The sequence below is a fragment of the Ambystoma mexicanum genome, chromosome 3q (assembly GCF_040938575.1).
Source record: "Ambystoma mexicanum isolate Mex_15411 chromosome 3q, UKY_AmexF1_1, whole genome shotgun sequence".
NCBI lineage: Eukaryota > Metazoa > Chordata > Amphibia > Caudata > Ambystomatidae > Ambystoma > Ambystoma mexicanum.
Window position 1 is genome coordinate 1,175,176,592 of NC_090926.1, and position 144,179 is coordinate 1,175,320,770.

A 144,179-nucleotide genomic window follows, 5' to 3' on the forward strand; every position below is an offset into this window, starting at 1 on the left:
TGGGTCACAGTCTAGAATTCAAAAAAACTCTGCAGTTCGCAGCCCAAAAAACAACTCTGGCTGCGCCTACCCAATAGGATCAGTCCATCAAAGGCAGAAGGGCGTGTCCAGCAGGTCTCAGCTGGGCAGGCGAATCTGTTCGGCAAGAATCCTCTGGCAACCCAGCGAGACAGCAATACACTTTGCAATTCACTTGTGCAATTCACGCCCACAATGTGCTGGGTCGTTCTATTTTTGCATATTCTATGTTCTCTCTTACAGATGTGGGTTTTTATAGTTTTTAATGGTTATTTATATGTTGACATGTTTAATGAAAGTATATTTCGAAGGGATTGTGTCCGACGTATTCCCTATCTTGATAGATTACAACCCAGCTTGCTGGGCTCGGAAATTTAGAGGACGCTGCGCGTCGACGTCCCTCGAGCTGGTGTCCCTCGACTGCCTCCGTCTCGGCGCCGACGTCATTGTGCGTATAAATAGACTTGCGCAGCGACCGTTGTTCAGTTCTGTTTTTCCGTGCTTCGTGGGCCTCGGAATCGTGTTGCTCAGTTCTTTCTTCAAGAAGATTCAACTTATTCTTTGAAGATATCTTAATTCGATGGCTTCCTCATCCGAACCGTCGACCCCCCGGTCTGGCTTCAAAAAGTGTTGTGATTGTGGGAAGAAAATGTCGTTGACGGATCCTCACAGGATCTGTTTGTGGTGCCTGGGATCGGAGCATCACTGTTCGGATTGCGAGGACTGTATGTCCATGACGGCGAAAGCCTTGAAGGAGTGTAAGGGGAAGCTAGAAAGAGGTAAGACTCTTAAAACTTCTACTCCCTCGAAAGTTTCTTCCGCAGAGTCGAGACATTTGTCTCCTCGTCGTCACAGGAAACATTCCCGTTCAAGGTCTCGAAGCGGTTCCCATCAGTCTTCGAGATTGAAACACTCTAAGAAGAGGCGTTGTAGATCTCCCTCTTCTTTGTCTTCTTCTGTCTCCCCGGAAAAGGTAACCTGCCCCACGAAACACAGTTCTCCGGCTAAGTGGGAGGAATTCCATAAGAAAATGCTTAGCGTCTTCGAGAAAGCGGCCTCGACCCCCTCTGAGACAGCTAAAGGTGATACCCTTGGTGAAAGACCCACAAAATCAAAATGATGCAAGTCGTTGCGCCCGGCGAAAGAAACTACCCAAGAGCATCATGAACCCTCGAGTAAAGGCAGTAAGTATGCGTCATCCACACCGTCGTCGAAGGTTTCTTTGACTCATAAATCTGCGTCATCAACCCCTTTGTCGAAGGGTCCGTCGAAGCATAAATCGGTTGCATCGACACCGTCTTCGACGCCAATGCCGATAAAAGACAGACCTACAACTGTCACTACATCTCAGACAGTAGAGGTGTCGAGGACTTCGACCATGACCTCGAGGATGCCGTCGACAACTTCGATGACTCCGAGTAGGATTCCGATCCTCTTGAGTACTTCGAGGCCTCTTCTAACTTTTTCGATGCCCTTTTTGGATTTGTCGAAGCCTTTGACTTCCACGTCGACAACTTTGACGTTTTCTCAACCGGTGACAACCAATTTGGCCCCTTCTGCTCTAGAAATGGGTTTTAAACCATATCTTAGGTCTGTTTACTTCAGAGCTTTGTCCTCTATATATGAGGAAGTGGAGGATTCCGACCATGAGAGACCTTTTGGTTTACAAAGGACAACAACACCCATACCAGAGGAATTTATCTCTGAAGAGAACAGGTTAAAAGATCTTCAAGACTCTTTACATGAGGCAAGTGGTTTAGATACTTCTCCAGAAGTAGAGTCTGCTAAACCAGACCCTGGGGAGCATGCTGAGACCCCTTATAGGGTTCTGATGGCTAGAATAATAGAATTTATGGGGTGTCTACACCTACCCCTTCTTTTCAGCAGGATGACTTTACTGACATTTTAGTTAAAGGTCCACAGGAAGATCCTGTTGTTCCTTTTCATACAGCTCTGCAAAGAAAGATCTCTGCTAATTGGGAAACTCCTGAAGTTATCCCTGCAGTTAACAAGAAACTATCTGCCAAATACAGGGTATCTGCTACAGATCCTGAATACTATAGCAAACATACAACTCCAGAGAGTTTGGTTGTACAAGCAGCAACTTCATCAAATAGTAGATCTGCATACCCTACTATTCCACAGGACAGGGACGATAAAAGATTTGATGCTTTGTCAAAAAAAGTATTTTCGGCCGGTAGCATGGTGCTTAAATCTATTAACGCCACTTGCACGCTTGCAAGATTCAGCTATACACTTTGGGAGTGTGCTTCGTCTGCGGCTGACTGTCTCCCAGAAGGAAAGGAAAGGGAAGCATTTTTAAACATCATCAAAGATGGGAAAGATGCAATGTGCGAGTCCCTTCAAACATGCATTGATTCTGCTGACAGTATCAGCAGGGCCATGGCAGCAAGTACCACAATCTGCAGATTTGCGTGGTTGAGGAAGTCTGGTTTTGCTCCAGATGTACAAGCCAGACTTTTGAACATGCCCTTTGACGGCACTTCTTTATTTGGTAAGAAGGCTGATGACAGCCTGGAGAAGTTACAAACATCCAAGGCGCAGCGGAATCTCTTGGGGCTGCAATCTGACAGACTCTGAATCGCCCCTCAGGAACCTCCTGATGGGGTAGGGCCTTTCGCTTTTACTCCGCATTTGGAAAAGGCAGAGGACAGCCAGCTCAAAGGGGCCAGAAACGATTAACCCGTGGTGGATGGGGAAAAGGTACAAAAACCGCAGCAGCAGGTGCCACTTTACCCTTGGCATCTGCGTCAGCCTCTTCTAAACCCCTCTGAGGTCTCCCCTCACAAGACACCAGTAGGGGACAGGTTAACTCAGCATCTGGCAGAATGGCAGGCTATCACGTCAGATGCTTGGGCATTGGAGACAGTTGCCCAAGGTTACTGCCTGCCTTTTCTACACACCCCTCAGAGTCATCCACCGGCGAACAACTCTTTGAAGTTTCCAGATCCGCTCCTTATGCAGGATTGCTAGAGAAAGGTGCCATAAAACAGGTACCTGCAGCGGAGAGGAACAAGGGTTGGTATTCCCCCTTCTTCCTAGTACCGAAGAAGGACGGAGGACTGAGACCCATCTTGGACTTACAAGAATTGAACAAATTCCTCAGGAAGGACAAGTTCAAGATGGTAACTCTTTCTCAGATCCTTCAGGCCCTCCAGCTTCAGGACTGGTTGGTATCTCTAGACCTTCAGGATGCTTATTTCCATGTGCCAATCCATCTCAAACACAGGAAATACCTGAGGTTTGCAATTGGCAACTCTCACTATGAATTTAGAGTTCTGCCATTTGGCTGACCTCCACCCGAGGGTCTTTACCAAGCTTATGTCGGTAGTGGCGGCGAGTATAAGGAGGGAAGGGATCCATGTCTATCCCTACCTAGACGATTGGTTGATCAGAGCAGTATCATCGGAACAAGCTCAGATCCAACTAGATTATGTCTGCCACTTTCTTCACAAACTGGACTTCTCCCTCAACTTAAAGAAGTCACAGATGATACCATCACAGAGATTCCAGTTTATTGGAGTGGTCCTGGACACTTCCCTGGGGAGAGCCTCGCCACCAGAGGTGAGGGCCCAAGATATTCTGCAGATGGTCTCCAAATTTCAAAATGCCCAACTTCTTCCAGCCTTCGACTTTTTCAGGTTGCTAGGCTTCATGGCATCCTGCATCTTCCTAGTGCCAGAGGCTCGCCTGAGAATGAGATCTCTCCAGTGGGCGCTAAGAACTCAATGGTCGCAATTCTCAGGAAGAATGACAGATCTCCTTCAAGTCCCGGACAGAGTGGCTCGAGACCTTCAGTGGTGGGCCTGTCGAGAGAACATTTTGAAAGGAGAACAGTTTTGGCAACCATGGCTGGAGATAACAATAGTCACGGATTCGTCACTCACGGGGTGGGGAGCCCATGCCAACGACTTGACCCTCAGCGGTCGTTGGTCTCCATCGGAGTCCAGACTACATATCAACCTGTTGGAGCTGAGAGCAATCAAACTAGCGCTGAAGGCTTTTCTGCAATCTGTACAGGGGAACATTGTCCTAATAATGATGGACAACACAGTGGCCATGCACTACCTCAACAAAAGAGGAGGTGTAGGATCACTTCCACTGTGCAGAGAGGTGATGCAGCTCTGGTTTTGGGAAATTCAAAAGGAATCTCTCTATCGGCAGTTCACTTAGCCGGAGAGAATAACTTGACAGCGGAAGCTCTGAGCAGGAAAACACAGTCTCTCACGAGTGGGAGCTAGCTCAGGAAGTCCTTCAAGCGATCTTCACCCTTTTGGGAACCCCTCAGTGGATCTGTTTGCCACCAGTATCAACAGGAAGTGCCATCAGTTGTGTTCAAGGGAATTTCCCCCGAGAGGAGCTCTAGGGGACACGTTCGTAGTAGACTGGGAATTTCCACTTCTATACGCGTTTCCTCCAGTCCCTGTCATTCTTCAGATGATCAGGAGGTTGAGAAAATTCCGGAAGACTATGATCCTAATTGCCCCGGATTGGGCCAGGAGAACGTGGTACTCGGACCTTCTGGACATGACCATCTGCCCTCCGATTCGTCTTCTGCAAAGAGAGGATCTTCTCTCGCAGAAGGGAGGTCAGGTTCTCCATCCAGACATCAGAACCTTCAACCTTCACGCTTGGTTTATGAAAGGTTGAGATACAAGGATTGGGACCTCCCGGATGACGTCATGGAGGTGTTGCTTTCAGCTAGAAGGCTAGCAAAGCAACAAAGACTTTATACCGCTGACGTTGGAACAGATTTTGCAGCTGGTGCAGAGAAAAGAATATCGAACCCTTTTCATGCAGTACACCAATGGTGTTATCTTTTTTGCTCTATTTGGCGAATTCAGGTCTTCAAGTTGGTACGATCAAGGGCTACCTCGCAGCGCTGTCAATCTTTAAACGCACTGTGGAGGAGCCATCATATTTCAAATTACCCCTAGTAATCCAATTTCTGAAAGGGTTAACTATTGTCTATCCCCCAAAGCTGTTCCAAGTTCCCTTGTGGGACTTAAATCTAGTCTTACATTTTCTGATGGGTACTCCTTTTGAACCACTCCATTCTTGTTCATTAAGATTTCTCACCCTTACAACAGTCTTCCTAGTGGCTCTAACATCTGCCAGAAGAGTGAACGAATTACAAGCTCTATCTTGCAAACCTTGTCATACAATTTTTCACAAAGACAAAAATGTTTTACAAGTGAAGCCTAATTTCCTCCCAAAGGTGGTCTCTGAATTCCACATCACTCAGAAAATAACCTTACCTTCATTCTGTCCTCCTCCCCATCCAGGAAAAGAGGAAGAGAGGCTACATAGGCTGGATCCAAGGCGTGCCTTGAGTTTTTATATCAGCAGACTTGCTAGGATAAGGCAAGCAGACCAACTGTTTGTAGGTTATGCAGGACACAAATTAGGATTGCCAATCACAAAACAGACCATTTCAAGATGGACTATTTTAGCCATTCTAGAATGCTACAAATTGGCAGGGAAAGAGCCCCCTCAACACCTTACGGCTCATTCAACCAGGGGTATTGCAGCCTCTTCGGCTCGCGAAAGAGGGGTGCCGATTCGGGACATATGTGCGGCTGCCACATGGTCGTCCGCACATACCTTTACACAATTTTACAGTGTGGATTCCTCCTCTAGCCAGGAGACAAGATTTGGCAAAGCTGTGTTACATCCTGTTCATTCTTAAAGGGAAATATTCCAATTTTACTCCCACCTCCTCTTTCACACCACTGCTATGGGAGTCTATCAAGATAAGGAATACATCAGAGGACACAATCCCTTCGAAGAATAAGTTACTTCTTACCTTGTAACGTTCTTTCGATGGGATGTTCCTGCAACGTATTCCTTATCACAGCTCCCATCCATCCCCGCAGTAAAACTTCCCTTGTAGTTGCAGTTTACGCTCCTTCAAGGTCAATAACCAATTCATGCACAGCTAATTTCAAGCTTCAAAACGGAACTGAGCAACGGTCGCTGTGCCGGTCTATTTATACGCACAATGACGTCGGCACCGAGACGGAGGCTGTCGAGGGACACCAGCTCGAGGGACGTCGATGCGCCCTCTACTGAAAGAAATTTCCGAGGCCAGCAAGCTGGGATGTAATCTATCAAGATAAGGAATACATCGGAGGAACATCCCATCGAAAGAACGTTACAAGGTAAGAAGTAACTTGTTCATTTATAGGACCTTGATTGGACATTCCTTTATTTTGGACTGGTATACTTTGCTGTTTGCTGGCTCACATTCACACCCCTTCTGAGTATAGCCTTCCATCAGCCCACCTTACCACAAAGGGTGAAGGAGGTATATAATCACTCTTGTTTTGTAGAAGTGGGAGGGCTGAGTGGGCATTTTAGCCACTACTCATCCTTTCTACTCTAGTGGGCATAAGTCATTTTGTCACGGGAATCCATTAGGAAACCCCAGAAGAATAAGATCGATAAGGCTCTGGCCTTTAGGCCCTATCATGTTAGTGAAGCTAGATTATACAATAGGGTTCAACAGTTTATGATAACCTTGGGAGACAATAAAGCCTGAGTAGAGGGAGCCCAGGGCAGGTTGAGAGACCAGTCAGAGAGACCCATTAGTCGAACTGACCTACAATCTAATTAAATCAGATGTTATGAGTTTTCAATAAAAACCCTTGAACCATCCATCGGATTCTTGGGGCCACCTCTGACGCTGTGTAAACTCACTTTCTTTACAGTCCACTCTTCCTACGTTCCTGCCATATTTTCTTCATTCTCCCAGAAACCTTTTCGAGTGGATTGTGTCCTCCCACGTATTCCTCATCCTTTGATATATTCGTCTCCAGCTGCTTCGGAATTCTTTTTTCGGCAGAGGGTGCTGTGCGCCGATGCAGTCAACTCGATGTGCCCACCATTTCGATGTAGACCTCATCACTGGTATAGCACGCATTAGCTTCAGTTCTGTTTTTCCACAATAGCTAACACTTCGAGAATTACGGCGTACTTCAGTTCCAGTTATAAACTGCAACATACTTGAAAATTATGGCTTCGTCATCGACACCATCAACCCCGAAAACCGGGTTAAATAAAATGCCAAGAATGCAGTGCCAAGATGTCGCTCATGGTCCCTCATCAAGTGTGTCTGTGGTGTCTTGGCATTCAGCATGAGAGGGCACACTGTTGATCTTGTGAAGCAATGACCGGTAAGGTGTTGTAAGAGCGAAAAGGGAAATTAGCAGTGGAGTGGGTAGGATCCCCAACTAAATACACCTCGACAACATTGTAGAAAAAGCGCTCATCTGACGAGTCGAGAGGCGACTCTCCTCAAAGGAAAAAATCGCCAAAATGCTCTCGATCCAAGATTGGGTCGCACCATTCTTCATCTTCGTGCAAGAAGATGAAGAAGAGGCACCATAGGTCACCATCCACTACTTTTCCTCAGAGAACAACATCTTGCCCGACCAAATCGTTTACTCATGCTGAATGGGAGGCATTCAGACAGGAAATGTTAAACCTTTTCAAGAATCAGGCCGACCCCCTCGAAAGAGAAGACCAAGAGTCATGCTCCTGTCATGTCATTGAAGGCCGACAAGGAGAGGATTAAGGCAAAATCCTTGCGACCTTCAGCCCAGGACGCAGGCCACAAACCCTACGAGATACCTTCAATGTTTTGCCGTGACAAGAAATCGTCGAAAACTCTATCGAGTTGGACATAGAGCCACTCGGGGTCTTCTATAAGGTCTTCAAAGACAACAACGCCATTAGCGTCAAACCTATCTATACCATTGGCGTTGATACCATCGACACTATCAGGGTTGAAACCATCGATGCCATGTGTATCGAAGCCATCGGAGTTGAGGCCATAGCCACATTTGCTCTCTAAACCTGCCATTGTCACTAAGGAGGTTGACAAATCTTTGAAACCTTTTCCAAGGAAGGATTTCTTCAAGTCTTTGTCTTCAATTTATGAAGGAAATGAACCTTCAGACCCAGATACCCCTCCTTTTGATTTGGAGTATAGTATGCCAAACGTCCCAGAAGCCCTGATCTCGGTATGGTCGAGGCTAGAGGATTTATATGAAACCTTTCAGTCCGTGAGTGGAATTGACACTTCACCAAAACTTGAATTTGGTAAACTGGACCCGGCAGAACACACTGATGCCCCATACAGACATCTTATGTCTAGGGTATTTCTAGGATGGGGCAGGCCTGATCCCCTATTCGAGCAAGATGACCTGACCAATGTCTTAGATAATGGACCTCGGAAGGATCCGCTACTCCCTTTTCATATTGCCCTGCAAAAAAGGTTAAAGGCAAACTGGCAGGCCCCTGAGGTAAGTCCAGCGGTGAATAAGAACCTCACCAGGATATACAGGCCATCCAATAGCGATCCTGACTATTTGTCTAAGAATCCTACGCAAGAAAGCCTGGTAGTTCAGGCTCCGACTTCTACCTCTAAACAAGCAGCCTATCCAAATCTTCTCCCAGACAGGGATGAAGAGTGTGAGGAGAGTGTGTCGATGCTTGGGCAAGGAAAGCGTCTTCTCCTAGGGGCATGGCTTTTAATTCTGCAAATGCCACTTGTGCCTTAGCTACATTTATGTTCACCCTGTGGGACTGTATAGCCATGGTGGCTGGGCATATTCCCTTAGGGGAAGAAAGAGACAGATTCCTGAATATTGTAAGAGAGCGAAAGGAGGCTATGTGTGAGTCTCTTCAGTCACAACTGGACTCTGCTGACCGTATCAGCAGAGCCATGGCAGCAAGCACAGATAAAATGCAGGTTTGCGTAGTTGAAGTCAGGATTTTCACCAGGTGTGCAGGCCAGGCTCCTCAACAACAAATTCCTTGGTGCTTCTATCCGACTGCCACAACCATCTTACCCCAGCGGATCATCTTGTAGGTGTAGGTCCTTTTGTTTCTACTCAGTTGGAAGAGTGAGAGGACTGGCAAGTCAAAGGGGACAAGCAATGGCTACTTTACAATCAGACGCTGCTTCGGCCCCCTCAAAACCTCTCTGAGGCCTTAATCCACAAGACCCCAGTGGGAGGCAGGTTCACTGCATCTGCAAGAATGGTGGGCTATTACTTCAGATGTGTGGGTGTTGGAAACAGTAGCCCAGAGTTACTTACTGCCTCCCCTTTATAAAACAAGGCCTCAGGACCATCCACTGAGGAGCCACTCATTCAAAGTTCTAGATCTTTTCCTTGTGCAGTACATTTTGAGCCTGCTGGAGAAAGGTGCTATAGAACCAGTACCTGTAACGGAGAAGAACAAAGGGTGGCACTCTCCCTATTTCCTAATCCCGAAGACAGACTGAGGATTGATACCCATCTTAGATTTGAGGTACTTCAACATCTTGAAGTTCCTCAGGAAGGACAAGTTCAAGATGGTCACACTTTCCCAGATCCTTCAGGCCCTCCAGCTCCAGGATTGGATGGTATCATTGGACCTTCAGGATGCTTATTTTCATGTGTCTATCCATCCCAAGCGCAGAAAGTCCCTGATGTTCACCATTGGCAGTTCTCAACATTAGTTTTGAGATCTGCCTTTCGGGCTGACCTCTCTGCCTGAGGTTTTCACCAAGCTGATGGCGGTGTTAGCAGCGAGTCTCAGGAGAAGGCGGTGGATTCACATCTACCCCTACCTGGACAATTGGCTGATCAGGGCATGTGCTACAAAACAAGCTCTGGAACATCTCGGCATCACCTGCCACTCTCTCCACAGACTGGGCTTCTCCCTCAATTACAAGAAGTCCCACATGACACCATCTCAAAGACTACAGTTCATTAGAGCAGTACGAGATGCATCCTTGGAAAAAGCCAAGCCACCTGAGGTGAGGGCTCAGCACATTCTGCAGATGGTCACCAAATTTCAGAGTGCCCAGCGTATTTCGGCCTTCAACGTTTTGTGGTTGCTCGGCCCCATGGCATCCTGTATTTTCCTGGTGCCACAGGCTCGCTTGAGAATGAGATCCCTCCACTGGGCTCTAAGGACTCAGTGGTCTCAATTCTCAGGCAAGATGTCAGACCTTCAGGTTCCAAGCAGAGTCGCACAGGATCTTCTGAAGGGAGAACCTTTTTGGCAACCATGGCCGGAGTAACAGTAGAGACGGACACCTCACTCACGGGGTGGAGAGCCCACATCAACGATTTGACAATCAGCCATTTTTGGTCGTCACCGGAGTCCAAACTACATATCAAAATATTTTGGATCTGAGGGCAATCAGACTAGCCCTGAAATCCTTTTCGCCCTCTGTATGGGGAAAGAATGTCCTGATAATTACGAACAGCACAGTGGCCATGCACTACGTCACCAAAAGAGGAGGCGTAGGTTCACTACCACTGTGCAGAGAGGTGCTGCAGCTCTGGTTCTGGGCAATTGAAGAAGGAATCTCCTGATCAGAGTTTCAACTACAGGAGAAAATGGCGGTGGACGCTCTGAGCAGACAGAGCAGTGTCAACCTGAAGTGCAAACTTTTCTGCTCCAGGGAATTTCCCCCAAGAGGAGCTCTTGGAGACGCATTTGTGGTGGACTTGGAGTTTTCACTCCTGTACACATTTCCTCCAGTCCCCGTCAGTCATCACGTGATCAGGAGGTTGAGAAAGTTTGGGAAATGCATGATCCTAATTGTCCCGGATTGGGCCAGGTGTTACGCTCACCTGGTTCCCACGGGGGCGTCGACCGGAACTGGGCCGCTGTTATTTCCACCAGCGTGACGTGTAGCGCCGAGATGACTGACTGGACTGGCCCGCTCAGCCTAGTTTGTCTGGCTCGCAAGAATATTCTTCTGCAAAGGAGAAGAGGAATTAACCACCCGTGGAATTGAGTGTCAACCCACCTTCCCCTCTCCCGTTGTCTTCCCACTGATCACTCTTGATGTCCCCTCCTTAGTCTCACCTGATGTGTTGGAAGGATGAGCTCTCCATCCTGCGTCGACCGCAGGGGCGCGTTGATGACCAGTTACTTCACTGGCGTAGAGGAATTGGTGAGTTCCAGTATTGACTCTAAAGTCCAAATGTTCATAAGAGTTCAAATGTCTGCTCTTCACTCTGTCCGATTCCTTGCAGGTTGCCGATTAATCCACTCGAAGATTTCCAAATGGCACTTGGTAAGATTCAGGTAAGTCTATTGTGATTTTCCCCTTAGGGGCCGGGGTACGGCGATAAAGCAGAGTTGACAGCGCCGACCCGAAATGAGGTGAGTACCTCCCGTGGTAAATCAGGTAAGTCCTTGGGGGTAGCTTGTATGGCCTTAGAGAGTCCCCTTGCTCACCTTGCTGTCTTTGTCTCCTTAGGTGTCGGAGGGCGGCCACGAGATGGAGAGAGCGTGATGGAATGCTGAAGTACCGCCAAGCAGGTGAGTTCAGCGCGGCGCCGTAGGAATGCAAAGCGATGCTTCAAAGACTTCTGTCTTTCAGTTCCATGGCAAAATGGATCAGGATTCAGGTAAGGATTAAAGTTAAAACTCCTGTTCTAACCTTTATCCTTTTTGTTTTCTTGTTTCAGGAGTCCCAGGACTGAAGCGGGCGTGGCTGAAGACTGGAGCTGCTGAAAACATGGTGAGCGTTCCGCTGCAGCAAGCAGAATAACGCGAAGCATGTGTGGCTGTCCGAGCGTGGTTTAAATAGCCTTGGAAGAAGATCCAGGTAAGTATTCTTCCACAGCCCCACCCAAGTAACAAAATAGTCCCTTCAGTAAAATAGTCCCTCCTAAGCCTCATTTGGCTTGGGTCTTCATGCAGCATGGTCTGCCTCAGGTGAGTATGCAGCATGGTCTGCTTCAGGTAAGTTATCAATAATGAGCCTGGCGCCCATGGCGCCAGGCCTGACTTTATCTTTATGAGCCTGGCGCCATTGGCGCCAGGACTGTACCCAAACAGCCCCTAACTGGGGCTTTTGGGCATGCTCCAAGTGGCATGATGCCAGCTTCCGGGGCTGCTGGGCCTGGTCTGGTCTTCCGGGGGCAGGCATCATGACACCAGGAGGATGTGGTACCCTGACCTTCTGGACATGTCCATCAGCCCTCCAATGCATCTTCTTCAAAGAGAGGACCTTCTCTCACGAGAGGAGGGTTGGGTTCTCCATCCAGAGGTCAAGACACTCAACCTTCATGCATGGTTTCTGAGAGGTTGAGATATAAGGATTGGGACCTCCCGGATGACGTAATGGAAATGTTACTTTCAGCCAGCAGGCCAGCCACAAAATCCTTGTACCGCTGCCGTTGCAAAAATATTCTGCAGCTGTTGTAGGTAAAAGGATGTGGACCCTTTTATGTGCGGTACACCTATGGTGCTGTCCTTTTTGTTACATTTAGCAAATCTGGGGCTCTATATTGGGACCATTAAACGATACTTGACTGTGCTTTCAATCTTCAAGTGCACATCGGAAGAGGTATCATAATTCAAGATACCATTAGTCATACAATTTCTAAAGGGACTTACTAATGTGTTCCCTCCATCTCCATTTCAGGTTCAGATTTGGGACCATAATCTTCTAAACATGTTATGTGCGCTTCTTTTGATCCACTCCAGTTGAGTCCATTAAGATTGCTGACCTTTAGGACCATCTTTCTAGTTGCGCTAATATCCGCCCCGCAGGCAATATCTTGTAATCCTCTGTTTACTAGTTTCTTTAAGGAATGGGTAGTTCTTAAAGTCAACCCAACTTTTCTGCCGAAATTTGTATCTGACTTTCATTTAGCCCAGAAAATTGCGTTACTATCTTTTTTTCACCTCCACATCCTGACAAGGATGAGGAAAGGCTACATAGATTTGATCTAAGAAAAGCTCTTAGCTTTTACAGATCTAGGATGGCTATGTTACGTCAAAATGACCAACTTTCTGTTTGGTATACAGGTTACAAGTTGGGACTTGCAGTGACAAAACAAACTTTGTCTTGATGGATTTTATTGTGCATTACGGAATGCTACTGATTGCCTGAGAAAGATCCCCCGGAAGGCCTTAGGGCCCATTCCACAAGGGACATGGCAACGTCTTCTGTTTTACAAAGGGAGTTGTTGATACATGATATTTGCGCATACTTTTACTAAACATTACTGTCTGGTTTCATCCTCGGGCCAGGAAGTAGGATCTCGGGAAGGCGGTTTTACTCTTTTGTCCATGACAAATCTTAAGAGCACTTCTAAAATTATAACTCCCTCTATATCTGTCACTGCTTTGGGAGTCTATGAAAAGATGAGGAATACGTGGGAGGACACAATCCATTCGAAGATCAAGTTACTTACCTCTGGTAATATTCGTTTGATTAGATGTTCCTCCCACGTATTCCTCATTGCCCCTCCCAACCTACCCGTAGTATAATTTCCATGTATTACACTTCACACTCTTTCAATCTTTTACATTGCCATGGGTACTCTTATGCCAGTAATTCTGCAAGAAGAAAAGGGGTGTAAAAACAGAACTGAAGCGAACGGGCGATGCGCATGCTACATGTCCCGGTGATGACGTTGACACCGAGACGGAGGCCCTCGAGGGACATCATGTTGACTGCATTGACGCACAGTGCCATCTGGTGCAACAATTTTTCTGAAGCAGCTGAAGCTGTTGACAAATATATCAAAAGGTGAAGAATGCGTTGGAGGACCATCCAATCGAAATAATGTTACCAGGGTAAGTGTCTTGTTCTTCTCTTTTCATAGCTTGTCCAAATCTGAGTGCTGTTCCATGTTCCAATCTGCTTCCCAAATAGTACCATTGATTTCGCAACCAAACTGGCTCCCTCTTTACTCTGTATCCCTCCTTATAATTGATCCACTCTATCTATCCTTCTTCCCACTTCTCCCAACATACCACTCTCCAGGGCTTCCTCCCTGCACTACTTCGCTGTTGCGCTCGCCTCTTCTTGTGGACACTCCCAGTCCTAGGTTTCCCAGGTGTGCTACTCTCCTGCCAGCTCTCCGCAGGTCTGTCTCCTATTTCTAGCCAAGCCTCCCTGCTTGCTGTCTCTGAGGATCTGCCACACCTGCACTGCCCACCTGGCAACCCCAGCACTTGGGGACTGTCTCTGTATCCCTACAGTCCCCCTCCCAGCCCTTGACAGCCGATATCTGCAATTACCCATGCACTTGCCACATGCTGGCCGGTACTTGTTTTTATCATCTTGCCATGTACTGCACTTTCCCTGCCCCCTTCCCACACACTTGCGTGATCTGAATGACACCTGGCCTAGTAGGATCGTTGTCCGTCCTCCCTTTCTTCCGCTGCCTTGCCTCGTCACGCATTGAAACACTTGTGTATAGTTGTGTTATAAATGCCATATCATATCATATCATCATAATACTTTAGCTAGCCTGATAGTGTTGGTTATATTTCTTTCCTCGGCTGTGGGTTTAAAGGGTCCCAGTATTTTTTTTCTATACCCAGAGACTGTCTGCATACAGAGATGTTATCCCTCTTACACATACTGGCTTTACATCCAAGGGTGTTTTGTGGTCCTGGGGCTCCCTGTGATGGTGCTCCGTGGCAGACTCCTGCCCGCAGATGGGCTGCCTTGTCACCAGATCCCTTCAGGTCCTTTTCCATAAAGGCGTCTCATTCGTTTCAATGTTGTTAACGTTATCCTTTCATTTTTCGCCATTCAAGAAAAGACATGATTTGTTCTTGACTCTGGGTCAATGGGACTAATATTGACCCTATCACAGCCTCAATCTGCACATAGTTTCCTCACCCAGGCAAAATACAACCCAGTCACCCAAACTCGGGCTGAATACATGCACAGAGAGCTTTCAGTTGGCACAGTCCTTGCACTGCCAAAAACAACGTGAAGCCCTATTCTGATTTCCATCTTTCAGCAAGTATTGACACTGACACCATTTGTAAAACCTTCATTGAAAATGTTGGGGTTGGAGAAACTCCTGTTTTGCCCTGTAACTAAGATGGGAGTAGTCTCGACCATCAAACGATAAACAAAACAGTCCTAGTGGAGTCTGTCAAGTCAAAATGGCCTATGCTAATAAAACCTAATGCCTGCCCTATCTCTTTTACAAAAAAGTGTAAAAGGGAGAATCAGTGTTCAAATGATAATGTGGCTGAACAAGCTCTTCTCCCCATGTCAGGTCTCACAAAGTAAAGCGATCCTCTGGCTCAGTTTCCAACACAATAACCAAAACCGTGGATCGAAGACCCCCTGGCCTTCCACGTTAAAGTCTCTTTCTCTGACTTCCAAAATAATGTTTCAACCAAAACGTTCACTAAGATCCCCCTCTGTTGGGTTTAGACCTCTCACGACAAAGTTCAACTCAAAGTTGCAAGGTGGCACTCTTCCCCAAGCTTATTATACTTCAGGTCTCCCTCATTCGGGCTTGGACCACTTCCGGATGTCGAAGTCTTTTGAATGTGCGTAGCTTTCTTTACAGACCACAGCAGGGCCACTTTAACACAACGTTCACTATTTTACTTTCACTCTTACTGTTTGTTCGCCTTTTAGCTTCAAACAATCTACCTTTCACTGAGACCTTCGAAAATGCTACTTCCTTTCACCAGACCACTCCGTTACTTAGTATTGCTGCTCTTGCAGCTGCATTTTACTTTAAAGGTCATTCACAGGTCTGCCTTTCTTCGCGTCTCATCCACACGTGTCCTGCCTTTAGTTGTGATATGATGTTGCTACTTCATTCACTTTAACACACACCAGTCACTCAGGTCGCTTGCCAATTCAGCGACTGTGTGCGCTTCTTTCTTGTTTTGCGATTTCCAATGTATGAGTCAAGGTTAGTATCAAAGGCTTGGCCCCGCCTTCCCACCCCAACTCTGCCGGTCACCCAGGAGGGTCACTGGCATACTTGAAACACAATGCAATCTTCATTTGTGGGATCTGGCCTTCTTCATGTGTCTTTTGTGGTCTGTCGGAGGCAACGACCTCCAGTACGGACGCCTTAGGGTTTTCGGCCTGCTGCTCTCGTCCCTTGGTCTGTTGCTCTGCTCCAGTAGGTCTGCCATTGTACCAGGAGTTCTGCTTGTAATCATGTTCTGCCTTGCTCAGAGTGTCTTTAGTTGCCTTTTATTTGTGTGAGGAGAGTTAACTGGGATCAGGTGTATGCTCTCGGTGTAAAGTGCCTGACTTTGCCTGACCCGATTAATGGGACATGTCCAGTACGATGTGAGTGAGTTAGTCTGGTTACTCTGTCACCCTCTTCTTTGGCCCAGTGTGTGTGTGTAAAAGAAAAAAAAAGGGGGGGGGGTGGAGTTTCGACAATCCTACAAAATAGGATAGGTAGATGAACAAAAAAGGGGGGAATACTGTGTCTCACTCCCACTCCCCGAAGACCCCTCACCCAGGTTATCCTCCTGCACTGGTCCACTGCCAAGGTCTGGATACAAAGACGATGGCCGTGCCTTGGCCATCTGAGAGAGTGATCCCTGGGGCCTAGTGGGTCAGACACCCTCTGTTTCTCACAGTGAAGTTCTACAGTCACTGGTGGTATGAAAGTGGTAGTATGCCCTTCTTACGTTATTGACTGCTATATTTGTAACATTTTAGGGTTGAGAGTTCAGGAGCCATATGGCACTATTGATATTTCGTCAACGCTCTCATCCGGGTTTTTTTCGGGTGGTGGGCTGCTCCGTTTTATTCAATTGTTTTTTTCTTTCAATTGGTGGGCTGTGTAGTCCCGACCTTGTTCTATGCTTTAGGTTCATTTGTGTCCCCCCCACCCCCCCTGTCTCGATCGAAGCCGGCATAGTGAGAGTTAGTGGTGAAAGCTTTAAGTATCCAGAGCAATTCCTGCAACCACTGCTCCAACATAACACCCGTCATTATACCTGGAACAAAAATAATGCACACATTCTGATAAACCCACGGCTTCCCAAAACCTTTTGAACTTCAAACACTGTAAGACCCAAAACAGAATCCACACTTCAAAAGTAGAAGCATTTTTATTAAATGCCATGCACAACAAAAAGTTGAAATGCGATTTAAGGTTCTGCAAATGCTTTCTCTGAAAATGAAACCATTGCGAATGTTGGGTTACACGTTGTTGACGTTTACTGGTCTCGCTGTATTGGTGCTGTTGGCAATTTTGTTTTCTTGGTAGAAAGGCAAATTATGCTGATCAATTTCACAACATTTTCTGGCCCCTGTGAGGAATAACACTTCTTGGCGCTAGGTCTACCGCTCTCTGTCCTGTGTTCTTTCGACGGGTGAAAGTGCAGAAAACATTATCCAAACTCCTTGGCTTCCATCATGACCACTGCAGTTACCTTGGCTGGTGAAGGAAGTACTCGTGCTACAAGTCCATTGCAATCTGTAGTGTTATTTTGCCAAAATGCCAACAGCTCCTGCTAGAATTCTAATTCTATTGACTAAAGTACAGCTTTTAAAAAAGATATTTGTAATTTTTTCTATTTAAGGTATTTTCGCCTATTTTCTTTTTTGCACTCCTTGATTACAATCCCATATCACCAATGTGATCCACTAATTACAAGTCCAGAATTCTGAGATTTTAACATATTTCTTCCATAACGTGTTGGTTTTGGCAGAATGCTGTAAATGAAGGGATCGGGGTCCTGAGGGGGATCTGGAAGACAGAAACAATGCCCCTTCTGCTGACTCCTTTGAACTTGGTGTTGGCCCTCCCAGTGCGGTGAAGTATTGCCCGGGGCATGTGCAAGTTCTGTGGGTTCCAGACTGCCCGTCTGAAAGTTCACCTGGACGAGTTCTAAAGGTTTATCCAGGAATCCTTTCTGCTTTATGGGACTGTGAACGTCTGCTAGCATCTATGGATAACTTCCGGTTGATTATTGGTAATTTACTGTGTAGATTAGTTTCATCTGTTATTAATCAGCAGACTTTCTTTCCAGCTGACTTTTCACTCCCTCATTATGGTAATGCTGCTTTCCAAGGTGTGCCATATAGACAGTATGCTTCATTCTATATACATGGAAAGAACAAATGAGGTTCTATATATGAGGAAAGAACACGGGAGTTGAGGGATGGGGGAGAGTGGAGGCAAAGGTGAGTGAAAAGAGGCACTACTCCCTTTCGGTGGTTGGAGGTCCAGGCATTACAAGTGCTGTATCAGCACCATACTTCCATCGTGATATGCATGAACGCTTGCGATCTTCCCATCAATAGCAGGTGCAGCCTGAGTTCTGCGATAAGCGCAGGGTCCATTGCAAAGCGGAAGCCTGGGCTGTTGCCACTGGATTGTACGGGCAGCTATTACAGACTATTGCCCCCAGCATTCTTCTGTTGGGAGAACTCTGCCGGCCGAGGCTTCTGGTCCTCGCCAGCAGTGGGAGGTGGATTTGCTGCGGTGTGTACTTTCTACTGTTTTAGGGGCTGATTCATGGAATTTGTGCGCCGAAAAACGGGGATTTGTGCGCCATTCTGCCTGCAAATCCCTGTTTAACAAATGGGGATTTGCATGCATGCACTTCCCGCTTCTTCCATATTCCTTCCTAAGGTTACTCCCGGGTCTCCCCTTCTCCCTTCCTATCATGAGTGCTAGGTCCAGGAATAGTCTGAGAAATGCCGACCTAGCATGCTGTTTTCATTTAGGTTACAACCTATCCCCAAGCCCTTGGTATGTAGATAGCTCAATTCTTCAGCCGTAGCATTTAGGTCCAGGGGTCTGCAACCTGTGGCTTTCCAAATGTTTTGGACTGCAGCCCCCCATGATCCCTTGCCATTCATGCCACTGGCTACAGCTGTGGAGATGTAGTCCAAAACATCTGGAGATTCAAAGGTTGCAGACCTCTGATAGGTCCTGTAGTTGCAGCCTTGCTCCATTGTGGGGGCTTCTGACTGAACTCACTTCAGCGTTTCTTTATATTTCCATGGACGGGGCAGCCAGAAGTGGGCACAAGGCTCCAGACCGGGCATCCGGACTGGGTACTAAGGTCCAGGTATACTCCTCAAAACACGACCCAATGCTCTTCAGCAGCAAAGTACATATTAATAGGAGATACTCCCTATCCTGTTTCTCTACTTTGTGTAGAAGTCCATCGTTCTCTTAAATGAATAACTCTAAGGTCTGTTTTGAGACCTTCATTATTCTCCAGGATTCCAGTACAATAACATCAAACTCTTGAACTTTGTTGTGTTTGTAATTTTTTAGGTTTCAAACCCAGTCCCATGCTTGGAGGCTGGACTATGGTACACAGCGAAATATGAGAACCTAATTTATTTATACCATATACTGGGTTCCTACGCCTTCGAAGTGCTGTAATAACAGGCGCTATTTTGACCCCGTTTTAGGATACTGAATCCATCGACCTCAGAAGGTTGTAAGGCTAAGTCAGCCTGAAGGATTCTAGCCTGCAATGTGCAGGCTGCCCTCATGTCTGAGGGTCGCACTTTACTTGTGAGCTATCCGTCCCAGCTGTGTTAACTTTGAACTGCCACCACCTAGTTCGTTACTCCCGATTTTCTAAATGAAACCTTCAATTTTCCCACTGCTCCTGTGGTGTACCCATCCCTCTGACCGGGATCATAATCCGATTGAATAAAACGGAAATTGGGCAAAAGACTTTGAGTTTTCTTCACTTAACATGTTAGTACTTCTATTAGAATGGCGAGATGTCTCCATTTCACCTGCAGGCCACTTTTCAGTCCAAGGCTTTCTTTTTACAAATCACTGGCCTCAAGTGGTTAAAGTTATTTATTTTTTCTTTAAAGTTAACGAAGACTACAACTCCCATGATGCATTTGTTTAAGTGAATGACGGGAGTTGTGTTGTTCTGTTGACATGGAGTCGTCTTCTCAACCCAAAATGTGTGCATGTTTGATGACCAATGTCTTGACATTACCTTTATTATTGCAGACGTAATTCCTTTAGTCCTGCAACGCAACCTGCCCCAAGATTTTTCATTGGACCATCCAGAACTGCCCCAAGATCTTTCATTGGACCATCCAGGACTAGACCCGTCCCAAGATCTTTCATTGGACCATCCAGAACCCGCCCCAAGATCTTTCATTGGACCATGCAGGACTAGAACCACACCAAGATCTTTCATTGGACCATCCAGAACCGCCCAAGGATCTTTCATTGGACCATCCAGGACTAGAACCGCCCCAAGATCTTTCATTGGACCATCCAGGACTAGAACCGCCCCAAGATCTTTCATTGGACCATACAGAACCGATTGAGCAGCATCATTATTTTTTAAGGCGTGCATTAAAGTAATCACTCAAAATAAAATCCATGTTAAGAGTCAATTTTATTTAGATTATTAATAGGTATGGGCTCCACTCTTTAAAGGGAACATTGTAATTAAACAATTATGATATTTCATAATATATTTTACCTTTAAATATTTTTTGCTTTTTCTTTGTTTTTGCCAGCTATCTAGGGTCTTTTAGTGTACGAAAACATCTTTTATTTTTACTTTGATGAATGCACTGCACGATAATGCACGGTTCTGAATATGTGACCCTTTCCTGGAGGCACCAGTTGTCTTCATATTAGTAGCCAAGGTTTCTGGATTTCGTGAAAATCGTAGTCTCTGAAATTCCACTCCAGGTGGAGACCAGCATGAAGCCCAGGTGAAGAATCCGTGGCGAACACTCTCATGCTTGGACCAACCTCAGCCTGCGGACGCGCGGGTGCTTTGTGATCCCAACCTATATTTACACATAGAAATATAAGTTTGCTTTTGACATTAGAGGCAAGGACAGTGATCTACAAGCATAATTATTTGTAGTCGGAAGGGTGCGTTGAATGCATCGAGATTCTTGGCGCCAAAGTATAGAATTGTGTCCCCCCCCCAGTTCTGACAGTGTCTTGGGGTCTCCTCGTCAATTTTTCTTCGTAGGGAGCTATTCCCTTAATTAGGGTCTGGGATAAGGCACAGAGTGCTCCCACCAAGTATTAGCTATGGCCACCAGCCAGATCTACAAACAGGCTGAGTTTCCACAGTTCTATGGACATTTTGTAAATCTATATATTTTTTGTGCCTGGCAGAATAATTGTAATCCCAATGTCACTCCTGTAACCGCCCTCAGGTGGTTGCTACTAATGTCTGAAAGGGAGTAAAATGTTGCTCTGCTCGCCGGGCCTTCCTCTTTGAGTTACTTGTATCCGAGCGCCACGTCAGTTTCTGAGTAGGACAGGTCACTTGCCACAGCCTGGCAGAGCAGGCGGCGCCGTCTTGGAATGTGGTTGGAGGCACCGTGCCCAAGAGAGTTTCCTGAAATGAGGGAACAAATAAACGTTCTGGACTTGGAGAAAATGGGAGTTCATGGTGCTGCGAGGCCGCAGGCTAGTGCTACAGAGAATAGAAGTGTGATTTGTGAGCAACCAGCACTATCTGTACCCCCTAAACATGTCTGCTCTAGATCTCCCACAGAGACCCAACTCTTTCCTCCTACAGCTCCCCGACAGTAATCTCAATGCGGCAATGCCCGTCTTTTGGAAGCCACTTTGTGTCTGGATCAGTCTATGTGACCCTCCCACCAGGGTCTTTAAGCGGCTGGGATTCTCTTCTGGTTGCAAGGAATATCCCAATCACCCCCCACCTTGAGCTATTAAGGCTCTTTAGGCTGGACCAACCACCATTCCCTGACCCATCTGTGGCCTGTAATCATGATAGGGGTCTGCTCTAGATACATACTGTAATATCTAACCAGAGAAAGACCATTCAAGAAATAAACCATTCGTAATATAGTTCTTGTTTGCTTAGTGGACTCCATGATGCTCAGTTCAGATACGCCCATGGATTCGATCCATAACTGGGGTTCTCTCCTAACTTGACAGGTTGTTTTGTGGGTCCCTGTTTACCCAATTGAACAGGTGGAGGGACTTCCTCGTAGAGCATCCAAGGCACTAGATATAATATATATTTGCAATGGGGGATTGACTAGGGTTTAACTGGGATTTCAAAGATAACTCAGGCGCGGGCAACCCCGTAACCTGGGATCAGCAACAAGTGCAACCAATTTCCAAAATAAACCAGGTTTGACCATACCAGAAATGCGGTGACCTATGTGGCTGTCTCATTACTGCTGTGGTAGTAATGGTGCACACAGCAATCTAAAGGATTGGGCTGGGGGTAAAGGAAAGGTGGAAGGTCCAGGAAGAGTGCATCACAGATCTGCTACAGTAGCTCCAGCGGGCGGCTTAGAAATACAGCGGGCAAAAGTCTTGTTTTGCTCTTAGAGCACTAGTGACCTTCTTCGTGGGGGCTAGAGAAGTCTTATCCTGGGTTCAGAAGTCTACACATATCTTCATACTTGTTTTTACACTGTGATTTTCTTACCTGCCTTTGAGGCTCACGCATACAAGCGTGCTGTGCTTCGTTCTTAAATTCTTCCTTGTTAATTGAAAGTAAATCTTAATTGAGAGAAACTTTGACTTTTGAAGATATCTAGAAAGACAACTATTGTCTGCTTTGGATAGGATTAGTTAGTCCCTCAACCTACATGTGGAACCTTTGCTTCCTCTTTCAAGCTCGTCGCCGTCTCTCCCTCAACGTAGCACACTTTTTTGTACACTGTCGCTTATCTGTGGTAGCGTCCAATTTTTGTGCGGCTTCCCTTGCTCTCCAATGATCATACATTGTTGACCACTCGGATGTTTGCAATGCTTTCTGGAAAATATTTGCTATTTAAAATGGAAATGTGTAAGGGAAAGAAGTACAGCGCAGACGTCAACCAGCATCGGTCGTGGCTCGGGAAGTTGGGGAGAATGCCCAGATGTTGGTCCAAGCACACTAGAATGATTACGGAATCAAAAATATGGACGTACGGCACATGATTTCTGTGGAGCGCTTTAATAAAATATCTTTTAACAAGTTGAAATATAAATCTCTTGAAGCTCAGATCAGGTAGAACTTGAAAAATATGTGCACGCGCGGTGAGGCACGATTGGCATATTTGTCAACCAGGACACGGGCTTGGCACGTTAGCAGCTTCTATCAGTGAGGCAGTAGTTATTTTGTAAAAATTGTGCCGGGGGAATTGGTCATTTTAGAAGGTAAGGCAAATGAGCTGGTGTTTGTAGAAGGTTAGGAGGAACAAGGGATTCTACTGGGTTGTCGACATTTTGGCTGACCGAACAGGGGTTCATGTGTCTTTGGGAAAAGTTTTGAAAGTGCACATTCTGGGTTGTCACTGCTCGTGGTTGTGTGAATAAGATATCACAAGCACAGACGAGGTGAATCTAGCAATCTAGGATTGGGGAACACCAAGTACAGCAGGTTGCACTGACGGGGAACTGACACATCACTTTTGGGACAGCAGGGAACTGGGACATGCAGAAGCCTGTGGATGTGGATGACATAGAAGTCTAGATGCTCTGGGGGGGGGGAGGAGGCATGGGCATAATTTCAGGGGGGTGGGAGGGGAATAAGGGTGTTTGTCCCCCCCCACTTTTGTGGCACACCATTTTGTCCCCCTCATTGGGCTGGGGCCCCTTTCCTTTAGATGTCATACTCCCACCCCCCACCTTCCCCAGCGTTTTCAGCAGTGACTCCAGTGCTAGGAGGAGGTCAAGCATTTCTATAGGATAAATGCCTGCAGGAAACCCTTATCCACGGGAGATTATTAGTATCGGTGGAGGGGGAGAAAAGCTCAGAGATAGAAGACAGAAGATGCCAAAGCTGCCTGGTGCAGAATAGGTGATTCGAATCACAACTCTACCTTGCAATCCCAGTATCATAGCCTTAAATATTTGTGTGTGTGTATGCATGCTTTACTACACTTATATTGGATGAATTCACCTCTTGGGCTCTGTAAGCCTTAAACAGTGGCCTGCAACCTTTGGTTCTCTACATGTTTTTAACTAAAGCTGCCGTCGGCCTTGGCCAACATAATCAATAGGAGTCATAGTATAAAATATCTGGAGAGCCACAGGCTGCAGACACCTGGCCTAGAGTCTTATAATTGCCCTGCATAGCCTGGCACAAAGCGAGCCATCACTTCGACATGTTGAAAGCCCTTATGGGAGTAGACATGTTGGATACAGTGAACCTTAAAAGAAATGCAGCTGTGCACCCCTCCCCCCGCCTCAAACTCAAGCAGCCGGCAGGCGTTGATCGGCTGCTCCCCTCCTTGTTCCCTCCATTACCTTTGCACGTGGGTGCAAATATTTAGCTGTTGAGGAAACCCCTAAACTATGAATGTCCAATGGCTGCAAGAGCAGATTTAGTGTGGGTTATTTCATCTGACGTCACTTCGAATCGAAGGCTCCTCTGGCGTTAATCCGTGCTTCAAATGTCTGGTGCTCCCTAGGGAAACAAAGAAGCAGGCATTAATATATGTACCACTGTATGTCAGAACCATATTTATTTCATTCACATCTTTCCCATTTAATGTGTTGATGTCTCCTGAACCCAGGGGGTGTTTGTTGCACAAGAATGAATTATGACTAAGGCTTCCAGATTTCTGTTTTTACTGATTTTGACACAAAAATACAGATGAAAATCAGTCTAATTTCTCTCTGTAATAATTAATAAAAATTGAAAGAAAATAGAAAAACAGGTCTTTCTGTCTGGTTCTTTATGATGTCACTCATACATCGCAGGCCAATCGCATTGCAGATTGGCAGCACAGAGAATGTAAAAGTTGTATGAAAATAACATTAAAGTTCTTCCAATTGCTGCCAGCATATATCTTAGGGCAGCAGCAGTCACAGGAGCAACCATTTGTTGTTATGGAAAAATTGAGCTAGTGTGTCTTTCCTATATGGCTGCATGTGTGCTTTAATAAATGCATTTTTTTATTATAATAAATGGCAAAAAATACTGGTTGCAAATCTTTTTATATGACAGATAAATGTGGATAAATACAGAAAAAAGGCCCAAAAATAAATATAGATAAATACAGACAGAAATGGCAGAAAAATATATACCATAAACATGGAAACCTTAATTATGATGCATTCTGGGTAATGGCATGTCCTGGGACGACCTCTCATGTAACTTGTTTGCATGTTTATACATAGAGTTAATTGGTCACAACAGAGGGGTGGGGCGAACTAGTGGTGCAGTGGCACAGGGGTGCTGCAGATAAAAGGACACCGCCAGCTCACACAAGGTTAAGTGTCATGTGATCTGGCGGCACCCTTTATCGGCAACGCCCGATGTAAAGAGTCAGTTAGTCTCTCACTGATAGAAAGTCATTGACTGACTCTTTACATGACAGCGAGTGACTGAAGCAGGGCGCCAGCACCTTCAAAGATTGTGCAGAGGGCACTGGTAGACCTGGGGCCGGCACTGTTTTTTCCAAACCGTTGGTCCCTCTCCCTGAAGCCTTCTCTTGTGTAGAAGGGTGTGCTTGTTTAGTGGATTAAGGGTCTGGTTCTATAAGCCCAAACTATTGCATTAGAGTACAGATAGGGAGAAATGGCCATGCTAATCCCTATGGCCATTCCCACCCAGTCCTGCCAAAAACACCTCCCCATGGGAACTTTTAGAGCTCACTTTATTTAGGCCTTACAATCAAACAATGCACTGCTATTGTTTTTTCAAAGCAGTTTTCTGAGAGTCAAGGACTTAGATGTAAACCTGCTACTGGTGTAAAAAAAAGAATGTCTTAACCAGGCAGCCTTCAGCTACTCGATGTATAAGCACTATGCATGTCCTTCACTGAAGTCCTGTTAAAAACAAGCATTGGCAAAGCCAATATTTTTTGCTTGTGCATACGTTTTAAGCTTTTGCCAGGCACCGCTATTAGATGCCCAGGTAATCGCACCATTTTGCAGCTTTTATCATCAATGCGCAGTTAATAACAATACAGCTGTGCCTGGCAAGTGCCTTTGCGATGCCTAAATAAAAAAATAAAAAAAAAAAAAAAACTTTGCTTGTTTTTATTAGTTTGCTAGCACCACCTTGCAACGTGCTGGTTTCCGTAGTCGGCCTCAGTGGCAGCAGGTGAACTTTCAAAGCGGCTGGGGGTTGGGTAGGTGGACATACTTTACACAATATGAGTCCTGCACATTATTTCAAAACTGCACCACTTCGCTTTGTACCCTGATACTCCTTTTGGATGCTTCTATGTTAAATTTGCAAGGGAGAGGGCACTCTGGAAGCCAGTTCCATGTTCCTAACTAAGTCCATTTCTATGCTATTCCTAAAAGGACTTTCCAGGGGCCTGCAACGTTTGGCTCTCGGGATGTTTTGTACTACAACACCCATCAGTTCTTGCCAGACCAGCCAATATTAGGGGATTAGTGGAGCTGGTGCGGGTTTAACTCACCCCATGGCATTCCTGCAGTATTTCCTGAGAGTTGGACCCTGCTGCATGGCCCACTGTGGGGGTTAAGGCCTACTGAGCTGCAAGGCCTGAAAATGAGCAGGGAGTTTGACCAGCCAGTGAGGGTACCTGCGTTATTCTAAAATAGATTTGGTGTCCTTTAAAAGGTCTTCTTCCTGCTTGCGTTGGAGTTTTTGTTTGGCTGTCGAGTTAGGAGAGGAGTGGCCAGGCTCAAAATTGGTTGTTTTGGAGTGCTTTGGTCAAGTTTAGGAAGGTTGTGAAGGAGTTTTTGGGAGTAGTACTTAGTGGGTCGTTTGCTGTTCCTTGATCCCTTGTGTAGCTCCTTTTTGTGCTGGGACAGTGGAGGAGGAGCTAGACTACACCTCAACTCTGTTTCAGAAGTTGAAGAAATCAGCTATCAGGGGGAGATGCAGCCTGCGGAGGAAGGATAGACCGGTTAAGACGAAGCATTTAGTTGGGGAGATGGAACTTGAGGAGGAGGTTGGGGTAGTGATGAATCAAGGGCATTAGTCCCTTCTCCCCAAGGGTGATGCTCCCCCTCCCCATGAGGCTAGGGAGGTGCGCTCGCACTGCAATACCATCCCTAGGGGGAGAAGCAAGTGGGACATCACCTTGCGAGACTCCCCCTTAAAGGACAAGGACTTACGTTTGCATGAGGAACTCCCACGAGGTCCCAAGCTGTGAAATCCTGGATGAGAACCTAAATCAGGAAACCCGCGAGATTCAACTCACTTACTGCTGCTACACGGGATACTAAAGCTATGGCAGTCCCGAGAGGCGAGAAGCAGACAGGGCGGAGTCTCAAACCCAGGCGGTGGCGGGACCACAGAGACCCATGTGTGGTGGACCGACCGCCAACAGCAGAGGATCAAAAGGTGTCTGAGAGTGCAGGTGAGCAAAGGGACACAGAAAGAAGGAGAGAGAAACTGAAGACGCGAACAGTGGGGAGAAGGCGGCATCTGCGCCTCAGAGAGATCGAGAGAGAGAAACCCAGAGACCGAAACCCTCTGACAACGTTCCCCTTCAAGAAAGAAGGTAACCGGGAGGACGGGAGGTGCAGGGAGATTCAAGAGGATCAGTATAACACCCAACTAACCCAACATTAGAAGATATAAAACAGAGTTTGCTTTGAAGACAAATGGATATAAAGATTGCAAAGCAAGAGAAAGTCATTATAATACACAGCTTACTCGTCACAGTAGAACATTTGAAACAGACTTAGCTGTGAAGGCAAATGGATTTAAATATTGTGAATCAAGAGATCATCATTATAATGCAGTAAACTCGTCGCAGTAGAAGACATGAAACCGGGCGAACTGGGAGATCAAATAGAAACAAATATTGCGAATCAAGAGAAAAGGCTGATAAGAGCGAAAACCAATGTGACAAAATACCCTGGAAAAGAGAAAAACGTAGTACCATCCTGCATAAAAACAGTATAATATTAAAGAAATTGAAGGACAGGGTTTTGAGCCTACAGACATAAACCAGATATAGACTACAGTGATTCAGGAAAAGTGGAATTGTTTTGACATGAAAGTAAAAGTCTAGAAAAACTTTAAACCGGCCGAGAAAGTCAAAGTGAAGAAAGTAACTGCAACATCGCACTTCGGAAATTAAAGAATACAAGAAGTCACCCGTGAAGACATGCTCACGCACCTTGACTCTAACTCTTTCTCCGTCTTCTTTCTTCTTGATCTCGCCTCTGATTTCTATATGGTAAACCACAACATCCTGATCTCCAGACTCCATGAGACCCTGAGCATAACTGATAAAGCCCTGGTGTGGCTATCATCCTTTCTTTCTGACCGTCCTTCCCAAATAGAACTCAGTTCCTTTATCACCGCTATCACTCTCTCTACTTGTGGTGTCCCCCAGCAATCTAACCTATCCCCCTGGTTTTTCAATGGGCCCCTTAGGCTCACATTATTTCTGTCTTCACCTCCAACTTTCAGGAGGACACAGCTCTCTTTAAGGCTACCCTCGGCCTCTTCCCCCCTTATCCTTGACTGTCTGCAATTCAGTCCTGGTGTGCTGCTAATTATCTCTGCCTTAATGCTTGTAAGATAGAGATCGTCCTCATTGGGATCCCTGCTCCTGTTTTGCACTTTCACTCTGGCCGACCACACTTTGTCCTGCTCCCCAACAAACTAGTGAGGCAAAAATCCCGGGGGTCATCTTCAACTCTACTCTCTCCTTCTCTTCCCACATCTCAGACATGTCCAAAAGGTCCCACTACCAGCTTCACCTTCTTAGAGGTATTCTACCTTTTCTCACCTTCCCCCAGAGGCTCACTGTCTTCAGAGCCCTGGTTCTCTCCAGACTGGACTACTGCAACAGTCCCTTTTCTCAATCTTCCTACCTCTGTGCTTCGACCTCTTCAACTTATCCAGAACAGAACTGTGAGACTTATCCTTGGCCTCAAGCCCAGGGACCGCATCTCTCCGGCACTGAAATCCATCCACTGGCTCCCTGTGGCTGCAAGGATCAAGTTCAAGTCCCTCTGCATAATCCACAAGGCTTTCTGGGACCTGAGCCCATACTATCTACAATGCTCTCATCCTAAATACTCTCCTTCCAGAGGCCTCCACTCAGCCTCCTCCAACTCTCTGCGGGTGAGCCATTTTTTCAGATTTGGGGGTAGATCCTTATCCTCTGCATGTGCCTCCCTCTGGAACAGCCTACTTGCCTCTCTCCATCTTGAGCCTGACGACCTCCTTAAGTTCCGGAAACACCTCAAGACTTCCCTTTTCTCTTCCTCTCTCCCTCTCAATTGCTAACCTCCTTCCTCCTCTCTACTGCTTCCCTCCTTTGTTCTCATCCACAACCTGCTCAGTCAGCTGACTGGTCACCTGGTGAACCTCCAGAGACTCACAGGGCCCAGCCTCCCCTCTCCCCACCCCCACCAGTCCTGAACTTGCCCCCGGGCCTCCTCTGCCTTGCACTACTGCACTTGGAATACGTTCCATAAGAGGGGCACCTACCCCGCACTTAACCCTGGTCCATGCTGGACTGGGCGTTCTTGTCCCCGCCTGCACTATGCTTAGTATGTTAGTCTATCATGTCCTCCTCTTTCTCCCCTCCCTTGCTGGCCCCCTTCCCATAGGTCGACCAACCTTTTGTGTTTTTATGCCCCCCAAACCCATTTTGCTAGTTATTGCTGTTAGATCATTCCGAATCTTCAAGGCATAAGAATGACGTTGATATCCCCTTGTTCCCGTCCCACCTTGAAGCGCCTTACTTGTGTATAAGCGCTTTACAAATAAACAATTAAAACAGACTATTTGAAGATTTTATATTAAAGACTGGTAGAAGCAGTACCCGCAGGAGATGGGAGTAATTCTCCTAGTGGTAGGGTCAGATAAGGTATTTATTTATTTTGGATTTTTAAAGCGCTCACACAGCCCGCGGGCATCGAGGCGCTGTTACATGAATTGTTTTGTTTTTTAGTTGCATAATTGTTTTTTTTCTTAGTTGCGTATTTATAATACCTAGTGGTTTCTAAGCGCAGACCCGGGGATCGAACCTGTGTTGCTTTGTGTCATCTTGCTTCCAAGGCGAACACGTTAATGCTTGAGCTATCCTCCCGGTAGATTTGGACAACAGTCGTTTCTTTGAACATTCATGACTGACAAACACCTTAGTTAGTAAAATAGGCAAGGTCCACCCATAGTTGCAGTGAAAGTAAGGCCTTTACCTTTACTTTAATAAACACAAGTATAGCATGTCCCCTGAGAGTCTGTGTCCTCCTTCTGACCACAGGGTAGAGACAGATTCTCTCTATGTGTTCCTGCAGAAGGTGGGTGAGTACGCTGAACTGTCAGGATGGAGGAAGTACTCCAGGGCCAGCAAGGAGAGGTAGCCACAGAAGTGTGAGCCAACAATGGGCAGATGGGAGAGGACTTTATGGTGCTGCAGGAGTCCCAAAAGCATCAGGATGAGGATCCAAAGATAGTTATTTTGCTGATGGCTCAGGAGGAAGAGACAAGGGCCAATGCAACACTGCATGCCCGTGCAGAGGGGGAAGGGGCGGGACAAGGCTACTCTGGCTTTCCTCCAGCGGGTGAAGCCAACTCAGAAGACATCCCACCCATAACATTGTTGCTATTCGCAAATAGCACCACCGCAGTTCTTGGACACCTTGTGGGCTTTCCTTGCTTCTGGGGTCCAGCACTCTGTTGAGGTGGCTCAGGCTTGGTCAGTCCTGCTTCGAGGGAGTCTGGAGGATCTTCTTGCAGCTCGAGCCCGGCTTATAAACGATGCACTCGATTCTTGTGTTCCTGTCCCCTGGCACTCGGTACCTGCAGCAGCAATGGAAGCACAGCCAACAGAGAGAGGGGTTTCAGTCCAGTTCGTCTTGGGGTGGATTGGTCCCACCAATCCAAGGGGAGAAGTCGTCCTTTCTGGGCTTCTCTAGTTGATGTCAACATAGGAGCTTCAGCACTGCAGCAGGGCTTCACTGGACAAACCAACGGTCCAGGAGGCGCAGCAAGCTTCTCTTCCAGTTAATTTATTTGGTTCCTGCGTCCAGTGGTCGACTCTGCCTTCCTTGCAGAAGACCTCGCCTTTTATGCAAGGCGTTCCCGTTCATTCACAGCTTAGCTGTCACTCACACAGCAGGGTGTCTGCCCTTCAAGGACAGCCAGCTGGCCAATCACCTTTGGGTGCATTTCTGTTACCAAGGAGACTAGGCACAGGGAGTTTCAGGCACCTCCATTGCTTCCTGCCCTGCCAGACACGCTGGAGCTAGAGGCGGGCTTCTGCAGTGAATCCCGCCGAAGACAAAATGAACAAAGGAACCAAACCTGGTTTGGCACACAGAGTAAACCTCAAGAAGGACCTTTCCAACAAGAAATGGCAAAAAAAGAAGACCGGGCCATTTTAAATGGGCACCCATGGGTGCTATACTGCAGCTGTGAACGCAGCCTGCGGTAAAAACACACAATGGTAGGAAAAACTAAACCACTGCCATCAGCCATTAATTGTTGGAACGCTAATTCCAAGGAGAAAACCTATCGCCATTCTTGTAGATGGGCACCACAATTGTACTACAATTGCATGTTTCCAGAATTCAGGAACTGCCTTTCTTTTAACAATATCTTGGAATAATACATAAAGTATCTCAGCCCAGAGGCAAATATCTCTCTTCATTATATGATTAGCGATACCATCCAGGCCTCCGGCCCTAGAGGGATTGGTCCTTCTAATCAGATGTTCTAAGTTCTATCCAGGTCCAAATCACAATTCATGCCCGCCCTGATTGGTGCCACCACTGAGAGTATCCCTTTGTGGTGTAAATCCCGGTGAAGAGGGATGGGCATATCGCCCCCTCCTCCTTCTCCAATAAGAAATATTATCCAGAAGAGGAACAGAAGATATCATGAACGCCCATACTATTTCGGACCAATTCCTAGTGTTCCAATCATAGATAAGTATGTTGAGAGGTACCCACTCAGCCAACCTTACAGACCAGGTCCGGTTCCAATCCTACCCAGGGTGGACGAGGACCCTCAGACAGCCACTAAGGAGACTTCAATTGACAGTATTGACTAAAGCGCCAAGAAGCATATGTCACTGATGTCGTTAGAGACACCACGACATAGCGTTAGACAGGAAGCACACGTGCCATCCACACAGTGAAACACAAACACGCACTCGATTACACAAAGAACACGGATGCACAGTTCTATAGTTAGAGGACAGCTACACGTACATACTGTCATTACTTTATTATTTTGTCACTAGCTTAAACGCAGCAATGCAGAAACCGCAAGAAGCACGAGATCCTCAATACAGCTTGCAGATGCTTATATGCCATTAACCTTATGGAACGCGCAGGAGCACCTAGGGGACCTCACAGTCCAGTGTGACTAACGTATGGAGAATATAGAATAGCACAAACATGTTGAAGCCATGGTATGGCTTAGGAAAATTACAGCAAACCACAAGTCCTCAGCAGGAGCTGAGCTAAGGTGAATTCAGGCTGGACAAGAACACACGTGTATGAGACGGGACCCACAGCCAAGGACACTAGATACGAGTGGCATTCCATTCCCTGAACAACAGTAACACCGGCCAGAGTACAAGCAAATAATTCCTCATAATTCAGAGCTTCAGAGGCCCAAATCATGGTCTCTGAACATGGGACCCTGCCGACTCCGATGACGAATCAAAACCAGAAGCTGGGAAAGATAGTCAGTCTCACGCGCCAGACAGAAGCTTGCAACAAAGTTGGTACAACGAGAGACAAGTGTTGCACAATGTGAACGAGCACTCTCATAGTCTAAGGTGTTGAACACAAGTTAAAATGCTGACACATAGTCACTCTTATTAACTTGAGAAGGTACATCAAGAGCTGAGTAACATGCGGAACCCGAGGCCTGGGGAGATCAGTTCTAGCCAATCACAGTTCATGCCCTTACGGGTGGGTAGCAGCGGGCAAGAACCAATGGTAAGACCCTCACACTGCAACATTGTGTAGAATAATTTAATTTGGGATAGACCAGGCCAGCCACCTTACATGCAAGAGCCAGTAGACTAACATGTATAGTGTCCACTATAGGTGGACTATCACTCAGTGGCCAATCCCAGACGATGATAGGTTTTCTAGAGAAGGGCCAAGGTTGTAGCATCACTCTGACGTAACCCCATGTCAAAACTGGCCTGCAAGCCAGGGAACGTGTACTCATCCCTGTTGGTTGTGGCTGTAATAAACTGCAGATTGAACTTGCTGTCTGTCTGGACCTGCCTTCCTTTTGCAGGGAGGAGTTAGGCCTTCCACGAGTTCCTAGAGTCTACGAACTCAAGTAGCCCTCAAACTTACCTGGGAGTTTGTCCCCAACACCGACCACATATTACCTCCATTCCAATTCCCCTATTGGATTCACCTGTAAGCTTTCCTTTCTCCCAGGATTATCATTGAGAGGTTTCTATAAGGCACCCATATCTCTTTACAATTTGGAGAACTTTTTCCCCCTGCAGCTGGTACAACCGCGCCTTCTGACGCCTAATCGAGTTCTTAAAAGATTGCTTCCGTTTTTTGGTTTTCTCAGAGGTAGCCTGCACCCACCATTTCCTTTATTAGTTTTCACCGCCTCCTTCTATGCTCCTTATTTTTTAGCTTAAGTGCCCCAGTCATATATTGCTCCAGAGGGCCCACCAGTCTTCTGCCTATCCACAACAGATTTTATGTGACCTCTAATAGCCAGCATACTCAAGGAATCCCACGCATTTGGGCCGGCGTGAAAATTCTTGCCAGGCCAAATGATGGAGTATTTGTATGGCAGCGAGGAAGGGAGACCATCCTTGCTGCCACACAAATCAATGAAAATGGACCGTGACATGAACAGAATGTGTAAAATCCTTAAGCAAGGTTTTGACACATTCTGTTTACATTACACAGAGCCCAAAATGATCTCCATTGTATTCAACATACTACATTTGCTCTATTAAAATGTTACCAATGAAGGGTTTTTTCATGTCATTTGGCCCTTGGGAAGCTTGCAGCAACAACGCAACACCTGTAGGCCATTATTCCTGGGAACAAACAGACCAATTTGTTTTAGTGAATCCTTTTGTAAAAACACATTTAATAAACTTTGTAATCTAGCCAAATTCATCAGATTGTTAATAAAGCTATGCAAATGTGTTTTTGATGTACATGATGGCTATCTCCACAAATCTAAAGGCATTTTTAACTATTTAGGAAGTTGTGCAATTGGTTATCTATCTTGTTGATTACACATATCAGACACTTTAGGTATGAGTGTATAGGATTACCTAATGCACCCCACCTTTATGCTCTTATATCTTTGCAAACACACTCCTTTAGTGTTCTTCATATCCCTTATGCAGACATAGTAAGTAAATCACTCTTTATCTTCACCCTCATCACATTCGTTGTGATTTACAGCAATTTTGATGTTTTCTGTAATTTCTCTAGGATTGTAATGTCCAATGCTGCATTGTTTTTTGCCAAGAACAAACAGGATATATCACATGCAATATTGGTCCTGATGAAGGTGCAGTATCATTTTGTGATGAACTGAAACCTTTGCTAAAGGTAGTCTTCTTCCTTTTCTCACTTTAACACAGAAGCTCACTGTCTCCAGAGCCCTGGTTTTCTCTAGGCTGGAATACTGCAATAGCCTCTTTCTAAATCTGCCTGCCTCTACTACTAATCCAGAACAGGACTGCGAGACATGTCCTTGGCCTCAAGCCCAGGGATGATCATATCTCTCCAGCCCGGACATCTATCCACTGGTTACTGGTGGCCGCAAGGATCAAGTTCAAGACCCTCTGCATTGTTCACAAGGCTTTCTTGGGCCAGAGACCACACTACATCCAACTCTCTCATCCTAAGCACTCTCCTTCTCAAGCCCTCCGCACATCAACCTCTCTGAGAGTAAGATGCATCTCCAGGCTGAGAGTGGGGTGTAGATCTCTCTCCTCGGATGGTGTCTCCCTCTGGAACAGCCTCCCTGCCTCTCTCAAACTTGAGCAGGACCACCACAGGTTCCGGAAGCAGCTCAAGACCTTCCTTTTCGGTTCTGCTTTCTCTCCGTTTCTACCTTGCTGATGTTTTTGTCTGCTGTTTTTGTCTGCTGCACTAACTGGTTACCTGGCCTCCCTCTGATCCTTATGGGGACCAGGCTCCTTCATGACCAGTAGCCCCTTCCACTGCCTCCGCCCCTACAGCGCACTAGGGACTGTATCTGCAAACCTACAGTCCCCTGCCTCCTTGCACTTACTTTGAACCAGCCACTCCGGCGGCACTTACTTGAGCTCTGCTTACTGCACTCTCCCTTTCCCTCCCCCTGGCACTTATCCTCTCCCTTCCCCCTGCACTTGCACGATATGAATGGCAAAAGGCCTAGTAAGATCGTTAGTTTTGTTCCCCTTTGTCTTCCCTTTTCTTGTATTGTCGCACGTTATAAAACATACATTACTTACCGTAAAAGCATTCCTGATGATTGTATCTGCATAGATTCACATGCTGTGCATATGGTCCGACATCCAGTGGTAACCGCGGAGTATTGCATCTTGTCTTTTGGGGGACCGAAAGGGGACGTCGACATAGGCGTGTCTGAAACACTATCCCTATCGTGACGTGTGTAGTACCAAAAATCCCTCACGCGCCGAGGTCCCTCCGATTGTATTTTTTCTGCAATGAGGGAGCCCAAGGCTATAGTGAGTGAGTACATGAAGAGAGAAAGTAGTAAGAAGTCTATGTTCCTTCCACCCCGAGCGGGGAGGCAGGGATGGCGCATGTGAATCTAAGCAGATACAATCATCAGAAATGCTTTTACGGTAAGTAATGCATGTCTTCTGATGCTTGTTAATGTACTTAGAATCACATGCTGCGCATAGACTAGCGAGCAGTACCTGGAGTTGGAGGTGGGTTGTGAGAAGGAACAGTAGTAAAAAGATGTCTTAGTACTGCTTGTCCCACCTGAGAATCAGACCTAGAATGAGTGTCTAGGCAATAGTGTTTTGCAAAGGTGTGTACAGAACTCCAGGTTGCCGCTTTACAAATGGACTCTAGGGGAACATTTGCAATGAATGCTATGGATGCCCCAGTGCCTCGAGAAGAATGTGCTCTAGGCTTGAATGGCAGTTCTCTCTTTGCAAGAGTGTAACATAGTGTGATGCATTTAACAATCCACCTTGATATTGCTGATTTAGAGACAGGGTCCCCTTCTCTACCAGCTGCCACTGAAACAAAGAATTGTTTAGTTTTCCTCAGTGGTTTAGTTCTATCCATGTAGAACATGACTACCCTGCGCACATCTAATGTGTGAAGGCTTCTTTCGGCCATGTTAGTACGTCTCTGGAAGAACGTGGGTAGTACGATTGACTGGTTCACATGGAACTTCGAAAATAAATTTTGGCGCAAATCTGGGATGAGTGCGCAGAACTACCTTATCTTTGTGGACTGTAACAAAGGGGTCCAAAACCGAGAGGGCCTGTAGTTCGCTAACTCTTCTGATAGAAGTGATAGCTACCAGAAAGGCTGTCTTGTAGGTCAGGTCTTTCAGACTAGCTTTATGCATAGGCTCAAAAGGGGGTCCCATGAGCCTAGTTAAAACCACATTTAGGTCCCACCCAGGGGCTGGTGAGTGATGGGGGGATACATTCTTTTAACCCCTTCCATAAAGGCTTTAATCACAGGTATTTTCCACCACAACACCTTCTGCTGTGACGTGGTGTAGGCTGTCAACGCCGCTAGGTGAACCTTTAAGGAATTGAAGACTAAACCAGAGTCCAACAGATGGGTTAGATATAACACAATGTGTGAAGGCGAGCAATCGGTGGGATTGACGCCTTTGGAACTGCACCAGATGACAAAACGTTTCCATTTGCTGGCATAGCAATAACGTGTGTTAGGCTTTCTTGCCTCCCTCAGTATGTACATGCATCTTTGAGGGAGTTGCAGATGTCCAAACTCTATGACCTCAGGAGCCAAGCTGCTAACTTCAGAGTTTGTGGGCATGGGTGCAGAGTCTCCCCCCTGTCCTGAGACAACATGTTGTATGGGCAGGGCAGCTTGACTGGTGGGGAGAGGGACATTTCCATCAGGTTCGCGAACCAAGGTTGGCGAGCCCACATGCGAGCCACCAGAATCATGGTGACTGGTTCCTGGTTCATCTTGTGTACGATCTTGTTCAGAAGGGGAGTCAGGGGAAAAGCGTAGACAAATTTCCCCGACCAAGTTATCCAGAGACCGTTCCTTTTGGATCGGTTCTGGGGGTACCTGGAGGTGTAATCTTGGCATTGGGCGTTCTCCTGAGTAGCGAACAGGTTGAACTCTGGAAACCCCCATTCTGCGAAGACATTGGATACAATGGGCCTCATTACGACTCAGGCGGTAAGGGGTTTACGGCGGCGTAAACAGCGCCGACCCTTACCGCCTGATTCCGAGGTCCCTTAGCGCCATGGAGGTTTTAACACCTGCTTTTAGCAGGTGTTAAAATCCATGGCGCTAAGGGACCTTGATGTTAATTACGCCACCGTAATTTACGGTGGCGTAATTAACGCCTTCCCCACTCCCATTATGCCCTATGGGGCAAAAATGGGAATGGGGAAGGGTAAATGGGGATTGGGGACTTACCGCCCCGCCAACCTCGGAATGGGGCGGTAAGTCCGCCAACCACCATGGCGTAAACATAGTTTACGCCATGGTGGTAAAGGTACGACCCAGGCGGTAACTTACCGCCTGGGTCGTAATGAGGCCCAATGTCTTTGTGCAGTCGCCATTCGTACTCTTCTGGCAGAGGAAAATCTCTGCTGAGTATGTCTGCCAGAGGATTGAGTTCCCCTGGAACATGTTGGGATATCAGGAACATCTTGTGTTTGAGAGCCCATATCCAGATGTTTTGGGACAGCTTGGATAGCCCTGGAGATTGAGTGCCCCCCTGTTTGCTCAGGTAATACAATGCTGTTGTGCTGTCGGTTAGGACCAGCACTGTCTTCCCTTGCAGTTGCTCCTGAAAGGCTTTCAATGCTTTGAACACTGCTAGTAGCTCCAGTAGGTTTATATGGTTGGACGCTACCTGAGGGGACCACACTCCGTGAGCTGTCGGTTGAAGCAGGTGAGCCCCCCACCCCGTGAGAGATGCGTCTGTCGTGAGAGTGGTTTCCACTGCAGGGGTGGTGAAGGTTTTCCCCTTCAAGAGGTTTTCCCTCGACCACCACTGCAGAGAGAGAACGAGGGCTGGTGAGACAACTAACAGATCTTCCCATTGTCCGCTGGCCTGACACCACTGGCTGTTGAGCATGGGACGCATGGGTCGCATGCGCAGACACGCATGGGGAACCAAGTATATGCATGACGCCATCATCACTAGCAAACGCATAGCTTTGCGTACCATCACCTCTCGACTGGCTACATACTGAGGAACCACAGAGAGCATGTTCTGAACCCTCTCGCTGGAAGGGAAGACTAGAGCGTCTTCCGTACGAATAAGAGAGCCCGGGAACTGTTTTACTTGGCTGGGGACTAAACTGGATTTCTTTTCGTTGATAGAAAATCCCAGGCTGAACAGTAGGTCTACTGTTTTTTGGGAATTCCAAAAACAAACGTCGAACAAGTCCCCCGTGATGAGCCAATCGTTGAGGTAAGGGTAAACTGGAACTAAAAGTCTGCGCAGGTGTGCCGCTGCCACTGCCAGGACCTTGGTAAACACCCTTGGCGCCGAGGCTATGCTGAAGGGGAGTACCTTGAACTGGTAGTGTTTGTCCTGAATCACGAACCTTAGGAATTATCTGTGCGCTGGCAGCATTGAAATATGAAAGTATGCATCTTTCATATCCAATGTTGTCATGAAGTCGCCCTATTTTAGCAATGGGATCACCTCTTGCAGTGTTACCATGCAAAACTTCTGGGGCTTTATGAACTTGTTCGCTGTGCGCAGGTCTAGAACAGGACGCATGGTGAGATCCTTTTTGGGTACAAGGATGTACACTGAATAGATACCCTCGTTTACCTAAAGAATCGGGACGGCTTCTATGGCGTCCTTTCCCAGCAGTGCTTGCACCTCTTGGATCAGGATCTGCAGATGTTCCGGTGAAAAGCGTCAATGTTTCGGCGGTCTGAACTGTGGAGGTTGGGCGAATTCCACGCAGTAACCATGGGCGACCGTCTTTAAGACCCACTGGTCTGAAGTTATCCCCTACCATGCCTTGATGAAAGATGTTAACCGCCCCCCCGACCGGAGTGACATGGGAGGGGACCTGGACTTGGTGGTCATTTCTGACCCGAAGTTGACGCTCCTCTGGAATTGGGGCCTCTGCCTCTATTCTCACCGCGCTTCTGACCCCTCTGAGGGTAGTAAGTGGGGCTTGCAGCAGGTTGACTTGAGTTGAAGTTGCCCATGCCAAAATTGTTTTGAGACGCGCGGGCTGGTCCTCGAAAGGACCGCCGAGAATTACTGCCCCTCTGTGAAGAGGGTTTCTGAGAAATTTGGTGCAGCGACTTATTAGTCTCGTGCTCCTTCTTGGCTGTCTCCAACGCATCGTCTACCGCCTTCCCGAGGTTGGCCTCTTCGATGGGTTTGTTGATAATGGATGCCTGGGTCTCAGGTCTGAAGCCTGACATGCGCAGCCACGCATGCCTCTTTAGGAGAGTACCCTGTGCGAGAGACCTGCCTGCTGTCTCTGCGGTGTCCAGGGTATTTTTTACAACATTCTGATTGGCAAGTTTGCCCTCCGAGACAATGGCGAGAAGCTTGGCTCTGGTTGGTTCCGGAACCTCTTGAAGGCCTTCCTGGAGTAGGTTCCATTGGGCGTCGACGTAGCTTGCCAGTAACGTTGTGTTATTGGCAATCCGGACAGTATAGCCCGCCGCCGACGTAACCCGTTTGCCTAAGGCATACAACCTTTTGGACTCCTTGTCCGGGGGTGACTCTCCCGTGGCAAGGGGAACCCCTGCTCTCTTGCGAGTGTTGGTCACCACCAGCGAGTCTGGGATTGCGTGTCCTTTGATATAAAGCGGGTCGGTGGGGGAGGGTCGGAAAGGTTTTTCGACCTTTGGGTTCACAGCCCTAGTCTCAGCGGGTGTGAGTAAGGAAGGGGCCAGCCGTCTCTTTACAGAGCTCAAGAGAGGGATAGACGGGCTTTCCGGAGGCTTTCCATTAATAATGTCCTCCGCGAAATCTTGTTCGGGCAAGGCTTCCAGCATGGCAATTTTAAAGAATTCTGCTGCTTTTTCAACATGTTGTTGAAAGTCATTTGATCATCCACCGGGGAAGCTTGTCGAATCGGGGTGGATGGGGGAGAGTTGAGGCAAACGATATCAGATTTGTGATCGTTCAGCTGGGTGTCCTCCCAGTTGTCCGTTGCCCATTGATCTTCCCCATAGTTGTCCAGAAAAGAAGACTCCTCTTCTTCTGTATAGATGTCTCTATACATGTCCATCTGGACATCTTCTTGATAGTGAACTTGGTGTTGGACATCTAGGTGTTGGACATCTTCTGTTTGAGGGTTAGGGTCTACCCGAGCTTTTTTCGGCGGAGGTTGATCAGAAGCCCTGAAAAACTGCTCCAGCCGATCCACACAACCCTCGAATTGCTCCGTGGTCCACTTGAATGACCCAAATGGACCTATCTGAGTAGGAACCGGGTTCTCCGTCCTAAGGCGTTGAGAGGATCTCCTCAGGGTGCTTGAGAGGGGAACCTGGTTTTCTTCGTAAGAGTCCTCGGGATCGTCTTCCCAATCAGTGGAAAACTTTTCGGTGGATTGGCCCATAACTGTGGGCGGAACCGGTACTAGGCCCACCGCCGTAGCAATCCTATTGATGCTCTTACGGATAGTCACCGAATCTTCGGGAGACAACGCCTCCGATGATGTGTCGGCAGTGAAAATGTCTTCCGCGGCTACAGAAGGGCCAGCGGATGGCTTCTCGGGTAGAGGCCTACTCGTAGTTTTCGGGCCTTGGAAACCTTGGAATCCGTCGAAGTTTCTTGTTCTGAAACTTTGGCGCGTGTAGTTTGGGGAGTAGCGCCCTTGTTATGTTTCTTATGCCCAGTCGTCATGCGCTGCTGCGGATGCGGGGAAGGCTTCGGATCAGACCGATCCGTGGGTGCCTCCGAAGTTTCCGGTGGGCCCGTTGGCACTTTCGCCTTCTTCGACGAAGTCGTCGAGGAGGGCGCCTGGGTTGTGTGCTTTGTGCGGTGCGATTGTACGCCCCTGTCACCGGGTGTGGTCTCTGTAGCAAGACCGGAGTCGAGCCTGGAAGGGTCGGGGATGGGCGTGGCGGCCCTAGAATAGTCCGCCTCAAGGTCTATAACGTCCGCGTTGGACGTTGGGTCACCCGATGTACCCCCGTCACTTTCGAATGGTGTCGCGGCAGGGGAGGGAGGCTCCACGCGTGACATTCTGTATGCGGCCCACCGCTTCAACCGGCGCTCCTTAAGGGTTTTAGGTTTAAGGAGTTTACACGCCGAACACTGCTTCTCGTCGTGCTCTAGGGGGAGACAAGCGTTACACGACGTGTGCTCGTCTTTCCACGGATATCTCACCCTACACACAGCGCAGAATCTAAACAGAGTCCTTTCCATACCATAGCAGAAGGGAAGGGTGACCAGACCAAAAAGGAAAGCAGTGGAAAAGAGGAAAGACATAATAACAGTATGGCAAACCCCGAGCCCACTCTCCCTACTGTGTAGGCCGGCCTGAAGGCCCGACCACGTGGAAGTCCGAACACCGGATCTTAGGCGCGTGAACCCACAGCCGTAGACGATTCCCCCGTTTTCTTCGTTGAAGATGTTCTTGATGGGCGAAGTGACTTAACGGGGAATAACCGACAATTCGGTAAGATAAACAATGTCTCATGAAGAGCTCTGCTACAGGGCGACCAGTTATCTAGGCGGAAAAAAACAATCTGAGGGACCTCGGCGCGTGAGGTATTTTGGGTACTACACACGTCACGATAGGGATAGTGTTTCAGACACACCTATGCCGTTGTCCCCTTTCGGTCCCCCGAAAGACAAGATGCAATACTCCGCGGTTACCACTGGATGTCGGACTATATGCACAGCATGTGATTCTAAGCAGATTAACAAGCATCAGAAACTAGCATTATTTGTAAGTGTAGGAGCACTACGCATCTGCGCATGGGTGTCAGCCTCATTCATCTTGCCAGAGGATGTGACTGTCAGTGTAATATAGAACATTTTACAGAAGGGAGTTCCATGGGGTAGCCCTTAGGCTCTGGCACACCGAGGTGTTCAAGGAGGAAACGTTATGTGCCCCAGAAGCAGCTAGTGCCGCACCCCCCTGCTTGGGTGGTTGTGCCAACAAGGGAGTGTCCGAAGCTCATCACCAATCATGCTCTACCAAGAAGCATCCGTCACTCTTCACTCAGCCCAGCTGTCTCCCCGATCGTCCAAGCCCCATGACTGGCCCAGCACAACCTGACCAAGTGTTGCCATCGACTAACAAGGCTGGTTTACCATCGCTGGCAGTGCATTCTTCTATTGGGGGTGTCACCCTGCAGTGCCACTTTGGCAGAGCAAGCAAGACAGGGTGAAATTGAATGTAACCACATACTGCATGCATTGTGTGTGAGTTATATGACACGCTAGTAGTGGATGCCGCAGAGAAATGCATGCTCCCGCACCACCCTACCGTCTTCGAGATGAGTGAGCAAGTGATGAAAAGCGCTAATTTGAGGAAGGTTACGTAATTTCTGGGATTCCTAGACATGTGTATGGTCGTTAGTAGCATTTCAAGGCACACACTATGGTCAGTCTTAGCAGGGCAGGGAGTTTTGATGTTTTTCCTACTAACCAATAAGATCATATACACAAGCAACTCCCTATTAGTCGGTTATGGCGTTGCAGTGAAGGGATTAAGCAAATTTGAGGGATTCCTGACCGGTGGGATGAAAGATGGACTCAGCCAATATCCGTCAACAGTGACATTGTATGCTTCTAGGCATTTTCAAACCCTATCTGACCTAATACAGAGCTTTGCAAAGAGAACATGTATTACATGGCATACCTTTGTCCATCTTCAACTTTTGGAGAATGTTGCATGTTGGTTAGAAAATGGCCAGTGCAAGCCTGTGTCCCTGTAGCATGTGGTTGCCTGCGATTACGCTATATGGATTACTTGTTTGCCCTGGTATAGGCCTTTGAGAGCAGGATGGTTGGTGCCTATCACGACACAAAAAAGATGGAGACATTTTACAGATATCTTTTTTAGACTGAAAAAAAGGTCAGATAAATTCAATCAAATGTGATTAGGTCAAATGTTTTAGGTCAAATAGACACAAACCATCTTCCTTAACTTAATTGATCTATTGGATCAATCGCTCTTATACTAGTGATCTTTAATAAAAAACAAGGGAACATAGGTTGGCCCTGGCACCGATCATACAAGTGCTGAGAATAAAAAGAAACTTCATATTTTTGCTCATCACTTTAATGGGCATATTGTGTTTGGTGAAACTGTATTAATCAGTGTGTTATAGCTGTAGCATTTCACTGTATATTTATGTTTGTGTTTTAGTGTGTGCTTGTATAGTGATTGTATTAATTTGACAATGTTGATCTGTGATTTTTATCAACTGCTTGATGGTTTTATGGATTTCATCCAAAATATGCTAAGCTTGATTGACTGGTCTAGAGGGTATTAAAAGGGGGGCACATGTGGGCCTGGGAGAGAGCACAAAAAGGCAGTAGTTGCTCAACTGTTTGGTCGAGCAAAATGAGTTGTGGCAGACTTTATTTTGTGAGCCTGGTACTAGGACTCAGACAGTTGCTCTTCTGGTTGGCAAATAAAAGGGAACTAAATGAATTGAATATTTGTGTTAGATGGACTGAGGAAGTCAAGATTGTTTCACTAAGTAGAGGTTGTTGTGTAGCTATGCTATGTAATAGTGCCAAATTAAATCAGGCAGCACCTTCAGTTTGTGTCTGTCTAAATGACCTTTCCCCCATGCCGCTCCACCCGCTTGACTGTAGCTGAGTTGCATTCTAATCTTTATTATCCGAGAAATCTATTATGTGGACTGGAAAGCAATTGGCCTGGTCTTTCTGCCATTGCGGCAACGTCAATGGCCTGAGGCAGTAGCCCAGCTGCAAAACCTGTTCACACTGCATGCTGGCCAGGGGTGATCTGCTGTCCACGTGCACTGCTTGCCTAGTAGGAATTGCTGCAGGCCATCATCACTACCAAACTGAATTTGTTGAGGACATAGGCATCAACCATCTAGTCTGCAGTGGGCTCGCTGCATTCTGGTGGGATTCCAGATTCATGCAGCCAGCTAGACTCTGGTGTGTTTTGCAGCTCTCCAACGGGTTGCCTTGCTGCCTTTTGAACCCCGCACTGCATTGTTGATCTTTTTCCTTGTTTTATAATAATTATAATTGTTCTTTTATAATGCGCTTAATACCAGAGATAGGTTTCTAAGTGCGGGATCGGTATTCAAACTTGTGTTGTGCTGCAAACGTGTTGCCCCTGAGCTATCACCACTCAGACAGACTTTTAAATGTCTCTGTAGTGCTTAGTTACTTATGGCTCTTTCATCCTCTTGTGATTGACAACCACAGGAATGTTCCTGATCTTCCTGCACATGCTGTTTAAAATGCGCCGCCTTGACTTTACCGTGGATGAAGAACAGATGCCAAGCGACCCTCCCAAATTTCCTTCATCCCACCAATGCATTGATCTTGTCCGGATTTTGAGAACAAGTACATAGTTTCCCTACAAGTTCAAGTTCATGTGTTATGAATGTCTGCGTGAGCAATTGAGTGCATTTACATCTGCATCCCTCTCCCAATTCATGCGCTTGTTACATGTGGCTTACTCGTGTGGACACCCATGTTGAATAGATGAGCCTTATCCAGCGAGTGAAGCCAGAGGTGGCAACCCCTATCAAGGAGGGTCTTACTACTCTGGGTCATACAACTCAGAGGCATACAGAAATACAAACCCCTACAAAGCTAAGGAATTCAAGGCTCTGCAAAGGAGACTAACCAGCAACCTCCCAAAGGGGGAGACAACAGAAGCAGGCCTGACTTGAACAAACCAGGGTCCCACACAGAATACAAAACACAAGTGGTAAGCGACCTCCCATACCATCTCAAACAATGGCAGGAAATAATGACGAACAAGTGAGTATTAGAAATGATTCAGAACAGACACATTCTAGAATTTGGCAAGGCTCTGCCCCATACGCCCCTGCCCTTGCCACAAAGACCACATCTTGCAAAGCAAAGTAGACAAAATGCCACTCTGTTGGCCATCTCCATGACCATACGTCTGGCTTCAGAGCTGCCAGAGGCACGGAAACTGCTCTCGTGAACACCAGTGAAGATTTGCTCTCTAATCTTCATTCCAGCTCTCCCTTTGTCCTCATCCTCCTTGACCTTTCCTCTGCGTTTGATGCGGTCAATCATGCCACCCTGATCAATCGACTCTGCAAGAACCTGAGCATCACGGATCAGGCCTTCCTCCTGGACTGACCCTCCGAGGTCCTACTTGGGTAATTTCTCTCCGCACCTCCTTCTCCACATGAGGTGTCTCCTAGGGCTCTATCCTCTCACCCTGTGTCTTCAATGTCTAACTGGCCCCTTTGGGCAACTTGATCTTCACCTTCTCTTCTAACTTTCAGTGTTATTCAGATAACACTCAGCTCTCATTCTGGCTTCCTTCAGCCTCCTAACCTTCCTCGCTCATTCCTGACTGTCTATCTGTGATTCAGGAGTGTTGCGCTGCCAACGATCTCTGCTTCAATGCCTTCATTGAGCCCCCAGCTCCCACTTTCCCTCTCTCACTCTGGCCGCCATCCATGGACCCTCTACACTCACCTTCCTGTGAGGCAAAAAACCTTTCTGTCATCTTTGACTCCACTCTCTTCTTCTCTCCTCACATCTCGGACCTTGCCAATAAGGTCCACTTCCAGCTGCACCTCCTCAGAGGTATTCTCCTTTTCTGACCTTCCCCCAGAAGCTCCATGTCTCCAGAGCCCTAGTTCTTTGCAGGCTGGATTACTATAAGCGCCTCTTTCTCAATATGCCTAATTGTACACTTTGTCCCCTGCAACTAATCCATAACAGGACTGTGAGACGTACCCTTGGCCACAAGCCCAGGTACCGCATCTCTCCAGCCCTAAAATCTCTCCACTGGCACCCGGTGGCTGCCAGGATCAAGTTCAAGACACTCTGCATCATCCACAAGGCTTTCTGGGGTTAGGGCCCCCACTATATCCAACTCTCTCTGCCTAAATACCTTTCTTCTAGAGCCCTTTGCTCAGCTACCTGTAACTCTCTGATGGTCAGACGCTTCTCCAACCAGAGTGGGAGTAGATCTCTCTCCTTTTCAGGTGCCTCCCTCTGGAACAGCCTCCCTGCCCCTCTTAGACTTGAGCCAGATCACCTTAATTTCCGGAAGCGCCTCAAGACCTTCCTTTTCTCCTCTGCCTTCTCTCTCTCTCTCGCTTTCTTGCTAATTTACCTGTCTGCTGCACCAACTGGTTGCTTGGTACCCTCAGAGCCCATATTGGGTTCCAGGCTTCCCCATGACCAGTCTTCCATGTGCTGGCTCCTGGCCTACCATCCACTTAAGGCCTGTAACTGTAACACCTACAGCCCCCTTGACTTCTTGCACTTACCCAGAGCTGCGCTGCCCTGTCTGCACTTACTCAGAGCCATGCTGCCCTGATCACACTTCTCCCTACCCTTCCCCCTGCACTTCTCGTTGCTGCACTTGCACAATCCGAATGTCACAAGGCCTAGTAGGATTGTTTCTTGTCTTCCCTCTGTCTCCCCTCCCTTGTCTTTGTGGCACGTAGAAACACGTGTGTACAGGTGCGTTATAAATATCTTGTCATATCAAATCTACTCACACAAACTGTTGAAAAGGTCCCAAAGCATGAACAGAGCAAGGGTACGTACTCACGTTTCTTTGTCGTAAGAAAACAAGATAAAACATCGAGGCCAATTTTAGGCTTTAGGGCTCTCAACAAGTCCATCAAGTAACATATATTCAAAATGGTCACACACATATAATCAACGAAGTGCAAAAAGGCATCACTAGACCTAAAGGATGCATAATTCCACATACTGATCCACACAGCACACAGAAGGTTTCTCAGGCTCACCGTGGGAAACAACCATTATCAGTTCAACGTACTTCTATTAGGACTTCAATCGGCCCCACTTACCTTTAGAAAGTGCATGGCCCGGTGGGAGCCTACCTACGGAGGGAGGGGTACCATGAGTATGCTTATCTTCACAGTTTGTTAATAAGAGCAACCGCCAAAGAGGAAGCCGAGAGCGCAATCCATCATACTATAGGCATTCTCAGGTGGTTAGGATTCTTAATAAATTACGAGAAACTGTGTATGAAGCCATCCAATAGTTTGGTGTTCTTGGGGGCACAGTTCAACACCAGCAAGGACTAGTGTTGAACTTTCCCTTGCAGGAAAGAGCAGGTTCGATTCCTCGTTTATTTAGGCAGTACCAGCCAGCAGAAAATGATGTCAGTGAGGAAAGCCATGCAGCTACTGGGAACAATGTCGTCATGCATCCCATTAATTCCACAATGCAGGCTCGCATGAGACCGTTGCAAGAATTTCTATCAGACCGCTGGTCTCAATCAGTTACAGAAGGCCTTGTTTGCCAGCTCCAGTGGTGGGCCAACCCCTTAGATGTAATAAAAGGGACTCCCCTTCTGGGGGTCCCTTCTCAACAAACGGTGATAACAGACGCATCTCTAACAGGATGGTGCGCCCATGTAGTTGATTTGTCCTTCATGGGTCAATGAAGTTCAAAGGAATCAAGCATGTATCATGGTACCTGACTTATTTATTCGTCTTGCAAAGCACTAAATCCCCAGAGCTTCAGAGCACTCATCCTTGGATGGTAAAGAGATGGAAGTCAGTAGACTCCAGTCAGTGATGGCTCACCCATAATTGGCGACAGGGCGTCTCTCAGAGGACTGCTTTGAAGAAACACTGGCTGGAGTCCAAAGTTTGATGGCAAGGCTTGAATAAAGTGAGCTTAAAGAGTTCCCATGAGAAGGTGTTTTGGGCAGGGAGGGGTAGGACCTGGGTGGGAACGGCCATAGGGATTAGCATGGCCATGGCCCGTCAATGGGTGGGCAAATAACCAAACAACACCTAAAAGCTGTATCTCTGTCCTAATATGCCAATTCTAAAACCCCAAACTAAAAAGGTTTGTATGGATGGAAGTCAGAAGTATAGTACACTAGACAAGATCCAATCACATATATATACAATAGGCAAGATGATGTGGGCCAAGCAAACATAACTTCATTCTTCAAAGTATGCCACTGCCTGATGAAAAGGACACATTTCTCTCTGGAAGCTGGGCTGAAAATATTTCCTGACCAGGGTCTTATGATGAGGCAGCCCTCCTTGATTTTTTCAAAACAGGTTTGAACAAGAAGAGGGTTCCTGAGGGTGTTTGGCTCAATGTTTATAAACAGCCGTGATCAGGTTCTTTCAGCAAAGCTTTGATCTACAATTGTTCATAAAAGTAACTTGCTTAGAAATTTGGGGTCACACACTGTTTTTTGGGTTCAATGGAGGTCACTGGGGTTGGGGAGGGGTAGCCAACCTCCTATAACATGACTAACATCAAATCTGTGAGGGTGAGACCCGGATGTTTCATTTTTATGGACAGTAGGAATGTGACATGTATATTTAAATCTTACCTTCTCTTCCTTGACCTCTTGTGTGTGTTCGTCAGCATGGCTCCCACCGCCGTCTTCGGTCTTTGTTTCTTCTATTTCCGCTGCACCTTGATCTTCAGAGCTTTGGACCACCTCTTGGGTTTCTGTTGTTTTCGCTGGTTCCTGCTGTGTTTCTGTAATTGACCCTTGTTCGCTCCCCTCGGGCAGAGGATCTGCCTCACCTTCTGTAGGGTGCAAACATTCATCATGCTCTTTCTCAGAACAGGGCTCATCCTTCGTATCACTTGTGATTGGTTCTGCAGCTTCATCGGCATGTGCGGGAATGGAAGATTCCACTGACTCCGCGCTGTGGTCGGACTGCGTGGGAGCAGCAGTTTCCACTGTGATGACGGGGATCTCTGTACCCGCGTGCTCAGGGCACGGAGCCTCCTCTGATGTTTGAGAGTTGTCCTTTTCTGCCTTCGGTGATTCGTCTCTAATAACTGAGGGATGTAATTCTTCTGGAGTTTCATCACAGTGTTCTTTGGGATCATGGTCCTCTGAAGGAGAGACAGCCCCTTCTCCTGCACTTGATGCTTCGGCACCAGATTCTGACAATTCTACATGTTCCTTAGGTGTACAATCCAACTGGACTGTTTCCTCTACCAAATAAATTTCCAACTTTTTCTCTAGCACTTGATCATGCTTTGATTCTTGTTTCTCACTCGCTGTTTCTTCCTCAGGGTTCAGGTTTACGTCAGTGGAGCATCCGGCCATTTCTGTGTGAGCAAGAACTTCTTGTTCTATGGCGTTCTCTTGCTTTTCTTTGTATGGATTCTCTAGTAACACGGAACCCTCTTCTTTGTTTGTGGACAGATCCTCCTGTTCTGTCCCTTCGTCTTCGGTGCTCGCAACTGGAACGTTCTCTTTGTTAATTTTGTCATCATCGCATGAACCTCCGTCATGACCGTGTAAGTGTGTGCACTCTGGTGAAGTCTTTGCCTCCTCCCCGGTGGCCTGGGGTTCTTCAATTAAAACACCAGCCTCTTCTTGGCTTTGTGGCACAGCTGTTGGGCATTCTGTGTCTCCCATGTTGTGCCTAGCGAATTGCTCCTCTAGTCGTCGGTAAGGTTGCTGCTCCCAGCAGATAATTCTTCTGCAATAGGATGAAATTGAAAATTTAAAGTGCAAAATTCTGTGAACTCCCTGTTCTTTTTCACATCTGATATGTAGCAGAATGACAAAGCATAGTTTTCAAGGATTAACATCAATGTTATTTTGTTAATGATTTTATATATAATGAAGAACACCTTTCAACGCAAGTATCCAAATGAGCGTGTCACGTCTTCAATAAGTACAAATGTAGGATTGGTTGGAGTCAGATGCATTGAGGGGATTTTAAGTGAGAAAATAAATTAGAAGAAATTTGATGCCATGGTTCCAATATGTGTAGAGAGTTTTGAATCATAATTATCAGTTGTGCATGGCTTCAGAGAAAGCGACTACCAGGTGTTTCCCTCTCTGAATTGTAACGGGTTATTTAAGACACAATTAATACCCAGAGGTTTCTAAGCATGGATCCGGGGATCGAACCTGTGATGCCAAGACGAGCGTGATGCCCCTGGGCTAGCTAGCTCAGGACGATCCATCTTCTTGCTATGATTTCCAGGCAGATGATTAGGAGTTAATACTGAACTGCTCTGACATCACAGTAGGGGATATAGATTTTTTTATTTTACAAGAACTTTTTGTATTGTAAATTTGATTTCTTTGGGTTGTTGTGTGTGTGAGGGGAGAGGTAATGTCATATAATGCAATGTAGGTGGTCTTGTATAGCGCCTGTCTGCCTCTATTGGTGGTCTCGTACACGCTGGGTATTTTGTAGGCTGTGTATTGTTCCCTCATGCAAGGGGGGGCATAAGGGGATATACGCAACAGACATTGTAGATTTACCTTTCACCGACTAGTGCATTTCCTTTCTGTCATTCTTGTTGTCCATCAGACGTCACTCGGAACCCATTGGTGAAATATTTCGAAGTCTATAGACCCATGGATATCTAAATCTCTGGTCGGAGGCAAAGGAGGAGCACGGAAAAGTATCCATTCTGCAGCAGAAAAGCAATCGAGTTTCTTTCTCGATTACATATTTTGAAATTGACTGAGGGCCCTATTCTGAGGTACATGCAAAAATAGGAAAGTGCTCTTCAACGAAGGACGAACACTTTCCCTAAAAACACCATATTCTGTTGAAGTCATAATGTGGCGGCCTGGCATCAAAGCTGCGACTTTTGCATGTGCCTGATTTACCGCCTAGTGACCATGAGGAATGCAGGGCGGGCACTAGGAAGAGATTCTCCTTTCAAAAGCCTAAAGCACGTCACATGAAGGAGTTAAAATACGCCAACCACGAGGCACCTTTAAACTCTACTGCACACCGTTCTCCTTTTATGAAAATAGCATGTCCGAGACTGCAGCTCCACTTTTCTAGTTTAATGAAAGCTTAAGAAAACGTTATTAAATTAGAAAAGTGGCAGTGGTACACGCGTGTCTATCAAAAGGATGTGTTTAAGCAGCTTTTGCTACTGAAATTCACGGCATCGCCCCTCCAATGGTGGCGCCGGAAACTGGAGGAAGGACGTCTGCTTGAGATGCGTTCGTTGGCATGAAATAAATGGAGCGTGTAGGTGGGCATCCTGCCAGCCTCCGGCTGAACCACAGCCAGTTTGCTTTATGAAACCTCTATCAGACGCTCAGGAGGGACCTGGCCTGTGCATTTTTCCAGGACCAACATCTGCTCAGTCAATAATTGCAATACCCTCATTGCATGCACCTCTGCAATGCTGACATGCAAACAAAAAGGGGGCACGAGTGAAGCATGTCTCAGACACGCACGTGAGAGCGCCACTGCTTGCAGGCTACAGTCAGTGGCATGTAGAGATCCGGTTTATTTAATTCTTTATTTTGCATTTGTAGCAGCGTGCAAAACCCATGGTCTTCTAGGCACTAGTTGCAGGAAGAGTACAGTTCATCAGGGATTTCAGGAAGGGGAGAAGGTTCTCACAGGTCTGTAGCGCACAAGACTTGCACGCATATTGCGTTGCAGTTCATTCTCAACTGCAGATGCATAACTTTAAATAAAGTTCTCATTTAATTGGAGTTTTTTGCAACGTTTAAACTGGAGCAAGACTTGGATGTCAAGAGTTGAATTAACTTCTTTTGAAAACTCTTGTTCTTAAGCTAATCGTGCCTCAACGTGCTGTGTTTTGTTAGAGGAAGTTTCTCACTGACAGGAATGTATGATCATCTTAAGCAATGTGGCTTTTGGCCTCCCAAATGCGAGGCACACACCCAGTGCCAAACCCAGGTCTGCCAGCGTCCTGTGCGAGATTTTTATCCTCTCCCTCTGCCCCACCCACCACAAATGCAGAACAGCAGTGGGCTCAGTGCTGTAGTTCGACAAGTATCAGCCGAACAACAGAACTGACCCACCTGCTGTTCTTGTAAAGTGTGTTTAAGGGCGCCTTGCCTCCAGCTCAGTATCAGCCGAACAACAGAACTGAGCCACCTGCTGTTATTGTAAAGTGTGTTTAAGGGCGCCTTGCCTCCAGCACAGTAGCAACCGAACAATGGAACTGAGCCCCCTGCTGTTATTGTAAAGTGTGTTTAAGGGCGCCTTGCCTCCAGCACAGTAGCAACCGAACAATGGAACTGAGCCCCCTGCTGTTCTTGTAAAGTGTGTTTAAGGGCGCCTTGCCTCCAGCACAGTAGCAACCGAACAATGGAACTGAGCCCCCTGCTGTTCTTGTAAAGTGTGTTTAAGGGCGCCTTGCCTCCAGCTCAGTATCAGCCGAACAATGGAACTGAGTCCCCTGCTGTTCTTGTAAAGTGTGTTTAAGGGCGCCTTGCCTCCAGCACAGTATCAGCCGAACAATGGAACTGAGTCCCCTGCGGGCGCTTTGCCTCCAGCACAGTATCAGCCGAACAATGGAACTGAGCCCCCTGCTGTTCTTGTAAAGTGTGTTTAAGGGCGCCCTGCCTCCAGCACAGTATCAGCCGAACAATGGAACTGAGTCCCCTGCGGGCGCCTTGCCTCCAGCACAGTATCAGCCGAACAATGGAACTGAGCCCCCTGCTGTTCTTGTAAAGTGTGTTTAAGGGCGCCTTGCCTCCAGCACAGTATCAGCCGAACAATGGAACTGGGTCCCCTGCGGGCGCCTTGCCTCCAGCACAGTATCAGCCGAACAATGCAACTGAGCCCCCTGCTGTTCTTGTAAAGCGTGTTTAAGGGCGCCTCACCTCCAGCTCAGTGTCATGTAAACAGTACCTATTAAAGAATCACGCTGTGGTTCTTTAATAGGCGTTGTTTACATGACACTGAGTCGGAGGCAAAGTGCCCTGTATTTGCTGTGCTGGCTCTCTTGGGCAGACGCACCCTCTGAGCGCACCTTGAGCCGGTGCTGCACACACCCTTAGTGCTGCCACGCAGTAGATATTCTCACAGACTGGGCTCCCTTACGAGCTTGGCGGATTTATATTGGAAAATCTGCAAAAACACTAATACAGTTTCTCTAGTGGTGAGGCAATAACCACGTCGAAACTGGAGGTAAATCGAACAGGGGGAGAACAGGTGCATGCAGTTAGCTTTTGTGAATCAGAACACCCACAAAATGTGTGCCTTTTGTTGCAACTCTTGGGTGCATAAACATTTAGCTCACATACATTTGAAAATTCCTTTCTGAAATGGGCCCAATGGGCTTTCTAGAGGCTGCCCCGAGAAACAGTTGGTTTAAAGGGCTTTTCTGGATTTCAAGCAATAATGCTGGGATCTCCCGGAGGGATGGGGTGGGCGGAATTCTTTTTTTTTTTACTTCCGCTCAACGTTTCTGTGTCTGGAGTGACCCCCCGCTGTCAGGTCGTTTTTTTGTACTGTAAAAATTCACAGCGATTTTTTCCCTTTCTCCCACAATGCATTTGCCAAATCCCCTCGCGGAAGCTCAGCTGTGTGACGTTAGAGGCACATTTTCTTTCAACTACTCCCACAATGTATTTGTCCAACCCTGCGCGTGAGCTGTGATGACTGCAACAGCATCAGACATACACCGCCTTGGTGGACCCTTGTGTGACTGTGCAGTGACTGGGCGTGAGACGCATGACCAGGGTGCTGTGATTGGCAAGATTTTCTGAGTCTTTGGGACCAATTCATGGAATATTTGCCCGGTTCAAAGTGAATTTGCACTGCTAAAAAATGAGTTTGCACTGCCGACACAAGCCCTGATTCATGGAACCGTACAAAGGGTATTTTTGAAGTGCAAAGTCCGGGCAAAGCCATTTTGTACTGCAAAAATGACTATGCGCTGACTTTGCAAAGTTACTTTCAGCAGTGCAAATTCACATTCAACAGGGAAAATATTCCATGAATCGTGCCATTTCTGTCCATGCAAAGCACATAGTAGCCCTCAACACAGTTTGCAATCAGTTTTGTATGGAAACACATGAAAAAATCAGCTGTAAATTACCAACAGTGCACAGGGCCATTTTCCAAACCATTTTTATTATGCCTTTGCCCACAACATATGCCAACATATAAAATATTTTCATGCTGGCTGTGCCTGTATGTGTCCTTGCATGCTGAACAAATATATGCCTGTATTACCTTATAAGGACTCCTGGCCAGTAAAAATGCCATTCCACAGAAAGTATATCCAGACTGGCTATACCAAGATAGGTCAGTGAACCAGTAAATCACTTTGCTTGCTTTTACCCCTGATCCAAAGTACAGAAATGCCATTACACACAAATAATACATGGCTAGATTGTAGCTGCCAGTCTAGTCACATAATAACACTCATTGGGCCTCATTACGAGTTTGGAGGCAGTCATGCCCTTAATAAGGGCATGACTGCCTCCAAACTCGGGTCCGGGTCCGTGGTCCCTGAATGGGGAAATACTGGGCCATTCCGACTTTGGAGGGCCTGGTATTTCCCCATTTAGGGAACCCGGACTATCCCCATTCCCATTGAGGCCCAATGGGGCTCAATGGGAATGGGGAGCATGCTAACAACGGGCCCATTAATGACGGGCCCGTTGTTAGCATGCTGGTCCCCTCGCGGGACTCGCAAAGGACGTCTGGTCTGACCAGACGTCCAGAACGAGTACCGCGAGGGGACCTCGTAATGACGCGGTACGGGGTTAACGGTGCCAGCACCTTTACCGGCGCTGTTAACCCCTTACCGCCTCACTTGTAATGAGGCCCATTGTGTTAGCTTTACCCTTGATGTCAAGTAAAAAGTAACAAATACCATGCCACACTAAGAATGTAAATTTACACTGACACCATAGGCCAAGCTAGCCATTTAACAACACTTATCATGTTTGTTTTACCCTTAATGAAAGTTAAAAAAAAAGTAATGCCACATTGAGAAAGTGCAGACAGGTGCTTCTAATGTAGGTCAGTTTAGCCAAATGATAACACTTATGTTTGCTTTTCCCTTGATGCCATGTATGAAATGCAATGCTGCATTGAAAAAGAATATGCAGACTGACACTAGTTGTGCCAGTCTGCATATACTTTAATAATGTGACAGGTCATTTTTTACATGACATCAAGGGTAATTCAAACATGATAAGTGTTATTAACTAGCTAAACTGACCTACAATAATTTAGGTCAGACAAGCCAGGTATTAACACTTATTTTTGTTTTTCCCTTGGTGGCAAGTAAAAAAATGTCATGGCACAATAATGCTGCATATGCAATAAGTTGTGGTGGCATAGCCAGTCTCCTGATGCTCCACTTCCTCCCATTATTGTGCACTACCTTTTTTGTGGAGCCAAAAGGATTCTGCAACAAACAAACAAAGAATGCATATGCAGGGTCGCAACACTGCTGAAAGTCAGGCAGCACAGTAATTTGTGCAAATAAAGCACACAAGGGACTGTGCTGCTTGTCACGCAGGTGAGGTGGCAGCCTGCAACACAGGCGAGAGGGTCCCATAGTGGCTCATCCGCCATGGTATACACAGGATATGGCGGGTTTATGGCCCATAAAGACACAGCTGCCATGGCATACACAGGATATGGCTGGTTTACGGCCCATACTGACAGACACACCATGGTATACACAGGATATGGCTGGTTGATGGCCCATAGTGGCGCAGCCGCCATGGTATACACAGGATATGGCTGGTTTATGGCCCATAGTGGTGCAGCCGCCATGGTATACACAGGATATGGATGGTTTATGGCCCATAGTGATGCAGCCGCCATGGTATACACAGGATATGGCTGGTTTATGGATCATAGTGGCGCAGCCGCCATGGTATACACAGTATATGGCTGGTTTATGGCCCATAGTGGCACAAGTGCCATGGTATACACAGGATATGGCTGGTTTATGGCCCATAGTGGCGCAGCCGCCATGGCCTACACAGGATATGGCTGGCTTATGGATCATAGTGGTGCAGCCACCATTGTACACAGGATATGGCTGGCTTATGGATCATAGTGGCACAGCCGTCATGGTATACACAGGATATGACTGGCTTATGGATAATAGTGGCGCAGCCGCCATTGTATACACAGGATATGGCTGGCTTACGGATCATAGTGGCGCAGCCGCCATGGTATACACAGGATATGGCTGGTTTATGACCCATAGTGGCGCAGCCGCCATGGTATACACAGGATATGGCTGGTTTATGGCCCATAGTGGCGCAGTCGCCATGGCCTTCACAGGATATGGCTGGCTTATGGATCATAGTGGCGCAGCCGCCATTGTACACAGGAGCTGGCTTATGGATCATAGTGGCACAGCCGCCATGGTATACACAGGATATGTCTGGCTTATGGATCATAGTGGCGCAGCATCCATGGTATACACAGGATATGGCTGGTTTATGGCCTATAGTGGCGCAGCCGCCATTGCCTACACAGGATATGCCTGGCTTATGGCTCATAGTGGCGCAGCCGCCATTGTACACAGGATATGGCTGGTTTATGGATCATAGTGGTGCAGCATCCATGGTATACACAGGATATGGCTGGTTTATGGCCCATAGTGGCGCAGCCGCCATTGTACACAGGATATGGCTGGTTTATGGACCTACGCAAAAGGATGCATCATGGCTCGAGCAGTGTTGTGTTCACCTGGGAGGTTTCTAGAAGGCCACTTCTTTAAAAGTCTAGTTGAAACCGGACCTAATTGCCATTTAAAGATTACCCGTTTCTGTGAAAGGAAGGCTCGCTTGTACATGTGATGTGTTCAAGAGGACACACTTCGGGGTCCTCAGGGGTGCCACAGAAACTAATGCCAGGGTGTCTCTTCAGGCTACAGGGCAAGCTGGCCACTGGCTGGAGAAAGTTCAATGACGTCGACGTGCTGCGTCATTGTGGCACTGTGGCTCTGTGAGGACGACCAACCAAGGTATACAGAGCTCGACCAATGACGGCATGACGCGAGGGCTGCTTCCCCTCACACCGACCTATCGCAGAAGCAGCTTTAGTTGTTCAGTGACTCTGGTCTCGAGGCCTGACCCTCTATGCATGCATGCAGCGCCGACGGCCTGCACGACCTTGCACTCTGACCTGACACCCCACCGAGAGGACAGGTCACCGCGCTGGGCTGAGATTCTAGGGGCGAAGTCGGACGCAGAGTGAATGCGATCAGGAGGAAGTCATGCACCTCCTGGAGATTATTGATTTGACTTCAAAGGGACCACGGGACTTTGGAGAAAACAAAGCAACTTAAGGCGATAAGGACTATGCTCGAGCTTTTAATATGGGTTATAAAATGGAAACAAGAAATATGAGACCCACAAATGATAACAAGAAGTTGGAAATAAATGTATCTGCAATGCTTTCAATAAGTAGAATGCTGCTACCAAGTGCAGAATTCACTGTGATACGTAATTCTTATATCGGCCGGAAGATGGCGGTGCGTACACGTTTTCCAGTAATTTGCTTTCTTTTTGCAAATCATAGGTGTCAGGTTCTTAGGACTAACTCGTTCAAGTAAATCAACGCACATACCTGTAAGTGTGGTGTACTACTGGGGACATGCGGACTTCAGGTCACTGTAGACAGTCAGCAATATACGAATGAATGTATTCCACGCCCGTGCCAATATGCGGGCAAAAATGCAAACCAACCTCGGGGTGACTCTCACCCTGTCCTTTGCATACATGTTGGCGACACGCGCCACTCCATGCTCCAGGAGGAAGGGTGGCCTATTCTGGGGAAGTTTTCTCTTCATCCTGGGACTTGCAGTCCTGCATTCAGAAAGGGAAAAACAGACCGGCTAGTCCCAGAATGCAACGAAAGAGAACGGGACTGGCCTAGCATGCATGCTTTAGTTTCTACCGAAGACGCATTCAATACCTTCAAGTCCAAAACCAAATCCTGGCTATTCCACCAGCACTAAGACATGCTCTGCGCCCATGTCTTACATACGCTAGCCCGCTGACATCCGTTACCATTTTCTGTACACCATATGGGTATATCCACTGCTAAGCCTAGCGGCACTGTAATCTTTGTAGCATATGTAGATAGAAACACTGCTTAGTATTCTGTTAATATAATGTTTATGTCTGTATATATGCATTATTGTAACTCGGCACAAATTGCCGCCTGATGCCTCCGGGCCTGATGGTTTGTGCGTTATAAATAAAACAAATACAAAACACAAATACTGCCTGCTCGGCCTGTAGCCAGAAGAGACATTCTGGCTTTAGTTTCTGTGACACCCCCTAGGACCTCTAGGCTTTCCCAAAATAGATCAACGTTCATCTTTTCAAGAGGGCCTGTTACAATACCACACGCCCATCCCGTGCACTCGTATCTCAGCCTCTGCACACGGTGTCCCCTAATACAAGCATCGGCATATATGTGAGAGCAGAGATGTCTTTAAGGGAGGGCCAAAGGGGCTTGGGCCCAGGGCCTCCGCCTGGGGGGTGTCCCACATTGCGGCCAGCCTCAAAGAAGTCAGTGCCCAAGGTTTACAAAGCATACTAAGGTGTTTTATGGCGTTCTGCTAAAGCTCTGCTGCCACACTGTTCTTCAGAACTACATTCTGTTCTGGTCAATTATCTTTAAAATTAGATGCCCTTTTCAATCCCTTTGCTCATTTGCGCAAATAAAGGGGGCATTTTTGCTCATTCCAATGTGCATCCTGAAACCACAAATTGGGTGTGCTTTCGAATGTGCAAAAATGAAAGGTCTTCCATAACGCCGGTGCAGGGGAGGGTCCAATGCACGATAGGTTCATTTCAGAACCGGTCATGCATATGCTTTGTTGTGGGAGCGCAGTGGTTTTAACCGCTGCTCTGACATTAGCATTTTTGTCCTTCAAATAATGATAGAAATGCATCTTTATTTTTTACCACATTTCACAGTGACAGGAGGGCCTGTTGCTCTTAAATACTCTCCAAGACTCCTTGAGGTTGCTGGAGCCTGTAATACATTAATGTCAGAGGCATGTGTTTAAGGTATCAGGGCAGTGCATCTTTCAGCTAGTGTTCAGCCACCTCTGAAATGCGCAAGGCGCATTTTAGAATATGCTGACCTGCACATTTCTGAAAGGAGTGCAAATGAGCAAAGTGCATCCTCGGCACCTCTTTCTTTTGCACTCAGTTTTGAGAATCTGCCCCAGTTTGTCCATTCTCTAAAGCTCGTCTGCTGCAGCGTTCTCACCTTTCTCTGGGGAATATATTGATCACATGCAATACTGAAAGTTTAAATGTTCATTGCTACATTTGACTGCCCCGATTTTTCAGCTGATCGCTGAGCGCGTTTGACACGGATCACAGAGATTTGCGTTCAAGTGCCATATTCTGCAAAGTAAACTTATCCCTTCCAATGTCTGTGGTTGAAGAACCTGTGTGTATTGTGGCGAACCCAAAGGAAGAGCCGAACAAGGGTGGGTCATGACATATACGTGTTTATTCAAATAAAAGGAAAAACGCCTAATTATCCCCATCACTACGAGGGAAATGCCTGCCTTCCAAAGAAAAACTAAGGGTGCTTATAGGAATCCAAAATAAAGAGTCTGGAGCCCAACTACCTAAGTACTAACTTGCTCGTGAAAATAAAAGGGGACTTGCACAGCAGCCTCTGCGTGGGCTTCTTGCTGGCCCCACTCATGGAGAATGTATCTTCGTCTTAAAGTTGTGTTTGGATTTTCTTACACAGTATCCACTCCTCATGTAAAGTTTATCATTAACATATCATCATCTTTTAGACCGTTCTTGCTTCCAACTTCTCTGGGATAAAAAAGACAATTCCTATAGCGTTATATCATACACTGTTTACATTCCTCCAGGATAATTTCAGCTTTTACCAGCAGTAAACATCCCTCCATTCTTTTTTTACTGTCCCATTCTCAGGTTTCAAACCCAAGCCTTTCCAGTGACGAAGTGCACTGTGCTATTTCGTGTGTGCTTAATTTCTTTTGTTTCATTCAGCAGACTGCTTGACACAGCTTTATCATTTTTATTTTTGTCCCAGGCTGGGGATTCAAACCCAAGTCCTGCGACTGACAAACCAGTGTCACATCGCACTGTGCTGTTTCATAGGTGCTGGATTTCTTTTGTTTCATTCAGCAGACTACTTGACACAGCTTTATCATTTTTATTTGTGTCCCAGGTTGGGGATTCAAACCCAAGTCCTGCCACTGACAAACCAGTGTCACATCGCACTGTGCTGTTTCATAGGTGCTGGATTTCTTTTGTTTCATTCAGTAGACTGCTTGACACAGCTTTATCATTTTTATTTGTGTCCCAGGCTGGGGATTCAAACCCAAGTCCTGCCACTGACAAACCAGTGTCACATCGCACTGTGCTGTTTCGTAGGTGCTGGATTTCTTTTGCTTCATTCACTAGACTGCATGACACATAGGCCCTGATTAATGGATTACTTGCGCTGAAAAAAACGGGATTTGTGCACCATTCTGCCCGAAAATCCCCATTTGTTAAACTGGGATTTGCGGGCAGAATGGCGCACAAATCCATTTTTTTTCGGCGCAAATAATCCATGAATCAGGGCCATAGTTTATAAAATGAAGTAAACGAAATCCGACACCTATGAAATAGCACAGTGCAATATGACACTGGCTAGTCAACGGCAATGCGTTGGTTTGAATCCCCTGCAGTGGTGGCTGTGGGGGTAGTGTGAGCTCCCACAGAGCCCTGGCTCGATTGAGGTGTTTGGACTCTGCCAGGGATCCACTTTAAGCATCTTCCTTTGACCCCCAGGTCCACAAGATGTGTGTTCATATAATTCTATTCTGAAATGGAACACTGCTTCCCCAGCCTTTATAGATAGTGTTCATGTTTCTTTCACTCTTCAAATAAATGCGTTCAGGCTTTCAAGCTCACAGTGATTTCTCCACCCTCGAGCGGTTATAGGTCAAAGGTTTGACTCAAAAGGGTCGAATGACAAAAGGGTTGAATATTATTATTATTTTATTTTGGGGGTTCCGCCCCCCAAAACCCTGTTTTTGGTGTAAAAACACCTTTTTTTACCTATACTAAAGCAAAAAATTACAATATACATTTTATAAAAAAATGTGATCCTTTTTGTTTTCGGTCATTTTGACTCGACCCTTTTGTCATTCGACCCTTTTGAGTCGATCCTTTGACCGGACACCTCCTCGAGCTGTGTTGGTCACAACATTTTCATTCCTGATTCCCTGGTTCTGGTGCTCGTCTCAGTTTCCCAGCTTATCGCCTTCATTGGCATCCTCACGGCGGGAGCGTTTGCCTCCCTGTTTATGGTCATTCCGCTTGGACCGGCACTCGCTGTGTTGAGCTCGGAGATCTGGGCTCCTTGCTTGTTCCTGGTTTCGGTGTCAGCTGCTGGACACCAGGTCCTCCACTGAGCTCTAGTGGTCTCTACACCAGAATTCTCCTCCATGCTCAGCCTACACGCTGTGTAGCCTCTAGCTAGCCGGCTCCGCTGCCGCTATGTCACCGCTAGCTCTGCGGGCGTGGATAGCTCCGCCCCTCCAGGAAGTGCTTCCAGAGGCTCACCTCTGCATACCGTGGATAATCCTCCCTGTGTAGGAGTCGCGTATAGCTTCCCTAGTCTCTCTCCAGTCACAGTTCTTATTCTATGTGGCCATCATGATTAGAAAAGGAGTGTACTCCATTTACGGTGGCCCTCAGATAACAGTTAGCATTATATAAGCCAATAGGGTGGAGGGAGGATTGTTGGTACTTGTAGTAAAGAAGTGAGAACACTCAGTTCTTGCCAGTCCCTTGTATGCAGACAGGTTAGTCCTTTTAGGGAGGTCCTCATTGGACTGGGAGTCCTTGTTGCTAGAGGGTGTGTTGGGGAGCGGGCTCAGCTCCCTAGCCTCACAAGTGGTGGCTTCCCTCTGTAGAGATGGGACAAATGGTCCATATTCGTCACATTATGTATACCTTTGTGATAGTAACACCTGCTCGGTCACAAAACAATGTACCTCATTAGACGGCGCTAGATATAAAAAGTAACACGTTTGTGAGATGGCAAAAAATTGTTTTGTTTTCCTGATCTTTTATTTTATGTAGATCATTTGAGTGAAGGGGCTATATGCAGGAGAGAGCTGACCAAATGATAACGGTCTCTGGCGAGAATATGTTCAAGTACGCCTATTTATCACAAGAAATTGTCGGCTTCTCTTGTACAATTTCAAAGAGATTTCCCCAAATCATAAGTAACAGTCAACAAGTTTGTGTGTTGGCTGTGTGGAAAACTTTAAAAGACAACAGAAAACCGCAGATTAAATCTTTGAAGCTCACACCAATTAATATTCTGGTACTTGTATAGTTATCTTGATGATGGAAAACATGAATCTCGAATCATTCTCCTTTTGAATAACATGCTTCTACAAGGTTTTGTTTTTAAATATTGTCAAGTCAGAGTATTATGTGATTTGTGTACTTTCCAAGTAAGTTCTGCAAAAGCAGGGTATTATTTTAGTTCATGCATTTCAAAGATTTGAAAATATTTGTATCTTGCTCTATGATAAGAACTGGGAAACAATGTCTCAAGTGCAGAAATTGCAGATTGTCTCAAATCCCAACTTCAACTCACAATCAATGTGTGTGATCCAAGGCAATTAATTTAATCTTGTGGTGCCTAAGCTTTCAAAATTGAAATGTTCTAAAAGGTTCAGGTTGTCAACCCCTAAACCTGATTCAGTTCTCAGGGAATTCCCTTAAAAAAAGTCTCTCATGATTTAACTAGCTGTAGTACTGCTTCATGTATGATAACAGTAGCCTTGATACATTGCACATCACAAAGTCATGTGTTGCTTCACTGACTAATATCAATACAACCTAAAAATCATGACTCTCTTCTAATCTCAGTATATGTTAGCATGCATGCACCATTCTGGCAGCTTCTAATTTATATCCACTAACAACACAGCAGAACACTTCAAAATCAGCAAGGAACTCGCCAATCCTACTGCAGTCTCCATTTCTCATCTAGATTCATTACTAAAACTCTGGACATCCTGTCCTCTCTCTCCTCTACACCCCACCCTTCTCCCTCACCTTCCCCATTCCTGCTCTCAGGCCTCCCCTCGCCCCTTCCCTCCTACTCTCTTCTTTCTAGACAAGTCTGTTCTATGAAAGTATCATCCAAACAGGTGGTTCCTTGCTCCTAGAGAACTATTAAGGACAACATTGTCTCCTTGCTCCAGCCTTGGTAGATTTCTGCAATTACTTCTTTGCCACTGGATCCTTCCCTTCACACCTCAAGAACTCCCTTGTGCACCCTCTCCTCAAAAAGCCTTCAGCCGACCCTTCCTTTCTGGCTAAATACCGCCCTCTTTCCATTACCCCCTTTCCTGGGTAAACTCTTGGAGATGCTGGCCATCTCGCAGCTTATCCGCCACACTGAATTTGTTGGTTGTCTTCACGACCACCAGTTTGGCTTTAGAGTTGCCAGAGGAACGGAATCAGCACTCCTGAAAACCTGTGAAGAGTTGCCTTCTAATCCCGACTCCAGCTCCCTTTCCGTTCTCATCCTTCTTGACCTCTCCTCTGCCTCTGATGTGGTCAATCACTCAATCACTCCACCCATATAAATCGACTCCGTGATACCCTCAGCATCACAGACCTGGCACTGGACTGGCTGACCTCCTTCCTCTCTGAATAGCCTTCCCAGGTTCAACTAGGCCCTTTTCTCTCCTCCATCTCATTCTCCACCTGTGGTGTACCTCAGGGCTCTCTTCTTTCACCTTGGCATTTCAACATCTACCTTGGCCCCTAGCCCATTTGATATCAGCCTTCTCCTCTTCCTCTCACATACCTGACTGTCTGCACTGCTAATGATATCTACCTTAATTCAACAAGTAACACCAAAACCCTTCTCATTGAGACTCCAGCTCCTTCCTTTCCCCCTACACTCTTGTCACACTCCATGGGGCCACACCCTCACCCTTCTCTGAGGCAGAAAACCTTGTTGTCATCTTCGACTCCTCTCTCTCCTTCTCTCCTCACATCACAGACCTTACCAAGAAAGCCCTCTACCATCTGCACCTCCTCAGAGGCAATCTTCCTTTCCTCCCCATCCCCCAGAAGCTCAATGTCTCCAGAGCTCTGGTCTTCTCCAGACGGGACTACTTTAACAGCCTCTTCCTCAACCCACCTAACTCCTCCCTTCACCCCCTTCAACTAATCCAGAATAGGACTGCAAGACTTACCCTTGGCCTCAAGCCCATGCACCGAATGTCCCCATCCCAAAAATCTCTCCACTGACACCCAGTTGATGTGAGGATCAAGTTCAAAACCTCTGCATCATCCACAAGGGATTCTGGGGGCTGGGACCCCGCTACATCCAACTCTCTCTCCCTAAATACCTCTCTACTAGAGCCCTTTGGTTTTCTAGCTCCAACTCTCTGCAGATCAGACGCTTTTCCAAGCAGAGAGTGGGGGTAGATCTCTCTTCTCTGCAGGTTCCTCCCTCTGGAATGGGCTCCCTGTCCCCTCTCAGACTTGAGCCAGATCGCCTTGAGCTCTGGAAACTTCTCAAGACACTCCTTTTCTCTTCCTCCTCCCCTCCCGTACTAATATTTCCCCCCATCTGCCGCTTGATTGTCTGCCTGTTTCCTTCCAATTCTTATAGGGCACCAGGCCCTCCGCTCCCTGTCTACCCCTGCACTTTGTCCTCTTTGACCCCCCAAACCTACACTTGCCTTCTGGGCTCACTCCCCCTGCACTAGCCTGGCTGGGCCTGCACCCCTAGCCCTTCTAGCCCATTCCTCACACCACATGGACCTTTCTACGCCGGCACTCTCTTCTCCCTGGGCTCCGTCCATCTGGCCTCCCCGGGCTCTTTCTTAACCCTCTGGTACTCCCCCCCTCCCCTTGCACTTCTATTACTGCACTTGCATGATCCGAAGGTCACAAGGGCTAGTAGGACCCTACCACCCGCCTCCTTGTTTTGCTGTGCCTGTAAACACATTGCGTATAGGTGCATTATAAAAACCCAACAAATAAAGTAAAATAAAATCTCTTCTATTCAATCGCATGTGCACCTTATCTGTTGCTTCCAGTCTGTCCACGTGCATGAACACTTATACATTCTGCCTCTGTGAGTCTGCTGTCTCTGCTGAGGGATGTACACCTTCTCTGTTGCTTCCATTCTGTCCACGTGCATGAACACTTTTACATTCTGCCTCTATGAGTCTGCTGTCTCTGCTGGGGGATGTGCGCCTTCTCTGCTGCTTCCAGTCTGTCCACGTGCATGAACACATTTACATTCTGCCTCTATGAGTCTGCTGTCTCTGCTGGGGGATGTGCGCCTTCCCTGTTCCTTCCAGTCTGTCCACGTGCATGAACACATTTACATTCTGCCTCTATGAGTCTGCTGTCTCTGCTGGGGGATGTGCGCCTTCCCTGCTGCTTCCAGTCTGTCCACGTGCATGAACACATTTACATTCTGCCTCTATGAGTCTGCTGTCTCTGCTGGGGGATGTGCGCCTTCCCTGTTCCTTCCAGTCTGTCCACGTGCATGAACAGATTTACATTCTGCCTCTATGAGTCTGCTGTCTCTGCTGGGGGATGTGCGCCTTCCCTGTTCCTTCCAGTCTGTCAACGTGCATGAACAGATTTACATTCTGCCTCTATGAGTCTGCTGTCTCTGCTGAGGTATGCACACCTTCTCTGCTGCTTCCAGTCTGTCCACGTGCTTGATCACTTTTACATTCTGCCTCTATGAGTCTGCTGTCTCTGCTGGGGCACGTACACCTTCCCTGTTGCTTCCAGTCTGTCCACGTGCATGAACAGATTTACATTCTGCCTCTATGAGTCTGCTGTCTCTGCTGGGGGATGTGCGCCTTCCCTGTTCCTTCCAGTCTGTCAACGTGCATGAACAGATTTACATTCTGCCTCTATGAGTCTGCTGTCTCTGCTGAGGTATGCACACCTTCTCTGCTGCTTCCAGTCTGTCCACGTGCTTGATCACTTTTACATTCTGCCTCTATGAGTCTGCTGTCTCTGCTGGGGCACGTACACCTTCCCTGTTGCTTCCAGTCTGTTCACGTGCATGAACACATTTACATTCTGCCTCTATGAGTCTGCTGTCTCTGCTGGGGGATGTGCGCCTTCCCTGTTCCTTCCAGTCTGTCCACGTGCATGAACAGATTTACATTCTGCCTCTATGAGTCTGCTGTCTCTGCTGGGGGATGTGCGCCTTCCCTGTTCCTTCCAGTCTGTCAACGTGCATGAACAGATTTACATTCTGCCTCTATGAGTCTGCTGTCTCTGCTGAGGTATGCACACCTTCTCTGCTGCTTCCAGTCTGTCCACGTGCTTGATCACTTTTACATTCTGCCTCTATGAGTCTGCTGTCTCTGCTGGGGCACGTACACCTTCCCTGTTGCTTCCAGTCTGTCCACGTGCATGAACAGATTTACATTCTGCCTCTATGAGTCTGCTGTCTCTGCTGGGGCACGTACACCTTCTCTGCTGCTTCCAGTCTGTCCACGTGCTTGATCACTTTTACATTCTGCCTCTATGAGTCTGCTGTCTCTGCTGGGGGATGTGCGCCTTCTCTGCTGCTTCCAGTCTGTCCACGTGCATGAACACATTTACATTCTGCCTCTATGAGTCTGCTGTCTCTGCTGAGGTATGCACACCTTCTCTGCTGCTTCCAGTCTGTTCACGTGCTTGATCACTTTTACATTCTGCCTCTATGAGTCTGCTGTCTCTGCTGGGGGATGTGCGCTTTCCCTGTTCCTTCCAGTCTGTCCACGTGCATGAACACATTTACATTCTGCCTCTATGAGTCTGCTGTCTCTGCTGGGGGATGTGCGCCTTCCCTGTTCCTTCCAGTCTGTCCACGTGCATGAACACATTTACATTCTGCCTCTATGAGTCTGCTGTCTCTGCTGAGGTATGCACACCTTCTCTGATGCTTCCAGTCTGTTCACGTGCATGAACACTTTTACATTCTGCCTCTATGAGTCTGCTGTCTCTGCTGGGGCACGTACACCTTCTCTGCTGCTTCCTGTCTGTTCACGTGCATGAACACATTTACATTCTGCCTCTATGAGTCTGCTGTCTCTGCTGAGGTATGCACACCTCTGCTGCTTCCAGTCTGTCCACGTGCATGAACACTTTTACATTCTGCCTCTATGAGTCTGCTGTCTCTGCTGGGGCACGTACACCTTATCTGTTGCTTCCAGTCTGTCCACGTGCATGAGCACTTTTACATTCTGCCTCTATGAGTCTGCTGTCTCTGCTGGGGGATGTGCACCTTCTCTGCTGTTTCCTGTCTGTTCACGTGCATGAACACATTTACATTCTGCCTCTATGAGTCTGCTGTCTCTGCTGAGGTATGCACACCTTCTCTGCTGCTTCCAGTCTGTCCACGTGCATGAACACTTTTACATTCTGCCTCTATGAGTCTGCTGTCTCTGCTGGGGCACGTACACCTTCCCTGTTGCTTCCAGTCTGTCCACGTGCATGAACACTTTTACATTCTGCCTCTATGAGTCTGCTGTCTCTGCTGGGGCACGTACACCTTCCCTGTTGCTTCCAGTCTGTCCACGTGCATGAACACTTTTACATTCTGCCTCTATGAGTCTGCTGTCTCTGCTGGGGGATGTGCGCCTTCCCTGCTGCTTCCAGTCTGTCCACGTGCATGAGCACTTTTACATTCTGCCTCTATGAGTCTGCTGTCTCTGCTGGGGGATGTGCGCCTTCCCTGTTGCTTCCAGTCTGTCCACGTGCATGAACACTTTTACATTCTGCCTCTATGAGTCTGCTGTCTCTGCTGGGGCACGTACACCTTCTCTGCTGCTTCCAGTCTGTCCACGTGCTTGATCACTTTTACATTCTGCCTCTATGAGTCTGCTGTCTCTGCTGGGGGATGTGCACCTTCCCTGCTGCTTCCAGTCTGTTCACGTGCATGAACACTTTTACATTCTGCCTCTATGAGTCTGCTGTCTCTGCTGGGGGATGTGCGCCTTCCCTGTTGCTTCCAGTCTGTTCACGTGCATGAACACATTTACATTCTGCCTCTATGAGTCTGCTGTCTCTGCTGGGGCACGTACACCTTCTCTGCTGCTTCCAGTCTGTCCACGTGCATGAACACATTTACATTCTGCCTCTATGAGTCTGCTGTCTCTGCTGGGGGATGTGCGCCTTCCCTGTTCCTTCCAGTCTGTCCACGTGCATGAACAGATTTACATTCTGCCTCTATGAGTCTGCTGTCTCTGCTGGGGGATGTGCGCCTTCCCTGTTCCTTCCAGTCTGTCCACGTGCATGAACAGATTTACATTCTGCCTCTATGAGTCTGCTGTCTCTGCTGGGGGATGTGCACCTTCTCTGCTGCTTCCTGTCTGTTCAGGTGCATGAACACATTTACATTCTGCCTCTATGAGTCTGCTATCTCTGCTGGGGTATGTGCACCTTCCCTGCTGCTTCCAGTCTGTCCACGTGCATGAACACATTTACATTCTGCCTCTATGAGTCTGCTGTCTCTGCTGGGGGATGTGCACCTTCTCTGCTGCTTCCTGTCTGTTCACGTGCATGAACACATTTACATTCTGCCTCTATGAGTCTGCTGTCTCTGCTGAGGTATGCACACCTCTGCTGCTTCCAGTCTGTCCACGTGCATGAACACTTTTACATTCTGCCTCTATGAGTCTGCTGTCTCTGCTGGGGCACGTACACCTTATCTGTTGCTTCCAGTCTGTCCACGTGCATGAGCACTTTTACATTCTGCCTCTATGAGTCTGCTGTCTCTGCTGGGGGATGTGCACCTTCTCTGCTGTTTCCTGTCTGTTCACGTGCATGAACACATTTACATTCTGCCTCTATGAGTCTGCTGTCTCTGCTGGGGCACGTACACCTTCCCTGTTGCTTCCAGTCTGTCCACGTGCATGAACACTTTTACATTCTGCCTCTATGAGTCTGCTGTCTCTGCTGGGGCACGTACACCTTCCCTGTTGCTTCCAGTCTGTCCACGTGCATGAACACTTTTACATTCTGCCTCTATGAGTCTGCTGTCTCTGCTGGGGCACGTACACCTTCCCTGTTGCTTCCAGTCTGTCCACGTGCATGAACACTTTTACATTCTGCCTCTATGAGTCTGCTGTCTCTGCTGGGGCAAGTACACCTTCCCTGTTGCTTCCAGTCTGTCCACGTGCATGAACACTTTTACATTCTGCCTCTATGAGTCTGCTGTCTCTGCTGGGGCACGTACACCTTCCCTGTTGCTTCCAGTCTGTCCACGTGCATGAACACTTATACATTCTGCCTCTATGAGTCTGCTGTCTCTGCTGGGGGATGTGCACCTTCCCTGTTGCTTCCAGTCTGTCCACGTGCATGAACACTTTTACATTCTGCCTCTATGAGTCTGCTGTCTCTGCTGGGGCACGTACACCTTCCCTGTTGCTTCCAGTCTGTCCACGTGCATGAACACTTATACATTCTGCCTCTATGAGTCTGCTGTCTCTGCTGGGGGATGTGCACCTTCCCTGTTGCTTCCAGTCTGTCCACGTGCATAAACACATTTACATTCTGCCTCTATGAGTCTGCTGTCTCTGCTGGGGGATGTGCGCCTTCCCTGCTGCTTCCTGTCTTTTCACGTGCATGAACACTTATACATTCTGCCTCTATGAGTCTGCTGTCTCTGCTGGGGCACGTACACCTTCCCTGTTGCTTCCAGTCTGTCCACGTGCATGAACACTTTTACATTCTGCCTCTATGAGTCTGCTGTCTCTGCTGGGGCACGTACACCTTCTCTGCTGCTTCCAGTCTATCCACGTGCATGAACACTTTTACATTCTGCCTCTATGAGTCTGCTGTCTCTGCTGAGGTATGCACACCTCTGCTGCTTCCAGTCTGTCCACGTGCATGAACACTTTTACATTCTGCCTCTGTGAGTCTGCTGTCTCTGCTGGGGGATGTGCGCCTTCCCTGCTGCTTCCTGTCTTTTCACGTGCATGAACACTTATACATTCTGCCTCTATGAGTCTGCTGTCTCTGCTGGGGCACGTACACCTTATCTGTTGCTTCCAGTCTGTCCACGTGCATGAGCACTTTTACATTCTGCCTCTATGAGTCTGCTGTCTCTGCTGGGGGATGTGCGCCTTCCCTGTTGCTTCCAGTCTGTCCACGTGCATGAACACTTTTACATTCTGCCTCTATGAGTCTGCTGTCTCTGCTGGGGCACGTACACCTTCTCTGCTGCTTCCAGTCTGTCCACGTGCTTGATCACTTTTACATTCTGCCTCTATGAGTCTGCTGTCTCTGCTGGGGCACGTACACCTTCTCTGCTGCTTCCAGTCTGTCCACGTGCTTGATCACTTTTACATTCTGCCTCTATGAGTCTGCTGTCTCTGCTGGGGCACGTACACCTTCTCTGCTGCTTCCAGTCTGTCCACGTGCTTGATCACTTTTACATTCTGCCTCTATGAGTCTGCTGTCTCTGCTGGGGGATGTGCGCCTTCCCTGTTGCTTCCAGTCTGTCCACGTGCATGAACACATTTACATTCTGCCTCTATGAGTCTGCTGTCTCTGCTGGGGCACGTACACCTTCTCTGCTGCTTCCAGTCTGTCCACGTGCTTGATCACTTTTACATTCTGCCTCTATGAGTCTGCTGTCTCTGCTGGGGCACGTACACCTTCTCTGCTGCTTCCAGTCTATCCACGTGCATGAACACTTTTACATTCTGCCTCTATGAGTCTGCTGTCTCTGCTGGGGGATGTGCACCTTCTCTGCTGCGTCCTGTCTGTTCACGTGCATGAACACTTATACATTCTGCCACTATGAGTCTGCTGTCTCTGCTGGGGTATGTGTACCTTTTTCGTATGGCTACTGATCTGTGTCCTAGATATTTTAACACAGAACCCGGAAACGAACTTAAATTACATCTACCTGTTTATTTCACCCCTACATTTCCCTCGGATGAGGGTATCGGAGAAGGATGGGGTACTGTAAGGTAAGCATGTAAAGGGACCCCCTGACCCCTTAAACTTTATAGAACTTGATCTACAAATGTGTGCAGTTTCTTCGAGGCCAAGGTGTGACCAGGGTTTGAAAGTTGTCTCCCAAGTGTTGGGACACAGACTCATGACCATCTGATTGTAAAGAGGCGACCATGGTGGGTAAGATTGGTTCAGGGGTTCAGCCACTTGGGCTCAGGTTTGCAGGGTGGCTTGTCTCTCTTCTCAGCAGTTGTCCTACTCGTGTTGGGGATGTGGTCTGAACCACCCTGACGATCGGCGTCATATGGTTGCTGTGAGACAGGGTTGTTAGGTCGCCTGTTTCAACCTGCCACATTCAGCTCTCTGCGGCAGGCGCTCAACCCACAGCTATCTTAATGGTTAGGTTGGTCTCCTTTCCTTCCTGCTAGGCTTATCTAATGTGGTTATGCATCTTTCAGAACACAACGAGCGGCTTCCATGTTTCGACACAGCGGTTAGGCAACGAAACAAGAGAGTTACAGGTTTATAGTATTTTATGAAAATGATGTACCACAGGCGTCTTGGTTTAGACTTAATCTAAATAAGGGCAGAATATTTTAGTACAAGTTTGCCGGTGGGGCACCAGGAATTACCTCCAGCTAAGAACACCCTACCGGCCCAAATCACTGGTGTTACCGGCACTGGCACAAGTGGTTGTGAGTGGTGTGCCACCACTGACAGGCCGCATCTTTGGGCAGTACCCCTGGACAAGATCCTGCAGCATGGCGGGACCTACTGTGTTTATTGCAGGATGGCAGTTAGCGCTGCAGAGATGGATTGCATAGTGGTGGTGGGTACCCTGAGGTGACACATGGACCTGCAACACCTTTCCCTCCTGTAGGGCCTTAGGCATGGAAGGAGATGTTCATGGGGGGAGTGGTGGGTGGCCTCACTATGGGACTTCCTGCCAGGGGAGGACCTTTATGAAATGTTCTGTGGGAGTGCTTGAGATCTTTGGTGGACAGCTGCACTTGGTGGAAAAATCAGAGAAACCCCGAGGACCTCACTGGGTGGCAGCATACTGTGAAGCAGCCTGAGGACCTCACTGGGTGGCTGCATACTGTGAAGCAGCCTGAGGACCTCACTGGATGGCTGCATACTGTGAAGCAGCCTGAGGACCTCACTGGGTGGCTGCATACTGTGAAGCAGCCTGAGGACCTCACTGGGTGGCTGCATACTGTGAAGCAGCCTGAGGACCTCGCTGGGTGGCTGCATACTGTGAAGCAGCCTGAGGACCTCACTGGATGGCTGCATACTGTGAAGCAGCCTGAGGACCTCGCTGGGTGACTGCATACCGTGAAGCAGCCTGAGGACCTCGCTGGGTGGCTGCATACTGTGAAGCAGCCTGAGGACCTCGCTGGATGGCTGCATACCGTGAAGCAGCCTTATGACCTCGCTGGGTGGCTGCATACTGTGAAGCAGCCTGAGGACCTCGCTGGGTGACTGCATACCGTGAAGCAGCCTGAGGACCTCGCTGGATGGCTGCATACCGTGAAGCAGCCTGAGGACCTCGCTGGGTGGCTGCATACTGTGAAGCAGCCTGAGGACCTCACTGGGTGTCAGCATACTGTGAAGCAGCCTGAGGACCTCACTGGGTGGCTGCATACTGTGAAGCAGCCTGAGGACCTCACTGGGTGGCTGCATACTGTGAAGCAGCCTGAGGACCTCACTGGATGGCTGCATACTGTGAAGCAGCCTGAGGACCTCACTGGATGGCTGCATACTGTGAAGCAGCCTGAGGACCTCACTGGGTGGCAGCATACTTTGAAGCAGCCTGAGGACCTCACTGGATGGCTGCATACTGTGAAGCAGCCTGAGGACCTCACTGGGTGGCAGCATACTGTGAAGCAGCCTGAGGACCTCACTGGGTGGCTGCGTACTTTGAAGCAGCCTGAGGACCTCGCTGGGTGACTGCATACCGTGAAGCAGCCTAAGGACCTCTCTGGATGGCTGCATACCGTGAAGCAGCCTGAGGACCTCACTGGATAGCTGCATACCGTGAAGCAGCCTGAGGACCTCACTGGGTGGCTGCATACCGTGAAGCAGCCTGAGGACCTCACTGGATGGCTGCATACTGTGAAGCAGCCTGAGGACCTCGCTGGGTGGCTGCATACTGTGAAGCAGCCTGAGGACCTCGCTGGATGGCTGCATACCGTGAAGCAGCCTTATGACCTCGCTGGGTGGCTGCATACTGTGAAGCAGCCTGAGGACCTCGCTGGGTGACTGCATACCGTGAAGCAGCCTGAGGACCTCGCTGGATGGCTGCATACCGTGAAGCAGCCTGAGGACCTCGCTGGGTGGCTGCATACCGTGAAGCAGCCTGAGGACCTCACTGGGTGTCAGCATACTGTGAAGCAGCCTGAGGACCTCACTGGGTGGCTGCATACTGTGAAGCAGCCTGCGGACCTCACTGGGTGGCTGCATACTGTGAAGCAGCCTGAGGACCTCACTGGATGGCTGCATACTGTGAAGCAGCCTGAGGACCTCACTGGATGGCTGCATACTGTGAAGCAGCCTGAGGACCTCACTGGGTGGCAGCATACTTTGAAGCAGCCTGAGGACCTCACTGGATGGCTGCATACTGTGAAGCAGCCTGAGGACCTCACTGGGTGGCAGCATACTGTGAAGCAGCCTGAGGACCTCACTGGGTGGCTGCGTACTTTGAAGCAGCCTGAGGACCTCGCTGGGTGACTGCATACCGTGAAGCAGCCTAAGGACCTCGCTGGATGGCTGCATACCGTGAAGCAGCCTGAGGACCTCACTGGGTGGCTGCATACTGTGAAGCAGCCTGAGGACCTCACTGGATGGCTGCATACTGTGAAGCAGCCTGAGGACCTCACTGGATGGCTGCATACTGTGAAGCAGCCTGAAGACCTCATTGGATGGCTGCATACTGTGAAGCAGTCTGAGGATCTCACTGGGGGACCTCACTGGGTGGCTGCGTACCGTGAAGCAGCCTGAGGAACTCACTGGGTGGCTGCGTACTTTGAAGCAGCCTGAGGACCTCGCTGGGTGACTGCATACCGTGAAGAAGCCTTATGACCTCGCTGGGTGACTGCATACCGTGAAGCAGCCTGAGGACCTCGCTAGATGGCTGCATACTGTGAAGCAGCCTGAGGACCTCGCTGGATGGCTGCATACCGTGCTACTACAGTTATCCATGTGTGTGTCTCTCTCTCTCTCTCTCTCTCTCTCTCTCTCTCTCTCTCTCTCTCTCTCTCTCTCTCTCTCTCTCTCTCTCACACACACACACACACACACACACACACACACACACACACACACACACACACACACACACACACACACACACACACACACACACACACACACACACACACACACACACACACACACACACACACACACACACACACACACACACACACACACACACACACACACACACACACACACACACACACACACACACACACACACACACACACACACACACCCCCCCCTTTCTACTCAACACACACATGCAGTTTACTGCTCATAAACGGATAGGGGGTTGTTTGACCTAAAATACTTGTCCTACTGCCCATTTGACCTAATTTCTTTGACCTGCTGCGGAGGGAGACCCATGCAACCCCCATAATGAGGGGGGTGACCCCCCACCCCCCAACTACCCCCACCTCAACCTATCCCCTTACCCCACAACTATTTTTTGATTAAAGTGAACCATTTGACCTATCGAATTAGGTCAAAAAGATGCGGTCAGATGGGAGTAGGTCAAATTGGCATAAGGTCAAATTGGACAATACCTAATAACCCAAGAGGTATTGGCTTTGTCAATGTGTGCTTAATATATTGATATGACGATCGAGCTATCGTTTATCCAAGAGCATTAGTTTGGGAGACAGGCAACACCAAAATGATTGCCTCGGTAAGATCTTAACAATGTTTCCATCTTGCCAACTGATCCATGCAAATAAAAGCACAGACTCGTTTCATTTAAATAATAGCAAGTAGGTTACACTTCTTTCATCCAACTGGAAACTATGGCATTATTTACAACATGTAGTGTCACCATGCAAGGGTACACATGGAGCCAATCGCAGGGTCATCTTTTCTTACCTCTAAGTGCTAGGAGGTCATTTGCTTTTAAAGAGAGTGGGTTGGAACCACTGGCGATTTAAGCCCACTGCAGCGGGACATGCTCCTCACTCCATCTGTGTTCCCAGGTGGCACACACTATCTCTACATGACAAGGTCCTCGCGCTCCCCATGTGCCCCAAGCCCCTTATACTGTCAAACCATGCACCCCCCAGAGCAGGTGTCTGCAACCCTCGACTCTCCGAATGTTAAGAACTACATCTCCAATCATCCCTAACCAGCATAGTCTATGGTGAGGGATCATGGGAACCATAGTCCAAAATATCTTGAAAGTCACAGGTTGCAGACTGAGGCCTTAGAGCCTTACACTGTATATTCATGTGTCCCAGTCTCCTCACAATATTGGTCCACTAGCCCAATTCCCTCAAACTGCCGCTATATGCACCCAAGCTTCCTACACTGTTCACCTTCTGCAGGATCCTCACACGATCTGCCCACGTGCCCAAATGTGTTAACCTCAAGGTTCACATGTCCAATGCTTTCTCTACATGATCTGTCTGTTTACCCCAACCCCATGGGCCACAGGCCCGGGACAGCCTCGCCACTTTTGCCTCCATGCTGACCTTGTGACCCACACCTGGCCAGGTGGGTGAAAGTAATGAATACTAGAGCACTTCAGATGATACTCAGGGTGGAACATCCATTATGGGTGACTCGCCACCCATTATAAGGGAGTCGGGCCAGCCCAGTGAATAAACTGAGAGCTCCCCGGGCTGCAGAAAGCAGCTGATCACATGCCCCCGGGCTTTCTTTAACTGTGCAGGGAAATGTGGTGTCCCTCTGACAGTGCAGTTCCCCAGATCGCATGACCAACTGGCAATGCAAGGACGGTGGCATTTTGCTTCCTCTGTCTTACATGGCCCATTAGGGATGCAGGCTGGGGTTCTGAGGGGATGGCATAATGTGTATAGATGGTACCGCACACATTTAGAGGCCCCGGGGCAGTGAGCTGGTGGTGCTCTGACTCCATTACACATGTCAGGAAACAGGAAGTGCCCCTTTTTCTTGGTACCCGTTTGTGTTGTTTAAGGGGGTCAGAGGGCAATTGAGGTGGCATGAGAGGTGGGTCTGGAGTCTAGCGCAGCAGGTCAGAAAAAACATGTTTGTGTGTGTATATATTCATGTAGGTATGTATGCAGGTGAGGGTATGTGTTTGTCTAAGTGCCTGTGTGAATGAAAGTGCAGTCTGTTTATGTTGCAGGGTATGGCTGAGCATGTGAATGAGGTAGCAGCGTGTACCCTTTTTGGGTCTGAATGTGAATGAGACAGCCGTACCCTTGGAAATGTGAGTATATGCTGTATGGGTGTGAATAAGATGGTATTCAGGGACGTCATTTAGGGGTCACCAGAGGTCGCAACTGCGACCTCTGAGGTCTCCCTTGCGACTTCTACAAAAAAGAAAATCTTTTTTTTTAATGCAAGCTCCTGGGCTGTGGTCAGCACCATGTGGCTCTTTACTTCTAGGGTGGCTGGCTTTCTTATTCAGGCCTCTTAAAAAAAAGAACAAAAATAAGAACAGGAGCGCCACAAGTCTTACACTTTCAGCACTGACCCTAAATAAGAAAGAATAGGAATATCAAATAATGTGCCTTTCTGGAATTCTATACAATAAATGCTAGACTCATTAAAGGTTTATTTCAGGCACACTTCAGGGGGTGAGTCACTGCTTTAGTCTGTTCTTAAACAGCCTTTCATCCTTCTGAGGTCGATAAATGAGTACCAACACAGGTTGGGTGATATTGAGTGTATATTTTTTCTTTTTAAAGCGCTTAAGCGTAAGTGCTATATAATAACACATCATTATCATTTGGTCATGGACGTCTGCTTGCATTCACAGTAATTTGGTAATAAGGGCCTATACAGACTGATCTTAATGATACATATGGTGATGCATTCTTGTATGAAATGTACATCACATTATAGTGATATCGTAACCATATTTTTGGTAGTGCCCAATGCTATGTGATGCCACTTCCTGTTTTGTCAATGGGTGTTCCATCACTTCCCGCGATATCACTTCGGGTGGGGTCTAATGACATCACTTCCTGTGATGTCACCATGGGTCAAGGGTCGTGTGATGTCACTTCCGCTACCACTGGCATTTTGGTCAAATAACGTCCCTGATGGTATTCATGATGTATGGTGTGTGAATGAACGTGTGAGCGTGTGCATGCATGCTGGGTTAGGAAGCTAGCCTCCGATTGAGAGGGTCTACATTTTTGCAGTGGCAGCCAACATTACAATGGCATACATTTTTGATAGCCTCATGAGAAAGCCAAGATGTTAAATGTTGTTATATGATAGTGAGGGGGCTACATGCATGTAGACAGCATTAATATGTTTTCTGTCAGAGGGTATAGCATTTCTTTCTGACATTATTGGCAAAATCAACATAATTCGAATTGTTTATTCATAACGCGCTTAATACCCAGAGGTTTCTAAGCGCAGACCCAGGGATCGAACCTGTGTTGCTCTGCATCGTCTCGCTTCCAAGGCGAGCACGTTGCCCCTGAGCTATCTTCCCAAGTCTCAATAATGAGGGGTTTACATGGCAAAATAGGCCCACATTGGTGCAGCCAGTATAGAAATGTTTTCTCACTGTGGCATGGCATACTCTACTGGCATTGTAGGCAAGGCCAGCAGGTTGAGTGTTCTTACATGGACATATTTGCCTACTTTGGCGCAGCCAGTATGTTCATGTTTTCAGAGCCAAATTGATGAGTGTTCATTCATAGCTAATACTGGCTTACATTGGTGTAGTCAGTCTGGGCATGTTTTCTGACAGTGGCATGACACTGTCTACTGGCATCATAGGCAAAGCCAACATGATGAGTGATCTTATATGGTCATACATGTTTACATTGGTGCCGCCAGTATGGGCATGATTTCTTACCAATGCATGGAATTATTTTACTGGAATTATGTGCACCACCATGAGAATTTGAACTAGTTCTCTTCTTACCTTGGCTTACTGGCCTACATTGACACAGCCATAATGTACATGTTTTTTTACAGTGGCATAGAGTTCATATGGATCCTGCCATGAGGATCCGCTTGAAGGCCAAAGCCAAGTGCAATTCCTGGCACGACTCAGACCTCGCCACCCTTAAACACAAGTGCAGGGTGGCTGAGAGGAAATGGCGTGCTTCCTGTACATCCTCTGACAAACTGGCCTGCCGCCTGCTCCAAAGGCAATACCGGCCCTCTGTCCCCACCAAGAAGAGATCCCTCATTTAAGCCTGCATCTCTGCAGCATCCAACAACTCGGCCAAACTCTTTAAAATCTGCAAAAAGCTGGCCAATCCTACAACAGTCTCTACTTCGCCTGTCCCCTCCCAGGCTCTCTGCAGGGCATTGGCTTCTCATTTCATCTCTAAAACTCAGGACATCCTGTCCTCTCTCTTTTCCTCTCCTCCTCCTGCCTCTAATCCCCTCTCTTCCTCTGGTCCTTCTGTGGCCTCCTCTCCTCCCTCCTTCTCTGACTTTCATCTGTTCTCCCAAGACGAGGTTTCTAGACAAGTCCGATCTATGAAAGTCTCGTCGAAACAGGTTTTCCCTAGTTCCTTGAAAACCATCAAGGACCACATTGAAACCCTGGCTCCCACTTTGGCTGATGTCTCCAACCACTCCTTCGCCACTGGAGTCTTCCCTTCCCCCAAAGCACTCCCTTGTGCACCTTCTTCTCAAGAAACCCTCAGCTGAGCCCTCTGCCCTGCTAACTACTGCCCCATCTCCGTCACTCGTTTCCTGGGAAATCTCCTGGAAAAGCTGGCCATCTCCCAGCTTAATCTTCACACTGAATTGGTTGGTTGTCTCCATGACCATCAGTCTGGCTTCAGAGCTACCAGAAGCATGGAAACTGCTCTCCTGAACATCAGTGAAGACCTGCTCTCCAAGGTTGATGCCAATACCCCTCTGTTTTCTTTTTACTTGATCTCTCTTCTGCCTTTGACACGCTCAACCATGCCATCCTGCTCAACTGTCTTTGTGATAACCTAGGTATTACCGATCAAGCCCTGGCTTGGCTGACTTCTTTCCTCACCGATCGACCCTCCCAGCTCCAACTTGGGTCCTACCTCTCATCTATCTCTATCTCTATCTCTACCTGTGGTGTTCCCCATGGGTCTAACCTCTCTCACTGGCTGTTCAACCAATACCTGGCACTTCTTGCCCACTGCAGTGCCGCTCTCTGCCCCAACTTTCAATGCTATGTGGACGACACTCAGCTCATTCTCAGGCTCCCTTCCGCCACCTCCTCTCCTTCTCTCATCTCTGACTCTCCACTATTCAGGAGTGGTGTGTCGCCAATGATCTATGCCTTAATGCAGGTAAGACTGATATTCTGCTCATCGGCACACCCGCTCCCTCCTTTCCTGTCACTTTGTGGCTGGCCTCTCTTGGCCCTCTTCCTTCTCCCACCTGTGAGGCTAAAAACCTCAGGATCATCTTCGACTCCACTCTCTCCTTCTCTCCTCACATCCCTGATGTCTCTAATAAGTCACACTACCAGCTGCACCCCCTCAGAGGTATTCTTCCTTTCCTCTCCTTCCCCCAGAAGCTCACTGTCTCCAGAGCTATGGTTCTCTCTAGGCTGGACTATTGCAACAGCATCTTTCTAAATCTGCCTGCTTCTACTCTACGCCCTGTGCAACTCATCCAGAACAGGACTGTGAGACTTGTCCTCGGCCTCAAGCCCAGGTATCGTATCTCTCCAGGACTGAAATCTCTGCACTGGCTCCCAGTGGCTGCAAGGATTAAGTTCAAAACCCTCTGCATTGTCTACAAGGCCTTCTGGGGCATCAATACCTCCAACTCCCTCTTCCTATAGATCTTCCTTCTCAAGCTCTTCGCTTATCTGCCTCCAACTCCCTCAGGGTCAGTCGCTTCACAAGCAACGAGTTGGTGGTAGATCTCTTTCTTCGGCTGAGGCCTCCCACTTGAACAGCCTCCCTGCCTCCCTGAAACTTGAGGAGAACCATCTCCGGATCCAGAAGCACCTCAAGATCTTCCTCTTTGCTTCTGCTTTCTCTCCCTCTCTCCCCTGCTGAATTCCTGGCCGAAACTGCACTGGTCACCTGGCTACCCTCTTATCTCGGGCCCAGGTCCCCTCCCCCGCCAGCTACACACCTACACTGCCTCCCGGGCAATCCCCGCACTTGGGGGCTGTTTCTGTATACCTACGTCCCCACAGCTCTTGACACGTGATGTCTGCACTTACCCCTGCACTTGCCACAAGCTGGCCGCACTTTTTACCTATTGTTTTTATTTATTATATTTATTCTTTACCATTGATCCTATGTCTTGCACTGCCTCCTCCGCTTCCCCCAGCACTCCAAGCCATTCCATCCAGAAGAGTGAAGGGGAAACCACTCCGTCCAGGAGAGAGCAGGGGAACCAGTCCATCCAGAAGAGAGCAGAGGAAACCACTCATCTAGAAGAGAGCAAAGGAACCAAACTCATCCAGAAGAGAGCAGGGCAAACCTCTCCATCCAGAAAAGAACAGGGGAAACCACTTTATCCAGAAGAGTGCAGCGGAAACCACTCCATCCTGAAGAGAGCAGTGGAAACCACTCAATTCAGAAGAGAGTACAGGAAACCACTCCATCCAGAAGGGAGCAGTGGAAACCACTCCATCCAGAAGAGAGCAGAGGAAACCACTCCATCCTGGAAAGAGCCGCGCACATAATTCCATTCTGAAGAGAGCAGTGGAAACCACTCTATTCTGGAGAGAGCAGAGGAAACCACTCCCTCCAGAGGAGCGCAGGGGATACCACTCCATCCAAAAGAGGGCAGGGGAACCCACTCATCCAGAAAAGAGCAGGGGGAATCACTCATCAAGTAGAGAGGAGGGGAAACCATTCATACAGACAAGAGCAGAGGAAACCACTCGCCCAGAAGAGAGCAGAGTTACCCACGCCATCCAGAAGAGAGCAGAGGAAACCACGCCATCCAGAAGAGAGCAGAGGAAACCACTCATCTAGAAGAGAGCAAAGGAACCAAATTCATCCAGAAGAGAGCAGGGCAAACCTCTCCATCCAGGAAAGAACAGGGGAAACCACTTTATCCAGAAGAGTGCAGCGGAAACCACTCCATCCTGAAGAGAGCAGTGGAAACCACTCAATTCAGAAGAGAGTACAGGAAACCACTCCATCCAGAAGAGAGCAGTGGAAACCACTCCATCCAGAAAAGAGCAGAGGAAACCACTCCATCCTGGAAAGAGCAGCACACATAATTCCATTCTGAAGAGAGCAGTGGAAACCACTCTATTCTGGAGAGACCAGAGGAAACCACTCCCTCCAGAGGAGAGCAGGGGATACCACTCCATCCAGAAGAGGGCAGGGGAACCCACTCATCCAGAAAAGAGCAGGGGGAATCACTCATCAAGTAGAGAGGAGGGGAAACCATTCATACAGACAAGAGCAGAGGAAACCACTCACCCAGAAGAGAGCAGAGTTACCCACGCCATCCAGAAGAGAGCAGAGGAAACCACGCCATCCAGAAGAGAGCAGAGGAAACCACTCCATCCAGAAGAGAGTTGGGGAAACCACTCCATTTAGAAGAAAGCAGGAAAAACCACTCCACCCAGAAGAAAGCCGAGGAAACCTCTCTATGCTGGAAAGAGCAGCGCAAACCACTCCATTCTGATGAGAGCAGTGGAAACCACTCTATCCTGGAGAGAGCAGGGGAATCCACTCCATCCAGGGGAGAGCAGGGCAAGCCACTCCATCCAGAGGAGAGCAGGGGAAACCACTCCATCCAGATGAGAGCAGGGGATATCACTCCATCCAGAAGAGAGCAGAGGAAACCACTCCATCCAGAGGAGAGCAGGGGAAACCACTCCATCCTGGAGAGAGCAGGGGAATCCACTCCATCCAGAGGAGAGCAGGGGAAACCACTCCATCCTGGAGAGAGCAGAGGAAACCTCTCCATACTGGAGCAAGCAGGGGAAACCACTCCATCCAGAGGAGAGCAGGGGAATCCACTCCATCCTGAAGAGAGCAGGGGAAACCACTCCATCCAGAAGAGAGCAGGGGTATCCACTCCACCCAGAAGAGAGCAAGGGATACCACTCCATCCAGAGGAGAGCAGGGGATATCACTCCATCCAGAAGAGAGCAGAGGAAACCACTCCATCCGGAGGAGAGCAGGGGAAACCACTCCATCCTGGAGAGAGCAGGGGAAACCACTCCATCCTGGAGAGAGCAGGGGAAACCACTCCATCCTGGAGAGAGCAGAGGAAACCTCTCCATACTGGAGCGAGCAGGGGAAACCACTCCATCCAGAGGAGAGCAGGGGAATCCACTCCATCCTGAAGAGAGCAGAGGAAACCACTCCATCCAGAAGAGAGCAGGGGTATCCACTCCATCCAGAAGAGAGCAAGGGATACCACTCCACCCAGAAGAGAGCAAGGGATACCACTCCATCCAGAGGAGAGCAGGGGAAACCACTCCATCCAGAAGAGAGCAGGGGATATCACTCCATCCAGAAGAGAGCAGAGGAAACCACTCCATCCAGAGGAGAGCAGGGGATACCACTCCATCCAGAAGAGAGCAGGGGAAACCACTCCATCCTGTAGAGAGCAGGGGAAACCACTCCATCCTGGAGAGAGCAGGGGAAACCACTCCATCCTGGAGAGAGCAGCGGAAACCACTCCATCTTGGAGAGAGCAGAGGAAACCACTCCACCTAGAAAAGGGCAGTAGTAAAATCAGCGTGCTTTCATTCACCTAGAAGGGAGGAGTGAAAACCTCTTAATCTCACTCACCCTTGCACCCGAGGCAGAGTTATGAAAACAATATTACTCCCTTCCACCCCGTAGATAGTAGTGGACATAGTGGAACTATGTTCCCTGCTGACCTGCCCCCGCTCCCACAAAGCCCATCGCCACACCCCGTCCTATGCGCAATACAAACCCCTAAACAAATGCGCCTGCTGTTTAAGGGAACGTGCCCGGCTCCCCTGCTCTCAAATGCTGGTGGCCCTGCGGTGCGCAGTGTTCGATGCTCCTTCGGGAATCCTAGAAGCTATTGGTGTAAATACTGCACTTTTATCCAATGATTACACTTTGCCAAATTCCAAGGAGTGCACGTCCCAGCGCGTTCAATGACCCACTGCCGTCTGCAAGGCACGCCGTGTGTTGCGCAGCTTTCGACATCGCGCTCAGATTCAGGGGTTTGATAGCTCGGGGTTATGTGCTCGCCTCCGACGTGGCGCTAGTCTGCATTCCGCAAGCTCGAATCCGATGGGGCTGGGCTCAGCCTTTTATCCTTCTTGGGTTGATACGTGGATTACCATTGAATTAGGCAACAGTGACAGCTACTAGTGTAGTGCTCCTAAACGGGAGTAATCTGCTATGAAGCGCTACATAAAACCTGATATTTTCCTTAATGATCACAATTGATCTGTTGTGATTAAAGTATTTTATTCATCGTTTTTACGTTTTCTATCACTTACCTTTTTCGGGAAGGTACACAAACTCCAACCCGTTCTTTTCACACACAGAAGGGCATATCTGGGGTACATTTCAGGTGAACCCCTTTTTGACATGCTAGGAGTTAAAACATCGTGCACAATGTTTGTGCTGTCATAACATATTTTTCCACGTCAACTATTTGGGATTTTTACGGACTGCACAGCATCAGGCTGTGAATTGGAGGCAGAAAGGCTGTCATTTTCAGCAGCAAGCATTAGCAAAGCCAACTGTTTTTGTTTTTTGTAGGCATGGGCTAGACATTGCCATAATGGTACACCTGGCCGTAGGTTGGCAACAGCTGGAAAATTGTGAAATTGATCATATGATGTCAGCGCCTGGCAAATGACTATGCAATACCTATACACAAACTAAACTTGTTGGCTTTGCCAATGCTTGTTTTAGTAGGGGTTCAGTGCAAGGAACAGATGTGAGCAAACATATTACTTATGAATTAAGAGCCTTAATGGACACTTGTTTAAGAAATGTTCATCAAACCAGGAGATCATTTACAGCTGGAATTAGGCTCTTACCACCCAGAAGACTGCTTAGACATAATTCTATCAGATCCTATACATTACACCGTTTGATGTTACTGCATGATAGAGCTACTTCAAAGAGATCCCAGGAGGGTGCGCTTAGGGCAAGGAGGGGCAGGCAGTGGGAGGGAGTAGCCATAGGGATCAATACAGGCGGTCTTGGGTGAATAACCAAACAACGCCCACAGGCTGTATACATTTCCTCTCATCCCATCCCCCTCCTATCTGTGTTCCAATGCAATAGTTTTGGCTTGCAGGCGGTGAAAATGCACCATATGATAGCCAGAACTAAAAAGGGAAGTAGAATGTACTTTTGCCTTTCTCGCCCAATGAGTATTCCTGCGCCTCAAATTGCTTTCAGATATGCCCCTAATCAAAGCTGTGTGTTTTCTCCCTGTGAAGGTGGACAGCATCTCTCCATGTAAGAGGCAGGTTATCACACGCAAGGCAGTTCAAGGGTTATCGAAATCATGCACATCGTGTACATCATATCATATCATGCAGCTAAATTCATTTCTTCAAATAGCATCAATTGCGGGATGTTAGCCTTTCTGACAGCTCTGCTTTGACATACACAGTAATGGTGCTGGGAGGATAACTCAGCGAGTTGAGTGCTCACCTTAGGGGCTTAGTATTAAGTTAGGCAATAACCGCTTATATCACTTTCCATATATATATATATATATATATATATATATATATATGTATATATATATATGCACATAGACACACACACACACAAAGAAAGTTATGGTGGGTTTAAAAAGTTTGGAAAAAACCGTTTCACCTGAAATGTGAAAGTAGGAAAGTCCATTTGAGCGAAGTCACACATTCCACGTCACCACCTAGTTCACCTCCAGTTCTGAGCCACAACAGCAAGGCATTGTGGGTATGCAAATTAGCTCAAATGCAAAAGAAAAATCTCCCGGAAATTGTCTAAGAGGGCAGTGCTACTTTATGCATAGGTTAATCAACCCAAGACAGACATTTGCAAGACTGCCAGGAGATCTACATACCTGGTTTCACCCTTATTAAGGATCATCCGTGCAGTAAACCCACCATAACTTTCTTGGTGTTGTGAAAACATGGCTGAATGCTCCAACCACAAGGCTTTCAGGTGTCTACTGCACTGATGATCCCTAACAAGGGTGAAGCCAGGTATATAGGTGTCCTCAAAGACTTGCAAATGTCAGTCTTGGGTTGATTAAGTTATGTTTAAAGTAGCCCTACCCTCTTAGACAAAAACAATTTCCTGGAGAAAAAGGTTTACATTTGAGCTAATGTGTATACCCACAATGCCTTGCTGTTGTGGCTCAGAACTGGAGGTGACCTTCCAGGGATGGTTACTAGGTGGCGTTGTGGAATGTGTGACTTGGCTCAAATGGACTTTCCTACTATATATATATATATACCTATATATATAGATATATATATATATATATATATAAAATTAAAGTGTTTTATGGTTGATTAAACCTTTTAACACTACAATTTATCAAAATAAGACTGAAATTACAATAGTCAATTTTCCGTGAAAGAAATAATCTCCATACAACAATCACGATCAGAAATACAGCAATAAAACATCTAAAATAATTCAAATGAAACCGGTTAAAAATACAATATTTCCCTCATGAAACCAATTGCATCCATTTCGTTCCTTCAGTGGAACTAATCCTCAGCTCACTCAATTGTCCTTTCATCTTCAGCCAGATGTGTTACATAGCATCATTACCAGAATACCAAAGGCCCACCTTTGATCTGATTTAAAATGTCACCAATTGATTTTTCAGATCAGGTGATCCTTTACAATACAGTTCCTGTGATCCTACACAGTCGGCGAGTGTCTCTGAGTCTCAATGTCCTTCTTACAGACATGGCAAAGTCTTGCCTAGGGAATGGCCACCCCTGCCCCTATTTTCGCTATATATACTAATGTCAATTCATTATATTATTATTGCTTGTGGCAGGGGAAGAGATATGGTGATTCGCCCAGGACCACATGGCGTAGAGCAGTGCCACAGTGATCACTGAATCCCCGCACCACCATTCCACGGTGGCGCCCCACCCCTGAACACAGCCCCTTCGCTCATTTTCAGTTTGGGTTGCTTCACTATAATGCTGACAAGCTGTTCCGCAGTCTCTTCCTTGTGAGGTGTTGCCTAGTTTGCTTCCTAAAAGGAGAGCAGCCTTGGAGTGGCTTTTGTATTTTAAATGCCTGTGGCCTTTCCACAAACAATATGAATTGACACCCGTATGCAAGCTTCACAAATGACGTCTGTTTATGTTTACACCACAGGCTCGCCTGTTCCTCCTCGCACTTGTCAACAATAACCGACCCACTAACAATTTCCCCCTCTGCATACACCTCTCAAACTCTAACCAAACACAACCACAACCCTAAAGCACAGCAAACCGCACAAACTTCACTACACCGCAACAACAAAACAAACCACACATGGCTTTGCACAACAGCGCATGAAGGCTACCGACCGGAAAGCACCCCCAAGCTCAGCGAATGGTGTTAACGAAGTGAAGCTGCCAACAGTACATCACTGCTCTCTTGCACTTATCCCGCTCGTTCCCACTAACTCACTCCCACCCCCTTTCCTTTTCAGATTTGCTAAAGCACCAGGGGACCACTCCGGTGGTGATAGTGCGTGGTACAAATATCCTTTACCATTAACATTAACTTTCCCTCAATAGCTTAGAATACTTGTCCACCCTCCTCATGGGACTACCTCAGTAGTACTTTACCGCATGCTACTTACCCCGCTTGCACCCACCTCCCCGATCCCCTCTGTGTTCTGCCTCCATGTGGGGTGGCTTTACTTGCTAAATTCCTTCTTCTCAAGCCATCCATGATCTGCCCCCTCACTTGGATTCCATCCCTCGCTACCCACTCCCTTGAACCCTGGGTTCTCAAGCCCCCTCCCCCAGCCTCTCTTCTCTGCCCTCCCCATGCTGCTTCTCCCTTCCGTTCCTTCACCTTACTCGCTCCCCACCTCTGGAACCCCCACCTTCCCCTCTGATCTCAAGTCCATGCCCTCTGCTCATGTGATTATGATTTCACGTTCCTAAAGTTCTCTTCAGGGAACACCCTCCACATGCTTTAGATTACAACCTCCATTAGGCAGAGCCATCATAATAAATGGTCAGGGATGATGGGAGTGGTAGTCCGTGGTCTAGCTATGGCCATCCGTTCCAGCCCCTATGAACTCCTCTCTTGCCCTTTCATCTGTGAAGTGATGTAAATACTGCAAATCAATAAATAAATACGTAACATGTTAATCTTGTAATTTTGTTTTCCTGCAATAACTGTTTCTTAGTGCCAGCCCCAACGTTGTCCCAACAGCCCCCCCTCACTTAATGCCTCTGCTTACATTTCATTTCCTATTGTAAGGAAGAAGATCTTTTGGTTTCCATGGCACCCACACATGTTCAAGTGCATAGTTTCCTATCAAAGCAGTTCTGCCAATGCATTAATAAAATACAAAAAAACTGAAAGTGGCACGTATGCTTTATCATGTAAAAATCATTATTTTATTAACATGTCTGACTTGCTCCTGCTAAACCACTCATCCCAGGTCCCCTGCTACTAACGCCCTACGCGTATCTCCCGTGGGCGTCCACTACCCATGGCGCTCCGCTGGGTCTCTGCTTGATGTAAAATACAAGTCCCCCAGGAGGAGGCTGCCTTCAGGGGCTCCTCCGATATATGGTGATGTGCACAGAGGGAGGGTGCCACATGCACAGACCCGCCGCACAGCAGCAGAGGCAGCCGCCCCAATAAGGAACAGCCCGGAGCCGATCGAGCGTCAGAGCAAAGACAGAGCTTGAGACTGGCAGCCTCCTCGCCTCTGCGCTCTGGCTCCATCTGGGATGGCGTGCCATGCGCAAACGCTCTCTATCGAGTTCATTCATCCAAGATCCGCACGCCCCCGCCCCCCCATCCTCACCTGGGTTCCATCTCTCCACCTCTTGAATGAGGCAAGACACTACACGTGGCTCCCAGGATACTGGATCCGCGTGTTCCCCCCGGCTCTGCACCCAGGCAGTTTCATTTAAGGACCAGCCGCACCAGTGCGGTGGCAGCAAGAGCTGTCTAAACAGCACAAGGGGCTTATCGAGTTAGAACCCTATCACAAAACGAATGCACACATATCAAAAAGCACCAAAACTAGCAACGTCTCCAAGAAAGCGTGACATAGCTCAGTGGGTTTAGTTCCCGCTGCTGATATCTGTATGAGAGCCGCAGTTTCGAATCCCAGAAAGGCCAACCCAGCCTTTCTTCCTTCTGAGGTTGATAAAATAAAAAATAAAAAACCTTGTTTGGGGGTTAATGCGCGTTCTATTTTGAGCACTTGGGCACACGCGCAATATACATAACTGTTTTTTTTTAGTGCAAGGCATTGCAGGGCCATTACGAATCTTGTCGAGTTTCTTTGCTTTGGAAAGTTTCATTGTAAATATATAACACTCTTAATACACAGAGGCTTCTAAGCGCGGACGTGGGGATGGAACCTGTGCTGCTCGCGTCGTCTTGCTTCCAAGGCGAGCGCGGTGCCCCGGAGCTATCCTCCCGAAGCTTGTCGCTCCTGCGGTGTGGGACTTACCTAGGCAGCTGCGCGGAGCGGACTCGGCTGTGGACGTCTCCAAGGCAGTGAGTTCTCCAGTTGAGGGAGTTCGTCCTTCTGAGCAGGAAAACTGCAAGCTGTTGAGCGAGGCTTTTGAAACAGCTTGGGAAGGGGGAGGGCTGGTGGGGAGGAGGGGGCTGTCCGAGATGACAACATATATCTCTACCTCAGGTACAGGGACTGGCCTCTGCCAGGCCTGCTTGGCAGAGGGCACTGGTTTCCCCGCAGGCGCAGATAGCGACTGCATACAAATGGACCTTGAGTCTGAAAGGCCTCATTGTCTGCCTGCGGGGCTGGGAGGGGGGCGAGGGCTCAATTTCCCCCTCCCCCCTCTAGGCGGGGAGCTGTATGCGGGAATGATGCTGTGTTACACGGCTACATCAAGTTTACTTATCTGCGGGTGAAGGCTGGCTGCAACCCCAGAGCTGCCCGGACAACCACCTCAGCCCGGCTGCCTGATGATGGGCCAGCCTTGAAAATAGTACTAAACCAGAGAGGGGCAGGGACACCGGCTGCTTGCAATTTAGTGGTTTTTCAGATTGGCAAAGGCTGTCGGCTATGGTGTTAAATTTGAATTAATACTGTCCCGGTAATGCATGCAAGATATAATAATTAATTATAACGCACTTAGTACTCGGGCATCGAACCGGTGTTGCTCCGTGTCGTTGCCCCTGAGCTGTCCTCTGGAGACAAATTGCACTGGTATGTTGAACACTAGAGATCAGAATATATGGGACTCAACTGACCAAACTTTTCTAAACGCACAGGCGATGCAATCTCTCTATCTTTATATATTTATTTATTTATTATATATTGCATTTGTAATGTTTGTTTGTTTGTTTGTTTATTTGATAATGCGCACCAAACCCTCAGGTAGCAGGGCGCAACAGTTACAAGATTATTTAGAGCTTAGTTACAACAGATGGTTATTACAATACATACTTAACAAAGATATAAATACAAGGAAACAAGGAGGGTTTAATATAAGGTACATATATAGCACAGTCATATAAACATGATGTCAGAGTCAGGTGTCATTCAGGGCCGTAATGTCCCGGTAATTGCCTATTCGCAGGCGCCAGAAAAAAAAAAGACACCGGCGGCAGCCGTGCCTGTAACACAGGCACGGCTACTGACGATGTGATAATGAGACCCAATGTCTCTGTTGTCATTGTATTACACAAAGCAAGGGTGAGTGGTCAGTTGACTCTGAGCTCCACAGATTATGTCTTTCGACCAGACAGCGCCCTGGGTAAAACAAAGTGTGGCGGGCCCCTGCCCACCTTTCCGCCTCTTTCGCCCCTCTGCCCACCGCAAAAACAATCTTAACACCCTATTTGCATGTCAGCAACTGGATCCAGTAGAAACCAACTGAGAGATACCACCCTTGCTGTGATTATTCGGTAAGATAGCTCAGCGGGTTGAGCGCTTGCTGCTGTGATCTTTGTGTGATCTGCAGGTTTCAGGTGCGAAATCCCAGCAAGGCCAACACAGCCCTCATCTTTGCAAGGTTGGTAAATGAGTCCCATCTTCGGTTGGGTGATATTGTATGTAAATATGTTCTATGTAAAGTGCTTTGGTGAAAGCGCTTTATAAATAACACATGATTATCCACTGCTGTCTCACGCGTTTTACCTGACGACAGGGTGATCTGGCATTCACTTCAATGGATTATTTCCAAATGGTGTCTAACGGATCAAGTTGCTCACAAATGTGTCTGTACATATGTTGAATTTCTATCAATAAAGGCACAGGAGTGGTTTTATTTCATCATGTGCATTCCATTATTACAACCCATATGTTACACCTGGATACAGAAGAAACTATGAGCCTAATTCACAGAAACGTTTTATGTGGTGCAATCCAACGCTCTGTGAATAAGGTCCTATGTCTTAGATGTGAACTGCAAGTTTTCTATAAGATGAGCTACTCACAGCTGCCAGGGCGTGATATGATATGATAGGTTATTTATAATGCGCTAAACACCAGAGGTTTCTAAGCGTGGACCCGGGGATCGAACCTGTGTTGCTCCATGTCCTCTTGCTTCCAAGGCAAGCGCGTTGCCCCTGAGCTATCCCCCCGAGTACCACGTTCTATGTCACATGCCTGCATTTGGTGCCTTAGTGTTTTAATTGATGATAAGAAGGAGGGGGTGTGATTGTGGATATTCAACTTGCCTATTCTTGACTTTGACAAGTGGTTTCTACTGGATCCAGTTGCTGGCATATTGGGTTTTGTGCATCTCCTGAACTGCCATGAAGAAACCTTAGGCATTTCTTTGTCCATCCATGTGCGCCGCACCACCCTCTATCTCCCTCTCCGTACGTCCACAGAGAGTGCCACACAGGCTCCCTCTGTCACTCGCTAATGATCATTCACTCTCCCTCACTCATCCGCATCTCTTTCGCTGACCCACACCTCCTCCCTTTGCCCCCTGACTTCACTTTTCACTGCCCCTCATTCGTCGACTCATCCCAGGCCATCTTGGCAAATCCTATACCAAAGCAAAAACCATTGGCTTTGCCAATGCTTGTTTGTATTATTATGTAGCACGTCTTACGGTAGTCACTGGTTTATGCACGCCCAGTTTTTCCACTGAAGGGCCAAGAGAAGGTGATATGCCCAGGATCACATCCTTTTGGTAATAAATGATACACATGCGCCTAAAACAATTTGACACAAATAGGAACTATCTAACAAGATGCATCAAGGAGAATTACCAGGGCTCCTTCCAAACATTTATTATGCATTGAGTAGAAATGATTAGCATTTAACCTGTGAAATGCAACAGATCTGACTTCTGAATGACAGAGCAATGGCTCCTAAGAAAATCTAACAACACACAGGAAGCTCGAAGCAGGTTAGAGAATACCAACAGGGCTGCTGCCTTTTAGAGGAGAAATGAGGGCGTGAGAGCATGCATGTCTCCAAAAGGCAGGGCAGTGAAATATTTGGATTAAAACATGATAAATTAAGCAATAGATACGTTTAGATTCCAATTAAGAAGAAAAATTGAAATATTTGACAATACAACTGTTGCAAAGTACTTCTCCCAGGTTCTGTAGCTGCACACAGCTTAATTTCCATCTAAATATGCCCCCATCATGAGGTGAGAACACCTGGCAGGGGAACCCAGCATACGGGAGGGTAATAGCTGCATATTAATTGGAGGGGGGGGCAAAGGATTAGCAGCTCATGGCGCCTCCCTTGGACTTGACACCCAGCACAAGGCTGCCAGGGGCGAAAAAAAGAATTAGAGCATGAATTGAAAGTGGAAAAAAGCATTCATATCTCTCGGCGCCCTGGGCTGCTGCCCAGGCGGCCCATGCTTAAGGCTGGCCCTGGTTTTACAGCGCTTCATGCCTGATTTCTTCCACTTTAAAGTACTGCGATTTTATTTGGCATTAATGTGCTCTTCTGCTTTGTCCTGGCAGGAGGAGGTGCTTTCGTTGCATTTAAACACACACCATATTCACAAACAGGATGTGCATTGAAATGCGCGAAAAACCACAATGCGTTGAAAGCTAATGTCGCACCCTTTTGTTCGTTTTTATCAACTTGGAAGATGTATGAGGTGCTGCTGTCCTGCATGTATTTCTATCTTACTAACAGGGATAGAAATATGTTGAACATTTTACAGTGAAAGGCCCTTTTTTGTGCCCGTCGTGCAAAAATGGGTGCTGGGTACGTATAATGTCTAATACTAATATATGCAAAAGGGCTGCAGAGCACATCGTTTGTGCAGGAACACAGCCCCCTAAAAATGTGCAGATCCTCATTGTTCATATGTTGACAAGCGCATGTTTGAGGATCACGCATCTGAGTGCAACTTCCACGCTCTTCTCAGATGCCCGATTTTCTGTGAATCTGACCAATAGTGTGTGCCCAAGATCACAATAATGTGCTGCGATGCAATCCCTCCACCTCCCAGTGCAGGTCACTTGCCTTCACAGGAAGTTTTTGAGACATTCTCTCTGGGGCTCTCGACAGCAACAAGATGAGGGACCGGAAGTGCTGCTTAAGTGCTTAGTCTGTGCCCAAGAACACAATACTGTGCTGCTGTGCACTTCCTGCACCTCCCAGTGCTGGCTTCTTCCTTTGCAGGCAGTTTCTGAGACATTCTCTCTGAGGCCCTGAAAGAAAAAAGATGAGATGCAGAGTAGGTGCTGCTTAAGTGCTTAGTGTGTGCCCAAGATCACAAGTCTGTGCTGTGGTTCAGTCCTTCCTCCCAGCGTTCATTGCTTGCCTTCCCAGGCAGTTTCTGAGACATTGGGCCTCATTACGAGCTTGCTGGTCTGGATACAACGGTACCAGTAAGCATGACGGTACCGTTGTATCCGGACTGGCAAGCTCTGAGTTGTGTTCGTGGGTGCCTTTCATTCCACCAGGTCCGACCTGGCGGAATGAAAGTCACCGGCGAGCACAGCATGTCGGATGCACCAAAATAGTGCCAGTGCATCCGACCTCCCCATTCCCATTGGGGCTCAAATGGGAATGGGGAAGAATTTTTTCTGGCACCCAGGGATGGCCAAATACAGGGTCCGTTAAGGCCATAATACCCGGTAATTGCCCATTTCTGGGCGCCGGAAAAAAATGAATACCGACGGGAGCCATGCCTTTATTAGAGGCACGGCTGCCACCAGCCTCGTAATGAGGCTCTTTCTCTCTGTGGCCCTGGACAGCAACAAGATGAGAGACCGAGCAAGCGCTGCTTAAGTGCTTAGTGTGTGCCCAACATCACACTTCTGTGCTGTGGTGACATCCCTCCACCTCGCAGTGCTAATCGCTTGCCTTCCCAGGCAGTTTTGTAGACATTCTCTCTGGGACTCTAGACTGCAAAAAGATGAGCTATGGAGTGTGTGCCCAAGACCACAAAACTATGCTACAGGCAATTCCCCCCCCCACCTCCCGGTGTTGATCGCTGCCTTCACAGGCAGTTTCTGAGACATTCTCTCTGGGGCTCTGAAAGCAAAAAAATGAGACACAGAATAAGCGCTGCTTAAGTGCTTAGTATGTGCCCAAGATCACAAGTCTGTGCTGCAGTGCAATCCCTCCACCTCCCCGTGCTGAACGCTGCCTTCACAGGCAGTTTCTGAGACATTCTCTCTGGGGCTCCGAAAGCAAAAAGATGAGACACAGAGTAAGCGCTGCTTAAGTGCTTAATGTTTGCCCAAGATCACAAGTCTGTGCTGCAGTGCAATCGCTCCGCCTCCCAGTGCTGAACGCTGCCTTCACAGGCAGCTTTTGAGACATTCTCTATTGGTCTCTGGACGGCAAAAAGATGAGACACAGAGTAAGCGCTGCTAGCGTGCTTAGTTTGTGTCCAAGACCACAAGACTGTGCAGCGGTGCAATCCCTCTCTGCCTCCCCCTGCGGATTGTTTGCCTTCCGAGGCAGTAAGCGCTGCTTTAATGCTTCTCAGCACTGTGTTCGGGAGCCCAGGTCTGCTCTAATCATTCTTTCTGGCTGGATACCTGTTATTCTGGGGTCCTTAGTGGTATTGGCCTTTAAGATGGGCCTCCTATGCTGAAAACAGTTCAGTGAACAATTTTTAGGGTGGCTGCCTGTAGACATGCACATTCCTTGCACACATCTGTCAGGTTCCACAGGTGAGCTTTATTCCAGTTACACTAAAGATGATAAACATGAACCGCCGGGTATCTAAAGCGGTCTCCCAGACACCATATGTTAAGATATACGTACATGAAGCCTCAGAACTATTACACCCCCCTCGGGATGGGGGAGTCCTACTCCTACCCATTGATCAACAGCAGTCGCCCCACCGTATCATGCTGGTGCCACCCGATTTCAACTGCAAGTACATTTGTCAGCGGCCCCTCCACATAGACACCCTGTGCACCCGTACCTTGCCTAACTCCTCTGAGCAATCCCCCGCCGAGGGGAGTCCCACAATCCCCTCCGTAGCCAATGTCAGAGAAACAGCATATCCTTCTACTGACAGTTCCACGGGCCAACTCTGCTCTCTTGTAACAACAACACGGCATATATAGTTCCTTGGGTTACAGCCGGCGCCATCAAGTGCCGATAAATGGCGTTGACCTCTGGCGATCCAGCTCTGGAACTTAATTTGGGAAGAAGCGGCACAAACTTGGAGAGCCATTCCACGCTGCTGAAATCATTTTGAAAGTGGCCCCATAGCACACATTTTCAGCAAGCCCAGCCCTTTTCCTAGGAGTAACATTTGGGAATGAAATAGGTTACAACACAAAAGAGTGCCAGGCTGCAGAGGCCTACAAGGGAAATCAGCAGGGTTCCCTTTAGTCCAGCTCCACCCCTGGGATATGGCCTTTTGCTGGTGGATTTGACTGGGTACTGCGGACCACCACCCACTCTGTGATGCAGGCCCCGAAGGAGGTATGCAGAGTGTCTCCGTGCCACCAGTCCAACCTGGGCCTCACATGCCTTCCCTGCCATACTGTAAATATAGTCACTAAGAGAAAAAGGCAGATACAAGGCTATCCAGTCGGTGGAACTGCCACTGTAAGAAGCCCTGTGTCGTCCAATGGCAAGGCAAGCCAGCAGCCAGGGAACGAGGTTTTCCCTGCGGTCCAAGAAGCACGCGCACACTGCGCACTTGTCAAAATGTGAAAAGCGTGCATTGTGAGAAAGAACTGTACGCTGTGCAGAATATGCCTAGCGCTGACCGCCCGGTGCAGAAAGAAAAACAAAGATGGCGGTCAGATGTCGTCATACGTCAGGCGGCGTCGCCGCTGGGCTGACCACTGCTGCAGGCTCAGTCGCATCTTATCCCCCGGCTATTCTGGTGTGCATCGCTTGCTGGCCGCAAGGCAGATTTATTCAGGGGGGGGGAGGGCTGAGGTCCACAGTGGGCTCAATCAAACTAGATCCTATGCTTTTTATTTGTTGTATTTAATAAAGACATTGAATTGCTATCTTGGCTTTGAGTTGTCTGGTCATATCACAGCCTTTCTGGCACCAAACTCCTGGTCAGGCGCGTTAGGGGAGATCGACCGACTTAATACTGCAAACATTCCATGCCGTGTGTATCTCCCCACATGCAAAGTAGTGTACGAAGCACAAAAGTACACACACAGCACAGAATTCTGTGGAGCACATGCTCCCTGAGCATACGGCTATAAGAGGACTTCCTGTCATTGGAGGGCACCCTGCCACAGCCCTGCTCGTTCAGTTTCACTTCAATAAGGTGCAGTCTTGCATCATATTAATTGAATGCAATAGACTAAAGTCAAACTGAATTAAAAGCAAATACCAAGACTTGAAAAGGGTGGTCCCCAATAACATGGAGTCATCCGAATGTCTGTCCATTTGTACAATTGGTGGGAGGTCCATCAACCTGTAAAAGCATGTTTCCCATTCCAACTTCACAGTACCTGGCCAATGGCGTGTGCACCTTAGCATATGATAAATGGCAAATTGTGAATGCCTACACAAAGGACCAAACTATTGTTTTTGTCAATGTTAATGTTAATGTTAAAGGACATTTGTACCGCGCACTTTCACCACCGTAGTGGTCCCTTGGCGCTCTGGCGGCTCTGAAAGAGGAGGGAAGGTTGAGTTAGTGGGAGGAAGCAGGAAAAGTGCAAGAGAGCAGTGATGTGCTGTTGACAGCCTCAGCCCGGTGGGTCCGTTGGCTGGGCTTAATGTCTGTTGATAAAACACTGAGGGCCTCATTACAAGTTTGGCAGTATTTTGACGTTAAAGCCACTGAAATACCGTCAAATGGATTTAACCGTTACCACCACTTGGTCCTGCAGATTTACCGCATGGATTGCATGTGGTGGTAGGCAGTGTAAGTGCCCATTTTTGGAATCCATAGGACTCCGTGGGGATTTCTGCAGAATTACTGCTGGCGGTAATTCTGCCGTTTTTTGAGGATAGGTGGCAGATTTCCCTCCAGCTTTTTTAAAGTAAATCCTCAACCTCACCACCAATCCTGTAGTAGGGTGGTGCAGATATGCGTCTGTAATGGAATCACCACCACGTTACTGTCGCTTTATACCACACTGTGTACTTATAATGGGGCCCTTAGTTGCTTTTTGGCATGTTTTAAAGTATTCCCAATACTGGCAGGTAGTGAAACTTAGATACACGAGATAAAATGTGCCCAGGATCACAAAAATTAGCTGAGTGGAGAAGCTAGGAATAGATCTCAGATCTCTAGGTTTATCACCCCTTGAACCCTTGCTAGGGGTGTCCGAATTTTTGTTTCAAAAGATATTCTGGTGAAATTCGCTCACAATCACTTGGGCTTCAGAGGATGAACAGTTGAAGCTGATGTTTCTGAACTAGAGAGCGAGATTTAAAAAATAGTCCAGAAATTAGCATTTTACAAATTGAAAAGAAAATGCTGGTTCCCTGTAACCTGATGTCTGATTGATTCAATGGCTAGTTGTAGAAATTGGAAAGTTAAAACATAATGAGGGAAATAAAACAATGGAGTGTGTAATGTTCTCATAAAGGGGGTAATTCATGGAATAAATGTGCGCCGAAATCAGTGGCGCAAGCTGGCGCATGCGTGAAAAAACCAGCGCATGCGTGCAAATCGCACATGTGCGATTCATGGAAGGCCCTGCACATGTATTTTCCGGGATGTGCGCCAAATCCGCTCGTGGCTCACACCGGTGCACGTGTCACTTCCACATCCCGAACGCGGTGCGCGACGAGCACATCGAAAGCGCACAACGTCAGCGCACACATCAAAAAGGGGGCGGAACAAAGGGCGGGACATGCGGAATGGGGAACAACGCATGAAAATAAGGGCGTAACTGGGGAAGTACCATTGGGAAGTACACGGAACGCCCACATGCACGCAAACTACACGTATTCATGGAATAGAATACGGAAAACCCGCACACGTCAAAACACACGCACACGCACAATTACGTCCGCCACACGAAAGCAGGCGGAAGCGCCCTCGCACAGCATAAAAGTGCGTGCAAACAACAAACAAGCATATACAGCTACGATGAATGTTCCCTTCCTCGCAGCAGTGATCGTGGGACACCGCAGGAAGAGGAGAATAGCCAGGCCCTGCTTTTTCTTCCCCAGGACAAGCCTTTTTGGGATGCCTGATGACCAGGCCTATGGTAGGTATAGGTTTCCACTTCATATCATCCTAGAGCTGGTCACTGAGTGGTAGGATGAACTCACATCACCCACCCTGTGCTCCCAAGCACTGAACCCCTTGGAGAAGGTGCTCAATGTACTGCATTTTTTGCCCACTGGATCATTTCAGCGGACAACTGCCATAGCCGGGGGCATCTCATAGCCCACGCAGTCACGCTGCCTACACCAGGTGTTGGCAATCATCACTGCGCGCCCCTCAGTCCACAGAACACCTGCAGAAAGGCAGGCCGTGGTCCAGGACTTTTACAGGGTGGCACACTTCCCCAAAGTGCTTGGTGCCATAGATTGCACCCATGTGGCCCTACGTCCACCTAGGGCCACTGAGCACATCTATCAAAACCGCAAGCACTGGCATTCCATCAACGTACAGGTTGTATGCAATGCCAAGGGAATCATCACCTCTGTCTATGCAAACAATCCCGGGTCCACCCAAGATAGTTTCATATTCAGAGTGTCCGCCCTGAGCCGGGCCCTGGAAGCTGGGAAGCATGGTGACACATGGCTCCTAGGTGAGTACAAATGCCTGTGCATACATGTCACACACAGACAAATACACAAGCCCAACTAATGACAACTATTATCACCTTACCAGAGGACAGTGCCTACCCTCTGAGCACCTACGTGATGACGCCCATACGGAACCCCACCACACCACCCCAGGTAAGATACAACTCAGGCCATATTGCAACCAGGGCCATAGTGGAGCGCACATTCGGAGTGCTCAAGTCATGTTTCCGCTCCCTTGACCGCTCTGGTGGACAGCTACTATATGCACCCCCAGTAGTGTGCAGGATCATTGTGGCAGCATGTGTCCTGCACAACGTTGCAACACGGCATGGCGTACCAGTGGACATGGTGGTGCCCCCACATCCCCAATCACACGCACGGCCGCTGCGCATGGGAGGGGAAAGGGCATGTGGCGAGGCAGCCCGTACTCAGCTTGTGGCCACATTTTTCCCATAAACTCCAACCCCTGCGAAGTGAACACAGGCCTGGCACATACCCGGTCACAATCGATGATGAGAAAGGGACAGTTAACTGTCACTACCTTACCACCCTGAGAATGTGTCCACGGAAGTGCCACATTGTGTGCATCCCTATCTACTTAACCACAACCAATCCCATGTGACCAAAAGGAACACATGCAAGTCATTCCCCCCGTCCCCTTGCAAAACAGGGCATGAAAGGACTGGTATGCCACCCAAACCCTCCCAACACTCCTGAACCCTGACTGGCACACCATACCATGGCATGCAACGGCAAAACATCCAACCATATGCACCACACATGAAACAATAGTCATGAAGTGCCACGTGAGAAATGTAAATAGACACCAGAAAATTATACCTGACATGGAATCGGAAGAAATGAGTGACCAAAACCTCACACCCTGAGAACGGTGGCACAAATGCATGCCACCAGCGTTGCAACCAACAAAAGTCAGGAAACCTGTTGCCATGCATATTGGACAATTGTAAATTGCCATATCAAACACTGCACACTGCACAGCACAGTGACCGTGCATTGCATTGGTGAAAACCCTTCTGCATCATTTCAAAAAATGGCATTGAACCAAATATTACCCTGTCATGCATGTACACGATCAATGACTCAGAAGTGAACATGGGTTGTCAGGACACAGCATGCATGAGAAGGCAATATTGGTGCACGCGTTTGCATGGTGTCAATGTAGTTGGGGGGCTGTTGCCTAAGTGTATTTGTCCAGATGGACATGCCTAGAATACATGTATGTGAAATGAAGTGGATGCCAGTGTCCCGTACACAGCACATATGAACATAGCACCAAGGACCCCCCTGTGTGTCAAACCAAACCCATCCCCTGACACCTCAAAAGAAAGCACTACATTGCATCAGCCATTGACCAGCAGAACATAGCATGTACAGAGTACACCACATTGGCAATGGCAGACAGTGACCCATTACTGATTCATAGAAAGCCATAATATGACCAACACACAAACTTCATCAAAGCGCATCAATGAGGGAGTGAACAAGGGAGAAGAACAGTTCATTCCGACATGTCCTTCAAACTGTCCACAGTGTGATAATGAACTAGAAAAGCAAAGTACATATTACAATTGCCTGGACCAATAAGGGAGAGCCTAGGGAGGGAATTTTGGATGACATAACTAGCATCAACATGCCTATGCCTGACGGGAATAGTCGCAGTGCAGGAGTCACATAAGGAGGGGAGTGATGGAAGAGGAGGGAGAGGTGAGGAGAGTAACAAAACAATTGACAAACTGTGGTAGGTCTACAAAGAATCAACATAGTGCTGGGGAGGCGGAGAAGAAAGACAGAAGGGAAAGGGGGAAGAGATGACCTGTAATCAGTGGTGGAGGGACTAATGATCAAATTAACTGTCAAAACTATACTTAAACTGGCGAAGGTGGGGTATGGAAGGACGGAGGCAGAAGGGCAAATGTCTGCAAAGAACAAGCGCCTATGCATTACCATGACCTATGGCAATTGGGGTAGAAAATGACAACCAGAGTACAAGGAGGAGGCCAAAGGGTGGTGGAGAGGGAGAGAGGGGAGAGAAGGGAGGAGGGGGCCAAGCGCAAAATGACTAATGGGGAAGATGGTGAAAGAAAGCACACACAGGGGGCAGAGGGAAACCTGACGGTGCAGGAGAGTAGGGGATGTGATGATGAAGAGGGGAGACAGAGGGACACTGACAGGGGCAAGGGAGACAGGGGGTTCTTCAAGTGACTGAGAAGGCATGTGGACAGGTCTAGACAGGGCCACCTTAGTGGGCTTTTGATAGTGGTGGCAGGCTCAAGCATCCTGGTTGTCCGGATTGTCACAAGGGCCAAGTGCAAACAGTGGGAGGGGGGAGCATGTCCAGGACACACAGGAAATTTTAATCACGAACAATGTAGTCATAACTCAGATGTCACATCCAAACACCATCCAGGGCTGGGAAATGCCCAAAGTGGTGCTAGCAAGGAATGGGTGGTTGTTGAAATGCGTGGTGACATGGGTAACTAGCGTGCAGCCTTCATGTGGCATATCAAAATCACTGTGGGAAAACTGTCCCAATTCAACATTCTCAGCACATGGACCCCTCCCACCATCAGTGTGTTGTATGCAGCCAAAGCTACAGCAGCAAGTGCATCAACATAGAAAGTCAATACATAACAAACATCTCAAGCAACATGATGAAATGCACAGTCAGCTTAATACTCACCAAAGTGAAGTGCAGACATGCATTGGAGAACCTATCTGGAATACCCACTATGGGTGTACACACAAGTAGAACTGCAGGCTGGCCACAGATATGATGGAAGCCCAATGCCCATGTGTGAGATGCTGTTACACCGAGCCATCCGTGCGAGCCCATGGAAAAGGGAAGCAGGAGTAGCATATGTGTCAGGACCCCATGCAAAACACATACACAAGACACGCCTGAATGGGCCGAGCTGAAACACACAGTGGAGGCCTTCTGATGCCACAAAGCACCACACTGTCACATGTATGCACAATAGACAAAATAACATTGAAAAAAAGAATTCAAAATAAAATACAAATTGAATCAAATAATCAATTGAAATAAAAAAAATGAAAACATTAATGAAAGAAACAAAAGCTAAATCAATATGAACTGTTTATGAGGGAATTATATAATTATTTCAGCCTGATTTTGTAAAACACAACCATTTTGTGTTTTCAGCATCCATCTTAGAGTTTTCCTGACTTTGGGCCTCATCATGAGTTTGGCGGTAACCCTTAAATGCGGCAGTAACGCTATTACTGCCGTATTTAAGGGTCTGCCAAATCACGGCTTCGGCTGATTTCCCCCCAGCTCTTAGCTGGGGGAAAATCTGCTGAAAGTTCGCTGAAAACGCCAGCGGTAAGAGCGCGAAATTTCCCCATTGAGCCCGATGGGGAATTCCCGAATGGGCTCAATGGGGAATGGGCAATACCCGTTCCGCCAAACCCGTGATCCGGCACTATTAGCGCTGGGGGTTTGGTGGTAGGGCTATTAACGCTGGCGCTATTAGCGCCGACGTTACCACCCAACTCGTGATGAGGCCCTTTGTCTTAACCAAAATGGCCGACCAAATTACAAGGTGACTGACCAATCTATTTTACTTATAACTTAGCTCCTGTTCAGATTCAAACTTAGATTTTTGATAATTATGATAAATATATGTTATCCAACATGCCATTCACTGCATGAGGCATTCTGATCCAAAAAAATAGATTGCTCTTAAATGTGCTTGTGTTGGCCCATCAGGCACTACAATTCTGATTTTCGCAATACTGGAATTATTGATCAACCCGACAAGTTATCTACATTCAGTTGGTGGAGGGGAGTGTCTAGCAAATCTAGCCTCACCTATACAAGGTAAGTGTTGAAGGCAAGTCACTCTATACGCACACTCCAGAATAATGACAACCCACTAGGGAAATAGGCCAGGAGATAGCGTTGCAAGGATAGCAAGGTTTATTCAAACAGAATACAAATATCAGCAAAGGACTCTGCTGCTCTAGAGCTCTCTAACTAGTACAATCAAAAACAATGGATTATAAACTCCAAACGCGTCACGCCATATAGTACGATGCTGGGCTACTGATTGGAGGCCCCCCTACACATGAGCTTGCTCCATAGGGGATGCCAAGCAGTAATTGGCTGGTTCTTCCCCGTCGGTCTGGATCCATGTGGGTCAGCTGGGTTCATCCTCGCGGTGAAGGTCAGGTTGTTCACGATATACATTGTTCCTATCTAAGCTAAACTTGCTAAAACTGAATATTAATTTATTGTGCAGGCACCTAGGCGGCACGGGAAATGCGTCCAGGGAGAAGGGAGGATAAAATATAGTTGCGCTGCCCCACACATTCAGGACTTCATTGATACTGCAGTTGGCCTACTCGAGGTCTTGCCCCTGGGGTTTGATTTTTAATTCATCCCTCCTGGTACCTCGTGTTACAAGGGATGTGTGTTACTGTTAGGGAGAAATACAGCCGCGCATGCTCAGATCTTGTGTGGACACTTGATGGTGGTTGGGACCTGGGGGTCTCTTGCTTATCAAGGAATGCAACGGTGTGGGGGTCGAGTCAGTGGCATGAGGCCAGCTCTGGCCTGGCTGGGTGGGGTTAAGAGGCCTAATGGCCGTTTAGTGCAGATGAATGGACGCAGCGCGGAACCTGGTGTTGTCTCACACTCTTGCAGGGCACATTCTTTTAGAAGATGCTAAATATTCTCAAAACTGGAGGGACCAAGGAAAATGGACTTCCGTGGGAACAGGGCTTGTGCGGAGTCAGTGTGTTATACAGAAATTGGGCCTTGTAAACTGGGGATGTGAACAACGCAGACCTGCAGCTTTATCCCTTCTGGGCCTAATGCAACATGGAGTCAAGGACTATGAGCTTTTCTAGCGCCAAGCATCTACTTCTAAGCACCACAGGACCTCTACAAGTTGCCTAATCATGTGGATTGCTCCCTCCTTGTATGTTATATATCACCTCATATCGTGTTCGCCTTATTTGGAAGCGCTTAGGAGGGTGGGATGGGCTCATTTCCATCCCAACAGTGTCAAACATTCTTTTCCACCTTTCCCACCTTATTGGGGGCTTTCCTGGTTCTGCTAGGAAAGGTGGTGGTGGGGGTATACTTGCTGTGGCCATGGTGCTTACTTATTGTTCTGTAATGCAAGAAAGTGCTTTAATATTTGTTTAATTTTTGTTTGACTTTGAGGTGACTAAGTGGTATTTTATTGCTGGTGATTTCTGCGCTATGCTAATTTGCAGATTTGCTTCCGGCTAACCGTTGCGCGTTGTGCCATTCTTATATTTCAGCTTTCAGCGCTCTGTGCATCCTTCCGGTACTCTCTCTTCCCTTGGCAACATTTTTTTCCCTTGCTTGCGTGTGCATGTGCGGCATGTGCGGCATGCGCTAAGGTCCTTTACTCAGATCGGGTCATGTGCCCGTCGAGTCACTCGCTTTGTCTTCCTGCGCGCATCCAGTCTCTGTTTCCTTGCTGCGCATCTCCCTTCTGGGGAAAAGCTCCTTCACTTATCTTGTTACTTTCGTTGACGCCGTCCTCTTGGTCCCACCTCCTTTCGTGCGACTGGCAGCCACTGTCCTCATCGCCATTGAAAGGATGACACTTTGGTAGGTTAAACAAGCTCCTTCATTGAAGCCCACAGAGCCACATCTTGTGCTGCTGACTCCAACACAATGGGCCTCATTACGACCCTGGCGGTAAGGGGTTAACGCCAGCGTTAGCTGCGCCGACCCCTTACCGCCAACTACGAGGTCCCTTAGCGCCATGGCGCTTTTAACACCTGCTTTTAGCAGGTGTTAAAATCCATGGCGCTAAGGGACCATGGAGTTAATTACGCCACCGTAATTTACGGTGGCGTAATTAACGCCTTCCCCACTCCCATTATGCCCTATGGGGCAAAAATGGGAATGGGGAAGGGTAAATGGGGATTGGGGACTTACCGCCCCGCCGACCTCGGAATGGGGCGGTAAGTCCGCCAACCACCATGGCGTAAGCGTAGTTTACGCCATGGTGGTAAAGTCACGGCCCAGGCGGTAACTTACCGCCTGGGTCGTAATGAGGCCCAATAACAGTAACGTTTCAAACCAAACACTCTAATGACTAATACACTCTATTGCGGAATGTAGTACAAGGAGCTGGACCACTGATACATTCTATTGTAAGCATGATTACAGGGAACTATAACAAGAGTAACTTCAAAACATGACAGTGTGCTCACGTCATCACGCATGGGTGAAGCTATTGGAAGAAAAACTGCATGTAAAGAAATTAAATTAAACTAAGGGGAATCGAAAGAGAAGTATGAAAAAATAAACATGTAGGTGAAACAAACTGTGGCAAGCATGCACTCTATTGAACACAAATGAAAGGTGAGGACTAACTCAAGTGTGTAAAGGGAATAAACAAAGAGGCAGCGAAATCCTATAGCACAACAGGCAAAAATATGAAACATGGATGTCAGGATCTTTGTGTCCCGTGGCCGGGAGGATGGCTCAGGGGCAACCGTGCACGCCTAGAAGCTGCTCTCTGGCATGAAGCGCTGTATAAAAGCCCAATGACATGTTTTATATACTATTTGGGAAGTGGTGCATCTGGTCGATGGAGATTGACTCTGCTCCCGTTACCTGCATGTAAGCAGAGCCCCCCAGAGCAGGCACGCTGAGCAGGCACGCTGGACTGCCCTGTTGGTATTGGAATGTTAGGCCTACAGTTACAGAGTTCTGCAGCACGCGCGTATAAATGACTACTGTCTTACGTATGTTAGGACCCACGCATTACACACCAACATGTGATGAATGGAAGCATTTGAAAAACATCATAACCACTGGGGATTCGCCAAGGCAGCTTTTTCTACTTTTAGTCTGACTCCGCTCTTACAGAAGTGGATAACTGTATGCAAACCAGTCTTGGCCTTAGCCCCGAGGGTGGGGAGGTGGGCAGTCCAGCTTGAGCTGGTAGCCTTCCTCCCCTCTGCAAGGGAACACAAGCCCCCCTGTACTAGGATACGCGAGCGACCTCGGCAATCTATCTGAGGCTGCTTGTGTTCCAGCGCAGAGGGGGCGTGTCCATCTCTGGAGGGTGGGGAATGGATCCACCAATGAGGGCCTGTGGATCATCATCACCCACTCATAAGACTTTATTTCCCCGAGGTCGAAAATGCTACGCCTCCGGCCCCACCAATCCAGCCCTGGGACCTCTAAGGCATAGACAAATATTCAACTCCCACTACTACTCGTTTGTACTCCCTCCAAAATTCACACACTTTTCTAATTTCTCGTTCCAATCTGAAAACATTGGAGTTGATCATTCAGGACAACTTCATGCTGTCCAGGTTTTCTGATTGACACAACCGTGTATGTGATATCGGCATGCATACTCTTGCATACCCTTGCACTTGCGCGATCTGAATGACACCTGGCCTAGTAAGATCGTTGTCTGTCTCCCCTTGTCCCCCCCCTGCCTCGTCGCGCCTTGAAACACTTGTGTATAGGCGCGTTACAAATGCCTTATCATATCATATTATTAGGTCTGCAGGAGAGCAAGCTCACTCTAACCAAACCTAAAAATATGTTGCTTTGGCTCCAGGAAATTCTCGTGAACTATGATGCACACAGACTAAAACCCTGCCTTCCAGTCCAGTATATACTGGGAGAGTGGGACGCAGTCCAACCAACCCCCCCTGCAGATTCTCTGATTGCAGTCTATGCAATGGGACGTTCTGGCAGAGCCCACACGAAGCATGTGCATTTTGTGTTGTGACACAGGGACCCGCTCTCGAGTGGGGGGGGTGGGATGGTCGCAGGCGCCAGTGCCTGCCTCGACTATAGCAGGTCACATTATTTTAAAGCACAATGTTCCGCTTCACTGGACGATTCGTGCTTTTTCCGGCCGAGGCCACAGTGTCACCTCCCAAGCCATTGTGATGCTCCGATTTATTTTTTATTTATGGGAAATTTGTAAGGTGCCTATACAACAAATGGTCTTTCAAGTCACCACAAGACAAAAAGGAGGGGCGAGGGACAAGCGAGAAAGATAACAATAATGGTCCTACTAGGCCTGGTGACATTCGGATCGTGCAAGTGCAGACCAAGAAGTCCGAGGGAGTGGGGGTGCTGGTCTGCGAAAAACAAGTGCTAAGGTGGAAAGAGGCGAAGTGCAAGTGCTAAGGGGCGGCCAGAGGGCAAGTATCAGGGATGGCAGGTAAGGGCAGGGGAGGGAGGACTGGGCCAGTGGGGTTGGAGCCCTATTGTACTCCGAGAGAACCAGGCAGCCAGTCAATGAGGCAGAGAAGGTGTTAGCAGGGGAGGGGGAGAGTGAAGGAGGAGGAGAAATGAAGGGTCTTGAGGAGCTTATGCAACTTAAGGGGATCCGGGCCAAGCCTGAGAGGGGCAGCAAGACCATTCCAGAGGAAGGCTTCTCTTAAGAAAAATACCCCCTCGCAGCGGCCCATCAGACGCCGCAGGCCCCATAATTACTGATAATCACTTTCATTGCCCTGGCCTAGCTTTTAAAGCAACAGCGATGTACACGTCATGGCTCATTTAAGAGACTGTTGTATTGGGTAAGGCTTTTCGTGTTAAACAATGCAAAGGGTAATTTTTTGTGTAAAAGCACACACAAAGCACTAGTTAGCTGACTAAATGTACACCCTCCTCCAGGTCACTTAAAATATATCTCACAGAGCAGCCTTAAACTGACTACCTTATTTTCAGATGTTCATATTTAACACACCAAAACTATTCTATTTTTGGTAGTTGTAATATTTTCATCACACCATATATATTAAGCCTATATTTGTCAAACATTGAAACACAAACAGATGAGTAACTCTTTCTCACAAAAGTCTAACAGCCTCCTCACGAGTTGGGCAGTATCCCGACTGGGATACCGCCCAACTGTATTTGCGTTACTGCCCAACCCTCCAACGGTATTACCGCGGGATCACGGGTTGGGCGGTAACTGTAATTCCCCATCCACATTGGGTCCATTGGACTCAATGGAGAATTTTCGGTGCAATTAGCGCGCGCTAATACCGTGGTGCTAATTGTGCCCGAAAAATGGCTGCCGGGCTCATGTTTGGGCAGACCCTTACATGTGGCAGTAATAGCGTTACTGCCGCATTTAAGGGCTACCGCCCAACTCGCAATGAGGCCCTTAAGTCTTGAAAGTACAATTTAAAAACTCAAAGGCCATGCTTTCCTTTTGCTGAATTGCATTCTGCTATTTGTAGTCTCCCATTCAAAAGAGGAGCATAATGCCACAATTGAAAATGTTTTGCTTTACATGTTTCTATGAGGATTTAAATATTTGTGTGAGTACCTTACTATGGTTTGTGTACTTTTTAAGTCATACTTATAAAAACAGAGTACTGTTCAAAGCCAAACAAGAAAGTAAGGCCAAACAATGAGCAGGCAAGCAAGTCATTTATATATGCCCAGATGTTGCAATCGTGGAGATGTTATTTTCCCTCATTGAGGCCATGGGCCTCATTACACGGTAGGCGGTAACCATGGCGCTATTAGCGCCATGGTTTCCGCCGGTACCGTACCGAGTCCGCCTTGGTGGATGGCGGAATTACCGCCCTACTCCAAGGTGAGCGGGGGCGGTAATTCCCCATTCACCAAGGCCCTTCCCCATTCCCATTTTTGCCCCCATAGGGCATAATGGGAATGGGGAAGGTGCTAATTACGGTACCGCAAATTGCGGTACCGTAAGTAGCTCCGAGGTCCCTTTGCGGGTCCCGTCCTTAACGCCTGGAAAAACCAGGCGTTAAGGGAGGACCCGCAAAGGGACCTCGTAGTAAGGCGGTAAAGGTTTACCGGTACCGGTACCCTTACCGGTACCGGTAAACCCTTACCGCACAAAGTGTAATGAGGCCCCATGTGTTGTTTTTTACGGCATAAGTAGAGGATATATGTGGGTGGGCACACTTTTTTCAGAGGGTGGCCGGTACCCTGCTTGCGTATTTTTGAGTCCGACAAACTTGCTCAAGTGTTCGCTACAAGGATTTCCTCCAGGCTGTCCAAGTACAGGCGCTTACCCACAAGACGACATAAAACCGTCATCAAACCACATGTCTCTTAATGGGATTTTGTTTTTCCTTGGAATATTTCACTATAGATTTTTGGGATTAGAAGGTGGGCCCCTTTGCACTCTGCCAGCATAGTTATTTAAAGATCTCCCCTCTCTGGTCATTTTCTGGTATTGATTAAAACAATTTAAATGCCAAGGCTCTTTTGACTGGTGCATTATTTTCTAAGGGGAGAGGTCAATTTAATCAAACTTTTGTATTTCACTTTAAGATATGTGCACTTACTGTGCATATATTCATAGAGGGTGCCAGCTTTGGAATTTTGCCATGGGGCCAGCAGTTCCCACATCTAGTGATGTGAGGGAGCCGTACCCATCCCATAGTCAAAACACCACATTTTGCAGCAGCAATGGGAACAAACCCAAATGATTTACAGGAAGATATAAACATAAAATCTCAGCAACAGTCTCCTAACCTGCTCAGTTGCAGTTGCAACAATCTGTTATGGGATTTCCTGCTTGCCCTTTTCAATTCCTGCACCCCGCCAAACAGCTGTAGCCGGCTCACCGCCTCAAATGAAGGCTCTGGGGGTGATTGATGAGGCTCCCGTCTCATTGTGTCTGCTACTACAAAATAATACCTCACTCCTGATATTGACACATAGGTAAATGTCAAAAGTGAGAAATCATAGATTGGATGTCACATTGTATTTATCGATTGCCTTACTAATGGAAACGTGTGGTTAATGTGAATGCTGATGATGTTTTGGATATTGAAGACTCATTCTCTGAAATAATATTCTGTAATATCACGGATCACCATTTATGCAAATGAGGGGGCCTGCACATTTTATGCCACCCAGGACCCCACAAATCCTATGGCCAGCCCTGCGTTCAGGCATTTCCTATCCTGTGCCCTCCACATTTCTTGCTTGACCACCCGTGCACCAATCACGCTTTGTACATTTTATGCACACAGCCTGTGCCCATGGACGTCATTTAGGGGTCGCCAGGGGTCGCAACAGCCTTGTTATCCTCCCTTGCTAGCACTAAAAAAAAGTAACATTATTATTTTTTTTTTACATTGAGGCTCATGGGCTGTGGCCAGCAGCATGCGACTCCGTTTCTGGAGTGGCTGTTTTTCTGATGGCTATAGCCGGTAAGATAGTTCAGCGGGTTGAGCACTGGCTGCTGCAATGTGTGGGTGATCTGCAGGTTGCAGGTTCAACCAACAGCAAGGTCAACTCAGCCTTTCATCCTGCTGAGGTTGATAAATGAGTACCAAAACAGGTTGGGTGATATTGTATGTATATTTGTTCTATATGAAGCGCTTCAGCGTAAGTGCTATACAATAACACATTATCGTTTGGCCTTGGTTGTCTACTTGCATTCACAGTGATTTGCTAAAATGGGCCTATACACACTGATATTAACGACACATATGGTGATACATTCCTGTGCCAGAACCAATGTGCAGGCTTCCTGCATCCACTTCCAGTATATGGACCACTCACAGGGTCTGGAGTGGCTTCCTGCATCCACTTCCAGTATATGGACCACTCACAGGGTCTGGGGTGGCTTCCTGCATCCAATTCCAGTATATGGACCACTCACAGGGTCTGGGGTGCCTTCTGGCATCCAAGTCCAGTATATGGACCACTCACAGGGTCTGGGTGGCTTCCTGCATCCAATTCCAGTATATGGACCACTCACAGGGTCTGGTGTGGCTTCCTGCATCCACTTCCAGTATATGGACCACTCAGAGGGTCCGGGTGGCTTCCTTCATCCGATTCCAGTATATGGACATCTCAGAGGGTCTGGGGTGGCTTCCTTCATCCGATTCCAGTATATGGACCACTCAGAGGGTCTGGTGTGGCTTCCTGTATCCAATTCCAGTATATGGACCACTCATAGGGTCTGGTGTGGCTTCCTGCATCCACTTCTAGTGGCTTCCTTCATCCGATTCCAGTATATGGACCACTCAGAGGGTCTGGTGTGGCTTCCTGTATCCAATTCCAGTATATGGACCACTCACAGGGTCTGGTGTGGCTTCCTGCATCCACTTCCAGTATATGGACCACTCACAGGGTCCGGGGTGGCTTCCTGCATCCACTTCCAGTATATGGACCACTCAGAGGGTCTGGAGTGGGCTGGTCTCCATGAAGCTGCCAGCGGTGAGGGGGAGGTGCCAATGGGGACATCCCGTGGAGCGTGGTTGTGTTGGTGGTAGCAGATGCCTGCTAAGAAGGGGGAGTAGGGACGAATAAATCTGAGCTTGCAGACCTCAGAACCAACACTGACAGTACACACAGTAACACTGCGTATACATGAAAGGCAGAAACCTAACTCGCCACTACCTCCAACCCATCTATTTTTGAAACTAGCGAAAGAGGATTTTTAAGTCGCAAACAGCTGCTTGCCAGCGTTCAAGTCGAGGTTTGTGTATTATATGGTAAACGTAATATGAGTAACGTTCACCAAAGAAAGTGTATGTAGGCTTTCTGCAGGCCTGTGAGGTAGCTCATTGGGTTCACCGCCTGCTATAGAGCTCACTACAGTTCCAAGGGAGTCCAGGCAGGACATATCCTTTCCTCCTGCCATGATTGAGAACATCATTTACTTGGGCTACAATAACACTTATCATGATTCCCCATACTACCCCACCTATTAAACTTCGTGTGCATCACAACCCACCTCTGTTTGTTAACTTTCTATCTTTACTTCTTTCCTACACAAGGGCCACCCACGTCTTTCACTGGGAACTGGGGATACACTGAAAAACACGAAGAATTGTTCCCAGAAAGATTTATTTTCAATGGAATGTTGTATTTGTCCATGAGCAACCTACTTGGTGTATACCAAGGCAATCTTAGAGATATATAATACACAATGTAAACGATCTCTCATGTAGATCTTGAGTCAATACAGTTCACAATTTGAAGAAATTAATTTATTCTCAAAAAAAGAAAAAAAGAAATGTATTTCTTATTGGTGCAAAATAAACATATAACTTACATTTAAGAAAAACATACAGAAAAGCAACCACTGGCAGAAAAATTCATATAAAAAACAATATCCCCGAGTAAAACCTTCCAAAACCAAATAAGAAACAAAGTGACTGGTTTCCCAGCTTCTATACATCTGTCAATATCGCTTCAATTGCAACCTCTGGCAATTAATTAACAGAGACCAGCTCCTACCCAACAGCTCATTTAGTAAACCTGATTGGACATGTATGAAATACAAGATATGCATTGAATTATGTATTGCAGTGTCAGGGTCGAGGTATACACTACGTTTCAGTGGTATGACTGGATTGACCGCCTTCATCAGGACCAATACATGAACGGAACCCTGTGTTTGAAACAAGAAAATCAATGTGAGAGTAATGTGTAAGAAGATATACCCATAACCAACTATTTAAAATGAAGGCCAACCTACACCCTCATGGGAAAGCACTCACCGTGAGTCTATGTCGCAGGGCCAGGTCACGCATGAATGTGCAAAAATGTTGATAAAAATAAAGCCTGCAATGGATATCTGTGTAATAACAAACAGAGAACTTTGAGTACAGTTTGATTACCCATATTAATAGAGACAAGAGGAGTAAGGAAAAATAGCTGCATTTAATTCCAAGGTGTCTAGTGCAATATCTTACTCAAGAGGTAGGGAGAGTGATATGATATGATATGATATGGCATTTGTAACGCGCCTATACACAATTGTTTCAAGGCGCGACGAGGCAGGGAGGGGGGAACAGGGGAGACAGACAAACGATCCTACTAGGCCAGGTGTCATTCAGATCGCGCAAGTGCAGGGGTAAGGGGACGGGAAAAGTGCAGGGGGGAAAGGGAGAGGGGAAGTGCAGTACAAAGTGATTAGTAAAATACAAGATAAATAATGAGGGCCAGCTGGTGGCAAGTGCAGGATAAGTGCAGACAAGTGCTGGGAAAGGGGGCGGTAGGGATACAGAGACAGTCCCACAGTGCAGGGGTTGCCAGGGAGGCAGTGCAGGGGAGAGTGGCTGGGTCAAGGACCGAAATTGGTGAGTGGCCCAGTTGCTGATTCAGTACAGTTACAGTGATTTAGCAGGGGAGAGGGGGAGAGAAAGCAGAAGCAAAGAGGAAGGTTTTGAGGTGCTTCCGGAACGTAGATGGTTCTCCTCAAATTTCAGGGAGGCAGGAAGGCTGTTCCAGAGGGAGGCCCGTGCTGCAGAGAGAGATCTCCCCCCAACTCGTTGCTTGGAGAAGCGGCTGACCCTAAGGGAGTTGGAGGAGGAAGAGCGAAGAGCTCGGGAAGGAAGATATTTAGGAAGAGAGAGTTGAAGGTATTTCGGCCCAAGGCCCCAGAAGGCCTTGTGGACAATGCAGAGGGTTTTGAACTTAATCCTCGCAGCCACAGGGAGCCAGTGTAGCGATTTCAGTCCTGGAGAGATACGGTCCCTGGGCTTGAGGCCAAGGACAAGTCTCGCAGTCCTGTTCTGGATGAGTTGCAGGGGGCGGAGAGTAGAGGCAGGCAGATTTAGATAGAGGCTGTTACAGTAGTCCAGCTTCGAAGGAATCAGGGCTCTGGAAACAGTGAGCCTCTGGGGGAAGGAGAGGAAAGGAAGGATACCTCTGAGGAGGTGCAGCTGGTAGTGTGACTTCTTAGAAACGTCAGAAATGTGAGGAGAGAAGGAGAGTGTGGAGTCGAAGATGACCCCGAGGTTTTTCGCCTTGCAGGTAGGAGCAGGAGGAGGGCCAAGAGAGGTGTCTTAATCAATTGCAGGAAGGTCTAGTGTCATCCTTTCCCTGCAGAGTTGAAGGACACAGAACACCGAGTGGTGGTCTGATTACCAAAAGGGGCTCTCTGTATGGCCCCATGGCCAGCCCACAAGGAATTAGTGCACAGGGGCTGAAAACGTACCTGTCTGGCTGAAACAGTTCACAGCTGTACTTGCAGAACAAATGTATCAAAAGGTGCAGGGGAAAAGGAAGGATGTCTGTTGTGTTCTTGGCATGAAGTAATGTTCTTCAGGGGGAATGTACATGGTGTTCTGGAGTTGATTTGGTTGGAAGGTGGACAGTTGAGTTGCCCAGCAGACCAGTGGCAGGTGCTGCGCTCTGCGGGCTTTAATAAAGAGTCTTTCCTAACTTTTACCCTTTTGCAGCAAACCAGTGCGTAAAGATCTGAGTATGCTAAAAGGCTCTCTACAAGACATCTGTGGGTGATATACGGTTGCAACTCTCACCTGACTGGCTGATAGATTTCAGTGCAATGAGCACGACACTGGCCTCGCCGAGGTACCAAAGACATCAAGATATGCGCAGAGACAGCGCTAACATAATATACAAAAAGCAAACCTGACCCTGCAGACATTGTGATGACATCATCACATCTCGGCGGCGTCACATTGTAGGGCCCCGCAGAGATTAGATGAAAAGCCGCTTTCCAAGGGCAAAATTAAAGTAGCGGGAACTTTCTCGTGTTGAATCTATGGAAAACATATCACATGTAGCTTTAAACCAAAGTAGAAAAAGTTACCCAAGTATTTTAATGAAATTGTACGGATCTACTTACATCTGGAAAAAGCCATCCCAGTCAAGCTTAAGTGGCTCAAGGGAGGTGCCTGAGCGGCAGCATAAGGTCTTCAAATAGAAGAAAAATGATAAAACCTTCATTTAAAAGAGAAAACAGGGTTTAGTTGGTGGACACCTGGCCGCTAAGTTAAAAGATCATAATGGCCTGAGTTGGAAAAAAGTATTCTGCATGGTTGAACTTCCAAAAGCAGAAATATTTATGGAGGTGGCTTTAACTGTTCATTGAGACTAGTTTGATGAGCCTTTAGTTTGTGAATCCATCTTGCACCTTTTTCGAGTAGAATGATTTGGTATTAATCGCAGATTTCAGTACATCCAGTATCCACCAACTGAAATCATTAGGTGAATGCTGAAATTATAAAAATGTGGGATAAGAGGTGATATTGTAATTAGGCTGCCCATGGCTGGAGGAACGTGTGCCTTCCCCCTTCTTGAGATGCTTTGATGTACCCGTGTCTGTCACATTCCAGCTGAACATGACAGGGGAAGACAGCACCTGTAGGCTGTGTCCTCCCGGAGTACACGTGACTATGCGTTTCGTGAAGTGAGCAGAGAAAATGTATGCGGAATGACCTCACATTTTTCAGAGGTTGATCTCCCATCATTCATTTTCATTATCAAAAAATAAAAAAAAAGCCCACACTCCCGGTGCAGATGGTCGAATTCCTCACAATGCTTCGGTATAGGGACTTGATGTCCATAGTGACCAATATCTCAGTGTTGGGGTCAAAGGACAATCCTTCAAAAATGTGAATCACTGACATTTGTATTTGTATTCGTCATTTATATAGTGCCCTTTCCCCATTTCTATGGCCTGGATGCACTTTGTTATTGGAACGCCCTCAGTGACTGCTGTCCATGTGTAGGAGGGTGTAAGAGTTCAAATTAGAGATGTTTGTGTGCATTCTTTGCCTTGTTAGGACTTAGGTGGGCTGGCTAGGCTCCAGTAAGCAACCCGCAGGTCAGGCTCGTGCGTGGGTGGTGTTGGTGGTTTAGGATAGAGTTTTAGTGCTGGAGATTCAATGTGTGCCCAGCTAAACCGAAAATATTTTCTTTGGTTCTCATTATATGCTAATGGCAGAGGTGCTTAGGTATGTCAGTGGTTTCAGTGTGGATGGCTATGTGTGCTGCTAGACCGGCATAGCATAGCCATAGCGGCATTCGAGGGAGAATGGATGGGTGGCTGCGCCTGTGGCTTGTGTCCACAGACAAGGTGTAAGGTATACGTACCGTAGGCTTGACTGGGGTATGACTGCAGTGTTCTTATCTTTTGTCCAGTGCTATTGGCTGGGATTATGGTGGGTTTTGGTGGGTAGGGGTGTTGTTGTGTATGGGAAGGAAGAGTTTGTCACAGTGTGCTGCTGCGAATGCTGCTGGCATCAGTGGCTTATTGGTGGATAGGAGTGTTGTTGTGTTTGGGAAGGAAGAGTTTTTCATGCTGTGACGCTGCCAGCATCCGTGCAGTATTGGCGGATAGGAGTGTTGTGTTTTGGTCAGCGTTTCTGTGTGCCAGTCGAGAATGTATAGTGGTGGAGGGTTTCAAGAGGAGGGAGGGAAAAGGCACATTTTGAAGGCCTTTCTGAATGACATGGGGCTTCATTCCGAGTTGGGCGGTAAGGGTTTACCAGCACTGGTAAGGATGCCGGAGCCAGTAAACCCTTACCGCCCTATTCCGGGGTCCCTTAGTGGGACCCGCAAAGGACCAGGGCGCTAATAACGGGCCCTCTCTTTGCAGGCCCGTAATTAGCACCTTCCCCATTGAACCCTATAGGAGCTCACATGGGAATGGGGAATGGTTTACTGAATGGGGATTTACCAGGTCCTCGGAATGACCCGGTAAGTCCCCATTCAGCCAGACCGGACCCAGACCCGAGTTTGGAGGCAGCCATGGTGCTAATAGCGCCATGGCTACCTCCAAATTCGGAATGACCCCCAAGGTGTCTCTAAGGCATGATGTTGTTAATTGGCTGAGGGGTTTGAGGAAGAGGTCTACACATTTGCAGGGAGGTTCCAAAATGGAGCCACGGCCTGCCACTACAGGGTGCCCCAGTGGATTAATAGGATCCTTGTGGATCTTTGGAATGGGATGAAATACTCAAACTGATTTCTTGTTATCTGCTGTCGCTGGAAGCCATATATGGTGGTATCAGAAATAGTTTGGTGAATTTCTGTGGTCTGACCTTTTCTCAGGGTGACATAGTTTTCTGTGCCATTAAGGAGATCCAACATTGGTCACTGTGCCTTAGGGAGGCTTAGCTTCACCTCACTGAGGAGGCCCAACAAGGCTGAAACACGTGTCTGGGGTTGCTGTTGGTACCCTGTTCAGAGGAGAATTGCCTAGCATTTCGGTGCCGGACTGCCCTCGTGGGTGGGACAAAGACTGATATGCAAATAGATAGTAACCATGGGTAATTCAGACGTGGACCCTTTGTTCAATGTGCCTTAGCGAGGCTCAGCTTCACCTCACTGAGGAGACCCAACAAGGCCGAAACATTACCTAGCATTTCGGTGCTGGACTGCCCTTGTGGGTGGGACAAAGACTGACATGTAATTGGATATTTCTCCTCTGTGAAGGGTACAGTGAGCTAAAACGTGATTGTAGACCCTCTTGAGTGAAAGATACGCGATAGAACAGGGATTTTGGCCCATGTTTGTTCTCAGTAGAGGGCTCCCACACTCCTTTTGAATTTGGTATCAGAAATGGTTTGTCAAATTTCTGGCATCAGATCTTTACTCAGGGTGACATAGTTTTCTGTGTCATTAAGGAGATCTAACATTTTTATTAAACTAATTAAACCACTCGCTTTCAGAAGTCTGCCTTGAAAACCCTGGCAGGCATTTGAGTGCAAAGTTTGATTTTAATGTTTGACAAAGAGATCCCAGGAGGGGGTGTTTTGGACGGGCAGGGCAGGAAGTGGATGCGAATGGCCTTAGGAATCAGGATGGCTAGGGGTAGTCAATGGGTGGGTAAATAACCAAACAACACCTATAAGTATTATGTCCTTTTTTACATGTCATCTCTTCCTAGCTGTACTCACAGCACTTGTGTTGTCTTATCGGGGGCGCTAAAGTGCCTCCTTATAGTCAAAACTAATAAGGGCAGTAGAGAGTGTGGTGTCTTTGTTTCCGTTCCATGTGTTAAAATCCAGGTAAAAATAGCAGTTTACACAAAAAATTACGCCAAAAAGGCTGCTGTTTTGCCTCCGCCGCCATCCATGTAAAGGATACCCCCATAATCCCCAGACCCATTATACCATTTAAGGGGAGCGGGGGACACCACCGCAACCCCCGCTTCTCTTAAATGGTATAATGGGGTACACCTTTACCAGGTCAAACCACAGCATTTTTGCTGTGATTTTTTGTAAAGGCAACATTTTTGCCGCAATTTTATTACTGCATACCTTTGCTTCACCCAAGCCTGAGGGCCTCTTAGGCTGGGGAGGCCGTCTTTTGAAATAATGACACAATAATGACACAAACACAGGCCAGTGCAGACTAACGTCTTTATTGGCACACCTGTGTCACAGAAGTAAACTGCCTTAACCAGGAACCCCACTTCCTAGCCCAACGTCACTTCCTCTGTCCTTGCCCAAACATGGACCTGCCCCTCACAATGATGAGGGAGGGCAACATGACCGTGTGCAATGACATGACATCTCCCCCCATTTTAACATGCTAGTTTAACTTACAGTTCGCCCCATCTTTTCGATCAGTCTCTGAGGCTTTACGCTGAGGTTGCACCGTTGGACTGGGTACACCGTACCAGGTTGTATCCACTGATTCTCTGTCACTGGCTTGTTCTTCTGACTGCTCCCTAGTCCCCCATGTAGGAGTCATCTGATAACGGGTCGCTTGGGTCACTTTGACAGTCTTGCCACATCAGAGGCGACATACCACGAAGATTCTTGAAGTGGGAGGAGTTTCGAGTTATGGGTTCATGCCACTCTCTGCTAGCAGTTATCATGGTTCCTTTCCTGTTAGTTATGACCAGCCTGTCCGGAGCGAATGTGGGATCCTCCTTCCTTGTCCTTTGTTGGTACACTAGTACTTGGTCACCTATTTCTATGTGAGCGTCTTTTGCCCCTCGTCGAGAGTCGGCTCTGTCCTTCGTTTTTCTTTTCTCCTCATTGCAGGCACTTGCTTGTTGTTCTAGTGGGTTTGGTGTGATGCCTTCTGGTAGTACGGTCCGCACAGTTCTTTGGAACATTAGGTCAAACGGGCAGACTCCTGTGTTGCTGTGGGGAGTGTGTCAGTACTCACACAGGAGTTGATATAGGGCTTGTTCAATTGGCTTATTGACGAGATTGGCCATTTGCAGTGCCCTCTTGATGTTGGCCATGAACCTCTCGACTATGCCGTTGGCTTGCGGCCATCTTGGTGTTATTCTCCTGTGTTGGTATCCCATGTACGCTGTGAAATGTGCAAAGTCGTGGCTGGTGAAAGGTGGGCCATTATCGGATTTGATCATCTTTGGGATCCCGTATGATGAGAGCATGCCGTCAAGGGCTGGTATAATGCACATGGCTGATGTGGCATCTATAATTTGAGCATCAGGAAAACGTGAGTGCTCGTCAATTAGTACCAGTACTTATGTTCCATTTTGTAGCGGGTCAAAGAAGTACACAGCTAGTTCTCCCCCACAGGTGGCACATTTCTGTCCTAGGGCCGGGCATTCTCCTGTGAAGGGATATTCACATTTGCATCTGAAGCATGTGGGGTCGGTGCGTCTGACCTGCACATTCGTGGTGGAATGTAGTTTGTTGACTAACTCGCTTTAATTCGCTTTGGATTGTATTGTCACCTTGCCCAGGTTGTCTAGTTGTGACTCTATAGCTGCTTCCATTTGTACGAGTGCCAGGATTTCCTCCAGTGACCCCTGCTTCTGTTGCAGCTTTTTCCTGAATGCCTGAGAGTCACATCTGGCAATAACCTGAGACTGCAGTGCTTCCTCATTAGAGTACCAATGGAATTAACAATATTTTATTTTTATTCGTAGTCTTATGACAAAATTGCCTAGGGATTCTTCTTTGTCTTGGTGTGTGGTATGAAAGACGTGTCTCTCATAATCAATATTGGTGTGTGATGCAAAGTACTCTGAAAATGTCATGTGTAGGTCTAGGAAAGACGCTGTTTCGAGGTAGAGCAGTTCTCCTGCAATATCTCTGACTGCTGGTCCAACTGCCATGGACAACATGTTCTTTAGACGTGTGTTGTCGGTGAGACCCACCGCTCCTACATAGAATTTGAAGTCCCGCAGCCATATTGCCCAACGTGTCTCTAGGTTGCTGGTGTCCCACAGGCCGAAAGTGTGTGGCAGGTGCAGTATCTGTGTTCCTCCCCCCGAGGGTAGGTGTGGTGCTGGTCCTGATGTGCTACCTCCTGGTGTGGAGGCAACCTCATCGCCTGACATGTTGTCTGTGACTTTCCTTTCTATCTTTTATCCTTAGGTTTCTTCACCATGATTAGTCCTCTTAAGCCTCTTGGCGGAGGGACTTCACTGTTCTTGGGTACTTTGTGCACTCAGTGTAGCGCCCGGTGGCGGATGTGCCGTAGTGATGCACCCTTGGCTGGTCTCTGTCTTGTGAGGGCTTCCCCTCCTCCTATTGCGGGAGTCAGGAGGGAAGCATCAGGCCCTGTCAGCAGATGGCACTGCACTGTGGCCGTGTGTCCTGGCTCCCCTTGACTCGCGCTGATGCTGCGTGGTTGCTGCCATCCCCTTTGGCACCATGTACCTTGTGTTTGCTGCTGGTTGAGGGGCGGAGAGAAGAGAAAACTCTGGGCTTCCCATTGGCCGTGTGCGAGTAGGCGCTGCCGTGCATGTGCCGTGCCCGATGGTACCCTCCTGGACTGCGCAGCCATGGCTTTCGGAGACGCGTGTACAAGTAGCTGACCTCCCGGTGTGACAGGTACTTCCTCCTGAGTCAGGATTCCTGGTGCCTGAGGCGTGAGTCCCACACATCCCACCTTCGTCGCCAATGTGGTGTCTTTGCATCACCTGAGCTTGAAGGCCTCTCAGGCTGGGGAGGCCGTCTTTTGAAATAATGACGCACACACAGGCTAGTGCAGACTAACACGTCTTTTTTGACACACCTGTGTCACAGAAGTAAACTGTCTTAACCCAGAACCCCCTCCCTAGCCAAACATTATTTCCTTTGTCCTGACCCAAACGTGGGCCTGCCCCTCACAACGATGAGGGAGGGCAACATGCCCCGTGATTGTTACTGAAACGACAAAATGGGTGGCGTGAATATCAAGCTGGAACTATGACGTCCGATGAGGTCATCACACATGAGTGGGATTACATCATACTGCTTGGGCACGCAGTAATAGTGGCGCTATTGGAAGAAAATTTGAATGTAAAGAAATTATACTAAAGTAAGGAGAATCCAAAGAGAAGCAGGACATAATAAACATGTGCAGGTGAAACAAATCTTGGCAAGCAGCCGCTCTACTGAACACAAATGAAAGGTAAGGACTAAGGCAAGGGTTTAAAAGGAATAAACAAAGAGGCAGCGAAAACCTATAGCACAACATGCAAAAATATGAAACATGGATGTCAGGATCTTTGTGTCCCGTGGCCGGGAGGATGGCTCAGGGGCAACGTGCACGCCTAGAAGCTGCTCTCTGGCATGAAGCGCTGTATAAAAGCCCAATGACATGTTTTATATACTATTTGGGAAGTGGTGCATCTGGTCGATGGAGATTGACTCTGCTCCCGTTACCTGCATGTAAGCAGAGCCCCCCAGAGCAGGCACGCTGAGCAGGCACGCTGAGCTGCCGTGTTGGTATTGGAAGGTTAGGCCTACAGTTACAGAGTTCTGCAGCACGCGCGTACAAATGACTACTGTCTTACGTATGTTAGGACCCACGCATTACACACCAACATGTGATGAATGGAAGCATTTGAAAAACATCATAACCACTGGGGATTCGCCAAGGCAGCTTTTGATTGCACTAATTTTAGTTTGGCTGCGCTCTTACAGAAGCAGACAACTGCATGCAAACCAGCCCCAAGGAGGGTGGGGTGGCAGTCCAGCTTGAGCTGGTAGCCTGCCTCCCCTCTGCAAGGGAACACAAGCCCCCCTGTACTAGGATACGTGAGCGACCTCGGCAATCTATCTGAGGCTGCTTGTGTTCCAGCGCAGAGGGGCCGTGTCCATCTCTGGAGGGTGGGGAATGGATCCACCTATGAGGGCCTGTGGATCATCATCACCCACTCATAAGACTTTATTTCCCCGAGGTCGAAAATGCTACGCCTCCGGCCCCACCAATCCAGCCCTGGGACCTCTAAGGCATAGACAAATATTCAACTCCCACTACTACTGCTTTAGACTCCCTCCAAAATGCAGACACTTTTTTAAATTGTCGCTCCAATCTGAAAACATTGGAGTTGATCATTCAGGACAACTTCATGCTGTCCAGGTTTTCCGATTAACACAACCTTGCATGTGATATCGGTATGAAGTAGGTATGCAGGAGAGCAAGCTCACTTTAGCCGAACCTAAAAATGTGCTGCTTGATTTCACGAAATTGTCGTGGAATAAGATGCACACAGCCTAAAACCCTGTCTCCCAGTAAATACTGGGTGGGAAGCAGCCGACCAACCCCCCTGCAGATTCTCAGATTGCAGTCTATGCAATGGGACGTTCAGGAATTTCCTACCCCGCGCCCGCCACCCGTGCGCCAAACACTCTGTGCATTTCATGGACTCAGCCCGTGCCTCTAAGTAGCGATACCCTGGAGATGGATGAGAATGCAGATTTTATTCATACATCAATAATCAACACGACACAAATAGTTTGGCAATGTTCGTCTGTTTTAATGTCAAGTATCTAAAAGAGGGAGCACAACGAACATCAGCAATCGCTCGATCCTCTGACTCTACTTACTTCATAAAATTGGTCATCATTGACGTTTTGACCTGCGTCACTACCAACGTCAGCCTACGTGGCAAACTACAAAAACCTAACAGAGGGTGTGATTGGGTCTGAGTGTATTTCTAAGTATAGGGTCTATATCTGTATAGAGCAGTGGAGGAAGGTGATAGGACACTTAACATCAGGTGGGGCCACCATGCCCTCCCCTTAAAATGGCCACTATGGACTACACTAAATGTACAACGTCCCATTGGCTACACAAGCTATAGGATCCTTAATTATGCGGTCCCCTACAATTGGTTAGCTCCAAACCCCCATCAGTACTTTTCCACCTACGTCTAGCAGCACGCAGACAGAACAACCAGGTGCGGGTGAGCTCGTCTTACCACCAGCTTCCCACCAATTAGCTTATCATCCATCATCACCTCAATGGTCTGGTGTCAATTAGTGTTTGAAGTTTGGCCTTGAGTCTGATCTGTGCTCTGAGAAATTTTAGGGATTGTGGGCACCAGCCGGCCTCCGTGCGTAGGTGTGACCACCTCGACCGTCCAACTTCCCTTTACCATGTGACTGGACACCATGAAATCGAGCTTTTTGTGTATTTGATTTTTTTTTCTCCAATAGTCCCCTGACATCTTTTGTTTTTGCTTGACCTCTCTGAACAGGAGCTTCTGTTCTTTCACACTAATTGTATCCAATGTCAGCCAATTCCATTTGATAAGACCTTGGCCTTCTGTCTCATTCAACTCCTTAGCTGAGCTTTTATTCTGTTTAATTCAATTACTTTTCTTAACTGTGACACACAAATGAGGCCTTCTTGCTTTGTTCAGTACAGCTTATATGGGTAATGGAAACATCCATCCTTTACTTGTCCATATATATGTATGTTGGCGATTGCCGCAATCTAACTATTCAAAAGCGGTATAGGATGTTTTTACCGACTATAAATGGTCGCAATGACCAAAAGTTCTAAAAATGCTACCACCAAAGGTTCGAACACCAAAGGTTTGAACCTTTGGTGGTAGCATTGAAAAAAAAGGGGGCTGCGGGGGTGTCCCTCGCATCTCCCCATCAATATACTTTATGGTATAGTGAGCGGAGGTTGCGGGGGACACCCCGCAGCCTTCCATTAAAAAATAAATAAATAAATAAATAAAAGGACCCTGCGGCGCCGGTTCCCGATCACGGAAGTGAAAGGGTACTGGCACTGCAGGAACCCAGCGTGAAGAGGAAGGTAAGTGGGGTTTGTTTATGTTGGGGGTGTGGGTGGGGGTGTGCTCAGGGTGTGGTGGTGGTGGGTGTTATGGGGGGTTGTTATGGGTGTGTTGTGTGTGTGTGTGTGTGGGTGTCAGTATGTATGTGTGTTCGCATGAGAAAGGTGCAAACATTTGGTAATTCGCACCTTTCTCATGCGAATGTTCCGGCCGCGGCTAATTCAGCCGCGGTCGGATCACTTAGAATCTTCAAAAGCATGTAGCTAGCTTCATGATTGCTTTGCTGCTTGCATTTCATTGCATCTGTACACGTTTAAACTGACTAAGTATCTTTATCAGGTCTGTGGCATAAGTTTCTTCACCTTGATCCCAAGATGTCACTTATCTTGGATACTTTCTTGATGGTTTATAAGTCGTCTGCATCCTCTTGTCTGTTTATCTCTTCTATGGGTGTCAATTCGATTTTCTATGACGTCACCATTCATCTTTGCCTTTTAGTTTCTCTGCTTCTTCAGGAATCTCATTCAAATGGCCATCATATTGTCTTGTATGCTGGTATGGTTTCCTTAATGGGTACTTTACCTCCAATATTCTCTTAGGTATAGGTATTCTTAGAGGTACTGCACAGAGTCCACGCTCTTCTCTTTGTTGGTTTAACTGTTCTGTGTACGTCACATACCTTGGCTCAAACTTTTCAGGTAATGCAGGCGGGGCAGTTGGAGTGGGGTACTTGGATCCTCCTCTACACTCTGGTGCGCTGGAAGCCTGCCTGATTGTTTGCCTCTTTAAACAGAATGATGACGCTGACCCATGCGCCAGCGTTCCGGATATGCCACTGATGCATGGGGTCAGCGTCGTCATTATTTTTAAAGGGGCACCCAATCACACAGGCTGCAAGTGCCTCAACTCTAATGGCCCCTTTATATGTTTGGTGGTATCTCGTGGATAAACTGTATCCCGTTACCGACGCTTGGTCTGGCGGTATTACCGCTGTATTACAAGTGGTGGTAGGCGGTGTCAGTCCCAATTAATTGGACTCCAGAGGACTCCATGGGGTATCGTGGCAGCAGGTAATTTCGCTAGCGGTAATACCTTGGTCTTATTAAAACTTAAGTGACCAGCCAAAGGTATCTCGTGGGCTAACTGCAGAAACTGGAGTTGGTTCACTAGAGGTCCTACAAGTCTTTTGCAGTCTCCAGGGGTTGACTCAGTGGGTTCACTGTAGAAGAGGCCATCTTCCCAGTGCAACTTGTACTTCCCAGGCTCAGTCCCATTGAGCTGAGAAGCTGCCTGTTGGCGAAGACCTTCCAAGGTAGGACTTTCTCTTTGTCCCTTGCTGAAATCTTCTCTGTTGGGTCCACCTTCTGCCAGTAACGACTGCAGCTCAGAATGGTCAACAGGGTCCAGATCTCCTACCAAGGTAAGGTTCCTCAGTATCTAGTTTGGCCATACAGGGTTGAACCTCACACTCAGCCTCAGCTGAGTGTGGGAGTCACAGAGGTGACTTTGGACAGTCTCGGAGATGTCCTTCTGGGCACAGGAGTGTTTGCTGGTTTCTTGCTGGCAGACTTGGTCTCCCCTTTGTCTTTTCTTGCCCTGCAATGGCAATAAGTATGTCCTGCGGACTTGGGGGTGATAGCTTCCTATATCATGTCCCCAGGAACGCCTCCTAAGGTTCTCTCCCTTGCAGACCTTGTGAGCTCCTGCTTCCTTCTGCTGGGGGGCCTCTGGGTACTAGACACAACTCCAAGAGTTTTAAGATCATTACCCAGCAGGACCCTCCCAGGTACATTATTTTGCACACTTACAGGTATCCTGACAGTCATGTCATTACACTAGATGAGAGCTGGTAACTGGGGAAACATTTGCACAGGGACTCCAGCTAATTTGGTTAAGTGTTTGGGTGCCTTAGCAACATCCTCCACTTGAATACAAAACATTCATCAACCACAGTTATGCTGGCTCCAGTGTCTCGGATGGCAGGGGTCTCCTGTCCATTCACAAAAAGACCATCTTTGTAATACTCTTTAGTATTATCTGGGATTGAGTTATAGACATCTAAGTTCTGTTGTTCCCAAAGACCCAAGGACACTAAAGAAACACTAGCTGAGCCTCTCATGGGCTCATCAGCTAGTAACCGAAAGTTTCCACTGGTCATAGGTACTTCACCTGGGAGAAGGCTAAGGAGACAGTGTTGTTCCCTGAAGGTTTACCCTTACATCTGGGATCTCCTTTCACATGGTCAAGTAGCCCACAAACAAAGCATTTTCCAAATGCTCTCTGGAATGGGGGTTTACTCTGACCTCCCTCTGGTTTGGGACCAGATGGTACACTAGCCTGATTCCGTTTCCCTTGTGGTTTACCCTGGTTATGTTTGGGGCCCTCTTTTGGATTGGAATTATTGGAATTCTCTTTGTTGTCTTTCTTTGGCTGCTTTTCCTCATCCTTCTTCTGAGTTTCCCCAGAAGTCTTGTGAGTAGCCCTGTTGGCAACCCACAAGTCAGCAGCCTTAGCTAGTTTCTTAGGAACCATCTCCTTTGAATCAGCCAAGTGCTGTCTAAGCTCAGGGGAACAGACATCAAAAATAGACTCCAACATTACAAGATTCCTCAAACCTTCATAAGTGTTCACTTTGTAACCCTTAACCCAACCATCTAAGTTTTTCAAACATTCACACACCCAGGTAGCCCAAGGGGTACCATCATGCTTTTTGAGGGTTCTAAACCTCTTAAGATACTGGCAAGGGTCTTCACAAATCTAGCTATTAATGCTAGCTTTACACACTCATAATCGTGTTTATCCTCCTCCCCCAACTCCATTACAGCATCACTTGCAACAGGGGGAAGCCTAGAAAAAAGCCAAGGAATCAACTGATTCCCTGAGATACCTTGAATCCCATGAATATACTCAAACATTGCTAACCAATCCAAAACATCAAGTTTAGTCTCATACATACCAATCATCTCCTTTGGCATACATGTCTCTTAGGGCTGGCAGACCTAGAAGACTCGGGGAGAGAAGCATTTTCTACAGACAACTTTTTCATCTCTAGTTCATGATTAAGCTCCATTTCTCTGAGCCTTAACTCTTGATGTTTCATGGCAGTTTGTGCATCAATACGTTTCACTTCTAATTCAAGTCTCATTTTTTCAAGTGCAATAAATTCAGGAGTAAGTGTTGGACCTATGGGGGTCCCAGTGGACAGAGGTTGTGCTTTCTGAGCAGGCAAAGGAGTTGTAGTGTTACCTAACAAGGACTCATCTACTTCTTACAAATCAATACTCTCAGAATCAGAAACATCAGTATCCACATTTGCTGGAGGGGTAGGCCCTTCTGACCCAGTCTCCAGAATTTGCTTTCCTATTAACTTTGAAATCAATTCAGATGTCTTTCCTTTACCAGAGAGATTCCTCTCTCTACACATGGTTCTCATAACCTCAGCAGTGTAGTTCAAGAGACTCTCTTCAGTGTAGCTTTCCATATTTGACATGATTTCTCAGTAAAATAGAATTAGTGGTGTTAACCTTGTGGTTAGTTGAACCCAAGCAATAGCAGCATTCTAAGTGTAATCGCTCTACTTTCAAATCCTCACCGCTGTACACCAGTGTTAGGCAGAATCCTGTGCAGTGCCCTTTGTCATGGATTTCCCCCTTTCTCACCTGAGTTCGATCCTTGCAGGAATTCTTGGAAGGAGCCTTCTTGCATACGGAACAGGTTTTGTACAAGCCCACGCAATCCTCTTCTGGTTCCAGCCTGCGTTCATCGTTCAGCATCCAGGGGTACTCAGAGTCTCCGGGAAGTCCAAGAAATGAGGGAGGTGTACTCGGAGGCGGTACACGAGATCCGGGAATCAAGGCAGAGTAAGGAGGGAGGAAGGGAAGAGGGGGAAATGGAGGGTCCGGGAACCAGGAAACAAGAGATTAGTTACAGCGAACTATGGAGCATACGTCTAGCCACTGCAAGCGGTAGCGTTCAGACACCCGGGGCTGCAGGGGCATGGTCTCTTTGTAGAATGAGCTACGTCTGACGTGGAGGCTGGTGGAGAGCGTACCACGTTAGATGGCCATGTTGTAAGTACCAAGGAGTGCAAGCCCCGTTGTGACATAGACCAGGAAATCCAAAAGGGACACGTTCTATGGATCATGACAGCATGCCTCCTTCGAAAACCTGTCCCACCAGGTTTGCCCGGGTGTATGAGATGATATCTTCTGAGCAATCGAGGGGTATTCAGATTAGAAAATGGTTCCCAGGTTCTTTCACTAGGAGGATATCCTTTCCACTCAACCAGGTATTGAAGTTGACCCCGTTTATACCTGGAGTTGCATATTCTGGATACTTCATATTCCAGCTGGTCGTCCACAACCATGGGGTTGGGTCTGAAGGACTTCCGGGAGGACTGGACGTAAGGTTTTAATAAAGAAGTGTGAAAAACTGGATGAATCTTCTTCCAGGAGTCTGGCAATTTGAGCCGGAATGTCACTGGGTTTATGATTTCCTTTATGAAAAAAGGGCCATAGTACCGGGGAGCCAGTTTGTTTGGTCGTAAATGTTGAGGCAGTAGTTTCGAGGACAGCCAGACCTTATCAACAACTGCATAAGAAGGTCCTGGTCTTCTTTTGGAGTCCGCATAACGCTTGGTGTGAGTTCGGGCCTTTTCTAAGTGTTCTTTGGCTTCCTTGTGTACGTTGATGAGAGTTTCAATCCAGGAGTCGACTGTTGGTACTGGTGTGGGATGTGGGAGAATGGAAGGTAGAACCGAAGGGTGGAATCCTTGGCTGCAAAGAAAAGGGCTGGTCTTGACTGCTGAGTGATCAGAATTGTTGTGGGCGTATTCAGCCACAGGTATTAAGAGGGACCCGTCGTCCTGTACCTTAGTGGCGAAACAACGAAGGTATTGCTCCAGGGTCTGGTTCACACGTTCGGTAGCTCCGTTAGTCTGTGGATGATAACCTGAAGAGAGGGCACGTTGGATTCGTAGAATACGGCATAAGTGTTTCTAGAATTGAGAGATGTATTGAGGTCCTCTGTCTGATATGATCTTGGAAGGGAGTCCATGAAGTCGAAATATGTGTTCCAGGAAGATTGCAATTTGTACAATGGTGTAAAATGAGCCATGTGGGTGAATAAATCAATGGTGACCATGATAGTCGTGTAATCTCTGGATGGTGGCAATCCCACAATAAAGTCCATAGCGATGAATTCCCAGGGCCTAGACGGTAGCGAAGGTTGAAGTAGGAGACCTGCCGGTTTCTTGTTATCATGCTTGTTTTGATTGCAGACTGCACAGGCTTGAATGTACCGTTGAACGTCAATTTTCATTTTAGGCCACCAAATTTGTCTTTGTATGAGATGGAGGGTGTTGGTGACGCCACGATGTCCGGAGTGAAGGGTATCGTGACAGAGGTTAATAATCTGTTGTTGTAGTCTCTGTGTGGGAATGACCAGGCCATTATCCTTAAACAGGTACCCGTCTCTTGTTCTAAGATTCCACCGATTCTTCCTCGTAAATTTCTTCCAGATCTCAGAGGACTGGGTTTGCATCCGAATGTCTTCCAGGAGACTGATTGCTTGGGCTACAAAAATTGTGTGGGTAAACATCTTTGGGAAGGACCGATCTTCAAGAGTTTCGTAGTCGAGACATCGGGATAAGGCGTCAGCAATTATGTTCCGTGATCCAGGGACTTGAGGGATGTGGAACTGGTACTGGGCAAAGAAGAAGGCCCAACGGGCTTGACGACTATTCCTACATTCCAAAGATTGTAGAACTTGAAGATTTCGATGGTCCGTACGGACCTGAACAGGATGTTTAGCTCCCAGAAGTAGATGACGCCATTCTGTGAAGGCTTGACGGATGGCTAACAGCTCCTTTTCCAAGACGGAATAATGAGTCTCGCTGGGAGTCAGGGTTCGTGAAAGCTAAGCAATGGGATGTTCTAATTTGTCCTCGAATTCCTGTTTTAGCACTACTACTATGGCATAGATAGAGGCATCCGTCTCCACTAGAAATGGTCGATTAATATCAAGTTGAGCTACGATGGGGGCTTGAGTAAACTCTGCTTTTAATCGTTGGAATGCCTTATCTTGAGCTGATGTCCAGAGAAAGGGAGTATCTTTCTTCAACAATGCAATGATCGGTTGAACTATCTCAGAAAAGGATGGTATGAATTTCCGGTAAAAATTGGCAAGCCCCAGGAAGGATTGAATCTGTTTCAGGGTAGTGGGAACAGGCCAAGATAGTATGGCTTTTACCTTTGTGTGGTCCATTCCAATTCCTTCTGGACTAAGGGCAAATCCTAGATAGTGAACAGTAGAGACATGAAAAAGGCATTTCTCGGGTTTAGCTAGGAGTTTGTGTTCACGTAGCCGTTGTAAGACTGCCTTAACATGTTCTTCAGGCTTTAGATAGTCCTTGGAGTAAATCGAGATATCGTCCAGGTAAACTATGACGAAGAGGAACAGCATGTCAGAAAACACTCGATCCATGAAACGTTGGAAGACCGCTGGGGCATTAGCGAGTCCGAAGGGCATGACCAGGTATTCAAAGTGACCAAAGGGTGATCTAAAGGCTGTTTTCCATTTGTCTCCTTCCCTGATACGGATCAGAAGGTAGGCACCCCTGAGATCCAATTTCGTGAATACTACAGCTCCTCTTACCTCTTCCAGGATATCTGAGATTAAGGGCAATGGGTAGTGGTCCTTGAGGGTGCATTCATTTAATCCATGTGTAAGCGATATTCAATCAACACTACAGCTAAGTCAATGCCTAGTCTGGGATGCTGAGGAAAACCCTTATTGATGTATTTTTATGTCCAGTTCAGTACTCTGGATGACAACCCTTGTATAACACCCCCCTCTTAGAATCCCCCTGACCCACTGAGCCAAGAAGTAGGTTTGTTTTGCAAATTAAAAGGTTTATTTGAAAAATTAAACAATATATATATATCACACTTTTATAATAAATTAATATCTGATAGTACACGTAGACATATGATGTGGATCCACAATGGGTAATGTTACAGTGGTACACTTGATTACTTAGGAGTAGTATAGAGGATGAGGTAGCTCAAAATGCTTTATGGTTTCAAGGAAATGCAGTACATAAATACTTGATATGATTTTAGCAAAAGATAAGATAATCACTTTTTCTCTGGCAATTCACCTCCCACCCCTATGCAATGTAAGAAATGGAAGGAGATGGAAAGAGGAGCACACAGTTCTCAGGAATGCAATCAAATACAATACGAAATTCAGTTCCCCCTCAGCAAGCTTAGAGGAAACAGGTAGGAGTTTGAAACACAAGCCCAAAATGCTTTTTAATTGTGATTGCAATGGATGGGAAAATGTTCCAACTGATTTTAATTCCCTCTAGAGATTCAGGGTGAGTGGGAGCTGCGTGTTGGTATTAGTTCAGGCTCACTTTAGCAATGCTCTATGAGTTATTACCAGGTTGCAAACGGATTTTAACAAAAGAAAGAATGGAGCTGCTATTTTGACAAGTGGAGAAATTGAGCCAAAATCGCAAATCGCGGTAAATTTCGCGAGTGCGTGTCTCGCAATTGCGGAAAAAGAATAGGGAGGAGGAGGTCAGTTCTAGGTTCGTTGGAAATCCTAGAATCACAGCTTTAAAATGGAAGTGAAATTTCGTTCCTAGCCCAAACGGTTCCAGAGATACGGACGATTTAATAAAGGTAGATTTTCGGATTTAAAGTAAAACTCAAAATGACAGATGACAGCTTGCAGCTGCAGAATTGACAGGTGGCAGTTGTGCAGCTTTAAAAATGACAGGTGACACGACTTCTAGGAGGCTGTTCTACTTAGGTTAAAATAGTTTGGATTAGATTATTTTAACTAAGAGATTGGTTCTGCACAGTTCTGCTAGGTACTCACAATATCAATTTGAAATAGGCTGACTCAATCCTTTGAGGTAGACCAAAACGGGAAAAGATGTGGTTATTCATCAGGGCAGCTGCTGTTTCTGCCTTGCAGTTTGGGGCTGGGAGACATTCCACCCACTTGGTAAACAAGCATGTAACGGTCAACATGTACTTGATTCCTCTAGACGAGCGGATTACAGGGCCTACAAAGTCGATTTGCAAATCTGACCATGGCAGTGTCATCCCCCTCTTTTGGAGAGGCGCCCGGTGTTTGAGGGATGTTGGCTGAAATTGTGCACGCACAAGACAACCCTTCAAGTATTGGTTGAGGTCCTGGCCCATGTGTGGCCAGTATGCAACCTCTCTTAAGATTTCCAGTGTTGTGTGAAACCCCCTATGACCGGCGGTGGCCGCATCATGGGCGTGACTTAACATCAGGCTTCGGAATGAGGTAGGAACCACCCACTGATCATGGCCAGCTTTGGATTTCCTTACCAGCAAACCGTCATGGATTCGGAACATTTTTGGACATTTCATCAACACTCTTAGGTCCTCTTTCCCAATGTAATTGGTACCCGTCAGGGGAAAGTTCTCAGGGTCCTCAAGGTGTTGGTAAAACTTACCAATAATTGGATCCCCTTCTGAGCTGTAATTAAATCAGCATCAGGGGTCTCCTTACTCCATTGTGCAGTTGAAAGATCATTGTGAGCATTCGTCTGGGACCTAGTGATAGCAGTGATCTGGATTTCCCCCAACAGGGACTCTATTTCTATTAGATCCCCGTGGATGGCCCCGGTTTTGGCCAGCTGATCAGCTAAGTCATTTCCAGTTTTGTCTGGTCCCTCTACTTTGGAATGACCCTTGGTCTTTTTCCAGTAGATGGTCATCCCATTCGATGTGACCAGATCATCAATATTTTGAATTAACTTCCCATGTTTCAAGGGTTTGTTATTAGCACATAACATGCCTCTGGTTTTCCAATTAACCAGGTGCTCCACGAACCCGTTCCGTACATAATCCGAATCTGTGATTATGACCAGTTCGTGGAGTTGATGTTGGACAGCAGTGAGGATGGCCTGATGCACAGCCATCAATTCTGCCACCTGACTACTTCGGGGACCAATTTTGTATCCAGCGGAGGGTCTGGTGACTCATTCACCCATGCATTCCCTACGCCGGCCACCAGTTCTTTCTCCCTGTTGTCGTCAACATGGTACGAGCATCCATCCACATAGACATTGGGCATTCCCTCACACCTGTCTCCTTCAAAGACTTTGTGTTGGGAATTAAGGTATGCCTCCATGTTGTCCTTGATTTTTAGACTTTCGTCCTCGAGACAGTTTTCTCTGGCACAATCATGCAAGTTAGCCAGACCTTGTGCGAAGGGACTCTTCTTGTTTTGGCCATATCTGACCTCCACAGGAAAGCCTTGCATTGACAGAATCCAGGAAGTAATCCGGGAATTACTCACATTTCCGGCCCGGATTCTGTCACTTTGGAGATATTGCAGAGGCTGGTGTGGACTCTCCACTATGATGTGTTCCCCCTGGATGAACGGGCGGTAATTCTTCAATGCCCACACCGTTGCCAGGAGTGCCTTCTCACAATCGTTGAATTTTTCCTCCACAGAGGATAAAGTTTTGCTGGCATAGGAGATTATTTTATTGACCTTGTCATGCTTTTGGTATAATACTGCCGTCAAGCACGTATTAGAGAACCTTGTCTCCAGGAAGAACTCCTTGTTTCTGACAGGATAAGCTAGGCAGGGCGCTTGTGAGAGGCTTCTTTTGAGTTGTTTTTCTGCCTCGGCTTGTTCTGGACCCCATTCCCACTTGACCCCCCCCTTCAGGAGATGAATCAGGCATCTAGTGATCTCTGCGTAGCCCTCAATGAACTTTCTGCTGTAATTAGTCAGTCCAAGGAGGCTCCTTGGTTCCCGCAGAGTTGTGGGCTCCTTCAGTTTCTGGAGTGCTTCCACTTTCTTTTCTTGGGGACAGAGACCCTGAGGAGTAATCTCATGCCCCAAGAAATTAACACGGGTTCTACACCACTGGGCTTTATGAAAGGAAAGTTTTGCTCCGGCGGCCTTCAACTGTGTCAGAACATAACGGATCTCCGCTATGTGTTCCTCCACAGATGAACTTTTGATGAGGACATCATCTACATAAGCCAGGTTACCCTTCGCACCCAGGTCGGGCATGGCCTTGTGTAGAAAAATGTTGAATTCATTGCCGGAGTTGAGGTATCCGAAGGGAGTCCGGGTCCATGTGTACTGCTGGCCCCCAAAGGTAAAAGCCAGTTTGTATTGGTCCTCCCTACTGACAGGCACGGTCCAGTATCCATTGGTCAGGTCTATTGCAGTGAATACTTGTGACCCCTGAATCTGGGCCAGCCCTTGGTCAATGTAGGGCAGAGGCCATCGGGAAGTATGGGCCCGTTTCTTGAGCTCCCTAAGGTCGGCACAGAGTCTCCACTGGCCGTTTGGCTTCAATATTCCCAGCACCGGATTATTGAAGGTGCTGTGTACTGGACGGATTATTCCCCGGGACTCAAGGTTCTTAATTATTTCAGTAAGGGACTCCATGGATGCGAGAGGCAAACGATATTGCTTCACAAACACTGGAGTCATTCCAGGGTCCATGGGAATTGTTGTGGTGTGGATGTGGTGCGACCACAGTCATATGAGTCTACCGCAAAGAGATCTTGGAAATCCAAGAAAACTTGTTTCAACTTTTGCTTCTGTTCCAGAGTCACGCAGGCATCAGCTAGGTTGACCCTCTCTTCCACTATCTGCCTGAAGCCTGGAAAGACTTCTGGTTTTGCTATCTCTGCGGCCTCCTCCAGCTGGGTGGAGAAGTCCCTGGTCAGAGTGCTGATTTGGACCGGAGGCTTCACGTGGGAAAGGCAGCCCTCATGGACCTGGAAAATCACCTCATCCCCTCTGAAGTCACAAGTCACATCTTCCTTACCATAAGGGCAAGAGGTATACACCAGGAAGTTCCCCCCATGCCGGGTGAAAATCCTGTCTGGTGTTGTATTGTCATCACTGTCACTGTCAAAACAGTCCTTGGGGATCGGTCCTAACAGTTCATTTCCTAAATCAATGGAGAAATGTCGGTCATCAACCGCCATTCCAATAATGGTGCCTGCGTAATGCTCTTTAAGTCGCTGTTATCCACCTCTATTGGAATGGTGTCATGTTCTATGTTGACTAATGGAGTTGGGTTTACCCCCAATCCTTGCTGTTGGAGAGAAGCATTTAGATGAATATAAGCATCAGGGTTTTTCAATTTTTGTCCTCTTTTAACTTTCACTTCCAAGGAGAATTGTCGGGTCCTTTCTGGGATGGTGACTTCCTCTTTAATCTGAATTTCAACTGCATAAGGTAGCAATTGAGCTGACCTAAATGCTTTTTCTGAATCATCAAAGCCCATGGGATTATCTGCTAATCGGGACCAGGCTTTGAAGTTTATTAGGTCCAAACTAATCGCAAAGCGATTGAGAATGTCACTGCCTAAGTGAAAGGCGGCAGTGACGTCTCGCACGACCCAACAATTATGGACTATGCTCTTGTTGCCAATGGAGATTTTGAGCATACACCTGCTTGGCAGACGATGTTTGGAATTAGGTGCTTCCAGGTCCATTTCCCATTTGTCTATCAGTTTAAATGTGGGAATGGCTGGATCTTTTGGGAGTTGGCGGAACATGGCTTTGCTGATGAAGCTCTTACCGTTGTTCACACACACTCGAGCGAGAACAGAGTCCTTCCCATCATTTAACTGAACAGGGATGAACAACTGCTCTCCAATTTGCTGAATATCAGCCAGGCTCTGAGCTGATTTCACATCTTTCTGGACTATAGGAGTGGGAGTTTCTGATTGTGGATTAGTAAAGAATTTCAGGGTGTTTCCTTCCAGTGTGGAATACCACCTTAAACTGGAAGGAAGGTTGATTTTCAGAAATAGAGAGGACCCCCCATCACCAGTCTGTTGTCCTACTGCTATTACTGTCACATCTGGAATTTGGTTGTTCTGGAAGTGAAATTCTACTTGGTCAGATTTTTGTTCAACCATGTGGCAGGTGCCATTTAAACTAACATGGTTGACACTCTGTTTTAATTTTATTGGTCGACTAGTCTGGATCCAGAGGTCCTTGTTTACGCAATCTATTAGGGGTGACAACCTTCTCAGGAGGTCATTCCCTAGTAAACAAGGGGTGCCCTCTGGAGTCACTACTATGACCGGGTGTTTCACCTTGTGTCGCCCAATTTTGATGTCCAAATCTGCAGTTCCCTCGACAGGAATTTCCTTCCCGTCAAAGTTCTGCTCAAGTTGTGCAGGAAGAGAGGTGAGAGGAATACGGTAATTCTCCCCCCTTCCTGCATTTAGTTCATCAAAGGCCCTTTTGGACAGAAGTGTAGCTTGGGATCCAGTGTCCACCAGTGCCAAAATTTTACCCTGCCCCTGTACTTGTACCGGGGCATAATATCTTCCCTCCTTCTCCTCAAGGGGGCACAGATAATGCACATTTTTGGACAACTGGTGGGCTAATTTTCTGGTTTTGGACATGGCGAGAGAAGAGATTTGGGCAGAATTCTGTGGAGAGTCTTGGGAATCTGAAAGAAAAAGTTGGCAACTGGAGATCAGAGCAATTGTGGGTTCCCCTGGTTCCAGTTCTGGGCCACCCCCCCCTTTTCGGAGGCAGTCATCAGGATCGGTTTGAACCAGGGGATTTTGGTATTGTTGGTTCTGGATTGAGATGATGGGCGGCGGTAGCTCAGTCTCCACATCTCCCCAGTCTGAATTGGCATCCCTTGGGACCCATTTTTCTCGTGGTGCTGTCCCCGTCATTGTTCTGGAGCACCAGGTCCAGAGTTTGGGGCATTCTGCGGTGGCATGCTCATCTGAGGGTTCTGTTGAGCCCTCAGAATGTGACCCAGATCCCGTGCCATATTTTGGACCTGGCGCTCAAGTTGTGAAACCCGCTCAGGCTGATACGGGGTTCTATTTTCTCCCCTGGGCTGATCCCGGGAAGGGTAGCTATCCCTTCTCTGGTAGTACCCCTGGTTGGGAAGATTTTGGTACCCCTCCACCCTTGGCCTCCCCTCTCCCGGATTGGGTTGTCTGGGCTCAGGGAATTGGGGAAAGAAGGATGGATGATTTTGGGGCTGGAAATTGGGTGGATACATGGGGAAAAAGTTCTGCCCAGGATTTGGTGAATTTCTGCCCTCCTGGGGGAAGTTAGGAGGAAAGTTCCCCGGGTCAGGTGCTTGGCTGGACCCCCCCCCTTGGGCTGGAGGAGTCCACACATAACCCAGGATTGGTTGGTTTCCCTTGTAGCGGGGACCTACATAGTCAGGGGAGCGGGGGACCCCATTTGTGGGACTACCTCCTCGACTCCCTGTCTGTGACTGGCCCGAGGGCCTTCTGGGCTGTGAATTATTTCGTGGAGGCAGGTTTTTAGGCCCCCCCCCATCTCCAAATCTAAAACGGGGGCAACCTTTACCTCTGCCACCTTGGCAGCAGCAGGGGTGCTGTTGGTTTTGGGGTTTTTCGGCGCATTATTTTTATTTTCGATGGGCTTCTGCACCTCATAGATCCGGGTAGCCTGTTCAATGACCCAGTCTAAAGATCTTTTCTCATGAAAATCTCTCACGAGCTGGGTCATTATGTATTTGGGTAAGGCATGGAAAAACGTATTGATAAATTCTCTGCTATCCATGCGCACCCTTCTGGTGGTCTGCGCAAAAGCACGCTTTAATTCTTGCACAAACTCTTGTGGGGCCTGATCCTCCCCACATTGAAAATTGTAGGCTGCCTTGCGAGCCTCTTGAGGATTTCTGTGCACAGAAAAATGTTTCAAGATGGCCGCCCTGTATGTGGACCACCTTGAATGGTTTAGACCGTCCAGCCCCGCAAAGAAACTGGAGTATTCTGGTGAGAAGGTCCACTTTACGTATTGAATACAGCTTTGGCTGTCCTTCAAATGGAAGTCTCCATCATTTGCTCATAGAGCTCCAAGTGTTCCCAAACAGAATACTTTGCGTTCTTATGATAAGGCGTGATGACACTCCTTATTGCCTTTATTTGTTTCAATGGGTCCTTGAGCAAGGCCCTTTTTGCCTTATTGGCCTTTTTGGTTCGGGTAACTCTGGTCCATTCATCCTCCGACTCAGAAGCGCTGCTCCCAAAGGTGCCCATCTGATCTTCCAGGTTTTCCCGGATTCTGCGAGCCTGGGAAAGGCTGGCAGAATGTGGGGACCTGGTCTCCTGTGTCCTGTGACGCTCAGAGGATTCTTCAGATCCCTCCTTGCTACCAGGATTTGATGGGTATCCCCCCCACTGACCTAACTGGGCAGAGGTTTTCAGGATGCCCTTAGTGGGCCTACTCTCCTGGGGTTCCCCACTAAATTGCACTGTGCTTGGGTGCCCATACCTGGATGCCCGCCCATCCATTCCTGGGAGGTACTGGCCTATGAGCCCCATACTTCTAGCTGGATAGTAATCTGCCATCCCCGTGGCCCTGGGCTCATGTGCGCGAGGGAACATGGGGGTGGCAGAGTCCAGGGACTGGGAGAGATGAAGGCCTCTGCTACTAGGGCTCCTGAGGTTATGCTCAGGAGTTTCTATTTCCCAGCGAACCTCATCTCTATCCGCCCCTGCTTCCTGTTGCAATGCAAGAGCCTGCGCTTTCAGTTCCTCAGTTAAGGCCTTACTAGACTCCCTTCAGTCTCTCCTGCATGGCTACCTGTTGCTGGAGCCTATCATTGTGCTGACAGAGAGCCTCATTTTCTCTCTGTGCCTCCCGATTAGTCCTGGAGTACTGGGCCAGTCTCTGCTGCAGGAGGGTTACCTCCTCAGTCCCATCCCTACTGGCCTGCTCCTTTCTTGCCAGAGCCTCCTCCACCCTCCTGGTGTGCTCTAACAAGTTCTGGTGTTCTTTTTGGAGGTCACCCAGTCCCTGGAGGGCCAGGTGATTTTCTTCCATTTTCCTTTTTAAGTGGCAGTCTTCCTGGCCTAAGGTATCCCTTTCCTGACTAAGGGCCTGCATCTGTGCCGCCAGGTCGTCCCTTTGCCTTTGGGAGGCACCAGCTTTCTGGTGTTCTTCATCAAACTCTGCCTGGGTATCCAGGTCTTTCAAAATCAATTTATTGCTTTCCTCTTTCTCTCTGTCTAGTTGGATTTGCAGGGTGGCTACCTGCTCTGTGCATGCCCTGTTGAAATTGATCTGTTGCTCCAGATTTTTCTGGCTCTGCAGTAAGGAGTCCAAACTGCCTTGGTGCTCCTTCTGCAAAGCCAGAATTCTGGTATCCTGGTCTGTCTTTTCCTGTTGCAGTATATCCATGTCCTCCTTTATTTTAATGATATACTGCCTACTATCATTTTCTGACTCCTGGCTCCTCTGCAGCCTCTGCTCAGAAGAGACCAGGTCAGATTGGGCTGTTTCTAACACCATCTGTTGCCTATTTGCCAGATCTTGGCCTTCAGCACATTTGTCCTGCATGGCTACCATATATAGATACAAATATGGCGTTATCCTAACCATCTTGTCGTGTTCATCTTTAACTTTAGGAGCCATGTATAATTCACTCAGGGCCACATGTAATGGACCCTGATCTCTCCATATATCTGACCCTGTTTCAGTGACCTGTTGCGCGATTGCCTGCAACCAGACCGTTTGGTCCTGATGAGTCCACTCACCTCTCACAAATAGCTTATGTAAGAAGTGCTCTCTGGCTATTTTCATATCTACCAAGGTCGTCATTCTGGAATTTGAGTTCCTTCCTGACTTACAGAAGTTTGTATTTTATTTTGCAAAACAGACCGTTTCCTTAGAGCGTTCCTTTGAGGGATGCTTTCACAGTGTAAAACAGCGTGGTGATCTAACTGGATATGTGTATCTGGTCAGTTGGCACACTGTATTAATCTGCACAAGTGGTAAATCTAACCCAGAATATCCCGGCTCCGAGCCCCCACTTCTGTAAGCGATATTCAATCAACACTACAGCTAAGTCAATGCCTAGTCTGGGATGCTGAGGAAAACCCTTATTGATGTATTTTTATGTCCAGTTCAGTACTCTGGATGACAACCCTTGTATAACACCCCCCTCTTAGAATCCCCCTGACCCACTGAGCCAAGAAGTAGGTTTGTTTTGCAAATTAAAAGGTTTATTTGAAAAATTAAACAATATATATATATCACACTTTTATAATAAATTAATATCTGATAGTACACGTAGACATATGATGTGGATCCACAATGGGTAATGTTACAGTGGTACACTTGATTACTTAGGAGTAGTATAGAGGATGAGGTAGCTGAAAATGCTTTATGGTTTCAAGGAAATGCAATGAGGAATAAAATGGAGTACAGAAATACTTGATATGATTTTAGCAAAAGATAAGATAATCACTTTTTCTCTGGCAATTCACCCCTCTCCCCTATGCAATGTAAGAAATGGAAGGAGATGGAAAGAGGAGCACGCAGTTCTCAGGAATGCAATCAAATACAATACGAAATTCAGTTCCCCACCAGCAAGCTTAGAGGAAACAGGTAGGAGTTTGAAACACAGGCCCAAAATGATTTTTAATTGTGATGGCAATGGATGGGAAAATGTGCCAACTGATTTTAATTCCCTCTAGAGATTCAGGGTGAGTGGGAGATGCGTGTTGGTATTAGTTCAGGCTCACTTTAGCAATGCTCTATGAGTTATTACCAGGTTGCAAACGGATTTTAACAAAAGAAAGAATGGAGCTGCTATTTTGACAAGTGGAGAAATTGAGCCAAAATCGCAAGTCGCGGTAAATTTCGCGAGTGCGTGTCTCGCGATTGCGGAAAAAGTATAGGGAGTAGGAAGTCGGTTCTAGGTTCATTGGAAATCCCAGAATCACAGCTCTAAAATGAAATTTCGTTCCTAGCCCAAACCGTTCCAGAGATACGGACGATTTAATAAAGGTAGATTTTCGGATTTAAAGTAAAACTCAAAATGACAGGTGACAGCTTGCAGCTGCAGAATTGACAGGTGACAGTTGTGCAGCTTTAAAAATGACAGGTGACACGAACTCTAGGAGGCTGTTCTACTTAGGTTAAAATAGTTTGGATTAGATTATTTTAACTAAGAGATTGGTTCTGCACAGTTCTGCTAGGTACTCACAATATCAATTTGAAATAGGCCTTGTCACGGTCTGGTCAGGTTGGACGGGACTTCCGACGGGTGGTTCTGAAGTCCCGGCTATCTGGGTCAGCTCTGCTCTCTGGGTCTGTCAAGCACCGGATCTGCTCACAACTGTCTGGTTTGTGGTTCTCTCGGGTTCCGGATACAGCACTGCTTTCTGGATACTGCTACAGGTTCTTGCAAAAAGTCTTGGCAAAATTCAAACAGCTCGCCCGGCTGTTGAATAGTTTGGTTGGTTTTGAGGCCTGCTGAAGAGGATTCAGCTGGTGGATTCAGGCCTCTCTGCTACAAATTCTGGAGTTAATTTCTGCTACGGGTTCTGGAGATTGATGGATTTGAAGTCTGGATCTCTGGATGTGAAGTCGTCGGTCAGCATGCTCCGCAGCAAATGGAATTGACTGTCCCTACCTGTCCCAGCAGTCTACTTTTTATGTGTTTTAAAAAGTGGGTGGAGAGGCTAGCATCCCTAAGCCTGCCCCTCTCTTGATTTGATAGGTCAATAGATTCTTTGGTCCCTGATTTGGGAAGGGATAGGGTATCAGAGTGATGTCATTTTTATGACCTGCAGAAATGACACTCCCCTGGTCAATGTGCACACAAATCTATTCCTGATCCAAATACATATTTCCCAGGTACACAGTTGTTTGACATCACATACACACATCATATATTACTAAAGATAGTCCCTGTCCCGACTCTGGCGTTTCTAGGAGCTTGCATTCAAAAAGGCAACTTATTTTCGATTTTAGTGGGTTTTGCAACATTGGTTTTTCATCAAAAATTATACAAAGGTACATTTCCCTTCCACATATATCCCAGTAACTTTCCATGTCTCTAGCTTAAACCCATTGTTAACAATAATCATAATTAGCGGGGTTTTGCCCCAGAACATGGTACAAATTGGAGTTTGGACTCAAATCGTGAGGGCATTTTTCAAACTAAGACTCTCAAAGTTGTACATTCCTGTCATTTGGTTACAATAAATTATCACTGTTTCTATAAAATATATATTTGTTGCAATTCAACTCCCCCAAGTGTTTGGGTCCACCTCCAGGAGTCTGGGTGGGTCAGTGGTCACATGTCTCTCCTTGCTGGCAGAGGGCTGTTGACAGGAAACACTCAAAATTAACATACCCCATTCAACAGAAAGAGCCTTTTGTGTGGGCTCCAGCAGGCTGCCTGGATGTCTCTCCTCAATCAATCAACAGGGTCATGTGATATCCTGTCTCCTGGTGTGGAATCTCTGAGGTGTTAAGGTTTCCCAGCCTCTTGGCCTCTGGGAACAGTAGGTGTCTAAGATTTCCAATTAACTAACAAGCTTTGAAGTCCCTGTCCCTCTTGCAACTCCTAAATACAGTTTCCCTGTCAGAGTTTAGACCGCTAGCGCCACCTTGGGGAATTTGTCGGTACTGCATCCATTTTTGAGTTGTCTTGAATTACTGCATTTCAATAGAGGGGTCTTTTGCTTGATAGTATAGGACCCTTGCTTAACATTGTTTTGATGGCATCCTTACAGTAGAGTGGTGATGTGGAACCCCCCACAAGAAGGTTGTATCTTTGGAGTGGTCTCGTGCCAACTGCGCAGTTCTCCTATTCTGGCGTGAATGTGGGCGGCGATAGCTCATCCCCACATCCACCCAGTCTATTGATTTAGTTTGTTCTGGGATAGAATAATGGGTGGCGACAGCTCATCCCCACATCTACCCAGTCTATTGATTCAACATGGGTCAAAACCCTTGACACACGATAATCAAGACAAGGCCTAAGCTCTTTAGTGTCTTTCTTGGGAACAGAAAATAACAAAGCTCCAGCTGGAGATATGGATGGTTTTATGGTGCCATTTTCAAGGTTGGTATCCAAGTATTCTCGGAGGGCCCTTTTTTATGGTTCGGATAAAATGAACATCCTTCCAAAGGGAATCACTGCTGAAATTTCTGTATCAATAGCGCAGTCTTCAGGTGTGTGAGGGTGTAGGGCGTGGACTATAGCAGTTGAAAACACGTCAGCGTATTCCTGATACACCTTAGGAACCTGTATGATATTTGAAACCATGAATGGGCCTGGCTGGTCTGTTGGCGTGCCTTCGGAAGATGTTGAGGAGGAATCCAGGAATAGACAGTGAGACATGCAATGCTCAGAACCAAGAAACAAGGATCCTGCTGCCCAGTTGATATATGGGTTGTGCTTCCGTAACCAGGGCATACCCAGTACCATTAGGTAATGAGCTGACTTTATGATGTCAGATTTGATCACCTCTTGATGATGGTTTATCGAGAGTTGAATCTCTTTTGTCTGTAAGGTTATGGGTCCTGAAGAAAGAGGTCTTCCGTCGATCGCCTCCACAGGTTGCATGATGCCTCGAGTTTCATATGGAATGTGGTGGCTAAAGACCCAATCTTGATCTATGAATATCCCCATGGCCCCACAATCCACCAAGGCCAAAATGGGGTAGGTCTCAATCTTGGATGGCGATAGAAAGGCCTGTAGAATCACTAGGTTGTTCTGTCGAGGAGAGTTCAAGGATGGAATAGATGTGGAGCAAACATCTCTCTCCCAAAGCCCTGCTCCATCTAGGACCGGGAGCTGGCGTTTCCCAAATGTGTGGAGGGGCTAGAGGACACTCTCTAACTAGATGTTTATCTGAGGCACAATACATACATAACCCTGTGTGGATCCTTTGCATCCTTTCTTGCGGGGATATGGGTCCACGGAAAGCCCCTAATTGCATGGGTTCTGGATCGTTAACAGAGGCAGGAGTAGGGTCAGATTTCAAGGAGGTCTCAATGGAAACCTTCTGGAAGGGCATCTTGGTTTTCTTCTCTGCCTTCCTTTCCTGGATACGATAATCTATCTGCATAGCGAGATCCATAAGGGCCGGAAATGAACTTGGGCGAGCCACTCTGGCTAGTTCATCTTTGATGTCTTCATTTAGCCCCCTTCGGAAAAGAGTAAAGCATGCTTCTGAGGACCAATCCGCTTCTTTAGCCAATTGTTTGAATCGTGTTACCTACGTAAGCATGTCTTGGGAACCTTGCTGGAAATCAAGTAGACGTTCCTGAGTGCTAAAGACCTGTTCTGGGCGATCAAACATGGTCTTAAGGGCCTGTATAAATCCATCGTAATCATCCAGGAGGGCATCTCCAGAATTGACTAAAGGTGTGGCCCAGGTTAGTGCATTTCCAGAGAGGTGCGAAATTATAAAGCCCACCTTAGCCCTGGGGGTAGAAATGTAGTAGGGCTTAAAGGTAAAGTGGACTAAACAGGAGTCAAGGAATCCACGAAGGGTTTTTGCAGACCCATCGTATTTATGTACAATGCCGCCCAGTAGTACGCTTCCTTTGTAGCGGAATCACGGGACAAAACTAATTGTTTTAATGCGGCATTTTCCGCTTTCAGATTCTGCACCTCAGTCGTTAATTCTTGCATGCGACGCATGAGATCCTGAACATCCGCCTCCATGTCCGATTCAACTTCGGTTGTTTGGCGTCTCAATCTGTCACAGATTTCCCACTTTCTCACCTGAGTTCGATCCTTGCAGGAATTCTTGGAAGGGGCCTTCTTGCGTACGGATCGGGTTTTGTACAAGCCCGCGCGAGCCTCTTCTGGTTCCAGCATGCGTTCAGCATCCAGGGGTACTCGGAGTCTCCGGGAAGTCCAGGAAACGAGGGAGGTGTACTCGGAGGTGGTACACGAGATCCGGGAATCAAGGCAGAGTAAGGAGGGAGGAAGAGAAGAGGGGGAAATCGAGGGTCCGGGAAACAGGAAACAAGAGAACTACAGAGCACACGTCTATCCACTGCAAGCGGTAGCGTTGAGACGTGCGGGGCCACGGGGGCGTGGTCTCTTTGTAGAAGGAGCTACATCTGACATGGAGGCTGGTGGAGAGCGTACCACATTAGACGGCCATGTTGGATGTACCAAGGAGTGCAAGCCCCATTGTGACAGAGACCAGGAACACCAAAAGGGACGTGTTCTATGGATCATGACACCCTTAGGGACCACTACACACAATTAAGACAACGGGTGGCAATACAAGTTTTACCTTTGGTACAAGCCTGTACTACTATGTTAGAGTGGTAGCAGTAGCGGAGCAGCCAGGCTTATCTCAAGAGTATATGAGCAGTAGCAGAGATTGCACAAAGGGACACAATTACTGTGGCTCAAGCAAACACTGACTCAAGGTTTCAGGTAAAAAATATAAGTACCTTTATTTTTAAACCATT

At 47.5% G+C, this 144,179-nt stretch overlaps 1 protein-coding gene across 1 annotated transcript; it reads right to left on the reverse strand.

Annotated features, from left to right (window-relative positions):
- Nucleotides 1–22,724: 22,724 nt before the first annotated feature.
- LOC138447729 (brain acid soluble protein 1-like) lies at nt 22,725–88,801 on the reverse strand. Its single transcript, XM_069604031.1, has 3 exons — nt 88,526–88,801; nt 48,365–49,478; nt 22,725–24,195 (listed from the first exon to the last, which is right to left on the reverse strand). The coding sequence occupies exons 2-3, from the start codon at nt 49,412–49,414 to the stop codon at nt 24,178–24,180; spliced, it is 1,068 nt and encodes a 355-aa protein (XP_069460132.1). The 5' UTR covers nt 49,415–49,478; nt 88,526–88,801; the 3' UTR covers nt 22,725–24,177.
- Between the last annotated feature and the right edge of the window lie 55,378 nt (nt 88,802–144,179).

What these genes read in the sequence shown, in the direction of transcription:
- LOC138447729 (XM_069604031.1), bottom strand. Translation starts at nt 49,414, where the DNA reads ATGGGAGACACAGAATGCCCAACAGCTGTGCCACAAAGCCAAGAAGAG.